General features: G+C 46.8%; 3 protein-coding genes and 1 long non-coding RNA gene across 15 annotated transcripts; 2 read left to right on the plus strand and 2 right to left on the minus strand.

Annotated features, from left to right (window-relative positions):
• Positions 1-5,042: 5,042 nt before the first annotated feature.
• Positions 5,043-45,959, plus strand: CYS1 (cystin 1). The gene is made up of 3 exons (XM_024100562.3): positions 5,043-5,831; positions 29,769-29,824; positions 40,897-45,959. Exons 1-3 carry the CDS (start codon positions 5,430-5,432, stop codon positions 41,000-41,002), a joined length of 564 nt encoding a protein of 187 aa, XP_023956330.2. The 5' UTR covers positions 5,043-5,429; the 3' UTR covers positions 41,003-45,959.
• Positions 26,756-72,229, minus strand: KLF11 (KLF transcription factor 11). Of its 12 annotated transcripts, XR_010600054.1 has the most exons (8): positions 67,061-67,258; positions 63,636-63,896; positions 60,381-61,377; positions 57,431-57,859; positions 46,144-46,218; positions 37,974-38,072; positions 28,047-28,618; positions 26,756-27,393 (listed from the first exon to the last, which is right to left on the minus strand). XR_010600054.1 is itself a non-coding variant. In XM_065590125.1 (4 exons), exons 1-4 carry the CDS (start codon positions 72,103-72,105, stop codon positions 57,564-57,566), a joined length of 1,605 nt encoding a protein of 534 aa, XP_065446197.1. In that variant the 5' UTR covers positions 72,106-72,229; the 3' UTR covers positions 52,924-57,563. The 12 variants fall into 12 exon arrangements, 6 of the variants coding, with proteins under 6 accessions (XP_065446197.1, XP_005287789.2, XP_042704650.2 ...); XR_010600053.1 differs by lacking the exon at positions 46,144-46,218; XR_010600050.1 differs by lacking the exons at positions 46,144-46,218; positions 67,061-67,258 and adding an exon at positions 65,798-65,983 and having other exon boundaries at positions 28,047-33,646.
• An 8,614-nt stretch (positions 72,230-80,843) lies between these two features.
• LOC135982616 (uncharacterized) lies at positions 80,844-88,186 on the minus strand. Its single transcript, XR_010600055.1, has 3 exons — positions 86,981-88,186; positions 85,602-85,719; positions 80,844-82,879 (listed from the first exon to the last, which is right to left on the minus strand). It is a non-coding gene; the product is annotated as an uncharacterized LOC135982616 (long non-coding RNA).
• Positions 88,187-110,792: 22,606 nt separating this feature from the next.
• Positions 110,793-114,135, plus strand: LOC135982199 (uncharacterized). Its single transcript, XM_065587715.1, has 2 exons — positions 110,793-113,301; positions 113,973-114,135. Exons 1-2 carry the CDS (start codon positions 110,905-110,907, stop codon positions 114,012-114,014), a joined length of 2,439 nt encoding a protein of 812 aa, XP_065443787.1. The 5' UTR covers positions 110,793-110,904; the 3' UTR covers positions 114,015-114,135.
• Positions 114,136-121,896: the final 7,761 nt, after the last annotated feature.

The following is a 121,896-nucleotide window of genomic DNA, read 5'->3' on the forward strand; positions in this document are numbered from 1 at the left end:
ACGGTATGTGTGGGCCCTATCCTGCCTTTGGGCAGGGCATCCAAAACTCCCATGAGGCCAAATATCAGGTACTTTAGTGACTCTTTATGCAGGTATAGGTGTCTTCCCTGAGAAAGGACTAAGTGAAAGTGGAGGGATGGATCCACAGCTAGTGTAAGTTGTCATGGTTCCACTGAAGTCACTGAAGCTATGACAATGTCGATCAGACATCAGCTGGGGATCTGCCCCTGAGTAAGGACCTCAGGATTTGGCCCACTGACATTAATGGGAGGCCAGGCTGTTCAGCACCTCCCAGGATCAGAGCCCGTGTGACTACAAACAAACACACACTGGTATTAAGCTATGAATTCACAATAGCAGAGGAACAGGCCAATTGCATTATTTATTCATTCGTTCACATTTGTGCTAGACTGTAGTGAAAAAGTGCCCATCCATTGCACTGGGTGCCCTTGAAAATCTTTTAAAAATACACTAGTAAACAAACAGCCATATCACTTACCCTAGATCAAACCAAGCGACGACATAAATTAATCCTCCTCCCTGCCCCAACAATGTTCAGCAGAGCCCCACACTACTATTATCTAGCCCACGTAATAGCCATCTTCCCATGGGCAAGGAGGGGAGGGAACCTGAATTTGGGTCCTGTAAAGCTGTGCTATGGAAAATCATGAATGTCAACAGAGAGTTCAGACACCCCTGCTTATACTATTATAAAAGAAAGCTGTATTTACTATTTTCTGATTAAGTGGAGTAGCAGATCTGGTCTACTCCGTGACTTCAGATCATCTGTAGATCTTTTTCATCAACAGGAAGTTATATTCTTGAAGGACAGTTTAACTAGGAGCCCGATTCTTTAAAGCACAGAACAAATATAATCTATTTATGTTACTTAGGATACTAAAAATTCTAAGCTTGACCTTGATCTGCCTGACTGGTAAGAGCTGGCCGTACTGGGTCAGACCAAAGGTCCATCCAGCCCAGTATCCTGTCTACCAACAGTGGCCAATGCCAGGTGCCCCAGAGGGAGTGAACCTAACAGGTAATGCTCAAGTGACTTCTCTCCTGCCGTCCATCACCACTCTCTGACAAACAGAGGCTAGGGATACCATTCCTTACCCATCCTGGCTAATAGCCATTAATGGACTCATGGGAGTGGGTGGGTGAGGTTCTGTGGCCTGCAATGTGCAGGTCAGATTCACTAGATGATCATGATGATCCTTCTTACCTTAAAGTCTATGAGTCTATGAGCAAAACTCTCATGTGAGTCAATGGGTGTTTGGATGGAGGGAGAGCTGTAGGATTTGGCCACATAAATAGAGGTCTACTTTCTACAGCCTTATAATTTACACATTGACACAAGGTAGATCTTTCATTCTACTTCTATATTCTAAATAGAGATTTTATCAATGGAGATTAGCTATATTAGAGTTCCTTATGTTTGATCTCATATGCAATGGATAATTTCATTTAAATTCATTTGGAGCTTCAGGTGCATAAAGATTGTAGAAACAAATCAAATTTAATTATAAGGAGGTTCAGTATTAGCTTTAACTATTCCATTATTGAATTTTCTTCTCCTTTTATGTTCCCTGCTACACCAGCATACATTCCAGATTACACTGGTTTCTATTTAGACTGATCTCCCTTATTCAGTTCTCTCCCACATTAGAGTATATATTGGGGGGAGGGAGGGCACTAAAAATAGTACCAAAAACTAATCTGAAGTTTTCAGTAAGTAAACATCTACCTGATTATAAAAGACTTCCAAGACAGGAAGGCATCAATTAATACATGTTGCTGATAGTGCTTGGATGCTTATGTTTGTGTTATGAAGTCTATGTTTGGTTGTATGTGTTGTCTAATTAGCAGGGCCGGCTCTAGCTTTTTTGCTGCCCCAAGCAGCAAAAAAAAGCGCCGCCCCCAAGCCCCCCCGCCAAGCACCGCGCTGCCCCCCCGCCGAGCACCGGAGCCCGCCCCCCCCTGCGCCGAGCACTGCCGGAACCCCCCCCCGAGCGCCAAGCCCCACGCCGCCACCCTCCCAGTGCCGCGCCGCCAGAGCCTGCCCCCGCCCCCTGCCGAGCGCCGCCGGAACCCCCCTCCAGCGCCGCGCCGCACCCCCACCGAGCGCTGGAACCCCCCTGAGCGCCGAGCCCCGCGCTGCCCCCCCGCCGAGCGCCGCGCCGCCGGAGCCCGCCCCCTGCCAAGCGCCGCCGGAACCCCCCTCCAGCGCCGCGCCCACGCCGCACCCCCACCGAGCGCCGGAACCCCCCTGAGCGCCGAGCCCTGCGCTGCCCCCCCGCCGAGCGCCGCGCCGCCGGAGCCCACCCCCGCCCCCCCGCCGAGCGCCGCCGGAACCCCCCTCCAGCGCTGCGCCCGCGCCGCCCCCTCGCCGAGCCCCGCGCAACCGGAGCCCGCCCCCCCCAGCGCCGCGCCGCCGGGGCGCCCCCCCCCCCCGCGGAATGCCACACCGCGCTCCCCCCGCCACCCCTTACCAGGTGCTGCCCCAAGCATGTGCTTGGGTGCCTGGTGCCTGGAGCCGGCCCTGCTAATTAGACTGTAACTCTTCAGGGCAGAGATCAGCTTTTATTCTGTGGTTATAAACTGCCCAAAACAATGGATCTCCAAGCCTGATTGGGGCTGGTAGGTGGTACTGGAATAATAATAATAACATGGAATTTTTTTCTTTTAATAATTAATGTTACTTACTGGTTTCTGATAATAGGATTTTGCTCAGGGTAAAGCTGTTTCAGGACAACAGTTTTCCTGAAAGTTCTACTATCAGATTTCTTAAATGGGATTTGTGACAGATTGCTGATGTGTCTGGGCCAAATTGTGAACTCCACTTTGGTTTTTGAATGCCATTTTTGATTGAAGGACAGAGTGAAGGTTACACTTATTGTAATCTCCAAGTTAGATTAAGACATCCAGTTTGAGTTGAAAACTAGGCTGATCCTGACAAGGTCAGTCTATTCCAGACACTGTTCTGATCACGCAGGGTTGTGGGACACCTCAGAGATAACAATGAGCGAGCTATCAACAGTGAATGGCTGTTCACTACTGAAGCAGTGAGTTTTCTCCTGGTAGACCACTGACTTTGAATGACTCTCTACACAGAAGCCAATTGGCAGGGAAGCAGGGCTGGAGCCTGAAATTCCTCTCACTGAAGCACATGGGCAAAAAAGGGACAGTGTTTTAAGAAGTGCGTGCATCTCTGAGCAAGGGATCAAACTATTACCACATGCAAGAAGATCAGACTAAGGAGAGAGAAGTAGGAAGGGCTGCCCAGACTAAAGACACTGACCCAACCCAGGCCTCACAGCGGGGTCAGAACAGTTTAAGCAGAGTGAGTTCTGGATTTTGTTGTTTTTCAAAGATTCTGTAACTCTCTCATGTGTTTTATTAAGGCTATGTCTACACTAGCACTTTTGTCGGTAAAACTTTTTTCAGTCAGGGGTGTGTGAAAAAAACATACCTCTGACCAACATAAGTTTCACCAACAGAAGTGCAGGTGTGGACAGTGCTATATCGGTGAGAGACACTCTCCTGCTGACATAGTGACCACCGCTCACTGGGGTGGTTTAATTATGCCGACATGAAAACTCTCTCCCACCACCACAGAGCAGCTGCATGGGAGAATTTACAGTGGTGCAGCTGCAGCGGTTCAGCTCTGCCACTGTAAGGTCTGTAGTGTAGACATAGCCTAAGAGTAAAGTGTCTGTGGTTAAGAAATTCCTTTGCTAAGCCTGTGTTCCCTTGCTTTCCTGCCATGTTGGCCCTGAAGGGTTTAACTAGAAATCTGTTCCCAGAGCCAGGTGATCACTGGGAGGGAACATATCTAAATAATTGGGGCTTCAGGAGAGCTGGGTCATTGGCCTGGAGGATAGAGGTAGCTGAACTGTGGGATCCCACTGCTCTTAAAGGGTGCCAAACTTGGGGTGTGCTCCTGGGAGTATGCCTGACAGACCCATAATGGGAACCATACCAGTCACTACCCAGACTCAGAGGGGCTTAGAAGCATGTGGGGCAGGCTTTGAGTCTGTTTATTATGTCCATCCAAAAGTGAGGATGGGGCCAGGTTGTAACAGGATTAAACATTGTTTTGTGTAGTGTAAGCCATTTTTTATACCAGTTCAGAGGAGCTGCTACTGAAAGCCATTTTTTTTAATGGTCAATTTGCTAGGGCAGATCAGTCTTAAGAAGAATTTGTATGACTAGCCTGTACACTATCCATCTGGAGATCTATAACAGCCATATGAAGCCAAAGTATGAGTTTTGGGCTAGATCGCATGCATCTGGGGTGTGAAACACAGCACATATTAAAAAAGAAGATAATATGAAACAATTTATTGTCCCCTTGAGAAATGTGAACCAAGGATCAATGCATATTTTGATTTGTAATTTATACTACATTCTTTTTATGAGTTACTGTGTGATCTTATTTTCTCAGCCTGTTTGGCTTTTTGGTAACTATCTGAATCACATTTTAGAAAGGGCAATTTCAAAAGAGCACAGTCCTTTCCTACAGTCCAAAATCCATAATTATTCTGCAATTAATCCGACCAGTGCCCTGGTTATGTTCAAGAGTCCAAATATGTTGTATAAATAGCTTGATTTTTGTCCTGCCCTTAAAGGAACTGAATTGGAAAGCATGAGAGAATATGAAAACATTGTGCTGGGGGAAGAGTGAAGAGGAAAAGGCTGTATTTCTCTGGACTAAACTGAAGTTTGAATCTAAAGTTTTTGCTTTGAGTTCTTCTCTCCTTTCACTTTACAGTCCAGGCTCTCTCTCTCTCTCTCTCTCTCTCTCACACACACACACACACGAAAATAAAAAAATAAAAATATCCATGTTTATTTGTCATAGTTTCCACCGACTAGACCCAACAGCAGATTGAAGTTGTGAGCACTGCTTTGTGGTATTTCCTTTTTTGAAGATTTTTTTCCAGGCTGTTTTTGAACTGGCTCCATGTTCACACACACACACAAAATCCATGTTCAAACACACACACACACACACACACACACACACACCATGTTCAAACACACACACACACACACATTCACATTCACAGCGAGGTTACACCCAGTTGGTTCCTTCTCGAGGGCAAATTCTTGGGATTCGCAGCTTCCAAACAGCCGATTTCCTTTCCGTGCAGCTGGGAGGGCAGGTTCCCTGGCTGCTGCTCCTGTGCTCGCTGGCTGCTACTACTGGACCTTCCCCAGGAGGAGTCAGTCGCTTCACTTCTAAGGAAAGGGGGGGGGGGGGCAGGGAGGAGAGAAAGGGGATCCGGGATCAGCCTCTCCTGCCCCAGCAGCAGCCAGGATGCTCCGAGGCAGCGGCAGCAGCTGGCCTGTGGAATCCGAGCCAGGCGAGTCACCCCGTTAGGAGGCCCCGCCAGCACCCCGCGCCCGGGGGCAGCAGCGGCAGCATGGGCAGCGGGAGCAGCAGGAGCAGGAGGAAGCGGAGCTGCAGCCCCGGCGCGGATCGTCCCGGCAGGTGGGGCAGAAGCAGCAGCGCCCCCAGCGGGCAGGGCGAGGAGGCCAAGGGGAGCCAGGCGCCCGCCCCCACGGAGCTGCCCAGCAGCAGCCGGCGGCGGCCGCAGCCGGGCGGCCCGGCGGAGGACTCGGACTGGGAGCTACTGGAGGAGGTGCTGGCTGAGTGCGAGGAGCCGGGGGCGCTGTTCCCCACGGCCCGGGGTCCGGCTGCCCCCATCCCGGGCCCGCCCCGCCGAGGGCCCGCCGGGGACTCCTGGGCCGGCCACGACCGGCACCCAGGGGCGGTGGCAGCAGGGAGCGGCCGGGGCAGCGGTGCCGCCGGAGGGGACCAGCCGGTAAGTGACACCCCCACCCCGAAGGGGTGGCGGGAGCGGAGCAGAGCGAAGCCCAGGCACCCAGAGGGAGGAGAGGCAGGGCCCACCCAGCCCGGCCCCGGGCCCAAGTAATCCGTCCCACTGGGGCCCATCGCCTTGTGATCCAGCCAGCCCGCCCCCCCCCGGTGCCCATCGCCTTGTGATCCAGCCAGCCCGTCCCCCCGGTGCCCATCGCCCTGGGATCCAGCCAGCCCGTCCCCCCGGGGCCCATCGCCCTGGGATCCAGCCAGCCTGTCCACCTGGGGCCCATCGCCCTGGGATCCAGCCAGCCTGTCCGTCCGCCCGGGGGCCCATCACCCTGGGATCAAGCCAACCTGTCCCCCCGAGGGCCCATCGCCCTGGGATCCAGCCAACCTGTCCCCCCCGGGGCCCATCGCCCTGGGATCCAGCGAGAGGTGCTAGAACTGTTTTTATAGTGGGGGGTGCTGATGATGGAAACCATAAGAACGGCTGTACTGGGTCAGACAAAAGGTCCATCTAGCCCAGTATCCTGTCTACCGACAGTGGCCAATACCAGGTGCCCCAGAGGGAGTGGACCTAATAGGCAATGATCAAGTGATCTCTCTCCTGCCATCTATCTCCATCCTCTGACAAACAGAGGCTAGTGACACCATTTCTTACCCATCCTGGCTAATAGCCATTAATGGACTTAACCATCGTGAATTTATCCAGTTCTCTTTTAAACGCTGTTATAGTCCTAGCCTTCACAACCTCCTCAGGCAAGGAGTTCCACAGGTTGATTGTGCACTGTGTGAAGAAGAACTTCCTTGTATTTGTTTTAAACCTGCTGCCTATTAATTTCATTTGGTGACCCCTAGTCTTGTACTATAGGAATAAGTAAATAACTTTTCCTTATCCACTTTCTCCACATCACTCATGATTTTATATACCTCTATCATATCCCCCCTTAGTCTTCTCTTTTCCAAGCTGAAGTTTCTTTTGGTATTCCTCAGTGGGATCAGAGGATAGTGACCTGTAGAATGTGGTCTTGGAGAGTTGCCTGGCAGCCTTCTGTTCATAATCTGACCTGTTCATTATGACTACAGCACCTCCTTTGTCAGCCCCTTTGATGATAATGTCAGAGTTGTTTCTGAGGCTGTGGATGGCATTGCGTTCTGTACGGCTGAGGTTATGGGACAAGTGATGTTGTTTGTCCACATTTCAGCCTGTGCACGTCTGCAGAAACACTCTATGTAGAGGTCCAGTCTGTCATTTCGACCGTCAGGAGGAGTCCACGCAGAGTTCTTCTTCTTGTAGTGTTGGTAGGAGGGTTCCTGTGCGTCAGTGCACTGTTCAGTGGTGCGTTGAAAATATTCCCTGAGTCGGAGATGACGAAAGTAGGCTTCCAGATCACCGCAGAACTGTATCATGTTCGTGGGGATGGTGGGACAGAAAGAGAGTCCCCGAGATAGGACAGACTCTTCTGCTGGGCTAAGTGTGTGGTTGGAAAGATTGACAATGTTGTTAGATGAGTTGAGGGTACCATTGTTATAGCCCCCAGTGGCAGGTATTAGTTTAGATAGCTTACTGTCCTTTTTCCTCTGTAGAGAAGTGAAGTGTGCATTGTAAATGGCTTGTCTCATTTTTGTAAAGTCCAGCCACGTGGAAGTTTGTGTGGAAGGTTGGTATTGTATGAGAGTCTCCAGTTCTGAGAGCTCATTCTTTATCTTCTCCTGTCTGCTGTACAGGATGCTGATCAGGTGGTTCCTCAGTTTCTTTGAGAGTGTGTGGCACAGTCTCTCACCATACTCAATGTAGTATGTTGATTGCAATGGATTTTTTACCTTCAGTCCTTTTGGTATGATGTCCATCTGTTTGCATTTGGAGAGGAAGATGATGTCTGTCTGTATCTGTGCAAGTTTTTTGTTGAGGTTGATGGATTTCCACTCCATACGGCTAAATTTAGTGCCTTGCATGGTGTCAAGTATCAGGGGGTAGCACTGGGGGTAGATACTTAACATCCTGTTTGCTTTTTTGACCGCCTCTGCACACTGCGTGGACATCTTCAGAGAACTATCCACGATGACTCCAAGATCTTTTTCCTGACTTGTTGTAGCTAAATTAGCTCCCATCATATTGTATGTATAGTTGGGGTTATTTTTTCCAATGTGCATTACTTTACATTTATCCACATTAAATTTCATTTGCCATTTTGTTGCCCAATCACTTAGTTTTGTGAGATCTTTTTGAAGTTCGTCACAGTCTGCTTTGGACTTAACTATCTTGAGCAGTTTAGTATCGTCTGCAAACTTTTCCACCTCACTGTTTACCCCTTTCTCCAGATCATTTATTTATAACAAACCATGTATTTGGTGTTCGTTATACTATTTCAAAGCCAGAGGGTGCGGCAGCAGCCCTAGTTCCAGCACCATTGGATCCAGCCAGCCTGTCCCTCCAGGCCCCAGCCAGCCAGAGCCAGTTCCTCCTGGGGCCCATCACCAGTCAGCCCGTCCTCCCAGTTCCCCCTCTAACACATGGTCCCAGGGTTCATGACCCTGGGATCTAGCCAGCCCAACTCCCCCAGGAGCTCACTCTACCCCACTGCCCTGGGGCCCATTGCCTGGGGGGAAAGCCAGCCCACCCCCAGGCCCCAAGGCTGAAGGTTCCAGACAACCCATCCCGCCCCTGGTGTCCCCTCTGGCTCACCCCCCAGGGCCCCATCAACCCATGCCCTTTGCATCCAGTGAGCCCCATCCCTCCAGGATCCCATCTAACCCACTGCCCTGAGGATCCACCTAGCCCCATCCCTCACTTGGACTCCCATTCTAACCCAATACCCTGGGATCCAGCCAGCCTGCCCCCCTTGGAAGTCCCCCTATAACCTATCACCCAGCTAACCCATTTCCTTTGCAGGTCCTGTGACGGGTTGGATCACAGAAACCCCCTTGGGAGCTGCCACCCGATGTGCAAAGACTACCCCTGCTCCTGTTTTCCCTGCCAGCTCAGGACTCCAGCACCCTGTCTTGCTGAGCCAGACACTCCTGTTTGGCTCCAGACACAGACCCAGGGTCTGAATCACTTGTCCCAAAGCTGCAAGTTTACCTGAAAACAGCGTACAGAAGTGCGCTTGTCTTTAGCACTCAGATGCCCAACTCCCAATGGGGTCTAAACCCAGATAAATCCGTTTTACCCTGTATAAAGCTTATACAGGGCAAACTCATAAATTGTTCGCCCTCTATAACACTGATAGAGAGATATGCACAGTTGTTTGCTCCCCCAGGTATTAATACATACTCTGAGTGAATTACTAAATAGAAAGTGATTTTATTAAATACAGACAGTAGGATTTAAGTGGTTCAAAGTAGTAACAGACAGAACAAAGTAAGTCACAAGCAAAATAAAACAAAATGCGCAGATCTATGCCTAAACAAACTGAATACAGATACTTTCCTCACCAGTTCCAGAATGCTCCCTTCTACAGGCTAATCTCCTTTTAGCCTGGGTCCAGCAATCACTCACACCCCCTGTAGTTACTGTCCTTTGTTTCAGTCTCCTTCAAGTATCCTGGGGGGGGTGGAGAGGCTCCTTCTTTAGCCAGCTGAAGACAAAATGGAGGGGTCTCCCACAGGTTTAAGTAGACTCTCTCTTGTGGGTGGAGACCTCCCTCCTCTGCAAAGCCCAGCTCCAAGATGGAGTTTTGGAGTCACCTGGGCAAGTCACATGCCCCTGCATGACTCAGTCTTTGCATTGTCCACATGGCATCTTGCATGTCTCCAGGAAGACTTCTCATGTGGATTGGAGCATTCCAAGATGCATTGTTCCCTAAGTGTCTCCTGATCAGGTACTTAACCTGGCAAATTCCTTCCTAAAGAAGCTGACCAAATGCCTCACAAAGCTTACTTAGAAATCATGCAAGCATACACCACATACTCTTAAGCTTGAGTAGAAAATGATATATACGTACAAATAGGATGAATAGATATAGTAGATCACAACCCTTACGGAGATATGTTACATGGCACAGGCAGCATAAAACATATTCCAGTTATGTCATACATACATTTATAAGCACCCCCTCCCCATAAAGCCTTATGGGGTACACTGTCACACCCTCCCCCTGAACTTACTGCCAGAGACTTGGACACTGTCCATGGCGGAGGCAGTACCTGTAAAATTTCTGTTTGTTTCTGGTCACACTTCCTTTCAGTACCTTGAAACCATATGGTGTCACTCCTGGGGGTTCTAGCCCGTTTTGGGGTCCCTGGTCCCCAGATGCTTGCAAACAGGTAGGGATGTAGTATTGCTAACAGAATGCAGGCAGCAATACTCATTAACGTGGAGGTATCTTGGCATTTAGCCACCAATGCCATGAGGCGGTGTGCCTCAGTTTCCCCTTCTACACAGCAGCATAGGCCTGTTATGCTTTTGCTGCTTTTTACAGGTATGGGCTGTAAAGTAACACGCTGGTGGGGCTGTCCTGTCACCATCCCCAGCATGTATAACAGCTTATTCCACAAATCAAATATGTTCCACATCTTTAAAGGGTTTACCACTAGTGTGAATTCTTTTGTTTTATCCCATAGGTGAATTAGCAAAAGACACAAGGTTAACAGCAAATCTACAGTGGACAGACTTCGTTCACTCAATTTGACTTGTTTAGCACCCATTGCATTTTCCCAGTTCTCTGTGCCCTCTGGTAGACCCTCTGATGCAGATTCCTCTGCCTCTTTGGGGAAGACTTCTAGTTCGGGCATGTGCTTGGGTCTTTGGCCAGGAAAGGGTGTACTACAACCATACTTGTCCTCGGCCCCTCCCTCTGGAGTTTCTCTGGGCTGGGCCCCACTCCCTTGTGAAGTTCCTCCCATGAAGAGATTTCCCCCCCCCTGTCTTGGAGAGAGAGTTTTATCTCTTGCAAGTGTAGCAAGAACAGCAGCTTTCCCTGGGGTGCTCTGGACCCCTTTGGGCACCCCACTTTCTGTTTCCAATGGGTCAGCTGGATAGACCCCCTCACCCTGGAGGCCTGACCCCCAGGTTTCCCTTAAAACCTGATCCACAGGAGAGGGGGCTGGCATTTCGAATGCAGACTTTTCACCCTCCTCCTGGGAAAGCCCCTCCCCACAAAAGGTGGGTGGACTCTCTGGCCCCCCCTGACCTTCCATCTGGGCTTCCCTCTTTGATCTCCCCTCTGGGTCCGACACTCTTGTGTCCCCTGAAAGGGAAGGTGATCCTGCCCCAGCTGTGGACTCACAGCTACCAGCTACGACAGACCTTTCGCTGGCCAGCAAAATCCCTCCCCTTCCACTCGGGTTGGGCTGGCACTCAGCTATAGAGTCCTTGGGGCCTGTTCCCACCACAGCGGTCCCCAGGACCCCAACTTCCACCTTTGGGACACACGCCTCTGTGCACCCCAGGGCAGGCCCAGCCCCCTGCTGACCTGCAACTTCCTGGCAGTCAGCAGCTGTGGTGGCCTCCTTGCTACAAGGTGGTACATCCCCCTCCCCAGGGGAGATGATTACGGGACAGGAGCTGGCTTCATCCAGCTCCTCCCTCTGGAACTTCCCTTGAGCCCCAGGGCTACAGGAACTGGCCACAACCAGCCCTGCCCCCGAAGCTGCATCCTTTACTGCTGCAGAGGAACCTAAGAGACACTCTCCTATTCCCCCAGCAGTCCGTGTGACTTCACCCCCCCCTCTGGAGCTTTTAGCACAAGATTCCTTCTCACTGCTAACCAACCCTGGGACAGATTCTGCCACACTAAAGAAATCATTCCCCAGTAGAAACGGTGCAAAATTGTTTGCCACCGTTGCAACAGTCAGCTCAGCCTGCAAATCCCGAGTTTGCATGTGTACTTTAGCTAAAGGTGCAAGGACTTTGTAACCCCCTACCAGCTCTAATTCTGCCATTTTACCTGGCAACAGATCCTTCTCCTGGATTAGGTCCCTCCTGACCACAGAAATCTCAGCACCCGTGTCCCTTAATCCAAGAAGCATCTGACCATTCAATTTAACAGCATGCATATGCTCATTGCTGGGTTGTGTGGAAGCAAGCTTTACAAACCCTGTGTGGAAAGAGGCCACAGCCTGGCTCTGAGAAGCCGCAGCTTCACTCAGTAAGGGACACTTATTCCTCAGGTGCGCAGTGGACTTACAATGATAGCACCTCTTGGGCTCCTCTGCTTGCACAGGAAATTTGGGTCGAGTACCAGGGGAATGGGGAGGTGACCGCCCAGCCTCTTTTTTCCCAGACCCAGGGGCAAAACGGTGATTCTGCTTTCCCCCAACCTTATACCCTTCTGCCAGTGGTTTGTGTTTGATTGCAGCTTGGGCTTGTTCATAAGAGTCAGCATACTCAGCTAGTTCACCCACTGCATTTACCTTTTTGTCCCACAAATACTGTTTTACCTCATCACTGCACATATTCAGGAAATGTTCCTGAGTAACTAGATCACACATCCCTTCAAAGCTGGTAATGCCTCTCCCCCGCACCCATTTATCTACCAAATCTCTCATTTCATTGGCATAAGCCACATTACTTAATCCAGATCCCCTCTTAAGGCTCCTGAATTTAACCCTGTAGGTTTCAGGTGTAACCTGAAACTGTTTCAAAACCAGTTCCTTAAATTTACCATAGTTTGAAGCATCATCAATAGGCATCTTATTGAATATGTCCAGAGCTCTGCCAGTCAATTTTGCTATCAATGTGGTCATCTTCTGATCTTCAGGGATGGCATGGAGGGTGCACAGTCTCTCAAAGGTGATGAAATATTCGGCGATATCGCTGGACTCGTCATACTGTGGACATAGCCGCTCCCATTTGTGGATTTTTGGGGAAGTGGAGCCAGCAGGGGGAGGGTTTCGTCTCTTTGACTCCATAACAGCCAGTTCATGTTTCCGGGCCTCCCTCTGGGCCTCCATAGCCCTCTCGTGGGCAGCTGCCTCTGCCTCCGCCCTCGCTGCCTCTCTCGCTGCCTCTGCCTCCACTCTCGCTGCCTCTGCCTCCGCCCTCGCTGCCTCTCTCGCTGCCTCTGCCTCCGCCCTCGCTGCCTCTCTCGCTGCCTCTGCCTCCGCCCTCGCTGCCTCTACCTCCATAGCTCTCTTGTGGGCAGCCTCTTCCCTTGCATGTTCTGCCTCCATGGCACTAATTTCTAATTGTCTTAGTTCCAGCCGTCTCTTATGTTCACTTTCTCTCTCTTTTGCTTCCAACCTGGCCAGCTTTAGTTTAATAGCCGCGTCACTGGTACTCATTGTCCTGCTTTCTCGTGCTGGGCTACAACCACTCTGCAGTTCACTGGAACTGAGATCACTAGTACTCATTGTCCTGCTTTCTTGTGCTGGGCCACAACCCCTCTGCAGTTCACTGAAACTGAGATGCACTCAGCTCAGGGGATTCTTAGTTACCAGAGAGCTTCCTTTACTGTCCCTACTTCCCTTGCCCGAAATAAGCAAACAGAAAATAACAAACCAGTAACCACTTTGTCTGTTCTCCAGCCACCACACTTAAAACTCACTTAAAATCACTACCAGTATCTCAAAGCAATCAACTGTGCACAGATCCTGCTCGACTACGCCACTGTGACGGGTTGGATCACAGAAACCCCCTTGGGAGCTGCCACCCGATGTGCAAAGACTACCCCTGCTCCTGTTTTCCCTGCCAGCTCAGGACTCCAGCACCCTGTCTTGCTGAGCCAGACACTCCTGTTTGGCTCCAGACACAGACCCAGGGTCTGAATCACTTGTCCCAAAGCTGCAAGTTTACCTGAAAACAGCGTACAGAAGTGCGCTTGTCTTTAGCACTCAGATGCCCAACTCCCAATGGGGTCTAAACCCAGATAAATCCGTTTTACCCTGTATAAAGCTTATACAGGGCAAACTCATAAATTGTTCGCCCTCTATAACACTGATAGAGAGATATGCACAGTTGTTTGCTCCCCCAGGTATTAATACATACTCTGAGTGAATTACTAAATAGAAAGTGATTTTATTAAATACAGACAGTAGGATTTAAGTGGTTCAAAGTAGTAACAGACAGAACAAAGTAAGTCACAAGCAAAATAAAACAAAATGCGCAGATCTATGCCTAAACAAACTGAATACAGATACTTTCCTCACCAGTTCCAGAATGCTCCCTTCTACAGGCTAATCTCCTTTTAGCCTGGGTCCAGCAATCACTCACACCCCCTGTAGTTACTGTCCTTTGTTTCAGTCTCCTTCAAGTATCCTGGGGGGGGTGGAGAGGCTCCTTCTTTAGCCAGCTGAAGACAAAATGGAGGGGTCTCCCACAGGTTTAAGTAGACTCTCTCTTGTGGGTGGAGACCTCCCTCCTCTGCAAAGCCCAGCTCCAAGATGGAGTTTTGGAGTCACCTGGGCAAGTCACATGCCCCTGCATGACTCAGTCTTTGCATTGTCCACATGGCATCTTGCATGTCTCCAGGAAGACTTCTCATGTGGATTGGAGCATTCCAAGATGCATTGTTCCCTAAGTGTCTCCTGATCAGGTACTTAACCTGGCAAATTCCTTCCTAAAGAAGCTGACCAAATGCCTCACAAAGCTTACTTAGAAATCATGCAAGCATACACCACATACTCTTAAGCTTGAGTAGAAAATGATATATACGTACAAATAGGATGAATAGATATAGTAGATCACAACCCTTACGGAGATATGTTACATGGCACAGGCAGCATAAAACATATTCCAGTTATGTCATACATACATTTATAAGCACCCCCTCCCCATAAAGCCTTATGGGGTACACTGTCACAGGTCCCCTATCTATTTAATCTCTTCTGGGATTCCCAGCTAGCCTGCCTCCTTGGGAGGGGTGTCCCAACCAGCCCAGTTCCCTGAGTTCAATGCAGAACCAGTTCCTATAACATCTGCAGATCAGCATCCGAAGCTATAGGGCTCTCCCCTTTCTATGGGGACATTTGCATAGCTTAATTCGCCCTTTCTTTTCATTTTATCCTTTTACTCCTAGTTGTAGCTCCTTCTCCATCTCTCTTAGGTGTTTATGCCCTTCAGCTAAAGTTGTGGGGTGAGCCCTTAGATAGTTCTCTTTCCGTTGCCGGTTCTCTACTTAGGCCCTGTGGACGTTAGAAAAGTCTATCATTGTAATATCAGTCGATGTAGCCAGTGGTTTGCCAAGCTATAGCATAGTCAGTTCTTTTTTATCTTTCCTGACAAATCATTCCCTGCCGCCCTTTTATCATTTCTGTTGCTCTTCCCCAAATTCCTTCTCTCTTTTAGGGGAAATATAATCATGAAAGGGTCATGCCAGTCTCAGTTTTCTGTGCTCCATTAAAAGGTTTTTTCCTCCTTCGATTAATTCCTTGTAAAAGAATCCCAGTGTCATTAAAGAAAGCATACAGCACAGCGCACATTTTTCCTTTGTTCAGTCATGTAAGCAATAGTTTTGAACCTGAACATATATAAACATATAGTACCTTTTAATGTTTGCCAGTTCACTGCAGTAACAATGGTACCATCAGAAAAAAACAGCAACCAACACCTCAGTCTTATTCTATACAGCAACTATTGAATTTTCTTGTGAATAGAGCTGAAATTAACTATCCTAGCCAACAAAGACAACATTAACTTCAATTTCTGTATCCCCTTAGTATGATACCAAGGGCACCAAGAACCGTGATCTGTTTGTTAGATGCTGCTCCTGCAGGAGGGACTACAAAAATTGTGGGAATACACTGATAGATTAAAAAATAGTAACAAATATTTAGAATTCAGAGGACTTTCCCCATCAGATGCTAACAACTTTTAGGTTAGGCTAAATGGAAGCTTAAAGCCCTGACAGTCTCACTTTAAGATTATATTCGTATTTCCATTGTAAAACTCTGTTTTTGCAAGGGATAATGATAACTTTGATATAATTTCCTAACAGAGTAATTATTTTGTCGACGATCACCATGGGCACATTTAAAAACAAACAAACCTCAAAGCGAAGTCTTATTTAGACATCACGGAAAAATAGAGGTTTAATATCCTTTCTTTGCTCTTATAACTCAAACACACTCAATTTTAAAATTAAGGCTTGATCCTAGAACCTTTACTCACATAAGTAATTCTCACTCATGAGCAATCCCATTGACTTCACTAATTAATCTTTACTCATGTAAGGGCTAGAGGATACGGCTCTTTATTTTTGTTCCAACATGTGCACTCAAATATTGCTGGTGGTGGTGGTTTTAAAAATAAGACAGCTCAGTTGAAATTTGGCTGTTATGTGTAGGCTTCTTTTTAAGTAACTACATTTTTAATATTCTGTATATTCTTATGTATAACGTAAATTGGCAAACTACACTCAGTCATGACAGGTAATGAACAGGGTTACTTTCTTTATAAAAATAAACCAGAGAAAGTTAATCCATAAGAGTAAGTATTAGTAAAATGCTGAACTGACAAATCAATAAAGGTCCAAGAAATGAAGAATTAAGGCTGAAGCAGACATGTCTGAATTCATCTAATTAAGTCTAAGTGGATACAGCATATACTGATATGTGATACCATGCACTATTTTTAGCCTTTTACAAGATGCTGCTGAAACTCCTTGCAGGATTTATCTATCAAACCCAGTACCTTTCTGCCCTCTCCAACTCACTTTTGCCAGTACTCCTGTCCTTCACAGATATGCTCAAGTATTCTAAAGGTATTAGCCATTCACCTAATATCTTTTTCATATCTTTTCTATAATTTCTGATATCCAGCCCTATTGGCTAGTCATATCAATTGGATATTTCACTTAAATATTAGTGAAGAATGTTGACATCTACACCATCACATTAGGCTTCAGAGTTAGCACCACCCTGAGATAAATCAGGGTCAGTTCCCATCTCTCAAAGCACTAGTTTCAGGCTAACTCTTTACAGACTCACAAGAGGCAAGATTCTGAGCCTCTGACTCATGAGGAAACCTGCATGATGACAACACCTTGGAGAGTAAGGTGGTACTCAGGGTAGGAGAGGAGGGCACAGTCTGGCCCTAAGACAGGTCTGCATTGGTTCAAATGGAATACTTTTAAATGACAGCATACAGTCTGCAGAAAGCGAGGAGCCACAAGAAACACCCCAGTGGGTTGGAGGCACCCATGGACAGAGGCTTGTGCACCATTGGCTTAGAATAGTGAGGAGGCTAGGATACAACATGATCATCTACCATGACTTCAAAGATGTCAGCTTGTATCTACACCAGTGGAAAGAAGGGTTTTCAGTTATGTTAATCTAACTCAATTGAGCTAACACAATTGACAAAAGCACTCTCAACTCTCCCCCATCCCAAGTCATTTGAAGAGAAACAAACAATTACAGGGGCTTTGCAAAGAGAATTAACTCTCAGGTTAGGTCAGGGATTTTTTCCTTTGCAACCTGGAGCGCTGAGCATTTTCATCTGAAATTTCAAAGCAGTTCTCATACATGGACTGGTATTATTCTGATTATAGAGATAGGGAAACTGAGGCTAGCAGCAGAGTTAGGAATAGAACCAAAATCTCCTGATTCTTATTCTTTTGGGACCCCTGGATCACTCTGACAGCAGTCACCATTCCTTTTTAAAAAAACGAGGAGTCCTTGTGGCACCTTAGAGACTAATAAATTTGTTAGTTTCTGAGGTGCCACAAGGACTCCTCATTGTTTTTGCTGATACAGACTAACACGGCTGCCCCTCTGAAACCATTCCTTTTTAAACTTCCATTTAATTTCAGCCACCCACTCACCCATCTAGAGCGTGAGTGATCACTCTTGTTTTTCTGTCTCACTTTTCTTTGCTCAGCTCAAAAAGAATATTTGTGGTTTTACAAAAGCTGCCATAGTACAGGACGTGGTGGCAGCTCTCTATGGAAACCAGAAAGGACTGTGATGCCATGGCCTCATTCATCACGCTCCTGGCTTCCTAACATGGAAAATGTGCAAGCAATCTTTTTTTTTTTTTTTAATAGCCTTCTGCAGTGTTATAGTAGCACCTACTTAATAGAGACATAAAGTGATTACATTACAGCACTGCGTATGGGATGGTATAGTTAATGGTAGTATATAATACTTAGTAGTCATAGTCCAATGGATTGTAATATACTTTTAGAAATCTGATTTGGTCCTTTTTACATTCAGATAAGTGCCCTTTCAGTAGATTTGTGTGAAACAGTGTCACCTTGTGGCTGGTTAGCTGAATCTTATTTATGCTCTGTATTTCGTATGGATAGTCCAAAGAGACCTTTTTCATTGCACACAGGTGTGTGCGCACGTACACACACACACACACACACACACACACTTTTTATAGCTACTTTTACATTGGCACTAAATAGTGTTCCTTTTCTTGTTGAAATACTTTTTAAAGTGGAAATAAACAATGTATTTTATTCAACATTATTAAATATCATTTTCAACATTTAAAAATTACTGTTAGTAGTCAAAAGTGCCCTCAAGTCAAGTCCTTCATTCCATGACCAATAGACTAGGAATAGGGAAAACATACTGTAGGGAACAATCCTGCATTGGCAGGGAAATGGATTAGATGACCTAATAAATAGATCTTTTCCAGCTCTAACATCTGTGATTCTATCAACTCCTAGCTACAGCCGGGGGAATGATTGGATGGAAAATCCAAACAAACTGAGATTTTTTTTCAAACTGCCCAACTCCCCTTGTTAATTTCCACAGTTGGATCTTGATGATCCCAAGCTGAACATTTCACTTTTTTTGTGTGTGGATCACAAGCCACTAGTTTTAACACAAGTTTGCAGTTTGGCCGGTGGACAAGCAAACCGTTAGTTGTGTTATAATCTTAACTAAAAAGAACGCTGCTTTCAAAGAGCTTATGTCATCACAGCACAGCTGTGCTGCACTCAAACTGACAGCTGAACAGAATGGCCACCAGGACGCAGAGGTGTTTTTTCTACCAACGTCACTTTCTGGTCTTTACAGAGAGTTTGGTTCACTTCGCTGCTTCTGTACTGTAAATGATTGCTGATCTAAAGCAAAAAAATGGAGGGTGAGGAGGAGGAGGTTTATCAGAAAAAGTTCTAGCTCTCAAACATTTTAGAGGAAGGATTCTCTGGGAGCTCCCCATATTCTTCATTTCCTAAGCGATGCTCCCATCAGCCTCTGTCGTAACACTCCCGGGTTGGCCACAGGATGCTGCTGCAGACTGGTGATATATGCCCCTCTCCAGGCCTTGAGTGCCTTACCTATTGCCTAGGATTCCATTCCACAATGTCACATCTGGTTACATACTAGGCCAAATTCGCCCCTGCAGTAACTATGCTGACTTCAGTGGAGTTTCACCGCAGGGATGAATCTGATCTACTGAGTTCTAATGATTTGTATCCCAGCCAAACTCAGCACCATGTGCCAGAACCTTCTTCCCAACTTGGAAATAGGATGGAAAGAAAACGAGGAGGAGGCTCTGCAGTCTGGCTGAGAATTAGAAAGAGGCTAAAAGCTGCATCACAAGATGCTGACATGACTTAACTTTTCACTTCACTGAAACAGGACAGGTACCAAACAACCCAGTGATTATTCATTTAGCTGCAGGACAGGGACCCACTGGTATTCAAGCCTTGTGCATCACATTAACCCACATTCATGTAAGTTACCTGCTGCATGTGCACCATACAAATTACAACTAACATGAGCACACCTGGGTGGAGTTAGATTTCATTCTATGTCTATTCCACACCATACTCTGGGACATCTCATGCCGTGTGACCTGAACTACTGCTGAGATTGTTTCCTTCTCGTGGTCACTCTGACCGTGACATCTTGCCCATCTGGGATGAACTGAGAGCAGACAGAAGCATGGGCAGAGACCTGAAGGTGTAGACTATATATTACCTTCCTCTCTTTTCTGTTTCCCAGAGGTTTTCTTGAGGCAGTAGATTACATAGTAGTAGATACCTATACTAATACGCATTTGTCTTTGGAAACAAGTATTGCCGCTGAAAGAGGTCCTTACAGAAGGTAGCATAGGTGCTGGAACTAGGGGTGCTGGGGGAACTGCAGCACCCTCTGGCTTGAAGTGCTTTCATTATATGTACAGGGTTTACAGTTTGGTTCAATGGCTCTCAGCACCTCCACTATACAAATTGTTCCAGCACCCCTGGAAGGTAGGAGCTAATTTTGCATTGTGAAGCAGGTTTTACGAACCAGAGACAGTCCTGATGACTAATTAATTCTCTCTTCCGCCCACATAACACGTACAGCTCGCAGTGTGGAGGAGTTAGCCACAGGGGGAAAAATCTGTTGTATAATTTAAACACACCCTTAAAACATCCAGCATCCTCCTGCCTCGAAAAGTGTTGGAAGCTGGGAATGTTGGCTACATTCTCCCAGAGCTAAGAACAGAGTCAAATGCCCCTAGAAGTGTATAGTCCCACTCAGTGCTCATGATTGAGGCTATGCCTACACTGCACACCTTACAGCGGCACAGCTCTTCCACTATGGCAGGGAGCTCTCTTGCCGACAAAATAAAATCACCCCCCAACAAGGGGTGGTAGCTTTGTCTCCCACCGACAAAGCACTGTCCAGACTGGCACTTTTCATCGCTAAAGGGGGTTATTTTTTTCACACCCAAGTGACAAAAGTTTTACCGATGAAAGTGCAGTGATACTGTCGTTGGAATGAAGTGCTCTTTGCCGCTTTACCACTGGGGCGAGATTCATACCTGCTTGTGCAAGGAGCTGCACGCTCTCTGTCCACTGAGGGAGAGCAGGCTGCGTTTTCAGTACTGCCTTCTCACAGGCATTACTGCATGGGATGCCAGCTTTGTGCTATTGTGGGGCAAGTCACAAGGCCCTTCTGCTCCCCATCCCTGAACAGTGCCGCCCAGTCTTTGGGTGCTATTCTGGTCGTCTGTAGTGGAGGGGATGATGTGATGTTAAGCACCCCTCTGGCAGAGTGTCTTCCTCCCGCCCTGCAGGAGGAGTTCAGCGGGTGGCTCTGGCCCTTTGTCTCTAATGAGAATCTCCTGCACGCTAAGATCAGGGTATGTTCCACAGCAGCAGAGACAGGAAAGGTTCTCCACTCTGAGACACAGCTTCCTGTCAGACCATGGGTGCCAACTCCATGGGTGCTCTGGGGCTCAAGCACCCACCGAAAAAAATAGGAGGTGCTCAGCACCCGCAGGGCCAGATTAAACTTTTGGGGGCCCCTGTGCCTGGACTATTGCCCTGCCCCCAGCTCCACCCACGCTCTGCCCTGAGGCCCCACTTCTGCTCAGCCTCTTCCCCCTACCCCGCCCAGAGGCCCTGCCTGTGCTCTGCCCTGAGGCCACACCCCCGCTCGACCTCTTCCACACACGGCCCCGCCCACTGCTCAAACTGGGGAGGCAGAGGAGAACCCACCAGCAAAAACAAAAGTCAGCACCTGGGTGTCAGACTGCTCCTTACACCATTCCCACCAATACCTTGTCCCTTTGGAGAGTCAGGGGGGAGCAGGTTTCTCTTTTCTTCCATAAAATGTGTAGATGGTGCCAAAGTACCAGAGCAAATTCTCAATTTCTCCACACAACCCCGCCAATGGGCCTCTCGCTGACTCATGCGACTGCTTCGTATTAGTCTAAGAAGTCTTCTCAGGCCAAACAGAGCATTGCGAAAGAAAAATAAACAACCTTTCGGGCCTATGTGAATGAAGCTGGGGCCAGATTTTTATAGATCTTTAGGCACTGAACTGCATCTTTAGGCACCTAAAAACCTTTACAAATCTAGTCCTTGGTTGCTAATGGACCAGTGCCACCATCACCCAATTGCCTACCTTGTAAACAGCCCTAACAGAGAGGCCAAGGATTTGCAAGGTCACAGGTACCAGACATCCATCCCAGCCTTGAGGCAGTCATTACTCACAACTTGTCTGCACACACTTTTTTCACTAGCGTAACTAAATCAGTATAAAAAACAGCTGTAGTGAAGTCAGTGTAACCCCCTCTTATGGACACAGCTATCAGTGGTGTAGCTAGGGGGGAGCAGGGCAGCGGCCGCTTCCCCACTGAGCACAAATGGCACCTGAAGGGAGCAGGGAGAGTGATCAAAAAAAAAAGGCGCCACCTGCTGAGGCGCTTTTACTCACCCGGCGGCACTTCGGCGGCGGGACCTTCACTCGCTCCGTGGGTCTTCGGCAGCATTTCAGCGGCGGGTCCTTCAGTGCCGCCGAAGACCCGGAGCGCCGCCGGGTGAGTAAAAGCGCCGCAGCGGGTGGCGCCTTTTTTTTTTTTATCGCTCCCCCTGTTCCCTCCATCTGGCTACGCCCTTGACAGCTATATCCACATAGAACTGCCTCCAGGCAAGGGGGATGCACAGATCTAACTGAATTAGGGTTGAGCTCAATTTAGTTTACTGGTGCAAAACAGTATGTAGAGCAGCCCTTACTGAGCTGGAATTAAACAGGTGACTAAGCGTATGTATGATTACACTGTAATGACGGCATGTGAGTGTAGCTCAAATAGCCATAATGCTAGCTGGGCTAATCTAGCTAGCTTGGGCACCGGAACAGTTGTGGCAGTGCCCGCTTCAGTGTGGGTTAGTCCTGTGAGTAAACTTCCCGTGCTTCTGTAGCTTCACTGTTCGGGCACCCAAGCTACCTAGATTAAGGGTATATCAACACTGCAAGTGCTGCAGTGTAGACCCGTACTACAGCGACAGAAAGGGTTGTTCCATCGCTGTAGTAATTCCATCCCCTGGAGAGGTGGGCTCCCCTCGATCTAGCTGCATCTACAGAGGGGATGAGTCGCCCTATGCCACACAGGGCATGACATTTTTCACAGCCCTGAGCGATGTCGTAGGTCAAGCTAACGTTTTAGGTGTAGACCAGGCCTAAAGCTAGCTCAGGTGTGTCTTCCTGCGCTGCAGTCACACCCACTGTAGGCATACGGTAATGTAAGGTGCTGCTCCTGATTAAGTAATCTCTCAAACTATCTGGGCCTGAAAAAGCCAAGCAAAGCTGAATTACCGGCTGTAAGCTGGGCAGGAGGGTTTAATGTTATGCTTTTTTTTTTTCCCCCCTTTGCAGTCTCATTTTTCCAAGGAAAGCCTTTTCTCTTTCCTTCTCTGGAGACAAAGCTACTTTTTCATTTTCCTGGAAAGAAAATGAAAGCCAAGGCCAAAGTCTGCTCACCATATGCAGGTTTGTCCATTTCGTGTCAGCTGGACCCTTCCCCTGAATCAGGTTAACTCCTGGGAATCAGGATTGGCTGATTCAGGAAAAAAAAAAATTTAATTAAAAATTCAAATTGGCCTGGCTGGGTGTGAGTGTTATTGGAAGCAACCCTCCTGTGAGAGCAGAAAGACAGAAGGAATTGGGGGAAAGAAAGATGAAAAGGAAAACACTGGCCTTGACATTGTTCTCAATAGCATAGCACATCTGGCGAGGCTGCTGAATTTTCATTTTATTACAAATCAGTATCATTGAGCCTAAATAAACACCCGGGTCTGATCATGCCTGAGTTTTAACTACATTCATATTTGACTGGCCTCTAACTCTGTGCTTTGTAAACCCCATGATTCAAACACCCCTGCCCCGCCCCCACTCACTCCATCCCCCCTCCCTCCGTCGCTCACTCTCCCCCACTCTCACCGGGCTGGAGCAGGGGGTTGAGGTGTGGGAGGGGGGTGCAGGCTCCGGCTGGGGGTGTGGACTCTGGGGTGGGGCCAGGGATGAGGGATTTGGGGTGCAGGCAGGGGCTCTGGGCTGGGGCAGGGGGTTGCGGTGTGGGGACGGTGAGGGCTCCGGCTGGAGCTGTGGGCTCTGGGGTGGGGCCAGGGATGAGGGGTTTGGAGTGTAGGAAGGGGCTGTGGGCTGAGGGGTTCAAAGTGCGGTAGGGGGTGCAGGCTCCGGCTGGGGGTGTGGACTCTGGGGTGGGGCTAGGGATGAGGGATTTGGGGTGCAGGAAGGGGCTCTGGGCTGGGGCAGGGGGTTGCGGTGTGGGGACGCTGAGGGCTCCGGCTGGAGCTGTGGGCTCTGGGGTGGGGCCAGGGATGAGGGGTTTGGAGTGTAGAAGGGGGCTCAGGGTTGGGGAAGGGGCCTAGAGGGGGTGCGACCTCCGGGAGGGAGTTTGGGTGCAGGAGGGGACTCTGGACTGGGCCAGGCGGTTGGAATGCAAGAGGAGGTTCGGAATGCAGGGCCCTGGTAGCACTTACCACAGCTCCCACAGGTCCCTTCAGCCCCTAGGTGCATGGGTGGCCAGGGAGGTTCTGCGCACTGCCCTCGCACCCGCAGGTACTGCTCCTGCAGTTCCCATTGGTTGTGGTTCCCAGCCAATAAGAGCTGCAGAGCCAGTACTTGGGCAGGGACAGTACGCGGAGCCTCCCTGGCCGCCCATGCATCTAGGGGCTGCAGGGACCTGGCAGCCGATTCCAGGAGCCGTGCAGAGCTCGGGCAGGCAGGGAGCCTGCCTTAGCCCCGGACCCCCGCTATGCTGCCAGCCGGACTTCTAACGTCTGGCGCCGACCAAAGCCGCCACAGTCCCTTTTTGACTGGGTGTTCCAGTCAAAAAACGGACATCTGGCAACCCTAGGCCTGGGTGTTGTATTCCTGGGATCTGTGCATAGATAGGGCCCTTATGTGAAACAGCTGAGGGTCAGCTAGTTGTGTGGCAGCGCTTTCCTAGACCCCACAGAGATCTGCCTGGGGATAAAGAGCAGGTAGTGGGTGAGTAGGATCAGGGCAGGCGCAAGGAGGGTATTCATTGTCCCACTTGCCAGCCCTGCAGAGATTCTCCCAGGTGGATACAACAGCCCAGTATTTCAGTGCCCACCCCCTTCTCTGGGGTGAGGGTCCCTCTTAAAGGCAGGGCTCAAGGATTAGCTGCTAGTTTTGGAAGCCCTGTGCATTGATTGAAGTGACAACAGGGCACATGGGGAGGAATCACTAGAAACTCAGGCAGCTCAGAGAAACAGGGCCTCTGCTTCATTGCTTTTGACTCTCCCAGGATCCATGCAGATTCCTGGGGACCCCAGGATTTAGGCGCTGGCCCTACAGCCTGTTCCACAGAGGAGCAAACCCTGCCCCTTCCCGCCCGCCCGAACAAGTGGGAACCTTGTAGAGATTTCCTCCCCTTTGTCCTCTCTTGTAGGTTTCTTGTGGAGGGTGGGTCTCTAGTCCCTCTCTAATTAAAGAAAAGATGAACTGAGAATGGGAAACTCTCCCGCACCCATTTCGTTTCTTGTCTCACTGAAAACATGAACATCAACGCAACCTTCTTCCTGCAATCACTGTGTGATGAACACTCTGTAAGCAAATCTGCATAGTAAGTAACAAGGAAGGAAGTGCTTCCATTTAAAAAAACTAAATGAAAATGCACTGTAAGGCCTTGGCTACACTTGCAGATGTACAGCGCTGTGACTTAAACCTGACTTCGTGCAGCTGAGTAGGGAAAGCGCTGCAGTCTGTCCACACTGATAGCTGGCCAGAGTACTGTCTTGGCCACATTTGCGGCAATTGCAGCGCTATTGGGAGAGGTGCATTATGGGCAGCTATCCCACAGAGCACCTCTTCCCATTCTGGCGCCGTGGGTTGTGGGAAGGGGGCGTGGGTGCCGGGCATTCTGGGTCCTGTCCCAACGCCCCGTAATGCATCACTTCGCATCCCAGAAATCCCTTTGTTTCCGTCCATCTTTGGCGCCATCTTTCAACGGTTTCTGTGCAGCGCGATCTATCTGTAGGAAATGGAGCCCGAACTGCTGAGGTGTATGCTGACTTATCTTGCCAGCACGTCATGTTTGGCTGTCGAACTATTCCTTAAGATCCAAAGTGACAGTGAGAGTGAGGAGTCCGAGTGGTGGGATCACATCGTCATGGAAGTCTGGGATGATGAGCAGTGGCTGCAGAACTTTTGGATGAGAAAAGCCACTTTCATGGGACTGTGTGAGGAGCTCGCCCCCACCCTGTGGCGCAAGGACACAAGATTGAGAGCTGCCCTGCCAGTGGAGAAGCGGGTGGCTATTGCAATCTGGAAGCTGGCAACTCCAAACAGCTACCAGTTGGTCGCAAACCAGTTTGGAATGGGAAAGTCGACCGTTGGAATCGTGTTGATGCAAGTTTGCAAGGCCATTAATCGCATCCTACTCAGAAGAACTGTGACTCTGGGTAACGTGCAGGATGTAGTGGATGGCTTTGCACAAATGGGGTTCCCTAACTGTTGAGGGGCGATAGATGGGACGCATATTCCTATTCTGGCACCATCCCACCTAGGATCCGAGTACGTTAATCGGAAGGGGTATTTCTCTATGGTTCTCCAGGCGCTTGTGGATCACCGTGGGCATTTCATTGACATTAACACAGGCTGGCCCGGAAAGGTGCATGACGCACGCATCTTTCGGAACGCTTGGCTGTTCAGGAAGATGCAGGCCGGGACTTTTTTCCCAGAGCGGAAGATCACGGTAGGGGAAGTTGAAATGCCCATTGTGATCCTTGGAGATCCTGCTTACCCATTAATGCCGTGGCTCATGAAACCCTACACAGGGAACCTTGACAGCAGCAAGGAACGGTTCAACTACAGGCTGAGCCGGTGCCAAATGACTGTGGAGTGTGCCTTTGGCCGTTTAAAGGCCCGCTGGCGATCTCTGTATGGGAAGCTGGACTTGGCCGAAAACAGCATCCCCGCGGTTATATCTGCGTGCAATATCCATAATATTTGTGAAGGGAAGGGTGAAAGCTTCACTCAAGCATGGACCTCCGAGGTTCAACACCTCGAGGCTGAATTTGCACAGCCAGAGAGCAGGGCTGTTACAGGGGCCCAGCGCGGGGCTGCAAGTATTAGGGATGCTTTGAGGGAGCAATTTGAGGCTGAAAACCAGCAGTGATATCTGGTGCCCTGCACGGGAGTGAAGTGCAGTAGTTCCAATCTTGTGTTTGCTAAGCAGACAAGCAGACTTCCAGTGCCTGTTTATTTCCTGGGCTAAGGAGTCTTTTACTTTATGCAATAATAAAGAATGTTTTCAAAGCCAAAAAATCCATTTATTGAAAAGAAAACCTTTATTTATTGAAAAGAAACAAGGGGGTGGAGTGGGGAACGGTACAATCACAGATTCGCGTATGTCCTGTCTGGAGTGCTGTGCAGTGAGTGCTGCACTTCAGGATAGCTATACTGCATGGTGATGGGGGTTGAGTGCAGAGGGTAAGGGTCATGATTTTCAGGGCTGGGTGGTGAAGATACTGGTGTTGGAGGCAGCGGGTGGCGTGAAGAACACGGAAGTTGGGGAAAGTGGGTTGGAGGTGACAGTTGGGCACAACGGAAAGAGTTTTGGGACAAGGGCTGTAGGAGGGGGTGGCGTTTGCGTTTGCGGTACTGCTCCTCTTTCTGCATGGCTACGAGCTCCTGGATAGTGTCTGTTTGGCGCTCCAGGATGCTTATGAGCCGATCCGTGCTTTGCCGCCTGTGCTCCGTGCTTTGCCGCTGGTGCGCTGTGTTTTCCTGGCGGATCCTGCTTTCTCTCTCCCTCCAGTTCTGTGCTCTCTCATTCTCTTTAATAGATTGCCGCATCACTTCTTGCAGCATGTCATCTTTGCTTTTTCGCGGTCTCTTCCTGAGTCTTTGCAGTCTCTGAGCAGGCGATAAGAGGGACGGCTGAGGTCTCAAGGTTGATGCAGCTGTATAGGCAAAATGCAACATTTAACAGAGGCAGCATTGTTTATACCAGACAGAGTAATGATTCCCCGCGCACTTAAGGAGTAGAAAACACACAGGGTCTACACAATAGCATAATTTTCCCGTCCGAAACAGAGCACACATATCCCACGGGAGCCTCAAAATGGTGAGTAAGGGGGATTGATTGTTTCAGGGCTGCACTATCCTCTGGGTTTCTGTGCCTTGGGGAGAGCCAACAGCTTCAGGGGGCACCTACACTGTCCCAACATTTTCCACAGGAGTTCGTCCTGGACGATATCTCGCTGCCGAGGGTGACCTGGGAAGCAAGGGAGGGTCTTCTACTGCAATGCGGCTTCCGCCCTGGCCCATATGCAGCTTGCCTGTGTGCAGCAATGGTCCCCCCACCCCTCACGGCACAGTGGTGCGGACACGTTAACCTGGCTGGGACAAGGACCACAGTGGCTCTCCCGATAAACCTGCACAAGCGCATTGCACACGTTCTTGATGAGACATTCGAGATTACCGAGGCCGATTACCGCGATGTGATAAACCACATCAGTGCACTATTCCGCATCTAGGCATGCATGCCTAACTCTCTTCTCCCAAAGAGCCTGCACCGAAAAAATTTCTCCCTGAAAAAAAAACAAACGCTTACCGGGAACCTGCTCTTCTGTTTGTCCTCCACCAAGTACCAGCCGCTGCGACTGGCTACCTTCCTCCTGACTCGAGAAGAGCTCCTGGCTTCATGGCTCCAGGGATTCCGGGCTGTCTCCATCCGGCCCACGACCATCACTCCCGTTTTCCTCCTCCTCCTCCTCTTCCTCCCTCTCCCTCCCCACCGCCTCTGAAGTGTCCATGGTGGTGCTTGGAGTGGAGGTGGAGTTAACCCCAAGTATCGCATCCAGCTCTTTGTAGAATCAGCAGGTCGCGGGGGAAGCACCCGAGCGGCCATTTGCGTCGCGGGCTTTGCGGTAGGCACTCCGCAGCTCCTTCACTTTAATCCTGCACTGCAGGGCATCCCGGTCATGGCCCCTTTCCATCATGTCCTTTGATACCTTCCCAAAGGTATCGTAATTCCTACGGCTGGAGCGCAGCTGGGACTGTACAGCTTCCTCCCCACAAACACTGATGAGGTCCAGCAACTCGCCATTGCTCCATGCTGCGGCTCGCTTGGCGTGTGAAGGCATGGTCACCTGGAAAGATTTGCTGATAGCACGCCACGCCGGACTGAGTAAACAGAAAGGGGATTTTTAAAATTCCCGGGGAAGGTAAAGGGTGGGTCACATGGTTGGTTACCTGAGGCCAGGGCAGTAGAGTTTGAACTGATGACCAGAGTGGCTAGAACAGGCATTGTGGGATACTGCCGAATAATGCTGGAGGCCATTCACAGTGCATTGGGTGGCTACACTGGCGCCGCAGCGCTGCAGCTTGCTTGCTATTCCTCTCGGAGACGTGGAGTACATGCAGCGCTGCAACCACGGAGATACAGCGCTGCAAATGCCTTGCCAGTGTGGACAGGGAGTGAGTTACAGCGCTGGGGGCGGCTTTACAGCGCTGTAACTCGCAAGTGTAGCCAAGCCTAAGATGCAGCATTGCAGAGGGTGTTCTATATGACTCCTGCATTGCTTGGTTCCACCCTGCTCTCCACTTGCTCTTTGCAGTAACATCCTCAAAGCATATATTTACCAGAGCTGGAAAACAAGGAGAAAAAATATTTGTAACTAGGATTTCCCCTCACTTGCATCCACTGTCCTTTTAAATTGCTTTTCGTGAACATTTGTGTAAGACAAGTTTCATCCTTTGACAGAAAATGAAAGTTGGGCCTGGGCCAAGATTTCTAAGGGTCACAGATAAAGTCAGCTCTCAGCAAGACAGTTGGTGCCAGCAAGGGGCACAGCGATACCAACTCTCACTACAAGTGCCAGTTGTAGGAGCGATTCCTGGTTTGTACATGGCGGGACGTGCTTCTCCTCAGGGACATGTTCAGACTAGTCAGCTGAGAAGAATCAGGGCAGCTTTCTTTTAACTTCTCTTTAATCACATCACTTCTCTAGGCCTCAATTTACCCATCTTTGAACTGGGAATTATAATGTTCACCTGTCTCACAGGGAAATTAGGAGGCTTAATTAGTTAATGTTTAATGATTTCAGATTTGCAGATCAAAGACACCCAGGCTCCTTAGATGCTGAAGGTGACCTAGTGAGGCTTTTGTAACTAAAAAACAACAGGTCTGTTTCTGGCACCTTGATTGCCTTCATTGAGGTTGCATAGAGTGCTAAGGCAGGGCCAATGTGGCTCTTCACATGCAAAGGTAGCTATATATTTGCAAATGTTTTATTTCATATATGACAACACTGCTCCGTTTATTCTTTTCTAGGCCTCCTTAACAAGAAGCACACAGGACCCAGAGAACAACAACTCCTCCGCCAGTGAGTAAGTAGCATATCAATGTGACGTTTGGCAGAAAGGCACGTCTTCCTCTCACATGTTACATCTTTAGCACCAGGGTGTGACAGTAGCAAATCACTTGATCACATATTGTGTGTCTCAGGGTAGAGAAGGCCCCTTCCTCTTCTGTACCCCACCACACGTCCCTTTGGAGCCCCCACCTTCACTGCTGCTTCCCAAGTACCTCAGCTCTGAAGGAGCACAAATCTCAGAGTTTAAGGCCAGAAGGATACCAGATCACCTTGTCTGACCTCCTGTATGTCACAGGCCACCAACACCAGCCAGCACCTGCACACTAGATCCAACAAATGAAATGAGGCCAAAGTATCACAGCCCACAGGAGACTAGACTGTTGTGTGCCATAGGCAGAGAATAGGGTGGACCGAGGTGCACCAGTGCGCAAGGCCCTGCAATGGGAACCTCTGCAGGGAGGGCCTGAGATGGGAGTAGAGGTTGTAATGGGTGCATGTGGAAGGGAGCAGAGATCAGCAGGAAGAGAAGACTATCCCTGCGAACCTCATAGGTACACATGAGGAGGGCTCCTGTGCTGTGGATATCTGGAGGTCCGCAGGAAAGGGGAATGGAGTCAGAAGAAATTCCACCCACACACTTGCCTGCACCCCCCAGGACACATTCCCTTAGGAGAGCCAGGCTTCAGCCGGAGCACAGCACGGAGTTTCAGTCCTGAACAGTCTTGGGTGCAGAGGAAGGGAGATGGGTCATGTGGACTTCAGAAGGTCCTCATCCTTAGGGCAGCAATCCATTGGACCTTCCAGCAGCTGGGCAGGGCCCTGGGGAGGAAGGGTGATCTAGGGAGTAGTGCACTAGACTGGGGCACAGGAGAAGTGTTCAATTCCTGGCTCACTCACAGGCTTCCCATGTAATCAGAACAAGTCACTAAACCTCCAGTCTGTAAATGGGGTGATAACCTTTCCTGTGTAAAGCAGTGATAATGTTTCCAGACTTCCTGGATACATTCCACAAATGACTGGTTGTGAGGAGCTCAGATACTGTGATGACAAGGACCACACCAGTATCTGGCTAGAACAGGCCACAGAGAACTGAGGGCTAGGTCCCCACAACACAGGTGCAGGAGTGCTGGGTGCCGCCCTGCTACTCTCTTGTGCCCGGGGGGATATTACTACTTGCACCAGTGCAGTCACACAGGGGCAAACTGCAGTGGCCCAGCTCTCTTGGGTTGATAAGGCTTATGAGATAACTTCCCTTTCAACTGTACTCAGGTGAGCCGAGCTGCCCTCCTCTTCACGCTTCAGGGAGATTCCTTCCCTTTGGTTCAGTCACACCGAGCAGACACACAACTCAGTGGCCAATCAGCCTCTTCCATGGATTCGTGAAGGCTAGTTGATTAAAATGATGCATGTTTGTATAGCAGTAAAGGAAAGAAAATCTGAAACAGTACGTCCAGTAGCAAGAGCAATGGATCCCAGACTGCTCTCCTATGACTGCCTACAGGGAGGAGCACTGGGAACAGTAAGATTGACATGTGAATGGGGTACTGATGAAAGATTTAAAAAACTCACCCTCTTACACCAAACAGTGACTCTCTTGTTTTTAAGCAGCTTTGTCCCTCCAGAAGGAGGTGTAGATCAGTCTGAGTGAGACTTCTGGCGATCATGCTGTGACCTATTAACCATAGACATCACTGAGGGATGTGACCTGAGAGCACACATGTTGGTGGCACAATCCTTCCTCCCTGCCAGCTCACTCCTTTGCTTTTGAGCCAGTAGGGAATTGAAATTGATGAGAATCCCACTTTCTGAGCAAGATTCTCATCAGCTCCAGTCCCTTGACAACTGACAGGAATGGTGGGCAGTGGTCATAAAGGCAGGCACTTAGTGTAAAAAAAAAAAAAAAAAAAAAAAAAAAAAACCACCAACCCCTCTTCTGATATTTCCCAGCACCCTCATTGGCCTTTGCACCATGATTACAGTTATTCAGTTTTGTCCGGGAAGGGCTGCTGCTGAGCCTTGTGGTGAACTTGATCATGCCAAAAAGTGAGTCAAGAGATTCCCAAAGAGACCAAAGCAGCTATAGGCGCTGGCCAATCCGCACCTCATCTCGAGCCTCCGCAAGGAACTTGCTTATCTTTGAAATACAAAGGAACTAATTGAGATTCTAATATAGAACATGGGTCACCACTGGAAAATTCGTACTCTCACAGGAAAATCTGGAGAATAGTTGGGGGGCCGTCTGGCTGAAGGAGGAAGCAGGCTGGAGCCAGCTACAGGGCTCTGATGAAGAACCAGAACCTTAAACTCATTTACACTAAGGCCACTGTGCTCTGCCAGTTTTAAGAGGTTTTAAAACGGGAGTAAATACAAACTTACTCCCACGTTGCACTGTCCAAAGTGACCTTAGTGTAAATCGCAATCAGGACTATAGGCTTTAGCATCAAGAACTCTATGGGGACATCTACTAAACTAATCATTCTGGCAACAGAATTTCAGTTTTTGGAAAAGTCAAACCAACTAAGTAATGTTTAGTTCCTAGAGTTGTCTTATCTTTCACTGGATCAGATTCTGCTCCATCACACTGATATAAATGGACCTTTGTGGAGTTACTCTGGATTTACATTGGTGTGCCTAAGAGCAGAATCAGCCCCAGGTGGACCGATTCAGGTCTATCACTGATAGCGCCAATCACTGAAGAAATAACAAAACCAATCAACCAAAGGAGAAGAATGAAAAGAAGAAACAAGAAAAGTGGAAAAGCTAAAAAGAAAAAAAGAAGATACAGCCTCATTTGCGGTATCCCTTCCTGAAAAGCAGCTCGACAAAGGCAGTAACTCTACTTTGGATGCTGTCCTGCATCACTCTGTACCCCATAACCACAGCTGTCAGAGATGAGATCCATCCAGATAGAGGCACATCCACAAAATAATGGAGTGAGTTGTGAGAACTTGTAGCCCTGGAGGCTTGAAGATCCAATCTTAACAGGGCAGACAACACCATAAGGCAGTCAGTGAAGAAGTGGACATTTCTTCTCCAGAGGGCCAGCAATGAACTGGTGTACATCTCACTCAGGCACGGCGGCACCAACATCCCTCAAATGGGTGATATCTGTGACGTTGCGGTGATCACTCATGCCTTCCGACATCCTGGACGCCATGGTGAGGAATATCGCAGCGAATGCTATGCGTGACGTCATCAGGAAGTGAATCACTAGGACCCCCTCCAACCAAGATGTTGCCACCTGCCTGAGCGGACCCCTGGAAGGCAACTTTGGAAGAGATGGGAGAGACTTTGCTTCACTTTGGACTCATGCCCGCAGTGCTACACAACAGCTGGAGAAGCATATTGGCTGCCACTGGACGTGGTGTGAAGAATGTTAGGAACTGGGAGTCCTGGTGCCACAGGTGAAGAATACAGAGCACACAATCATCACTCCGAGAGCTAGGTGATCTTGGATGGAATTGTAGTGCAGCTGCCAGGCTCTGGAATGGGGCTTGCAACTACACAAGACATGAGGTAACATCTCATTGGCATAGCCGTACTTTTTGCATCACTTGTCCCGATTCCCATGGTGGATGGCTCCATGTAGCTGGACGCAGTTGAGCCAGGCCCTGTGGATGAATCTCCAGTCAGCAAATCGGGTGAAACTGTCCCTTGGGAGGTAGTGGTTGCTGGCATCCCACTTGCACGTCACTTTGAAGGGCCTGCCCTCGTCCAGCTTCTGTTTCAAGTTTTCCACATACTGGCAGCGGATGGCATCCTTCAGGAGAGGGACATCTATTTAGAACACATCACCGGACATTGGCAATACCAGGAGAGATGAGTTGGAGTGCCACTGAGAAGGGAAGTTGGAAAAGTAACAAATACTTTTCTGATGGATTGTATTTACTGAGGGTCAACCTATCCTAAATTCTCAATTATTAAGGGACACTATACACTCATTGCTGTGTTTGCTTTCCACAAGCTACTCTTAACATAACTTTTAGTGATGTACCTGAATATTTGGATGCTAATATTTTATCTGTATTGTTAAATTTATTAACCTTAATTCGGGATATTGCAGGTTATATACGATATGTATTTTATGACTTTTAAACCAAAAACTTTGTACTTTTGGATAATTTAAGCATTATGCCCAGATGTATAGGCACTCTTTCCTTAACCTGTGTATTAGATAATTTTAACATTAGCTTTAATAAAAATTTTAAATCAGTTTAGTATTTTAGACACCCTCTGTCAGGGCACTGTGACCTAGCAGCAGGATGGACCAGATGACCTAATATGTCTTTTCCTTTCCTAATTACTATGATCTTATGACCACCTGTAAAGCTTGTATTTCCAGTACCGTGTTTAAGCAAGGCATTGATTTGGTCCTGAGTCAATAGTCACATTTGCTTTAAGAAGGAACTTTAATGATTTATTCTTTACTTTTCTATCCTCAGAAAAAGGATAAATCGGTCTTAAAAAATCCGAAGTTTCAATTCCAGATTTCCTGCTACATCTTCTCTGCAGTGACCATCAACTCCCCACTGGACTGTGGCAAGGGTGTCACAGCAGGCAGTGACCCTCTTTAGTTCTGACAACACAAAGCAGAATCGTGGACGTTAAGGAAAAGGCCTTGTGGAGCCTCTAGTCCATCCCTCTGCTAGGGCAGGATTTCCCATGTTGTACATGGGAGGGGTTGGCAACCTGCGGCACACGTGCCAAAGGCGACACGCAAGCCGATTTTTACCGACACATTGGCTGGGGTCCCGGCCGCCGCCCCCACTCAGCCCGCTGCCAGCCTGGTGAATGGAACCCCAGGCCGGCAGCGGGCTGAATGGGGCCAGTGGCTGGGACCCCAACTAGCAGGAGCCGGCAGATGGAACCCCAGAACGACGTCTGCTCAGCCCGCCGCCAGTCTGGGGTTCTGTCTGCTTGTAGTGTATTAAATTTCTCTCCGTAGGAATGTGCTACTTGCGGAGCACAAGGACTGACGGCCGTAAGTAGTACACCGTAGCACATTTCTATGGGGAGAAATTTAATACACTACACCCAGGTAGGGAAGGCTGTGCCTCCCCAAACAGCCCACCTCCTATCTGCCCCCTCCCACTTCCTGCCCCCTGCCTGCCCCCCTCAGAACCTCTCATCCATCCAACCCCCCCGCTCCTTGTCACCTGACCGCCTCCTCCTGGGACCACCCCACCCCTATCTGCCCCCCTGGGACTCCACACCCCCCCATCCAAGCCCCCCTGCTCCCTGTCCCCTGACTGCCCTGGCCCCTATCCACATCCCCAAGACCTGACAGGCCTCCCGGGACTCTCACGCCTATCCAACCACCCCTGTTCCCTTACCATATCACTCAGAGCATCAGGACTGGCACCCCTAAGTAGTACACCATAAGTAGCACATTCCTATGGGGAGCAATTTAATACACTACACCCGGCTCCACTCAGCCCGCTGACAGTCTGGAGTTCTCAAAATACGTTCTTCCACCTCTTATCAAAAATTACTCTACAATTAACTTAAAAACTTGGTTTGTATATTACAGTAATTGTTAAAAAAAAAGTGTTTCTTAACATTATACATAGGTTTGATGAAAGAGAGTAGTTATACTTACGTGCCTGTGCTTAATTTGTGTTTTCGATGATTTACCTTCTTAAAAAAAAAAAATCTCGCATGTCTCATGCCCAGAAAGGGCATTTGCATCCCCAGGGAGTGCATTCATCCCAGGTTAAGAACCACTGCACTAAACTGATAAGATCTTCATTTTAATTTAATTTTAAATGAAGCTTCTTAAACATTTTTAAAACCTTGTTGACTTTACATACAACAATAGTTTAGTTATATAATATAGACTTAGAGAGAGAGGGACCTTCTAAAAACGTTAAAATGTATTACCGGCACGCAAAACCTTAAATTAGAGTGAATAAATGAAGACTCGGCACATCACTTCTGAAACGTTGCCGACCCCTGACCTAGTGTGTTTCTCAAGCAAAGGAACTCCCGCTATTTTTCCTTGTGGGAGATTAATTCACAGCCTAATGCATCTTGATAACAGGAAATTTTCCTTGTATTTAGTTTAACTTGTCCCATCTCACATTGTATCCTATTTACTGTGTATCCTATGGCCTCTCCATAATTGTTCTTCCTCCTTGGCATTAACACCCTTAAACTAGATGTAGTCTCCTCTCCTGTTCCCCTTCTTCAGTTAAATTAAACATGTGCTTCTTTTCAGCTTCTTTCACTCAGTCAGTCCACTCTGCCCTGTAAGCATTTTTGTTACTTTTCTCTAAACTCCCTCCATACTGTTAATATTTTCCTAGTAATGAGGTGGCTAGACATGAGCACCGTATTCCTGGTGGAGTTGCGCCTTTTTGTGCTGATCTGTTCCACTGCAAACTCCTATCTTGTATGTTGCACACTATTGGCCCTTTTCCTGCTGCATTATTGCTTTCCAGTTTTCTCCCTCCCACTGAATAGCTGTGTTTTGAATTCTTTTCCCCCAGATGTGTTGACTTGCTATTTTCCAAATCAGTGGAGCCCACAGCTGTTTGTACATTATGTATAGTGCATACCATTGGCAGGTGTGCCAATTGGAGGGGGGGAGGGAGGACACAGCTCCATGGGGGAGTGAAAAAGGGGTAGTTTGTCCCAGAGTGCCTGTTTGAGAGGGCCCCCAAGGTAAATGGCATTGTGACCTGGCACGGTTGTGAAGGAGGGCTGCAGGGCCAAGTTTCAGTGAGTGACTCCTGCCAGGCCAAAGCTGAGTGGCACTGCGATCCCATTCGCCAGCTCACAATGCCTGGAGTGGTGAGCTGTGCCTGAGTTTGGGCTCAGGAGCCAAACCGTTGCTGAGGGGCAAACGTAGTTGTGCGTACCAGGTGAAACAGTTCTGGTGCTTTCCCGTTCCAAGGCAGGAGGTATATTGGTTATCACTGCAACAAAATAGACTGAGCTCAGACAGTTACAATTCCTGATCCTCAGCCACCTAGCCCCAGGGTAAATTAGAGCAGCTGCACCACGAGTTACAGTGCGGGATCAACATAGTAGAGCTCTGCTTCAGCAGACCCAGTCCCACCCAGGCGCTGCCCCCAAAATTCCCCTGACACCCCCCGTCTCTTGCTTAACACTGGGACTGGCTGCTACTAGAGCTGCCAGCTTTCTTCCACCCAAGAGTTCTCCTGTGCAGGGGGAATTCTCTACCAGCTAGCTCTGGCTGTTTTAAGCAGCACAACGAGGCCTTAGCAAACCAGAGAACTCAGACCTTTAGAGTAGAGTAATTTCTGAGGAACCATGTTCTATTCCTGCAGGACAGTATCGGTTTCATCCCTATTAAATTCTAGTGCACATTTCCATGAGAGTTGCGGGAAGAAAATAAAGGCTATGGGGCGGTTTGCTTTTTTCCAGCCATTGTCCTAGCCCATTAGCGTTACGCTCCGCCCTGCTCATTCATTCATGATTGTTTAAAAAGAAAAAGTTGACAGCTGATGTATTTTGCAGTATGTTGGATTTTTTATTTAGAGCACCCCTCTCATCTTAAAGGTCACCGTGAAGACTAAGGCTGTGTCTACGCTATCACTTATAGCGGCAAAACTTGTGTTGCTCAGGGGTGTGAACAAACACACCCTGAGCGACATATGTTTTGCTGGCATAAGTGGAAGCGTGCACAGCACTATGTTGACGAGAGAGCTTCTACCACCGACATAGCTATCGCCGCTTGTTGGGGGTCAACAGGAGAGCTCTCTCCCATTGGCATAGAGCGGCTACATGAGAGACCTTCTAGTGGCGCAGCCTGCAGCGGTAGAGCTGTGCCGCTGTAAGGTCTCCTGTAGATATAGCCTCAGACATCAGGAATAATTAGAAAAAAAAAGTTATGGAAACACTTATGGAAACAATGTTTTGTAGGTTTCGAAATGGAGTCTTGGAAATTTTGCCAAGGGCTCTTTCTTATCCACCATTCAACATTCCTATAAAACTAGCAGAGGGCTGGTCACATGATGAGCTATAATCAAATTTCTACATTTCCCTTTCCTATTATGAAGTATTTGGGCCCTGCACACTGCTTTTAAGTGTTACTCCCATCTCCTATTTACTATATGAAAAAAAATCAAATCATTTCCTCTCTGTTAAAAGAAGGAAATTGAATGAAGGAATCAAGAGAAGATTCATTTGCTAAATACCTGTTGGTGCCAGTAGAACTTGTGGTTGAAGAAACTGTGCAAAGTAAATTACTGCCTCTCGGGTAGGAAATTCACATGACATCTGCCACGCCAGTTGACCTGTTTGAAAAAATAAAGCCATTGTTGACATCTGCAGTACCTGACATTTACACAGCCAGATCAGGGCTTTATTTTTTTTTTCTTCTCCCCCCCACCCCCCAATGGACTAGACAGTGTGACAGACCCAGACCAGTGGGGTACAGGAGTCTGGTAGAGGGCAAATATACTGGTCACTGGATGAGTAGTTTTCTGTTCCCTGAGTGACCAGAGCAGGGGCTGCACTAGAGTAATCAGGAACCTGCTAGAACCAGTTAAGGCAGGCAGGCTAATTAGGACACCTGGAGCTAATTAAGGAGAAGCTGCTAGAATCAATTAAGGCAGGCTAATCAGGGCACCTGGGTTTTAACAAGGAGCTCACTTCAGTTTGTGGTGCGAGTGTGAGGAGCTGGGAGCAAGAGGCGCAAGGAGCTGAGAGGGTGTGCTGCTGGAGGACTGAGGAGCACAAGCGTTATCAGACACCAGGAGGAAGGTCCTGTGGTGAGAATAAGGAAGGTGTTTGGAGGAGGCCATGGGGAAGTAGCCCAGGGAGTTGTAGCTGTCATGCAGCTGTTACAGGAGGCACTATAGACAGCTGCAGTCCACAGGGCCCTGGGCTGGAACCCGGAGTAGAGGGCGGGCCCGAGTTCCCCCCAAACCTCCCAATTGACCTGGACTGTGGGTTCTTCCTGAGGGGAAGGTCTCTGGGCTGTTCCCCAACCCACATGGTGAATCTCTGAGGCAAGAAAATCCGCCAATAAGCGCAGGACCCACCAAGATAGAGGAGGAACTTTGTCACAACAGATAAGAATTTTTTATATTATAAGAATTGACATACAATCAGTGCAATGCTGTGGGCAAAACTGCTCCAAAGCAATTACTGCAGGACTGTGATTGCCATCAGGTGTATGTCCCTTTCAGCGACACCAGGAATGAATTCTTGTACATAGCGAAGAACTCTGGTCTACCAACGAAAGCTATTGAGGTACAAAAACACTGAATCAGTAGAAGCTCCTGTTAAAAAAAGAGTTCTCAGGGATCCTCACTTGCAGTTCCAATTCAGTTTGTTCCACACCTCTTCCTGTCCAGCATGTGAACTATCCGTCTGGTTTCATCTGGCAAACATGCCCTCAGTTTTCCTCTGCAAAAGATGCTATCAGCAATGCAGGTCATTCGTCCCTGCTTTCACACCATTGACTTGGATTTACCAGTCTCATGTGTGTAAACTTATAGGCACTAGGTATCAAGTCCCATTTGCTGGGATGTAGTTGAAGCCAGGCTAGTTGGTATGAAAAACCTCTCTGCTTTCGTACCAGATACACAGGATATGAAGAAATCAGCTCTTTCCTGTTTGTTTTTTCCTCCACAAACACCAAAAATAAACCCACTTCAGGGAAAGCGCTACAAAAACCCATTTCACTGAATGAAACACAGGACCCAGCAATACTCAGCAGGTATTGTCAGAATTGGGAGCTCTGGAAAATTTTAGTTTAGTTTATTGAGAACAAAGTCTCTTGTGGATTAAACCATTTTACCCTTGTAGTGACATTCCTATACAACACACCACTAGCGGTAACGTAGGGTCACAGAAATAGTCGCTTCATACAGCATTGTACAAACATTTATGAACTAACATCCCCAGCACTGCTGTGGAATAGCTACATATTATCCCTCATTGACAAATGGGGAAACTGAGGCACAGAAGCAAATGGACTTGCCTGATGCCACAGAGGGAGATAATGCGAGAACAAGGATTAGAATACAGGATTTCTTGATTAATCCAGTATTGTTGACCCCAAGAGTTCAAAATCATGCAATTTTTTTCAAACAAGTCTTTTTATTTTACCACATGTGCACTGTCCCCCAGATGGCGTCCCACACTACCTCCATGCCCCCAGACCCCTAGCAGGTTCCTGTCTCTGGCCTGCAGGGAGGGGGCTCCCTGCACTCTGGTAGGGGGCTGAGGCCACTACTCAGACAAAGAGGGCATGGAGGAAGAAGTTGTTTCTGCTGTGCTGAAACGTGCTCCTAGGCTCTGCCCCACACAGACACACGCACCCATACTAGGGACACAGGAATTGTGCCCCTGAATCATTGGGCTAACGCTGCATGCAATATTTGGGAAGACAGTTACTTCCGTATTCAAGGATGTGTGTGCTGTTAAACACTATTAGCAAGATGGAGCTTCTTCTTTAGGGCCAAAGCTGGCCCCATGTCCCCCTATGCTTTCTGGGGGCAAGAGGACACAGGAAGTGCAAGATTGTGAGCACTCAAGAGAACACAAGCCTAGAGGCCCAGGGTCTTTCCCCTCCAGCTCTCCATGGTTTCAAAAGAGTGTGTAGATCTGGAGCCTGGAGAAGCTCCAAGCTGCCTGCCCAACAGGCTGCTGTCTGCTCTGTGGAGTGGTAAAACAGGCCTACCGGGTAGAGTTAACTGTTTTTTTTTGTAGTAACTTTTGCGTGGTCAAAACCTCTCCACTGTTCTCCCACCCCTCTTAGCTCAGGCAGGAAAGGGCAGGAGTGAATTCTAGGATTGTCAGCGTACGTAACATGAACATTCCACTTCCAATTACACCAGCGAAAATCATTCCAGTTTCTTCTCGGTGCTTGTTTCAGAAATCACTGTTACCCAAAGATCACTAATGAGCACCTCATGTCTTGGGTCAGAAAACTGAGGCCTGCTTACCATTATAGAATCCATGGTTCAGTAAGATGGGTGAGTTTGTTTTGACTTTTGCACACACAAATAATGCTTTTTCTCATTCCCTGTTGGAGATAAGGGGCTTACTATGTCTCACAGAGCTTGATTTTCTTTTACAGTAAAGACACTTCGTTGTCTCATCCTACAGGTTTCCAGTCAGAAGTAACAAGAAGCCCGAGATGCAATCCCCCATATCGTACGATTACTCTGAAGAAGAGCTCATGGCGAGTATTGAACGAGAGTACTGCCGCTGAGAGCCAGTGCTGTATGATCATAGCTGACAGTGGCACATGTGAGCAAGGGTTCTGCCAACAAAATAACCCCACACACAGTGAGATTGTTCTGAGGAAATGGAAAAGACGAGAATGAAATGAGAGAGAATGTTACCACTCAGGAGGCTGTTAGTATTGTAGGACTTCGAAGAATTCCTCTTTGGCAAGTGCTGAGCAAGAGCACTGATTAACGAAGGAACCCTCACTGACCAGTGAATAAAAGCAATGCGGTGGGGAAAAAATAAGATCTCATTACATTCCTCTTGTAAATTAATATTTAAAAGCCAGTTTCCAAGTAATACTTATGTATGAAGTCTTAAATGTATTGTAAGGTTGAGATGTGCCATTCTGACAGAGTGATTTCAGTCAGAGAAGTGCAGCAAATCATTTGAATAGATACTTACTTGATAGGATATATCCAAAATGTACCTTTCATGACACTTAGCTATGGGTCAAATTCAGGCCTACAGTAAGCAGATTGCAACTCTATACACCAGGTCTGAATTTGCCCCCCCCCCCCCCATTTTTTTTTTTAAATATTCCACAATACAGAAAAAGGGAGGGAAGGGAATCAATCATTCCAAACTTAAGATGCAGGATCTAACAGTTCAAATCCCAGTTCTCTGTCAAACAACAGGTGTGGGATTTGTTCTGATTGTGCATATGGCTCCGTTCCTTCTCGCTCCCCTTTTCCAAAGAGGCAGGGGATTGAAATTGTCAAGAGTCCGATTTCCTTAAAGGGCAAGATTCTGGTCTAGTTTCTTACCTGGCTTACAGAAATGGAAGCTACAGGGAAATCACAAGGACAGAGTGACATGCACATACTGGTCCATTGCCACATGTATGCGCCTGTTGGGTCACCCACTTTGAGATGGGCTTTAACATGATTGAAGAGCAGTAGTTCACAAATCAGCACTCCCGCATTGGAGTTAGATATAAAATACCACTTCTGGCTTACAGAAGAATTTTCATTAGTGCTTAATTTAAAATTCATCACATTCATCACTAAGGATGGAAAAGTAAAACAAAAAATCCTATAAACCCGAAGACTCAGAGGTTTTCAGCATGATTGACGGTGAAGCCTTGCACTTTTAAATTAAGGTTTGTCTTTTTTGGGGGGGGAGGCTGATATACTTGGAGTAGCTGCTTATTATCAGAATTAGAAAAAAAAAATTGTCTGTCCTCTGATGGAACATAACATGTCAGATGAAATCTCCAGGGCAAACGGATGAGGCACATGCTAATGGGAACAGTGGGATACATCTTAAGATTTCAAGATTTGACTTTTCCTTTGTACTTTGGTGTATATTTCACAAATATCTATGTTCCATGTAATTCTCAATAAAAGGCAAAAGTATCAGTTTGAGAGAGACAGGGTGATCAATCTTCTGTCCCTCCAACTTATTTTTTCATGGAGATATCCAGTAGGATTTTTAATGAGTTATCACTGAATATGATTTTTTCTTCCTAATGAGGCATCTAGTTTTATTTTTTCCTCCAGATTACATAATGAGGAACCTGTGGCTCTCTCCAGGTTGTCATGTTCTCCTAGCCAATGTGGCAGAGCACAGATGTCTACATACTGGTTCATAGTCCTCCCCTGCTCAGTGCTTCTTCAGCACACTGATAGCCTTTTAATGAATCTTCCAAGAATATGAAGACAGTAGAGGCAAAGTGCATCTATAAGGGGATGTGCACAATTCTAGAAGGATGGAGAGGATCATGCAGATAGCACAAAACCCCCTACTGACCAGTTTGGATAAGAAACAGTGTTCCAAAAGATGTCCTGCTCATGTAGTCAGATGGTGGGTATCATTGTGGTGTGAACCTTACATAGAGAAGGACAGAAAGGGTCCTGTTGGAGGTCTGGTGTGGTACCCAATCAGACGGAAGTTATACTTAGGGCATGTTTACATGAGGATGTTAGTGCTAATATGCTAAATAAGCTAAAATGTGACTTTAAAGTGCACTAGGTACTCAATTAGCTACTCCACACTAGCTCGCCATGTGGGGACACTGACTGCACACTAAGAGAGCCCTCAGGCAGTTTAGCCAAAGTGCATTATGCTCCTGAGCACAAAGGCACTCAATGCACAATATGAGTGTCTACACAGGGAGTTAATAAGTAGCTAGTGCGGGCTCCCCTCCACCCCCATGTCCGTACACCCTTAATAAGAGGGAAGGGGGGATGAAAAAAAGAAAGGTAGCCTTTCAGAAAGCCATGTAAGTTTAAAGCCTAGGGCTCCCAGCACACTGGTTCTTGAATAGCTTGGTATATCCAGAAATATCCTGCTGTCAGTCAAAAGATATATGTGCAGTTGTTGGGGGAGGTAGCCTAACATTAGGAGTAGAACCACACACAAAAATAGAAAATATGGTAATAACTAGTGCTTGAGTAGAAATGACATTCAATAATATTACCATGTCTGAAAATTACACAAAAGTAATTACATGAATTTATATGGCCACGGTCAGTATTCTATTACATTGGCCAGAATTAAATTAAACAAAATTAATCTCCAATAACCTGCCATGATAGCAAGCAGAATTATATCAGAGTGAGAAGAATACATAGTGCATTTTTTGTAGAGAACGCAAAAAACATCTGAAAATTTCTAAATCTAGTAGCTGTACATACCCATGATGCTGCATGCATGGTGTGTCCCCTTTTTGTTCAGACACTAGCCAACTTTTAGATTTCTACGCTATCCAGGTTTCTTCCTTTAGATTGGGACTGTTCTTGGACACACAGGGCCAGATTCTAAGGGTACCCAGTATGTGATAGGTACAGATGGGGGGAGGAAGGCACAGAGGAACTGGTTGTGGCTTTCTGGTTCTGGGGCCTGGCCTACTTTAGGATGACCACCAAGCTACTTTAAACTGGCAGCTGGCTGTGGCCTCCAGCGTTCATTTTACCAGCCATGAATAGCTGGATGAAAGTCCCCCTCTGGTCATACCCCACTCCCCGCACTCTTCTGGGGAGGCTGGAGAAGGGTGGCACCCCTGTCAGTTGGGCACCGCTCAGGTGGAATCCCAGGCTGGAGAAATCTACCAACTTTCCAGACCCTTTGAGCTGCCAGACCCTCCTGTTATACTGTGTAGGCAGGGAGATCACAGCCTCCTTCAGTATCTGAGACCTCCTCCTGTTCCAGGCTCTGCCTCGCTGAAGTCAGAGTTCAGTTTCTCTCCCTGCAGCTCTATTCAGTAACTGCTCCAGATAAGAACGCTTTTCAGGTTGTCTTAAAGGAAAAACTGTGTTTTGGCAGTTTTATAGAAAGAGAAAATATTAAAATAAAAGGCACGAAGAAATAGACATCCCTGACTGATTATTAGGAAAAGTACCTGGAGGCTGGCAGTAGGTCTAAGGACTGAACATTGAAATCTAACCTGCCTGGCAAGAAGATTTATTTTCTCCCCATTAGCATTTGTGAGGACATCATACTTTAGTCCAATCTGTGACGGCCTGTTGTTCATAAGATGACAAAATTCATTCCTATTTTTAAAAAGCATCTCGTCTAGCCTGTTCCTAAACATATGGGACTGCACTGAGATACACCAGCTGAGTAGCTGGCCTGTCATTTCAGTCATTACCCTTCTACATGATATATACAGCCTAATGTCCTGGAGCAGGGCACGGTATTTAGTGCAAAAAACACTCTCAGTTCTCTCCAAACAAACAACAAAATATTTTCCACAATTTAGCATGGTATCTTCCCTCATCTAGAAGCAGCACTTAAATACTAAATTATACAAATACAGTATGTTCTGTACTTTGCACAAACTAACTACCTTATGTTTAGTGCCATGCTGGCTATTAGCCGTTCTACAAACAGCCACTCCTTAAAAAACACCAAACCAAACCACTGTTGGTCAGAGGGTTAAGGAAAGGGTCACATTTTCCATGGTTACCACTTAAATAGATTACCAGCTGCAGCCACTTAGCTTTCACTGAGCATGGTGTTAAAAAAAAAAAGTGAGCCTTCAGAGCATGCCATGCAAACTAAAAAAAAAAAAAAAAAAGTTCATTAGAGATTTTTATATAAATATTAACCAAAAGGCAAATATCTTGGCTTCTGACCGACCATCTGTCTTGTGAAAAGCAGTCATGTGCAGAGGACCGCAGACCAAAAAAAACTGAAGACATGGTCAGCAGCATGACAACCTAGCAGAAGGCAATTTGGAATTCACAAGATTTATTGGTTGGTCTGTAAAAAGATTAACACTGAAATGGGAAGAAATTTAAAAGCCTGAAAAGAATTCTTAGAAGTTAGTTAACTAGGCCAAAATCTTCCAAAAACAGAACAAAAGCCACTTTTATGCATACTCCATTTGCATCTACTCAACTCCTGATTTACGTGCAAATTGGGGTTTTGCAAATGCAGAACTGCACCTTTGAAGATATAATGCACAGAAATATTTTTTCTTAGCTGCTGATTGTTTTCCATGACATTACTACCGTGATAGGAGCATACCTTGCCATTGAACAAGGAAAAGAAATAAAAAGGGTGTAGTCACAGTTGTAGCATTATAGCCTTTCCTGGAGCATGCACGTATCTGTACAGAAAGGAGCACAAAGACAGCAAGACCTTCAGAGAGGAAACCACTGATTGCTTTTATCTCCTGAAAACAACTAGAAAAAGTAGTTGCCTTTAGAGCAGTTTTAAGAAGGGAAATACCCTCTCATAGGCTGGCTATGGGCCAGCTGACCCTTTTACAGGGCTTTAAAAACTGGTTAGGGGGACAAACTCAGCTAGAAATTGAAGACTCAAAATGGGAGGAGCTGTGACTTAATGTGTAGGCAGGTGATGGGAAAGATTGATATGGAAATTGCCAAAAGCAAGGCATGAGGACCCATTTGCTTGTTACAAGCAGCAATATTTACTCTGTATTTATCTATATGCTTGGTGCGGCAATAAACAGTCTTTGTTGGCAAACTAAAGTGTGTCTTCTGTACTCTGTTAATCAAGACTCACAGCTCTAATAATACAGCCTACAGTACAACCTCGCAGCTTTCACTCAGGTAGGTTAATCAGATGAAGGCTTTTCACAGCTAGTCTCCCTGTCCTCCCATCACCTGGTTCTCCACCTCAGAACTTCCAAAGCAGAAATAAGGATTATAATACCTGAAATGACTTCCTGACACAGACTCCTCAGGTGTGCCTGTCTCCATCAGGGTGGAACTCTGTCCTGGTGTTGCTCTGTTACAGAAGACAATTAGAATGTAGGAAAATTTTGTTTTTCACTGAAACCACTGCCACCAGTGTAGATCCAGCTTGAGTAGGAGTACCCTACCCAGGGGTGGGCCCATAGATGCTGACTCCATGGGTGCTTCAGAAAGCAATGGGAGTCTTAACTAGGCGCTCGGGTAGGATGCTGGTTTAGAGTGCAGTTACACTTTGAAGAGTTCATATGTAAAAAGTGACACCTTTACTCAGCAGATCTGCTTCCTGGGAGCCTTTTCATCTCTACTGACCACAGTAACAAAAGTAGGTTTTAACAGTTTTTTAATAACTGCTGTTATTCATAGAATCAACAGACCAGAAGAGAGGGAGCTAAATTCTATTCCTTCTTGTGCGGCATCACTAGAATTGCTGAGTAAACTCCCATCAGCTGCACTCTTATGGAAATCTATTTATGGCACAGGTGTCCTTGAAGGCGTAGGTCAAAGACAGTGGTCTGTCATGCTGACCTAACCTTTGTAACAGGTGATTATGTATGAGATAGAAAAAGCCCAATCAGGTTGAGTTTGCGGTTAAGAAAACAAATTATCATTCTACTTGTAAATTGAGCACATTTGATAGAGAGAAATTACTGACACACAACAAACATGGAAGGCCTCATGTAAAGAAAAAAAAATTACCTCAGTTCAGCTTAAAGAGTAAATTTTCACTTTCAGGAACATATTCCCTGAGGGGCACTCCTCAAGTTGCAGCTCAGGGAGCCCAAAGTTACTGAGGTCTGAAATCTGGACCCTTAGATAAGGGTCTAGATAAGAAAGTTGCAGATTTAATTAAAGGTATGATTTTATATTATTTAGTTAAACTAGTGCAAACCTTCTTTGCTTTAAAAGTCACTTATTCCAGTTCAAACTAATTCATTAGCTGACAAACTAAACTGAAATAAGCCTGGTTTAAATCAAAGTAAGTGGCCAAGAGGGGTTTGCACCAGTTTCACTAAATCAGGAGGAGGACAATGAGGAGTTCTGTCAAACCTGTCAAAGAAGGCTTGAAATTGTATAAAAGATCCTTGGGTCCCAATCCTTTTTCTCTCAGATCTGCTTAAGCTTCATCAGGGGACGTTTGAGTTCCAAGATTGAGGTCCCAGTTAAGCTAGAAACACCCTGACTATGATATTGGACTATAACCTATGAACTAAATTCTAAAAGAACTCATTGCAACTACAAAGCTCACCATCTCTGCTATATATCTAAACCTCAAGAATTGAACTCATGTCTGTATATATATATAAATAAATAAAATCTTTTAAACCATACTCTTTCCTTTTTTAATAAATTTTAGTTTAGTTAATAAGAATTGCTTAAGCATGTATTTGGGTAAGATCTGGAATATTCATTACCCTGAGAGGTAATGTGTCTGATCCTTTGAGATTGGTAGAACCTTTTCTTTTATATGATGAAAAATATTTTCAGTAATCTTCATCATTCTTGACTTGGGTATCTGGGTGGAGGCCTGAGGCTGGGTTACTTTAAGGGAACTGTGCTGTTGACTTCTGGGCAACCAGTGAGGTACTATAGAAGCTGTTTTGTGCTGTCTTGGTAAATCTAAGTATTGAATATCAGAGGGGTAGCCGTGTTAGTCTGAAACTGTAAAAAGCAACAGAGGGTCCTGTGGCACCTTTAAGACTAACAGAAGTATTGGGAGCATAAGCTTTCGTGAGTAAGAACCTCACTTCTTCAGATGCAAGTAATGGAAATCTCCAGAGGCAGGTATAAATCAGTATGGAGATAACGAGGTTAGTTCAATCAGGGAGGGTGAGGTGCTCTGCTAGCAGGTGAGGTGTGAACACCAAGGGAGGAGAAACTGCTTCTGTAGTTGGATAGCCATTCACAGTCTTTGTTTAATCCTGATCTGATGGTGTCAAATATGCAAATGAACTGGAGCTCAGCAGTTTCTCTTTGGAGTCTGGTCCTGAAGTTTTTTTGCTGTAAGATGGCTACCTTTACGTCTGCTATTGTGTGTCCAGGGAGGTTGAAGTGTTCTCCTACAGGTTTTTGTATATTGCCATTCCTGATATCTGACTTGTGTCCATTTATCCTCTTGCGTTGTGACTGTCCAGTTTGGCCAATGTACATAGCAGAGGGGCATTGCTGGCATATGATGGCATATATAACATTGGTGGACATGCAGGTGAATGAGCCGGTGATGTTGTAGCTGATCTGGTTAGGTCCTGTGATGGAGTTGCTGGTGTAGATATGTGGGCAGAGTTGGCATCGAGGTTTGTTGCATGGGTTGGTTCCTGAGTTAGAGTTGTTATGGTGCAGTGCGTGGTTGCTGGTGAGAATATGCTTAAGGTTGGCAGGTTGTCTGTGGGCGAGGACTGGCCTGCTTCCCAAGGTCTGTGAAAGTGAGGGATCATTGTCCAGGATGGGTTGTAGATCACTGATGATGCGTTGGAGAGGTTTAAGCTGAGGACTGTAGGTGACGGCCAGTGGAGTTCTGTTGGTTTCTTTTTCGGGCCTGTCTTGTAGCAGGAGGCTTCTGGGTACACGTCTGGCTCTGTTGATTTGTTTCTTTATTTCCTTGTGGGGGTATCATAGTTTTGAGAATGCTTGGTGAAGATCTTGTAGGTGTTGGTCTCTGTCTGAGGGGTTGGAGCAGATGTGATTGTACCTCAGTGCTTGGCTGTAGACGATGGATCGTGTGGTGTGACCGGGGTGGAAGCTGGAGGCATGAAGGTAGGCGTAGCGGTCGGTGGGTTTTCGGTATAGGGTGGTGTTAATGTGGCCATCGCTATTTGTACGCGGGGTCTAGGAAGTGGACCTCCCGTGTAGATTGGTCCAGACTGAGGTTGATGGTGGGGTGAAAGCTGTTGAAATCATGGTGGAATTCTTCCAGGGTCTCCTTCCCATGGGTCCAGATGATGAAGATGTCATCACTATAGCGTAGGTAGAGAAGGGGCATGAGTGGACGAGAGCTGAGGAAGCGTTGTTCCAGGTCAGCCATAAAAATGTTGGCATATTGTGGGGCCATGTGGGTGCCCATAGCGATGCCACTGGTCTGGAGGTATATATTGTCACCAAATTTGAAATAATTGTGCGTGAGGATAAAGTCACAGAGCTCAGCAACAAGTTGTGCTGTGTCATCATCAGGGATACTGTTCCTGACAGCTTGTATTCCATCTGTGTGTGGGATGTTTGTGTAGAGAGCCTCTACATCCATGGTGGCTAGGATGGTGTTTTCTGGGAGGTCACCAATGCATTGTAGTTTTCTCAGGAAATCTGTGGTGTCACGGAGATAGCTGGGAGTGCTGGTGGCATAGGGTCTGAGTAGGGAGTCCACATATCCAGACAGTCCTTCAGTGAGAGTGCCAATGCCCAAGATGATGGGGTGTCCAGGATATCCAGGTTTGTGGATCTTAGGTAGTAGATAGAATAACCCCGGTCGGGGCTCTAAGGGTATGTTGATTTGTTCCTGTGTTAGTGTAGGGAGTGTCCTGAGTAGATGGTGCAGTTTCTTAGTGTATTCCTCAGTGGGATCTGAGGAAAGTGGCCTGTAGAATTTGGTATTGGAGAGTTGTCTGGCAACCTCCTTCTGGTAGTCAGACCTGTTCATGATGACAACAGCACCTCCTTTATCAGCCTCTTTGATGATAATGTCAGGGTGGTTTCTGAGGCTGTGGATGGCATTGCGTTCTGCACAACTTAGGTTATGAGGCAAGCGATGTTGTTTTTCCACAATTTCTGCCTGTGCACGTCGGCGGAAGCATTCTATGTATAGGTCCAGACTGTCATTTCGACCCTGAGGAGGAGTCCATGTGGAGTTCTTCTTCCTGTGTTGTTTGTGGGAGGGTATCTGTATATCAGTGCGCTGTTCAGTGTTATCTTGAAAGTATTCTTTGAGTCGGAGGCGGCGAAAGTAGGCTTCCAGATCACCGCAGAACTGTATCATGTTCGTGGGGGTGCTGGGGCAAAAAGAGAGTCCCCGAGATAGGACGACAGACTCTTTTGCTGGGTTGAGTGTGTAGCTGGATAAATTGACGATATTGATGGGTGAGTTAGGGATACCCCTGTTGTGGCCCCATGTGGTAGGTAGGAATTGTGGGAGGAATTGAAGATTTCCATTTTCTCAAAATAACTTTTGGCCACTAAAATAGTGACTGCAATCCCATTTCTTAATCACTATAGGTTTTAACAGTAGACCAGGCTTTAGTTAAACTAGAGCAATTTTATGTGAAAATTTAAGATTATGAAGTCTGATTCTACACAAACATTGTGAAAACACAAGCCTTCCCCCTTGTTAGAGGGAGCAGGCTTAGGGCAAGCTGTTACAAAGTCTGAGGAAAGAGTGGGAAGGTAGCTTCTTAAGGTCTAACCTGCCATTAAGACAATCCAGAAAGAAAAAAAGGGTGGGCACATTTGCCCAAGGGGAGTGTGATGGGATGCCCACCCCTACAAGGCCTGGAGTGGTTAAAATGGCTAGGCAGGCCAATTAACTGCCCAGGCTATACCTGAGGAAGGAGACAAGGAGCAGGCCACAAACTGGAAATGGGCACAGCTGGGCAGGAACAGGAGGGGCCTGTATAAAGCCCAGGAGCTGTGAGCAGCAAGAGGCTGCAAGGAAGTAGGCTGCAGCCACTCCCTGTGGGGAGAGAGCTTGTGCTGGCAGAAAGAAGGGGAAGCCAGATAAGTAGGAAGAAGCCCAGGGAAACACCAGCAAGGAGTAGGAGCATACAGACCTGGACTGCTTGTTATAGGGTCACTGGGCTGGAACCCAGTGTAGAGGGCAAGTCTGGGTTCCCCTACCAGCCACTGGGAAGTGGTGCAGGGCACTGGAGACACCTGCCGGACAGCTGATCCAGAAGGGTTTAGACTTCCCTGTAAGGGGAGGATCTCAGTGACTTGGCTTGAGGGCCAAACCACAAACAGGAAGCTGCAGGTCTGGGAAGGAGATGACAGGTAGACACACCGCCAAAGGCGGGCAGCACCTGGCAAGAGCGAATCCCCTGAGCTGCCCAGAGGAAGCACCATGTGCAATGAGTGGATCTAGTGACAGGAAGACTGAGAAAGGCATCAGGAAAAGCAGAAGAGTTCACACACACAAGAGGCTGAATTAATCATGGAGGAGACAGAGTTCTTGGGAAGGAACCCTATTTCCATGAGATCTTTTCTTCTTCATGGTCTTCCTCCTCCAATGACTTGTGAGGAAAATCTGCTTTTTGCTGCGGGGGAGGGATTGCTGTCGGGTGGTGCACATACGTAAGAATGGCCATACTGGGTCAGATAAATGGTCCATCTAGCCCAGTATCCCATCTTCCAACAGTGGGAGGTGCCAAATGCTTCAGAGGGAATGAACAGCACAGGACATTTTATCAAGTGATCCATCCCCTGTCGTCCAGGCCCAGTTTCTGGCAGTCAGAGGCTTAGGGACACCCAGAGCATCGGACTGTATCCCTATTTTGGTTAATCGCCATTGATGGACTTATCCTCCATTAACTTATCTCATTCTTTTTTGAACCCAGTTATACTTTTGGCCTTCACAATAGCCCCTGCTGACAAGTTCCACAGGTTGACTGTGTGTTGTGGGAAGAAGTACTTCCTTATGTTTGTTGCAAACCAACTGCCTATTAATTAATTGGGTGACCCCTGGTTCTTGTTATGGGGAAAAATAACACTTCCTTATTCACTTCCTCCACTTTAGACTATCATATTCCACCTCCCCTCCCCTTACTTGTTCCTTTTCTAAGATGAACAGTGCATCTTTTTAATCTCTCCTCATATAAAAGCTGTTCCATACCCCTAAATTGTTTTTGTTGCTGTTCTCTGTACTTTTTCCAGTTTGTGTTTTTTTGTTAGGTGGGGCAAGTAAAACAACACACAGTATTCAAGGTAAGAGCGTATCATGGAGTTATATAGGAGCATGATATTTGCGGTCTTATCTACCTACACAACAGTACAGCATTGCTCCTCTTCCCAAATTCAGGGCATGCTGCCAGCTGCAAGCGGCTAGGACAATGGGTACAGACAGGTGTCATAGTAGAATGTTGCAGTGAAGAACTGAAGTAAGAACAAGGCCTCTATTTTCTTGCTTTAAACTTATTTTGTGGATTCTTGTTTGTTTCTACACTATTTGTTCTCTAGTCCAAGACAAAACCAGACTTTTTAAAGTGACTCAGCTAGAAATAAGTGTTGCTGCAATTTGGTTGGTGGGAAGGGCACAGTAGAGAAATAGCAGAAAAATTCTTCCATGATAGTGGACAACTCTTGCCTGACAGACCACTAAAGAAGATATGCCCAATTCAAGTTGCATCCATATCACAGAATAAGTGCATAGGGGAAGGAGAAACCAGTGACACTTCTGTACAGTCTTGGGATACTGGTTTCTTTCCACTGCTAAAGAAAATGGCACTAAAGTCCTTCTATTGGTTTAAATAGAAGAGCAACATGCATCTAAATCTTTTGGACCAAATTTGGATATGTGCACTTACAGCAGTGACCTCATGTGGAATTACGGAGGTGCACATTTTTTGTATCATTAGATTATCAGCATGACCCACACAAGGAGAATTTATTTATAAAAATCTAAGGGCGCCGATCAAATGGCTGTGGAGGGTCTTTCAAAACACAGACACAATGACTAATTATGAACTGCACACCACTATACCAAGTGCTCGAAAAGGGTTATGTAACTGTTAATAAATGGATGAAGCACTGGAAAAATCCAGAATAGGAAAAAGTAATCCTGTATTTGCAGAGAAATGCGCTAGATGATGAACCAACACATCATCTGTCTAAATATATGCCAGATACCATTTTACTTTTACACATTCTTGAACAAGCTAAATGCTTTAAATACTTGTAAATCCCAAATATTTGTGATTTAAAAATAAAGCCACATTACAGTTTTATTAAATAAGTTAAAAACAGTTACAAAAATGTGAAAATTTTAAAATTTATTTTGAAATATACTTATAGGCTCGCAGTAAAAAGACTGAACAAAATTGTGCAGGCATTAAAGTGCACTAGGACAGTTTACCTGGTCATGTTTAATCCACTAAGGCGACTTCATTTTTCTGTTTCTACTCCCTTATACTGTGCAAGAAAAAGTTTCAAATTTTGGCTTAGTTATTCAAGCACATTTACAAAAGTACTTTGCTTCCCTGGGGCCCAACAGTATGAGCGCCTTCAAAACACCTCACAGGATACGTTCAGCCATAGCATTGGGTGAAATATTTCCGCTAATAGAAATTCCACCATAAATGCCTTTTTCAGAGTGTCAAAAACTATTCCCGAATTTGGGTAAAATCTGACAAACAGTTTCAGCCAAAACATCTTGAAATGTGTGTGTGGAATAGTCAAAACATTTCATTTCAATCATTTAGAAACATTTCTTTCTGACATTTTGCTTTAAAATGGCATTCCATTATCAAATTTGGCCAATTTAAAAAAAAAAAAAAAAAGGACCATCACTACAAAAGAGGGTGAAAAATACCCCAAAACTGCCAAATGAAAACAAAAACACTCATAACGAATATAAACATGAAAAGACTGTTTTGACTCTACCTGAAATGTTTCAGTCAATTGGAAATGAAAGCTTTCCAAGTTTCTGTTTGGTTAAAAATTTCAAAAAATTGGCTTGGTTTGCCTTTTTTTTTTTTTAAACTTTTCAGTTCAGCACCCAAACCAAAAAATCTATTTGCTCAGTTCTATTCAGCTATTTGCAGGCTCAGGTTCTAAATAATCACGGTCTAATGCTCACACACAGTTCCTGCCGACTTCTAAGTGGCCCTAACTCCTAAGTAAATAGGAGTTAGAGGTATTGCAAACAGGACACAGGGACCAATGACAACTATGCTTGCACATTTATGGGCAGAATTTTATCCCATATTCTCCTGTGCATCTTTTTCTCTCTCTGACAAGCAAAAGAACAAGACCATCTACAAAATTACTTACAGGGTGTTTCCAAAACTGTTCTGCTACTGGGAAATATCAAAATATTCTGCCAAATTAAAAAAAATTAGTTTACCAAAATAGGTTTTGAAGTTGATATGTCATGTTTGGGTCAAGTAAAAAAGCCACCCAGTCGCACTACAGTCCATAGGCATATTTTTTTTGCTCTTCTCTTCCCTAGAGCATGAAGAGCAGGGCTAATCTTTTTTTGCAATGGAATTAAAGCTTGCATCCTAACTGTCAGTACTCAAACACCACAAGAGTAACAGTCCAAGTATCCACTTTACCAAAAAGAGGAATTACAATGTAGCCCTTTGAAAAATAAACATTTGCATACATACAGCAATACACAAGATTACTCCTGGGGGAATTCTGCAAAATTTTGCATATTTTGTCAAAATATCACGCTGGGTGTTTTTTGAACAGGGAGGGATTGTTAGGGAGCCTCCATCATGCAGACGCTGACTGACCCCCTAGCCCTTCTCAGTCAGACAGGCACATCTGCCCCTGTCCCCACGTCGCCCTGCGCCCCCACTCAGCCACCCTACTTCCCCATGTGTCCCTGCACCCCCACTCCCATTCAGTCCCCACCCCAATCTGTGCCCCCACTTGCCTTTCTGAACTCGTCTGTGACCTTTTCCCCAGCAGCCCATGCTGTCTGTCCCCCCATATCCTGTGCCTTCTGACCTGGCCCCACAGGCAGGACGCTGTGAGGAAGGCAGCCTCTCCTTCTTCCCTATCTGCAGCTGGGGCTGCTCCTGCACAGAAGCAGCTGCTCTCTGTTCTGGCGACACAACAGCCCCTGGTGGGCAAAAGGAGTAACTGCAGCACCTTCCCAGCATGTATTGTCTGCTGGAAAAAAATTCTGCAAAGCACATAAAATTCTGTGCATGCGCAGTGGGGCAGAATTCCCCCAGGAGTACAGATGATCAGCTGTGTCATAATAAATGTCAAATGAACAAGGATTGGACATTTTAAAGGATATGCACAAAAATTAAGTACACTGAGCGCAATGTTTCAATTTAGCATAATCTTAAAATTACCAATAACTATAACCAGAGGCATAAAAACCTAGATATAGGAGTATATTCTGCTGTTACACATGTGCTTCACTGACTTCACATGAACTATAAACTGATTTCAGCACGTTTGCACCAGTCCATATGTGCGCAGAATCAGACCAACATATTGCACAACAAAACAAAGTTTTCAGACTAATGAAGCAGTGCAACATGCAGCACATTTCCAAATATTGATGTTTTATTCATCTGGAAATTTAGATATCTTCTCAAAAGCTCAATATTACTGACAGTTTCAATGTATTATTTGCTGGTAGTAGGAAAGTCCAATCATTTTACTTCAAATTGAAATACTGTTCCATATGGACACTCAGTGGATTTCAAAAAGTGTAATAGACTGAACTTAGTAAACCATTATTTTGCAAAATGGAAGAGAATCCAGCTCATGCTCCGTTAGTTGTGTTGACTGTGACAGGCTCATAAGAGCAAAGAGTAGCAAAAACATACTTTGTCAGTAAAGAGGGAGATGCAACTGAATGCACACACAAGAAGCAGATGACCTGGAGTATGAAAATGCCATTTTTATATTATTACTTTTCAGATTAGAACCACACTTTAAGGAGAAGGCTGTTCACGATAGGAAATTTAGACTCAAATGAAATAAATAAATAAGCTTAAGGCAAAGTCCTTATGAAGTTGTTAATGTTAAAAGATGTTTGCAATAGAAGCAGCCAAGTTGCACAAGGAATCAACCGACAGAACAGAAATATTTGGATTAAGGAAGGTACCACGCTAGTCAAAAAGCTATTTTTAATCTGTTCTATAGCCAATGATTCTGGGTACTAATGAAATGTCAGATGTTACACCAAGTCTGATCTCAGCACTACAGCAAACATCTTTGCTTGTTAATATAATGTGTGTGTGTGTGTTTTCTCTTCTTGACACAGAAGCTGAGTGATCTAGTTGTGCTACACACATTTAATTTTGTTAATCATATTATGCTACTAAAGAAAGTAGCAACAGAGCAGTCCTGCAGCTGGCAATTTTGCAATTCATCTTAGTCATAACCTACTTTGATGGAAAAGAAAGTCCTTTCAACAGGAAGAATATTTCATTTAATAGAGAAGAGTGGTTCTGCATGCAAAATAGCATGATGTATAAGGCCGTAAGAAGAGGCTCATCAGTTTAACAAAGTGGCTGTGTTTTAAATTAGACTTTGGGTGTGTGCTTTTGATACACAAACTGAAGTCTTGAACAGTTCATTACTAGGTGTGCAAGAGTCTAACCTAAACACTATATAAAAAAAAACCTCTAACATTTTAAAAACAGAGAAATACAAATCAGAGATCCAGTTTACTACACAGGACAGCTGTTTTGTCACCATCTACCAGTTTTGTGTTTACAGTAGATTGCAGCAGATTAGCATCAACAAGTAAAAATCTCTTAATGGTGGCAAAATTCTTCAGAAGCAGCTGTCCTTGTGCATCCACTTGAACAGTCTTGGCTCTCCAAACTTTGCTCAGTCAGAACAAAAACTAATCAGGAGTGTGCGTCTTTCAAGCTTCCACCTGAAGTCATAAGGATTTACCACAGCAAAGTGTATGAAACATGCTAAGTGCAATTTTTTCCTTCAAGGAACCTAATTCAATTAATTGTTGTGGATTTCAAGAAGCACACTTTTATTCCTGGAGATTTTTTTTCTTTTTTTGTAAATGGCAACAGGCTTTTAAATCCCACTCCTGCAATCTCATCTGAATGAAGGTCTGACCGTGCAAACTGATTGCTGGATCAGGGTCTAAATGTGTAAAGTTCCAAAACATTCTGAGTTAACCAAGTGTTTATATGTTTATAAAATGTTTTAATTAAGTTTCTTGCGGCTTAGTGAAAAGCAGTTTCCAAACAAAGGGTCTGATTTTGCACACTTTTACTTATGCAAGTAGTTTCAATGACGGCAGGCCAAGCCCTAGCTGAACAAATATAAAATATATTTTGTATAGAAAATACTAGTATATAAAACATTAAAAATCACTTGTTTTACTTTGTATCAAATATGAACAGCAATTGTTACTCAAATGAGTTTTGCTTTTAATACTCTAGTACCCAAATTGTTTCCAAAGAGTTCTGCTTTTCTGAAGTGCTGGTGACTGGATGCCCAAATGTTGAGGAAAAGAGGAACCAAAAAAAAAAAAGAAGACACAAACACACACAATTGAATTCTCATATATCATCAGAACAGAGCCTAAACTGAATAAAATAATTACATACCTTTTTTTCGCCCTACTAAAGAGGCAAATATGAACAGAAATTAAGAAAACATTGTCAATTCGGTTTTAACCATTGTAGCTCTTCCTGACTTTTAGAAAGTTCAGAGAGCAGATTTTTTGTCCAACTAGCCCACTTAGGCAGAGGTTGGTATGGGTATGAGCATGTTCAATGCACCATCACTTTTAGGTTTCTCTGCTGTAGCAATTCTGTTCAGTTTGTCAACCTGTGTCTGCCAACTGGGTATTTTCTTTGTAGTCATATGACGTCGGGCGTGTTTTGTCAAGTGATCACTGCGCATGAAACGACGATCACACACAGGACAAGCAAACTTCTTCTCTCCAGTATGAGTTCTTCGGTGTCGAGAAAGTTCATCTGAGCGGGCAAACTTTTTGTCACAGCCTTCCCAGTTACAGCTGAAAGGTTTTTCTCCTGAATGGATATGGAGAAAAGCAAAACAAGGTTATTTTTACTGATAAAAAAGAAAATGGCTTTAAGAACTAATAATTTAGACTCCAGCCTTGCAGCCACTTAAGCACATATTTAACTTTATGCACACGAGTCCCATAAGATTAAGCATGTGCTTAAGTTGCTGCTGCATCGAGGTCTTCGACAATAGTACATTTATTGCTTTTGTTGATTTTCTGATTCAACAACATTATAAAAAAATGTTGCCAAACAATTCAGAGTTTAGGGGAGAATATTTTTGCATAAAGCTACAATATCTTTTGATTGTGAACTTTGAGAAATGAACCCCTCTACTAGAAGTCAGAGACTGTGCCATGTCATTAGAAAGAACTATAATCTGAAATAAAGTCTTGGATTTGATCTCAATGTCATAATAAAATGCTCAATTCTTCAAAAGAACACAGCAACTCAACTGCTAATAACAATTAAGAACATAATTACTAAGATTTTGGATCATTTACTGAGCTATGTTTATCATTAGATTTGGCAGTTCATCAATTCCACCAAAAAGAAGTTACATTTTATTACTCATGTGGTGTGAAACAGAACTAATGTAAGGGATGATCCTGCATTCCTTTCACAAGCTAAAATTTCCATTGGCTTCACAAGCATTTTGGATGCTCAAGGAACGTAAGCGTTTGCTCAGAGCTTTAACATCACCTTTGCTAGTTTCTGATTAGTGTGTGTAATACTTACACAATTGTGCAATTTTAGAGCTATTCTAATAGCAAGTGATCTACTACCCACTTTTACCCAGCGATAAACATTAATATCCAAAATATACTTACCGATAAATCTGAAAATGTGTGCTCCATTCCACAAGGAAGCACTCAAAAGAATTCTTACATATTAAGGGCTAAGTCCTTCCCCTATTGCACAAGATAATCCACCTCTCTCTCAAAGCAGGAGTAACAGAGGGAAGGGTAGGTCAGCTATTGTTCCCCTGGCCTTCTGCAGGCTCTATTTGCTAGTTAAGAATCACGGCTAGACCAGTGTGCTCCAGCTCCCCTGTACACATGCTGCAGTCATCATGTTAGAACGGATTCATACAGCTTCTTTTTGAACCAGAGGAAAGATGTTCTATAAGATACACTACCCTTATCCCTGGGCCATCCTGCACTGCACCAGGATAACTCAGGAATCCACTACACCAGCCATAACGGCTCTTCCACTCGCACACACACCCTAAAGAGCAACAAGGAAGGAGAGGATTCTACCTCTAGGTCAGAGATCCCAATTTGTGGGGCGTGTTCCCCTGGGGGGCACCAAGAAACATTCAGGGAAGCACAGCTGGGACCAGGGTCAGCCCTGACGTGGGGGTGGGGGGGAGCGGGGAGAGAGCACCACCCAGCTCCACTCTTGGGCCTGGCCCCGGCTGCCAGCCCCGCACCCGGGGCTCCGCTCCCAACCCCAGCTCCAGGGGCACAGACAGAGGTAAGGGGAGGACGCGAGGTAAAAAGTTTGGGACCACTGCTCTAGGTTCTAGTTTAGGGGAATATCTACTCCCTTAAAGTGTCTTTTTCAAAAAGTTATTCTTCCAATGAGGAATTTTAATAAGATAAATTGTCAGATTAAATGGAAATTAAAACCAGATTATGTGCTGAATATCCATAGAGTTAGACCAGGCTCAGGAGAGAACCAGGAAAGAAATACATCTTAAAATAATCTCCCCTGCCCCCTCCCTCCAAAATAAACAAATATAGCACTTCAACATCCTTTTAATAAGAACCCAGAATGCCTGACTTGCAGCAGACCAGGATTTCAGAAGGAGGAAAGGAATTATTAAAACATACTTTGTAAAAATATATTTCTGCCCTGATTGCTCCTCAAAGTCTGGTTAAAGACAGTCCACAAGTATTTGTTATGTTTAATTTTCATTTCAGTTTAACAATTCTATGCACATAGTGGTCACAAACTAAAGCCGACTGGTTTTATTTAACCAATAGTTAGTTGTATTATCCACCACAGTGGAATTCATTACAGCTCAGGACCTGGTGCTCATTCCTTTAGTGAAGTCAGAATGCTAAAAAACTGGAAAAAAATACATCTATCTTAACAGGTGTATAGAGTGGATTCTGTTATGCATAGCCTGATGAACCATAAAAAGACAAACACAAAAACTACCTGTAGGATGATGTGTCACAACACACCCTCCCCAAGAAAACTGGTTTATGTAATTCCTTCAGATCATATTAAATATAGCACAACTCAAGTTTAAAAAAAAACATTTTGGACCAAGTTTTGCTTTAATTTACACTATGTGAAATTCTACTGATGTCAATGGAGTTAATCTGGGGTTTAAGTTACAGAAAAAAAATTGTCCCTTTTTTGTCTGTCCTTGAAGAATATCCTCTACTCTCCCACAATATATGGGAAGGTTTCTATGCCACCCACTTACCCCTCTCAGAATCAAAATACAGAACAACATTCTTCCAACAATATAAGTGAATATTCTTGTAACAAAGGATTTGCCCTCCATACGCACCAGTGTGAGTACGAAGATGGGCTTTGAGGTGGGAACTTTTGAAGTAAGTTTTCCTACAGCCTGGGAAGTTGCAAACGTAATTTCTCCTTCTTGAGAAGTCCACTTGAGGTGCACAGCTTTGACCAGAAGCAATAAAAACTGGTGCAGGAGCAAGAGGCAATAACTTGGTGTTTCCAACAGTCATTACAGTTTGTTGGCACTGTGGTGTCTGTGCAACAGCAGTCTGTGGAAGAACCAACATAACAGTCCCCTGAGGCACAGAAGATCCCATGAGAACAGGCTGAGAAACTGGGGCTGCTTGGGGTAAAATAGGTTGGACAGTAGTTGCGACTGTCTGTGTAGGGGGTTTTATAAAGGCAGAAATCATACGTCTTTGCCTGTTAAAAGGGATCATTTGGCAGATGACTTGGGGGTTTGAAACAGGGGTAGGTAGCAGCTGTGTGGCTTTTTTCTGTAGGTAGTTGTCACAGTTCTTTGGTAAACAAGTCCGCGGTGAAACAGGCCGTATTGGCTGTTGCCCTTTATTGGTAGCGTTACAACTGGAGTTGTGCACATAAGCCTGATGTACTGGTGAAGTATCACTAATTAAACCATCAGCAGTATCCATGTCCTCTGAAACTCTGGAATGTCTTCGGTCTTGTGCTTCACACCAGTCTGTGGAAGTGCTGCAATTGCCTGAAGTTACCTTTGTTTTAACTTGCACAGCAGGAATGTGGGGGTAAGCAGAACTATCGCCCGTATGACGTATCACACTGGTTGCCATGGCCCTGCAAGGCTGAGGGGCAGGTGGCTCAGGTATTGCTGACTTCCGACTGGACTGTCTCTCCATGTTTATGACAGATGGTTTGGCTATGGCAGATGCACAGTTTGTAGAGGTGACTACGCAAACAGATGTATTTGCCATGACTGTCCTTGGCTTGGAATAAGTGACTTGTGAAGAAAGGAGCATTGTAGTCGATGGCTCAACAAAATCAGGGCTGTGGGGTGGGGTCATACACTAGAAAAATAAAACAAAAAAAGAAACATAAAAACCGTCAGGTGTTTTCACAGTGGTTATCAACCTTACTTTAAAAATAAAGAACACGTGATAAAGATCTAGAGTAGAATGAAGAGTCTAAAGAGCCATATTTTAGGAACTATGACTAAAACATGAACTTCTTATATAGAGTGGCTCTTCTGGAAAGTTCAAAAGCCTGCGAGTATCAAGTAAACAGTGACACAGCTGCAATACTGCATGTGTCAGCTCTTTAGGCTCCAACGCCCATTTTCACTCAGATAATGGCTGCGTCTATTTAAATGCTGTACACTGCGCTGTTCTTAGAAAATAGGATAGCAATTCATAGTGACATTATACCTGCTTAATTGCAGGTTGGCAGAGACCTAAATCTTTTATTAATTATTATTCTGTCAGCTGGTAGCTCATCTTTGAATAGATATGTTTGGAACTGTTCTCCCCACTCTTCTTGAGCCACTTCTCCCTCTTCCCTCCACTGCTTCTGAGAATTTATGCCACTTCCCTTCACTGCTCCAGAAGAGACCAGCCACTGCTGGGAGACGAGAATGTGACCTAAGAGGTCTATCAGCCAGTCATCAACCCTCTCAATCTTCCTCCTCCTTCTTCCTAGTTCATTTGCATAATAAATGTCTATTGGGTAAAATGAATTCCTTAACATACTGAAAGATTAAAACAAATTAGCTTTTCTTGGATATCAACTACAACAATACCTATATAAGAAACACAAGAACAGCTATACTGGGTCAGACCAAAGGTCCATCTAGCCCAGTATCCTGTCTTCTGACTGCGGCCAATGCCAGGTGCTTCAGAGGGAACGAACAGAAAATCATCAAGTGATCCATTCCCAGGTACCTGAGAATCAACTGTCATCTAAAGTGGACCAGAACTTTGGAGAAATAATCAGCTGCACGTACAAACACACAGGCTATGGAAGTATCATTATGAAGTGGCAAGTTTAATTTCAACTTGCTTTTATGCTTTATCACAGTGTCTAATAACATTTGTCCTACATTCCAAGGATTCTTTTTTGTATGATCTTTGCAGGTAAATCAATACAGAGTCTACTCCTGGGGGAATACTGCGTAATGCAGAATTTTGCAGAAATTAATGTTGGGTGCACAGAATTTCCTTTCCCCCCCTCACAGAAATGGGCTGCAGTGCTGCTGGTCAGCACTAGGGGCCACTGGACCCTGCAGAGCCCACCTCACACATAGAAAACACTGCCAGGGGAAGGAACGAGCTCCCGGCAGCTGCATTTCCCAGCATGCCCTAAGGGAAGGAGGCAGCGGAAACTCCACACAAGCCTGGGACTGAGCATCAGGCTGTTTCTCCCTCTGGATCCCTGGAGTCTGATGGGTAGGGGGTGGCTGTCTGGGCTGGGGGAAGCCTCAGCTGAAGTCTGGGGGGGGGGGGGAGGGGGAGGGAAGGGGAGGAGGAGAGAACGGCAGGTGTCTGGGCAAGGGCAGGCCCCGCAGCTGGTCTCTGGGGGGTAGTGGATTTGGGTGTATTGGTTGGGGCGAGGGGGTGCCGCATCTGGGCTCTGGGTGGGAGAGGTAGTGGATGTCTGGCCCCCCCCAGCTGGGTGGGAAGAGGGGGCAGAGAAATAGGAACTGGGTTGTCATAGGGGTTTCTTTAACTCTCTACTGCTGGGGTAATTTTTTGTGTGTATCTGTATTGTTACAGACATACTTGCTGACAGGTATTTTGAAATAAATTACCAAAGTAATTGAAACTGGCATGATTATGTAATGTTATTTTTGACAAATAAAACTGGCAGAATTTTAAAATAGTGTGCGCAGAATTTTTATATTTCTAGTGCAGAATTCCCCCAAGAGTAGGAGTCACATGCAATCCTCTTACTCAAAGTACTAAGTAGAAACCTACAATAAACTATACAAATAAGCTGCCCCTGGACATCAGTTAAAATGAACTCTTGATCAAAGTTTTTCTACTTGGATTTAAACAGGAAATCAAAACATTTTGTTTGTGTCATCACATCTATTACTGAAGAGATGATGGAATTATCCAAACTGAGAAATGTATACTTTACATGAAAATAGTAATTACATATATAGACAAGTTAGGAGGTAGATATTACTTTCGACAATAATCAGCATTTAAAAAACAAAGATACTGCTCTCTCCCCAAATACAACAAAATTATTCAATATAATGGGGATATAATAATATAAAATTTATCTGTGGTCATACATATTCATTTTTAATTAGTTTTTTTCTTACCAGTGTAGACAAAAAGTGATAATCCTTTGGTAATTCAGAGGCAGCTTCTGCATGCATGGTGAAGTCACCTGAATCTGAGATGGGTGTAAGTGGCCTTATCTTTAATAGGTCACCTTTCTGTGATCTTTGACCCCAGGAGCTCATACAAACAAGTGCCTGGACTGCTTCTATGTCATTCTGCTCTAAGGTGCTACACGTAGACCTTTCGCTGTCATGACGCTGTCTTTCACGTATAGATTCATATATGTCCACAATGTCAACCTAAAGGCAATCGGATCATTAGCTGTTAGAACAAGTCGGAAAACAAAGTTACAACCACCTACATATTGTTTGCTTATAATGAAGGTCACTTGAAACTCATCATATGCCCAATGCAAGATTTTTTTAAAAACCAATTGTTATTCAATATGCAAACCTTTCCCCTCCCCCTCCTATCAGAGTACATCTTATCTCCCCACTCCCAACCCAACTAGCCTTGCAGAAGAATGACTCACTGGAAAGGAATTGACACACGTAGCTTAAATTTCCAGACTAACTTTCTTGGATTATTGTTGTTCTGAGTAAACATGTTCTGCGCGCACACACACACACACACACACACACACACACACACACACAAAGTGACTCCACACCGTGCTTTGTTTAGTGAGGGCCATTTTCTGGCTTGACACAAGGGATTTATTTAGCTTCAGTCTAATATTTACTGCCGTTTAGAAGAATGCGATAAGGGCAGAGAGTCAAGGGTTCCCAAGTTCCAAACACAGGTCTGCTGCCTACTCGGGCTACGTCTACACTACAGCTTAGTAGGCATACCTTTAGGGGGTGTGATTGAATCACCAACCTGAGCGACATAAGTTACACCAACATAAGCACCAGTGTGGAGTTTCTCCCACCGATATAGCTTCTGCACCTTGCAGGAGGGCTGGAGTAGTTAAGCCAAGGGCAGAGCTCTTTCCTGTTGGCTTAGAGCGTCTATACCTGCCTGTGCCATTGTAAACTCTCTAGTGTAGAGAGTCAGAGGGGTAGCCATGTTAGTCTGAATCTGTAAAAAGCAACAGAGGGTCCTGTGGCACCTTTAAGACTAACAGAAGTATTGGGAGCATAAGCTTTCGTGGGTTAGAACCTCACTTCTTGCATCTGAAGAAGTGAGGTTCTTACCCACGAAAGCTTATGCTCCCAATACTTCTGTTAGTCTTAAAGGTGCCACAGGACCCTCTGTTGCTTTTCTCTAGTGTAGCCGTGCCCTCAGTGTATAAATTTGGCAAGTCATTTATCCCCCATATTACAGGTGGAGGAAATTGAGGCGGACAGTGCCCTCTTATGTATTCATCTAAGAGCACCATATGCACATCCAGTTGTCAATGCTAAAGCACTATGTAAGAGGTAGATACTATTATTAGGGCATTTGAGGATGGGAGAGGAACCCAAACATCAATTTGTTTTCATAAGCAAATATTGCATTATTGTACTTTTCGGGGGCTAAAAATCCTCATTTTTCCTTCAGTGAAAACGTACACAAGTTTTGCAAATGTTCAGTGTGTGTGCTGTAATGACCCCAGCAGCCACATGTTGTTGCTCTAACACTTATATTCACTTTCCCCCACACAAAATAAGTAATAACAAAAGGGTCCACCCCTCCACTTCTTGCACACCCAAAACTCTAAACAAAATCAATTAGAATTCTGAGTGTGTGAGGAAAGCAGAATCCGGCCTTTCTTTAGATTATAAACTGGTAGGGACAATGCTTAGATACTGCAGTGATAAATCCTACTAAAAAAAATCTAAAACAGATTAGATGGCATTGGGTGAAATTATGCCCCCACTGAAAGTCAATGAGACCTTGCCATTGACTTCACTAGGTCCATAGTGCCAAGCAGATAAACAACTGTGTACATAATACATCGTATTTATTACACGTGTGTGGCAGATACATTAAGCACAATGGATCTGAAAAGCAGACATTTATCAAATCCATAGAGTATTCATCCACCTGACAAATCATCCCAGATTTAAAGGAAGCCTCAGGGTTAAAAAAAATAATAATAATCCAATTTAAAGAGTCCTTAAATAGACTAACTACTCTAAAAATTTTAGAAAAAAATCCCACAGGTGTTGAAAAATCATCTAATCACTTTATATAATTCCTTGATTACAATATGAACAGTAAAAACCACCAAGCAGAACCACTGTGCTGGGCACCGGGCAAACATATGAAGACACAGGAGCTGGTGACAGCTCCTTCCAAGTCTCCGCGCTCTATCCAAGAAATAGCTTCCCAAGTCCTCCATCAACACCAAAAAGAGGTTACGCTCCACGCGGGTGATTTCCTCGAAAAGGGCTGTGCTCGTAAAATAAAGACTGGGTGAAACTCACACCGGCGCCGAGAGGAGCCCGACAGCTTGTCCTGAGATCACCCCGCGCGCGGCGCACAGGCACTGCACAGGAAGTCGGCGCCTGCAAACAGCGGGCGAGCTGGCAGGCGGCCCCAGCTGCTGTGCGTCTGCCGGAGCAGCAGCAGCGCCACGGGACGGGAGATCCCCGGGGCCAGGCCCTGAATGTTTATTTTCAGGGGGGCCGATCCTCACCAGTCTCGTTTGCTCGCCCAACAGGCGAAGCGGGGCTGCGGCCGCCTGCTCAGCGTGACGGAGCCCCGGAGCCGAGCCCAGCGGGCTGGGAGGAAGGAAAGCCCCACCCTCAGAGGGGAGGGGATGGCGGGGTTTCTCCCCACCCCGCGGGGCCCGCAGCCGCCGCCCACTCCCAATATAACTGCGGGGCAACGTGATGCATCAAAATAGCCCCGCGAACGTGCGCGGGCTCCGGCTAGCGAGCGCCGAGCTGCAGCGGAGCCGGGGCTGGGCGGGTGCCCGGGGGGGAAGGAGGGGGCTGGGGGTGCCCAGCGCAGACAGCGACCGAGCTGCCATGCCCGCCCCGCCCTGGGCCGGGCAGCTGCAGCGGGCCTCCCTCGGGTGCACGTACCGCGCCGTGGGTCAGCCTCGCCCCCTGCCCCACGCCGACGGCAGCGGGGCGACCATAGGGGGTGCCCCCCGCCCGGGCAGGGCGCTGGGAAGGGGAGGCCGGGCTCACAGGCAAACCAAGCGCATATTCGCTCCCGTGTCCCTCCCGGGGCCAGCAGCGCGGGCCACAGACGCCCCCACCCCAGGGCACGCACCGCCCGCCCCGGGGCTAAGCTATGGCGAGCGGGCTTAGCGCCCCTGGCAGCAGGTGCCCGGCTTGCTGCCTCCAGCGCCCCAAGGGGGAAGCCCCGCATCGGGGGCGGGCGCGACGCGCCCATCACCCTGGCGTCTGGGCACGGGCAAGCCATGGGGGAGAGCGGCTGGGCAGCCGGCCCCTCAGTGCCCCCCTCTCCGCCAACAGCCCCCCACCCCACAAAGCAGCCCAGGGCAGCGCCGGCCGGGGGTACTCACAGCGGGGGCATCTCCCCTCTCCGAGCCGGGCATGGTGAGGCTCCTGCAGGCAGCAGCGATGTGACAAAGGCAGCAGCCAGCGCCGCCTCCACCTCCCCCGCCCGCGGGGCCGGCCGCGCAGCAGCCCGGGCGCGGGCGGGGGGAAACACACCAGAAACTCCGTGCACCAGGCGAACGGGGGGGGGGAAGGAGCGGGCAGCTCCCCACCAATCGCAGCCCGGCCTGGCCCGCGTCGGACCAATAGGCGGCCTCGGCCGGCGTGATCGGGGCGTGCAGCCTGCCTGATAGCAGGAAGGGCTCAGCGTGGGCATGTTCGCGGCTGCGGCTCAGTCTGAGCCACCCGCTGGAAACTAGGGGAAAGGTCAGCGCGGGAAAGGGGGGCGGGGCCGCTTGTCACTGAGCGGCGGCCAGCCAGGGAATGCCTGCGCGCGGGGGTGTGTCTGAGAGCTGCTGCGAGCTGCAAATCCCTCCCGTCCCAGCCAGGGAACCAGGCTCCAGACAGTGAGTGTGAAAGGGGCTGCTTCTCCCCGAGCCAGCGCAGAGTACAGTCACCAGATATGCACAACTCACTGCACCCTCTCCCCAATCCAGCACATAGTGCACCCCCAAATATACACAGCACATTGCACCCCTCAATCTCCCAAATGTACACAATACAATGCACCTTCCCAATCCAGGAGAGTGTACCCCCAAATATACACAATATGCCCCCCAATATACACATCACAATGCACCATTCCCCTCCCCAATCCAGCACAGTGCATCCCCAAATATACACAACACCACAATAGACCATCTTTCCTCCCCAGTCCACCCCCTAAATATACACAGCAATGCACCCCACCCCTCTGCAATCTTGCACAGAATGCACCTCCCAAATATTACACAACAGAATATAGACCTCCTCCCCTTCCCAATCCAGCACAGAAGGGATCCCCATCCTCAAACCCAGCAATCCTGAACAATGCATTTTATCTCTTCCCCTCTCACTTCATAACAGTAGAAATCCCATGAAGGAAAGAATGCACGATGGAGCCCTGCTTTAGTTGGGGGCCTTTGGACGCTACTACAATATAAATAACAATATGAAAAATGCATATATCATCTAGGGCATCATGCCCCATATCTAGAACAGCATAGTAATACCACCTAGAAAAGAACTGCTAGAACATACATTCAACTTAGCAAGTGTCAAAATGGGCCAGGCTGTGCTGGGTCGGTGATCCACTACTCTTTGATACTCTCTTTTTTTTTGGTACGATCTTATTCTCCAGAATTTCTGCTTTCATTTAAATAAAAAAAGTCTATCTTTAGCCATTTATAGTTGCAAACTAAAGTAAAGTAAGTGACCCTGTCTCCCTGAATTTGTAGTCTGAAGTAATAGCTTCAGTGCCTGCAAATTGCCACTGTTCATTCATTCCCATAGGGCATCAGTTTAGATCTTAATTACAATAATTTAAATGTCAGTGTTAACTCTTTAGAGAGACAAGGTGGGTGAAGTAATAGCTGTTATTAGACCAACTTCTGCTGGTGTGAGAGACACGCTTTTGAGCTTACACAGAGCCCTTCTTCAGGTCTGGGAAAGGTACAGTGTGGAACAGTGGAACAGATTTCCCAGACCTAAACAAGAGCTCTGTCTGTGTAAGCTCAAAAGCTTGTCTCTCACCAACAGAAGTTGGTCCAATAACAGATATTACCTCACCCACTTTGTGTCTCTAATATTCTTGGATCCACACAGCTACAACAGTGCATACAATAGTAATAGTATTAACTCTTTCTCAGCTGATCAAAGCATGTAAGAAAGGAGAGGGAGGGTCATTTTCAGAACTGCCCTATCTGCACTGAGTAACCCAAGCGGTTGGCACCAGGGACAGTACCACTACTTATTTTTAACCCTTCTCCAAGGGGACAGGTGGCAAGCATTGTTCCTCACAGCCCCTTGTTCCTGAAGGACAGCAAGGGCTCCCACTTTCCCCAGCACCCCAGAGGAAGCAGCAGTGCTGGCAAGGGGCCACCCAGTGGAGCTGGAAAGCCCCTTCTTCCCCCTGGATTGATGGCAGAGGTTCCATTGCCTCTACTGTGGGGTTTGGGAGACATGAGGGGACACCTAGCTCCAACGTTAGCTACTAGTTTGACTCAGCCACATTGATATCACTACAGTATCGCCAGCCCCAAATGTTCAAAAGTCATGAGTCAGGCCCCACAAAAATCATGAAATTGGCTCAGAAATCATGAGATTTTCAAAATTAGTACATTGAGGGGTTTTTCTTTACCTTTGGATTTTTGAACCCTTAGGGTATGTCTACACTGCAATTACACACCCACAGCTGGCCCATGCCAGCTGACTCGGGCTAAGGGGCTTGAGCTAAGGAGCTGTTTATTGTGGTGTAGATGCTCCCTCTTGGGCTGCAGCCCAGGCTCTGGGACTCTCCCACCTCACAGGGTTCTTGAGCCCAGGCCTCAACCTGAGCCCAAACATCTACACTGCAATTAAACAGCCCCACAGCCCAAGCCCCGCGTGCACAAGGCAGCCGGATGTCTAATTGCCATGTAGGCATACACACAGGGTACATGTAGGTCACATTTTCAAGCTTTTCTTCACAGCCAAATGGGCTAGAAACTTCCCATATTTTTACTTGCTTCTTCTATCACAACTTTTCAGAAATCTGGCCTTTCCTCTCCAAATGGCTTAAATGTTTGTCCACACCTTGGCCTCCAGTCTTGGTTACTGCAACTTCCTCCTCTCAAGCCTCCTTGATATCAATATCTCTTCCTTCCAATCCAGCCAAAATACAAGTTAAAAGGATTTTCCTCACCATTTTATGAGACTACACTACTTGCCTCTTTGAATCTCTCCCCACTGCCTGTTGCATCAAATTTAACCTATTCATTCTCATCTGAAGAATCTGTACAACTTTGCCCCAGACTACACCTCAGATCTGATTATCTGTTACGTTTCCCCTTGTTTCCTTCTCTCTCCCAATGATTTCAGCTCTGTCATCCTTTCATTTCCTTCCCATCTCCATGTCTTCTTCTCTGCCATTTTATATGTAGGGAACAACTTCCTAGTCCCTGTGCATCAGCCTCTACATTTGCATTCATATGCCTAATGTCTTGGTTACAGGGCTAACTGCACCTTTGACCCCTTCTCTGGTCTTCCTGAAGTATCCCAGTATTGCTGGCACATTATGGCATATTCTAGTGACACCATCAGAGGACCTAACTACATCAGCCACACCATCAGGGATTCATTCACCTGCACATCTACTAAATGTGATATATGCCATCATGTGCCAGCAATGCCCCTCTGCCATGTACATTGGCCAAACCGGACAGTCTCTACGTAAAAGAATAAATGGACACAAATCGGACATCAGGAATGGTAACATACAAAAGCCAGTAGGAGAACACTTCAATCTTCCTGGACATTCTATAACAGATTTAAAAGTAGCCATACTTGAACAAAAAAAATTCAGAAACAGACTTCAAACAGAAACTGCAGAACTAAAATTGATTTGCAAATGTAACACCATTAATTTGGGCTTGAATAGGGACAGGGAGTGGCTGGCTCACTACAAAAGCAACTTTGCCTCTCCTGGAATTGACACCTCCTCATCAATTATTGGGAGTGGATTACATCCACCCTGATTGAATTGGCCCTGTCAATACTGGTTCTCCACTTGTGAGGTAACTCCCTTCTGTTCAGGTGTCAGTATAATAATGCCTGCATCTGTAATTTTCACTCCATGCATCTGAAGAAGTGTTTTTTTACCCACGAAAGTTTGTGCCTAAATAAATCTGTTAGTCTTTAAGGTGCCACCGGACTCCTTGTTGTTTTAGTAAGAACAAAGCATAACATGGGTAAAAGAGGGTTTTAAAATAACAAGAGGTCTATATGCACACGTATGTTGCCTGGGGAAGTTCTATGGCCTGTGTTATACAAGAGGTCAGACTAGATCATCTTAATGGTCCCATCTGGCCTTAGAACCTATGAATCTATGAAACCTAAGGCCTTCCACCCCAGGTGGGAGCCTAGGAAGGCCTAGCTTCCTCAGACACCCCAATGGGTTTCTGTGAGTGTCAATCTGTCCCTTCTCTTTCCCCCCACCCCTACAAATCCTCTGTCTATTTTGCCAGGCATTTTGGTTCTCTTTATAAGCTGGGATCCCCTCCCTTGACAAGCTAGTCCAGTGAGCTCAGCATCAGAGATAGGACATCAAAGTGAATGGCTCTTGCATTGTCTCTTCAGTGTTGGCAGGGCTATCTGAAGCCATTGCACTCTTCCTTGCAATCAGCCTCTTCTTGAATTAACCCTTTCTTTCATACATTAAATTCCCTTACAACAATCATCTGAACATATAGTCGTCATACATACATATAGTCGTCATACATTTTAATAGAGCAGACCCATGTCCTTCACACCTCATAAAGACTTGCTTCTTCTGCAAAGCCCACCTTTGCTAACTCACGTCAGCCATCTCCATCAGTTAAAAAAAAATGATGGTCAGAGACCAAGATAAAACTAAATAATAACAAAATAATTGTAATAATAATAATAATAATGAAAAAATAAATTGCCACCTTCCTTTTAGTTTCCCAATGCGCTCAATCTTACTTGTGCCTCTTGAACTATAAATGCCTTTGGTCAAGAACTGTCTTTTTATTTATATTTTGTACAGGCCAAATACATCAACCATGCTTAAAAATAATAAACAATAATATTAATACACACAAAAACTAAGTTAAAAGACCATTATTAAGTTTGCAAAGTCAAGCACCCAAAAGTTAGGACATGCCAAAATTAAAGCTGACTGTACAATCTTAATTCAGCTCTCTGTGAAATTTAAAAAAAAAAGACAGTCAGAGGTATGGATAATTTCAGCCCAAATTGTTCAAGTTTGGCAAAGTTATAAGCAACTGAAAATAGAGTCTTATAATGCGCAGTGTCAGGCAATCTTAATAATAGTGTCTCTACCACTGTAATAATTACTCACCCGATGAGATTTTGCAGGTGAAGTAGATTGGCAAAGTGTATCAAATGTCATAAGAAAGACAGCAGAGGGAAGAATTTTGAGGCTAACAGTGCACAGGTACAGCGCTGAATCTGTTTTTATGCCCTCTGCCAGCCGTCCGGGCAATAAGCAACACTGTCTCCCTCCAGCCAGTATCCACACACTAACTCCGTTTTCACGACTGGCATTAACGGCTGATTCCTCTGATTCACAGCCCAAGGACGAACAAGTGAGAAATATTGGGAAAGTAAACCAAAGAGGAGTCTTTTAAAAAAAGAGAAAGAGAAAACAATGTGCTGCACTCTTGAATAAGTGTGGGTGGAACGCAGTTAGAACTTATTTGGTGCTCTGATATCACAATCGCTAGCCTTAAAGCCATTGGGGGTGGGGGTAGGGTGACCAGATGTCCCGTTTTTAAAGGGACAGTCCCATTTTTTGGGACTTTTTCTTATATAGGCGCCTATTACCCCGCACCCTCTGTCCCGTTTTTTTACAGTTGCTATTGGGTAACCCTAGGTGGGGGGAAGTTAGCTATTAGGATATTTTTAACTGGAATTTTGTACATTAGTTTTATAATGTTTTATCTTCAGTGGTTCATGAACACCATTTGGATGTGTTCATCCTGGTATAAGCACAGTTGTATGGTGTAATAGTACACCGTAGAACTGTGCTTATACCTGCAGATTCTGGGACTTCTGAAGCACCTATTCCATAATGCCCAGCATTGTTGCTGGAAGTGGGGTCTTTCGGGTAATTTTTAACGGCAAAGTATTGCATTTTGAGCGGTGGAATTAGGAACCAGGATAGCTAACCATCTGTGTCTTGCTACACTGTAGAGAAATTGTTGATTGCACTGGCTGTGCTAGAGATGATCTAAAGATGTTGGCTGAGTTTTTCAAAGCTGCCTAAAGAATTGCCATTAAAACTGCTGGGAATTGTGTGTCCAAATCCTTTAGGTGGCTTTGTTATAACCAGCTGAGCCAACGAATGCTGAAAAACACCTGACCGGATGTTTTGTGTGGATACTAGGAATGCATGTGTGTTGCAAGCTGTGTTCTAAGCAATGCTTTGTTACAACACCTCTTCACCTAGAGCAAACATATCCAAAGATCTGTAAGTGCAGTGGCAAAGACATATGTAATACATTTATCTTAAAGGAACTCCTTGAACTTGAAATCTAGTCATTTAAAAAATAGTTAAAAGTCATTTCAGGAACACTTGGTTCTGAGCCCTCCCCTGCCTCTGGCCAATTTTTGTGGTTTTAAATTTCAACATACCCATTTTTAAAAGAACATTTCTGTATCTCATGGTGTTATGTGAAAAATCCACACAAACAAAAAAGGAAAAATAACTGAATAACTACATAGAGGATTGAGTGAAAAGTCCATAATGCACAAAATAAACTGGAAAAATAAAGAAAATAATTTCTCTAATGACTTTCATTTATAGTGAAAGATTCAAAAACAGTAGTAGGGAAACATTTCAGATAAAAGTCTGATTAAGTTGACAGCGTCGTTTAAATATGTTTTTGAGGTTTAATGATTACATTTTTTATTCTATTTGGCCAATACTTTACTTTCTACTCAATAGCTTTTACCTAAATACGTTTCATTGTAGGTCTTGGGATTTCACATGGGGGACCATTCAAGTAACATCTTACCAAAGGTTTGACTCAAAGATACTAGTTGGGAATCAACTAGTGGTGGCTTAAATGACATTAATGAGAGCCTTGGAGGGAGAGGGAAATGGGAAGTTGGCAGCAGTTGTTGATCATCATCATCATCTCTTCCATCTGTTATTGTAAGGGCTGGCAAAGGGAATTGGCTAAATGGTTAGATATGACTGGAACAAGGATAATTACATTGGTTTTGAGCAGAATACAAGATATGTTTCTCAAATGTAAACCTAATGGTATCTGTATATTGAACAGAGCATGAGGGAATCCCCAAATGTTCATGGTGACTTCTGACACTTGGGGTGAAATCCTGGCCCCACTGAAGTGTGGCTGGGGTTTCACGCCTAGATTTCAAGTGACTAAGTGTTAGGACCCACTGAGAGTGACAGCAGCCCTATGGGGGTAACCTGGGTGCAGTGGTCCACTGTCAGAAATTCCACTCTGGGCAGGCAGGGGCAGTGCCAGCCTCTTCATGGTGGGTGGCTGAGGTGAGCTAGACAGAAAATTGGGGGGGCTGCAGCCCCCTCGGCAGGAGGCCCCACCCCTCTGAATGGCCTTGCCCCGTGCTCCTCCTCAGGTAAGTTCCAGCCCCATCTCCTTCCCTCCCACCCCCCAAGGCTCCACCCCATGGCCCGGTCTGTGGCTGACTGCTCCTCAGCTCCTCCCCACCCTTTGACTGCTCATAGCTGGTACAGCCACCAGGGTGGGGGGATCTGCCTCTGGGGCTGGCAGAGCCCTTGGGGAGCAGCGACCGTGGGTGGAGGGGATCAGAAGTCCAGGCAGGAGCAGGTCAGTCCAGGCTGCTGTGGGGAGCCCCTGGACCCTGCACCTGGGCGGCTGCTCTTGGATCCGCCAGCCCCCCACCTGGGCTTACTCCTATGCTGCTGCTGACAGCAGCGCTGCCACCTTCAGAGCTGGGCACCCAGCCAGCAGCCACCACTCTCTCTGCTCTGCCTTCACAGCTGGGTGGCTGGAGTGTGGTGGCTGCTACCAGGTGGCTGCTACCAGGTGGCTGGGGGCGGGGGATAAGGCAATTTTGGGGGTGGCTATAGCCCCTGCAAGCCCCCTCCAGTGCCGCCCCTGAGGGTAGGAGACTGAAATGGAGCTAAGTGGCTGCTCTACTGGAGGAGTCTAGCTGGGTACATGACTACCTAACACAATTTGAAACCACATCTATAGTCAGTGCTGTGTGTTGTTGCAGAACATGCCAACTAGCCTGACTGAAAAATAAAGCATCACTTTTTTCCTAGACTGGCCAAGGCCTTAGAGGGGAGTGGAACCCACTACTCTGACAGGAAGCGGATGTAGCTGGAGTGGCTAAGGGACTGCTGAAACTGTGTAGCCCCTAATCAGCTACTACCAGTGGGGCAGCCTGTAAAGCCCCCTGTAAAGTCCCTGAATGATGAGTGGCAAATAGGGGATAGTCTTATTCATACATGAACTGCCTTTTTCACACCGATTTTTGGAAGAAAACAGCCATTCCTCAAGTTTTGTGGGAACCAAAGCCCCATTGCTCAAATGGTTATGCATGGTCTGGTTTCTGTGAGCCTCATTTTCAACCCTATAAAGACTATAATGTAGAAAAGGTGGAGATGTTCAATAAATGTCTCTGTTCTGTATTTGGGGGAAAAAAAAATGAGGCAGTCTCACCAAATGGGCATCAGAGCACTCTTTCCATTCCACTAGTATCTCTGGAGGATGTTAAACAGAAGTTACTAAAGTTACACATTTTAAAATCAGCAGGTCCCGATAACTTGCATCTAAAAGTTTTTAAAGAGCTGGCTGAGGAACTCCCTGTTCATTTTCAATAAGTCTTGGAGCACTGGGGAAGTTCTAGAAGAAAGATAATGTTGTACCAGTTTTTAAAAAGAGTAAGTAGGATGACTCGGGTAATTATTGGCCTGTTAGCCTAACATCGATCCCAGGCAAGATAATGGAGCAGATGACACAGGACTTGATTAATAAAGAACAAAAGGAGGGTAATGTAATTAATGCAAATCAAAATGGGTTTATGGAAAATAGATCCTGTCACACTAACTTGATATATTTTTCTGATGAAATTACAAGCTTGGTTGATGAAGGAAATAGTGGTGATATAATATACTTAAACTTCTGTAAGGCGTTTGAGTTGGTACGGTACAACATTTTGATTAAAAAACTAGAATATAAAATTAACATGGCAAAAATTAAATGGATGAAAACTGGTTAACTGATAGGTCTCAAAATGTAATTATAAATGGGGAATGGTCATCAAGCGGGTCTGTTTCCAGTGGAGTCCCACAGGGATCAGTTCTTGGTCTTACACGTTTAACATCTTTATCAATGACTTAGAAGAAAACATAAAATCACTAATAAAGGTTGCAGATGACACAAAGATTGGGAGAGTAGCAAATAATGAAGAGGATAGGTGGCTGATTCAAAGCCATCTGCATCTCTTGGTAAACTATTTGATAACCCGCTGTGAACATCAAGTCTGACCTCCTACATACACAGGCCATAGAACTCCCACAAAATAATTCCTATATTTTAGAAAAAAAAAAAAAAACAATCTTGATGTAATAATTGCTAGTGATGGAGAATCCACCACAACCCTTGGTAAATTGTTCCTTATGTTGGTTTAAAACCAACTGCCTATTAATTTCATTGTGTGACCTCTTGTTCTTGTGTTATATAATAAACTAACTTGGAAAGGTCATATAGATCAGGGGTCGGCAACCTTCAGCACATGGCCCATCAGGGTAATCCACTGGCAGGCCATGAGACATTTTGTTTATGTTGACCCCCCGCAGGCACGGCCGCCCGCAGCTCCCAGTGGCTGCGGTTCACCGTGCCTGGCCAATGGGAGCTGCGGGAAGCGGTGGCCAGCACATCCCTGCGGCCCGCACCACTTCCCGCAGCTCCCATTGGCCAGGAACGGCAAACTGCGGCAACTGGGAGCTGTGGGCAGCCGTGCCTGCGGACGGTCAATGTAAACAAAATGTCTCGCGGCCCGCCACTGGATTACCCTGATGGGCTGTGCGCCGAAGGTTGCCGACCCCGCTATAGATAATACCAAGACTAAATGTAAAGGTAGGATGAATCTGCTTAAAAGTATTACTGGGAACAATTGGAGTGCAGATACAAACATGTTGTTAATGGTGCATAGGGCATTAATAAAACCAGTTATATATTATGGATGCCAAGCCTTTAAATTAGCTTCTAAATCAATATTAAAAAAAGTAGAGCTGATCCAAGCCTAAGCTCTGTGAATCTCATGTGGAGTAAATTTTATGACTGTTATGTGTGCTGCATGTAGCAACTGGAGAAATGCCTATACATTTAAGGATGAAATTGTTAAACTTAATTATTTCCATTAACCTTTGTCCAAAAGGTTAAGATAAGTGCACACAGGTGCACCTCTGAGTCTGAACCCTAGGTCCTCACTGACCAAGGACAACCACTGTGGGGTATTATGAGGGAGCGCAGAGAGGCACAGTAAAGGAACTTTTGGTTGCAGAACATAAGGCAGAAAACACTGCCCCACACTCTGGGGTGGATGTCCTGCTCATGGTTTTATGTTTATGAATCCTGCTTATGGCATTTTCCCTAATTAATGTTTGGTGACTTCCCTCCTTTCATTAAAAGTTTCTTTCCTACACTCAAACTCTGTGTTTGCGAGAGGGGAAGTATTGCTTCTTAGAGGCGTCCACGGGTGCTGTGTAATTTTCCCAGGTTACTAGGTAGGGGCTCAAGCCAGTTCTTTGTTGTATTGTTGAAAAGGAACCCCTAGATATTGAACCTGGTTGCTGCCAATTCCACCTGGCAGAAAGGTTACACTTAATAGCTAGGATAGCAGAAGTGAAATAACTATATTTAGAGTGCTAACAGGTTACCATGACCTGAATGGTAATTTATATATACTAAACAAACAAAAGATGGGTTGTGTGACACATTCAAAGTCCAAGAAACAGTTGAGCATCTGCTGAGGCAATGCAGGGAGTATTACACAGAAAGAAAGATTCTTTATGAAGAAGTGAGACGCCTCAAGATGAAAGAATACAATCTGAAAGGATTGGTGAGAGTGCCAGGAAAGTAGGGTAGCATTAAGTAAGCATTACTGCACTTTCTTAAGGACACATGACGGGGTGAGAGGATACCGATTTTTGCTTATGCAAAAACTGTGGTAGGGTAGTCATCGCCTCAAAGAGGCTGCTGCACCATAAAACGACAGGGGGGAAAGAAAGAAAAGAAGTATCCTGGGGGGGGGGGGCGGGGGGGAGAATCTGTAGTCACTTCCTGGGAGATGGGAGGTGTGTTTGGGGCAATGGAGTCTGGCAAGAAGACAAAGAAAGGGATAGTCTATGGTTACTCCCTGGGAGGAGAGAGTTTGGGTTGTTAAACCCAGAGAAGGACACCAGAGAATAGAGCAGGGGAAAGGAAGGAGTCCAGGGAAATAGCAGCAGGGTCTAGGAGCAAGCAGACCACAGTTGCTAGACAAAGTCCCTGGACTGGAACCCAGAGTAGTGGGTAGGCCTGGATTCCCCTACCAGTTGCTTGGGATGTGGCATAGGACATGGCCTTGGAGCAGAAGACTGTCTGGAACTGTATGTGGACAGCTGACCCTGTGGAACTTTGATACCCCAGAGAGGGAGGACTGTACAGTGACCTGGTGGAGGGCTGAATCACAAAGAAGGAGTTCCTGGAGGGCGAGGAGAGACATGCTGTGAGCAACCACTAGAAGGGGAGCATCAGACCTGATTGGAGCTCGTCCCAAGACATGGTCACAAGGAGGCGCCGCAGTGGTAAGTGGACCCTGTTACACATCCCTTTCAGAAAGCAAAGGTTGAGATTGCTTTGGAAACCTTCCAATAAACTTCACCCTTGCTAGAGGGAGGGAGTCATAGAAACTGCAAGAAAGTGAGCAGTAGAGTGAAGATGGTTTTGGGGACATGGCAGCATCAGAGAAGAAAGGGAAGCTGGTCGTCGAAGAGAGTGAAAGGTGCAGGCATTGGGGCTGCAGAATGGGCTGGGCTGGGCAAGAAGGCTAAGGAAGCAGCTAAGAGGATCCCATGAGAAATATCAGAGAAGACCATGGGAGTAGTTGGGAAGGCATTGGGGAGCATCCCAGTCCTCCAGGGAATATCCAGTGTCAGAGCGGTCTCTGAATTTAAAACCAGAGCCCAAGCTACAGAGTTCTGGTCTAACTTGAAGGTAAGGGCCTGTGCGGGCACAGCTCTGAGGGTTAATAAAGATAGATCCCAAAGGACCACTTTGCCTTCCCCTGTTCCTTAAATGTTCCTGTTTATATATACTATTCCACCCAGCAACATCCCAGAGAGGGAAATGCCATAGAAGTGCTGAGAGAGATAAATGGAGCAGCTGACAATAAATAAGAGGAAAAAGGAATTCAAACAATGTACACTCCACCCTCATTGTCATGTCATTTTTTGGAGCTCTGCTGAAAGGGAGCCCTTATTTATCATTTGGGGACATCAAATAACATAGTGAATGTTTCTGAATCCCAAGTCTGGCCTCAGACCACTAAACCCTCCTCCCTCTCCCCCCGCCCCTTTGTGAGAAATATGTATGCCATTTCCTTAGGAGGAGAGTAGGAATGGACAGTGATGGATTAATCCTTTCTGTTGCCCTAGGACAAGAATGCTGTCCCTTCATCCCACCCCTCCTAAAATTAGAAAGTAAAAATATTGCCCCTCTTTTCCCTTCGCTATGGCCTCTGTCAGGTGGAAGCATTGAATTTAACAAACCAGCAAAATGGCAAGCATAGAACAAATGAATTGAACACAGTGTCCAAGTGATCAGAATACAGCCAGTGTGTCATTGGGAAATATATGTCCAAGTCTCATAAAAATTCAAAGCAAAAAAATGTTTTTAAATGTCACCTGTATACCCCTGCTCCAGTTTATTTTGACCACTAGATTCTAGCAAAATAAACCTGTGCCACCATTTTTTTTTCCTTTTGTCCCCCCAGACATGCATGTTTCTTCTAACACCTGGAAAAGAAAGAGTGATTTAATTCAAAATCTTTCTGAAACCTAGTAATATCCAATGGCAATGGTCTCATTGCTCTTTACAGAGCATGGTATATGTGCCAATGAGTTCTTTGATGACTGCTGAGTCCAATGCGTGAGTGACAGTCCCATCCACAGGTAGGGCACACCCACAAACTAGCAGTGCTCCGTGTGACACCCTGGCACCCAATATTCACCACTGTTGTACAAAGTATGTTGTGTTGAGGCATCCTGTTAGAAGTCTTGATCTGCTAGACATTAATATTTCGTTGAACTGTAAGTGCTATTGTTGTATGTGAAGTTATGAAGTTTGGCTATGTATGTGTTACCAAAACATGTTGTGAGGTTGAAAACACCCACAAGCAGCCTTTCCGGTAAAACAGTAAAAAGGCCAAACAATGTTAATGGCTTATTGAGGAAATGCACACAAGCACAAGGATTACCTCAGGAACTGTGTACAATAGAAACCTCTGAGATAGCACCACACAATGGGAACTGTTTGACCCAGGTCATGACAAAAGAGCTTTCCAGCAGGTGGGAAGAAGATATAAAAAGGGGACAATGACATCATGAGGATAGCTCACTCTCCCTGCAACAACACACCTGGAAACACCTGAGGGGCAAGGACTGAACTCTGGGAAGTGATGGTCCCAGGCTAGAAGGATCTTTAGCCTGTGTATGAAAACCTGGGAAAGCTAAGGCAGCTTGTGCCTTCAGAGTCTGCCAGCCGGTTTATCACTCAGGGTGAGAATTTGCTAGTTTATATCCTACCTCTCTAGTGTGTTAAGCTCAGTTTGCGGTTTTTGTTTATTTACTAAGGTAATCTGCTTTGATCTGTTTGCTATCACTTACAGTCACTTAAAAAAAATCGAACTTGTTTTTGTTTTCTCTAAAACCAGTTTGTGGAATTCATAACTGAGGGGCAAAAAGCTGTGTATATCTTCCTCCACATTGAGAGAGGGGGTGGATTTCATGAGCTTACGCGGTATAGTTCTCTGTGCAGTGGAAGACAATACAATTTGGGGTTTACACTCCAGACAGGGTGTGCACGTGGATGCTGGGCAACTCTCTAGCTGAAGCGTTCCCATGCAGTGCTGATTTCAATGTCTGTGTCTTTCTGCTGCTGGGTGCCTCCCTACCAGTGTGTGCGTGCACGCGCTACAGGAGGCTTGAGAGCCTGGCTCAGCAAGACAGTGTAAGGGAGCCCAGGCTGGTGGAACAGGCGGGCTTACTGGTACCCCAGTACATCAGGTGGCAACCTGGGGTGGGTGGGGTTGTAATCCGTCATACTCTGAATGTGAGCAACAGATTCTTTCCTCCTCTGATGCCGGTCATAACAAAGCTTGATCCAGTCCACCTTACAATGCCTTGCTCCATCTACAAGCTGACTCCTCCAACAAGAGCAATATTCTGCACTCCTTTCCCAATCATCCACAGAGTTTCCAAAGGATACTAAATCATCTTTGGAAACATCCTGAAACCTGCACAGCAGTCTGCCTCTCTTTCTAGACCCTTCACAAGCTTCAGAGTACAGCACATTCTTTGGGATCCTATAGTCTGGCATTCGATTGACATGTCCAAGCCCCCTTTTCTTCCCATGAATGACATACCAGCACAATTTAACACTTCCACATTTGTCACCCTGTCTTGCCATATTATTCGAAGGATTTTATGCAAGCATCTGATATGAAAACTGTTTAATCTTTTGGTATGTTTGGCATAAGTCGTCCATGTTTCTGAGCCATATAGAAGAGTGGATAAAACATGTTTCATAAATATGGATTTTCGCTTTAGTTGACAATTTGTTATTGTTCCAGGCTCTGTCTTGCAAAAGACCAAAGTTCCTGTTGCTTTACTGATTCTACTAGTAAGCTCAGCATCAGGAGCTACATTGCTGGTAACAGCAGAGCCAAGGTAGCAAAATTAGTCAACAACATTTAGACAAATAACATCTAAGGTGATATCTGGAACTGGTTTTGAAGAGTCTTGGTGCATGATAATAGATTTCTTCAAGTGTATTGCTTGCCCAAATATTTTGCATGAATCAGAGAACTTGGTAATAAGATGTTGTTGGGCATCAATGCTATGAGCCACAAGGGCTGCATCATCTGCAAACAATAGGTCCCTTATGATGATCTCCTTCACCTTCGTCTGAGCTTTGAACCTTCCAATGTTAAACAAACCTCCACCAAGTCTAGTGCTAAAATAGACACCATCTCGATCATGGAACACGTATTGAAGCAGGAATGAGAAGTAAATATTAAACAATGTAGGAGCCAGTACACAACCCTGCTTCACTCCATTGTTGATATTAAATGAGTCAGACTCTTGGTTTTCATACATTACAGTTGTCTTCATGCTATCGTGTAAGCATTTCACAAGCCTTTTCAGAACAATGTAAAGCCCTGATGACTAATCGTGTCAAAGGCTTTTGTTAAGTCTATAAAAGCCATGTACAGTGGAATACGCTTCTCTCTGCATTTTTCCTGCAGTTGTCTTACAGAGAAGACCATGTCTATGGTGACCTTCGAGCAGAAGCCACATTGGCTCTTGGGATATATTCTCTCAGCTAAAGTTTGAAGTCTAGCTAAAGATTTTTCCCCACTATGTGAAGAAGAGATATACCTCTGTGGTTATTACAATCACTTCTGTCTTTGTTTTAGTAGAGTAAGATGAAACAAGCATCCTTAAAATCTTGCAGAACAGTTTCTTCCTTCCAACAGAGTAGCAACGCTTCATGCAATCTTTGCACATTTGTAGATTTCAGCAGGTAAACAGTCAGTCCTAAAGCTTTGTTGTTGGGAATCTTTTTGATGCTTTGTTCGAGTTCCTCCAGGGTAGGTTTGGCATCCAGCAAAGTCATAACTTCAAACCCAGGCAATTGTTGGTCTACTACAGACTCCCTTGAATCTCTCATTCTATAGTGCTCAATCCACCTCTCCAGTTGCTTCCCTTTATCAGTTATAATACTGCCATCCAGAGCTTTCAGTGGAACTGTTTCGTTCTTTATCGGCCCAATGGCTGTTCTGATGCCCTCACACAACCATCTACTGTTACATGCGTCAGCTGCCTGTTGGATGTTGTCACAGAGACAGCCAAAATTCTTGAGCACACCTCCTGAAATCTATTTGAATGAACAATATTACCAAAAAAAAAAAAACCACCCAACATTATAGGCTTTGATTTCTCTATCAGAGAGCATGTGCATCTCATTGCTCAAAGAAGGATCAGAAAACTCTAAAAGCATCTGAAGAAGCGAGGTTTTTACCCACAAAAGCTTATGCCCAAATAAATCTGTTAGTCTTTAAGGTGCCACTAGACTCCTTGTTGTTTCTGTAGATACAGACTAACACGGCTACCCCCTGATTCTAAAAGTATTGATTCATCAAGGTAAGAGCCTACAGATGGGATGGACCACTATTAGAATAGGCCACTTAGCCACAATTAGCCCATATCTCCAAATGCTTTTTAGAGACAACCATCTTTGAACAATACCTGAATATAAAGTACTTCTATCTTGTTTTGCCTGTTTGCCTGGCTCATTACACTTTAATTGTCCTTAATTAATTGACAATATAAATAGAAATCAATTCATTAGTGCAACCAGCTGTTAAATTGTTTCTTTCAAGGTAGAATTTATTATTCAGCTTCTCAGCCCAAAATGAATTTCTTGAAAAGTTCCCCCCACCCATACAACATATATCTATATACAGATTCAATTTTTAAGTGAATACTAGTGCGTATGAAAAACACAGTAGTGAGACTTCTGAAGGCGGAAGTTACTGTTGGCTGAAGCAGAGAAGTAACAATGTAATCTTCCATGTGCTGTCCTAACAATAGGTCTCAACCTCAGTCTGAGCATATGGTATTTCATTCTCCAAACAAATTCAGTTCTTGGCCTTTCAGGTTCCACTGCCAAAGCGGTTGTGATGCCAGAAGTTATCGGGTGGGTGTTTTTGAATGTGGACTTGTTTTCTAGGACTTGATCTGAAGCCACCAATTCATTTCACATAGCCCACCTAACAGCCACAACTATGGTAACTAGCTTCTTGGGTTGTATTTAGGGTGACCAGATAGTAAGTGTAAAAAATCAGGATGGGGTAGGGGATAATAGGTGCCTATATAAGAAAAACCTCCAAAATCGGGACTGTCGTATAAAATCGGGACACTGTCGTCAGGGCCGGCTCTGGCTTTTTTGCCACCCAAAGCAAAAAACGCCCGGCCAGCCGGAGCAGCAAGGGGGGGGGGAGGGGAGGAGGAAAACAAACCTTCCCCCGGCCAGAGCGGCGAAGGGGGGTAGGGGGAGAACAAACCAGCCGGCCGGAGCAGCAAAGGGGGGGCGGGCGGGCAACAAACCTGCCCCCAGCCAGGGGGGTGGGGGGGGCAACAAACCGGCTGGAGCGGCAAAAGGGAGGGTGGAGGGGGGCCTGGGAAACAAACCTGCCCCTGGCCGGAGCAACGAAGGGGAAGGGGGGAGAACAAACCGGCCGGCGCAGCAAAAAGGGGGGGGGGGGACAAACCTGCCCCCGGCCGGAGCGGCAGGCGGAGGGGACGACAAACTGGCCTGCCTGCCGGAGCGGTGAAGAAAAGAAAAAATAAAAACAAACAAAAAATGCCTGTGGGGCAGTGGGAGCGTGGGTGCAGGAGGACTCCCAGCCCTGCAGACCCCGGGCAGCGGCGTGCGCACCCCGGCTAGCGGGGGAAGAGAGAAGGGGAGCGGCCAGGGCTTCCTTACGCGGGGCGCTTGCCACGTGGCCCCTCCCACTGCGCCGCCTGCTGGGAGCGCTCCGCGCCGCTCCATTCGGCAGGCAGGAAAGGACGCGGACTGCCCTACCGGGCTTGATGCAGGGCGCTCCCCTCCTCCGCCCCCTACAGGGCAGCGGGAGCAATAAACCAAAAAGAAAAAACCTGCAGGGGCGGGCAAAGCGGTGAAGCGCAAAACAAAAACAAAAAACAAACACAGGATTAGATGGAATGCCGCCCTTTGAAATCTGCCGCCCCAAGCACGAGCTTGCTCGGCTGGTGCCTGGAGCTGCTGGCCCTGACTGTCGTTATATTCAAACCAGTGACCTAGGAGTGAAAAACCCTGAAATCCAGTACCAATTCCTTGTGTCATCCAAGAAACTAACATTATATTTTCATATGGATGTGAACATCATACAAATATTGTGGGGTTTTTGTGTGTATGGTGCCTAGCATAATGGGGTCCAGATCTTGGTTGGTGTTCCAGGTGCTGCCACAATACAAATAAATAATAAAATAAAATAATAATTAATAATGAGACAAGGTGGGTGAAGTAATATCTTCTATTGGACCAACTTCTGTCATTGAGAGACAAGCTTTCGAGCTACACAGAGCTCTTCTTCAGGTCACCACCTTGCCTCTCTAATGTCTTGGGACTGCCATGGCTACAACCACACTGAATACAATAATAATAATAACAATCGTTTAATACTTGTCTGCCCCTGCTACTTTCCCCACAGTGACTCCTTCTCTTATCTCCTGATTTAGTGACAATGGAACATGAATGCTAATACAAACACCTTAAAGTTTAACAAGAATAAAAATGAAACACTATTTATTTACTGTCCTGCTCAATGCAGCTGTCTTCATCTTTTTCAGTTTCTCTGTATAGTACTGATATTACTTTTGTTTATCCTAACTAAAGCCTGAGCATATTTTACCCCATATGCTGTATTAAATCTTAAACAACCAACGACAGATTTCCCCTCTCTTTTTGGCTCTCTCAGGACTTGCTTGGGCATGTTTCATGCTACATACAAAGACACTGATTCATCCCAATTTGTCCTTCACTGCTTACTACCAATTTTTGATGTACACTTTACCTAAAGGTGCATTGCGTAGTGTCAGAATGGTGTCCTGTATCACTGGGGCTGAGTCCTGGTACCAGGGTTGCCATTAAAACTTTACATCTGAAGTGATTCTGGTTACAGAAGCTCTTATCTGAAACATAAGAAGATACCAGGGTTACTGCAGACTGCTGCAGCAGTAAAGGCTGAGTTTTAAATGTTCCTGCTGCTCCACTACCCCCAAGTCTACCACTGTCTTTTATATCAACATTGTACCCAGTAGTTTGGACAACTTGTCGTCACTCATGGAGCCCAATGCATGCTCAGGAACATCTGGGAGTATGTCTAGCTCATAGTGTACTGGAATTAGTGCTCTGCTCAGAATTCCTACCTGAAGGGAGACTGAAAGCATAAGTCTCTGCCCCTTCCATTTTGATGTGTGGTAAATGCTCTAGGACTGATAAGATGTCAGTTGCATGGTCTCTTGTAGGTTGACTGACAGGAAATGCATTCTCAACTCCCATTTACAGCTGCCCAGTGAGGACCTGGTTACTGTTTGAGAAATATGGCTAAAATGAGTTTGAGCTTTGTTTGAGCTGGGTTATTCAATAAGGTAGCTGCTACAGTGTAGACGGGACTTCAACACGCGAGGTCAAACCATGTTAGTCAAAGCCATATTGAAAAATGGTCGTTGCTTGAAAGGCACTAGCACTGTTTCGAACCCAAAGATAAGATTGTGTCTACACAAAGAAATTTTATCAAATTGATTTGTATTGGTTCTACACGCCTAGTGTTTGTTGCATTTGTTTGTTGCATATTATCTCACAGTAGATTGAAAGCTATTTTGGGGCACAGACTGTGTCCTCCTGTATGTTGGTACAGCACCTAGTGCAATGAGGGCCCAAACCAGCTGAGACCTCTGGGTGTTAACAGAATACAAATAATAAGTAAAATACTAATAGAAGTATATGGAAACAATTATATGTCCATGGAAATGGCTGGTGGGGATAGGCTGGCCAGGAGATACCGTCCACACCCATCTCATCCCTTCCTTCAACAGGAGGGCATCAGATTTATTTTAAGCAGGCCGGGATTAAATCAGTGACTCTCAACTGCTTTCATGCAGTAAACTTATACTACAACAGAAACAAATTCCTTCCCCATCCACTTCTCTTCCCCAACGGACATCAACCCATAAAAAAAGGGAAGCTGTAAGAAATCATGGATTAGGTCACCTCCCCTTTCCACAGAATCCAAGTTGCAGCCATTACATTGAGGGAGGGTATGTTCTCCCTGCAAACAGAACTTCCATTCACCATGGAGCCAGCACAACTTACAGTAGCAATAGCTAGTGAGACATTCAGGTGTGTGTCGGGGGAGAATGGGTGTACAGGTCTGTAAAGGCCCGGACTCACCCCTGCGGCACCTCCTGCTGGTTACTCCGGGGAATCAGCTCAATCCAGCCTCCGGAGCACTCTCTGCAGGCCGGTGATCCGCCTGTCCTCTTCTGGCACCCATGTCCCTCCCAGGACCCAGTGCCCCTATTACTGGGATGCTACCCCCTGGCAGTACCCCACAGATCTGGGTCTCCCCTCCCTGGTGAACCCCCACCCACTATCCCCACCTTGCCTCAGCACTAGGCCACTGCCAGTCACCAACTAGCCCCACTCCCCAGGGCAGACTGCAGTATAGGCCACTCATCACTGGCAAGGGGGGTTTGGACCTGCTGCCTTGGACTAGCCCTGGGCTGCCCTCTGCAACCCCTAGTACCCCCTAGCCTCCTACTGGCCACAGCCTGGGGCTATCCAGGCTGGAGCTCCCCAGCTCCTCAGCCTTTCCCCAGCCCTGCTCCAATACAGGTACCCTGTGTCTAGCTCCCTACAGCCAGGCCCTTCTCTCCTTAGAGACAGACCCCAGCCTGAGCTCCTGGCTCCCTGCCTTTATAGGGCCTGCTGAAGCTGTTTGGGGCGTGGCCCCAGCTGCAGCCACTTCCCCCAATCAGCTCAGCCTTCATGCTGCCTGCTCCCTGGGCTATCTCAGGCCCTTCCAGGAGGAGCAGGTGTCCACCCTGCTACAGGGTCACAACACATGCTGATAGCACGACATCAATAAAAGTGTTGTCATAGAGACTGAAGGGCTCAGAGCATTGATATATCTCGAGTGGTGGCTCAGAGCCCACACTTAGATCAGCAGTGGCTGTAAAGAGTAACCCTCTGGTGACTGTTTGGTGGCAGCTGTGAAATGAGTTTGGAGAGCTCAATTCTCAGGGAAGCAGCCACTTCCCAAAAGCCACCACCCCAAAGCAATTGTTACTAATTGGCTACTGTGTCATCAGAAAGGATGTGGATGGCTGTGTAGGCTAACCTGCCCCAGCTCCTGGGAGAAGGGGGGACCTCTCCAGTTCAATGTTGAGTAGGGTTACCATATTTCAGCAAGCAAAAAAGAGGACGGGAGGAGCCCCGCCCCTGTCCTGCCCTAGCCCCGCCCCTGCCCCTTCCACTCCCTCCCACTTCCCGCCCCCCTCAGAACCCCCAACCCTCCCCCTGCTCCTTGTCCCCTGACTGCCCCCTCCTGGGACCCCTGCCCCTAACTGCCCCCCAGGACTCCACCCCCTACCTAAGCCTCCCTGTTCCTTGTCCCCTGACTGCCCCCTCCTGAGACCCTACCCCCTACTTGTACCCTGACTGCCCAAAACCTTATCCACCCCCCCCAGAAAGCCCCCCCGTACTCCCGCCCCCCCCCCCCCGCTCCCTGTCTCTTGACTGCCTCCTCCAGAACCTCCCTGCCCCTTCTCCGACCCCCTGGCTCCCTTATCCTGCCGCTCAGACCAGCGTGCCAGGGAGGAGGAGCAGGGGGAGGAGCTCCAGACTGTCGGTGCGAGCGGCCGGCTGGTGATCTGCGAATGCAGGGAGGGAGGGAGTGATCTCTGCTGCAGGGGAAGCGGAGGAGGGGCTCTCTCTGGCTGTTGGAGCCCCATCTAAGTGGCACCATCCGGCCGGCTGCCCTGTCAGCAGTGCGGGCTCTGCATGGGGGGGGGAAGTCTGGACATTTACAGATTCCCCCCGGACGCTATTTTTAACTCTAAAAGCCGGACATGTCCGGGGGAATCCGGACGAATGGTAACCCTAATGTTGAGTCACCCTGATGGGGCAGGGTTGCTCCTGCCAATTGTACACAGGCAATGGTTTATATGGATGCTAAGGATACACAGCTATACTTTGCTGCTTCCGCAACAGACTCCAGGTTACTTTCTCTCTGATTTAATTTTAGTGACTGGCGTGGGATGCCAATTCAAACACTATAGGGCCAAATTCATCCTTGGTGTAAAAGGGTGCAACTCTGCCGAGGACAGTTGCTTATCGGAGGGCTGAATTTGGTCCCTCATCTTGTTTGGTCTGTTTGGCTGTCACTGAGCTCACGGCTCTCTAAACCGTGGATGTGTTTGATCCCAGGCTCTTATCTGCTTTTTGTTTAGTTGTCTTTGGCCTGTTTCCTGGTCAAGGTTCATATGTGCTCAAATAGCTGGGCAATTCATCCTTCCCACATGAGTTATTGCAAGGAAACTTACACAGGCCATTTGTTTTGACACCCATTTTAGTTTGTTCAAACTCCTAGCAAGTCCTGCTCTCTCACATTACACAGAGTGCCTGTGGATCACTGCATGGTGGGATCAGCATCCAGACACTGTGCACAGGTAAAAAAACACAGCGTTCTCCCCACTTCCTAGTTTTTCCCACAGCATTAAACAACCTCAGACGATGGTAGTGAGCACACTCAGGGCGGTCTCCCCTACATCCCTCCTTAGAAATGGGTTCTTCTTGGCTGAACAAAGAGGTCTCTCAACCTATTCCAAGAACCACGATGGAAAATTGCCTTTCTTGTTCTTTTGGATCAGGTGTACAATACCCAGACCACTTTAAGCCTTGTGTTCCTCTCTCCATCTCTCACATCCTGTTGGGCGATGCTTGGCTACCTACTACTTCATTGGTGTTCTGATCCTGTTGTCTGCCCCTGCCACCCCACTAATGATTCATTTCCCCTTATCCTCCTGTCCATGTGTGACTGGAGTCCCAGTGGGGGGCAGCTGTGGTCACTCAATTAGGGTGAACTGCAAAGAATGGGGCAATCCCCAAAAAGCTGGTGGATATTCCAATACTTAGATTTACCAAGCCAGCATAAAACAGCTTCTTTAATACCTTACTGGTTACTCAGAAGTCCAAATGACACAGTTCCCTTAAAGTGATCCAGCCTCAGGCCTCCATCCAGGTACCTAAGCCAAATATGATGATTTCTGAAAATCTTATTTCATCGTATAAAAGAAAAGGTTCTATCAATCCCAAAGGATCACACACACAATCTCCCAGGTTATTGAATATTCCAGATCTTACCCAAATACATGCTACAGCCAATTCTTATTAACTAAACTAAAATGTATTAGAAAACAAAAGAGCGAGAGTATGATTAAAAGATCAATATATGTACAGACATGAGTTCAATTCTTAAGATTCAGATTCATAGCAGAGATCGTGAGCTTTGTAGTTTCAAAGAGTTCTTTCAGAAATAGTCCACAGGTTATAGTCCAATGTTTATATTGCAGTTAGAACTGGGATCTCAGTCCTTGTGACTTACGCTTCTCGTGCATGAAAGCTTAAGCAGATCTGAGATGAAAAGAATCAGGACTCAAGGATCTTTTATACAATTTCATGTCCTCTTTGACAAGTTGGAATTCCTCTGGGAACTAAAGGTAATTAGGATGACTTTGAAGGAGCTCCATCACCCATACTTAGCTATACGAATTAATATAAGGCAATTGACTTGTTCTTCCACCATTCACAGATTATTTGCTATACATTTCAAAGAGAAATGAATACAGAGCTATCCCATAAAAAGAACAGGAGTACTTGTGGCACCTTAGAGACTAACAAATTTATTAGAGCATAAGCTTTCGTGGACTACAGTCCTGTTCTTTTTGCGGATACAGACTAACACGGCTGCTACTCTGAGAGCTATCCCATGTTTACAATTCATTTAAATGCTAGGATGTTCTTTTGATCTCTGAATTATCAGAATACAGCATAGACAGGGACTGTTGATTACATTGTTTACCGTTACCCATATACATGTAAATATGCAAAAACACAAACATTATCGCCCCACATGTCTTTAAGGGTTGAATATGAGCCATTTATTTTGCAGGATGTTTAACCCTTTCTAGCCATGCGTCACACTGTGAATGCCCCAGCCTCCCTCCTGCATTCCGTATTCTCCCCACAAAGTCCTAGTTGTCTTGCTCTTCTCTGCTCCACTTCCCCTAGCCTTCAAGCTTCCCATCATTCTCTCTCTTTTCTGCTCTCCTAGTTCTATGGGGGTAGAGAAATTAACATCACTTTGTTCTTCCACTGCTCCCCCCAGCCCTAGGAATGTTTCCCCCTCTCGGGTTTCTTGTAGCAGAAATTTAAAGCTAAGAAGGAGCCACACCAAAAATAATCATCTTCCACTGCAGCTGAAAAGGACAATGGCAAGCATGAAGGGAGCTGAAAAACCCCAAGGAGGCACTATGCCAGGGAAGTCCCTTTGGAGAATGCGAGAGCAAAGAGGCTATGCTGAGGACAGCGGGGACAAGACAGAAAGTCTAAGAAAAACTCTGTCCTCAGAACCTCATGGAAAACGTCAACTACAACATGTGTCCTCCCACTCCATGCAGATCTCCCTTCCATTGAGATGAGAACACTTGTGTAAGATCTACAACTGTAGGGAGAGCACATTGTTGATGCTAAGATCTACCATGTGGATCTAAAGCAGAATTTTGTTTACTGTTTATTAAAAAGACCTTGAGTCCATCTGAGCTTGTATTTCTTAAGTCACCCTTGCAGTGCACAAGACAGTGGTGATTATAAGGTGATTTGGTCCCTTCCACACAGACAATACCACAAACTGTTCATTGACTGGGTGAATTTTGGCCCTTCAAATTCTATGAGCATTAATGAAAAGTTTCAGAGTAGCAGCCGTGTTAGTCTGTATCCGCAAAAAGAAGAACAGGAGGACTTGTGGCACCTTAGAGACTAACAAATTTATTAGAGCATAAGCTTTCGTGGACTACAGCCCACTTCTTCGGATGCATATAGAATCAAAGAAGAACAGGAGGACTTGTGGCACCTTAGAGACTAACAAATTTATTAGAGCATAAGCTTTCGTGGACTACAGCCCACTTCTTCGGATGCAAGTGGGCTGTAGTCCACGAAAGCTTATGCTCTAATAAATTTGTTAGTCTCTAAGGTGCCACAAGTACTCCTGTTCTTCTTTTTATGAGCATTAACTAATCTTCAATTTCTTGTTTTAGTGACAACCAAACCCGCCTGTTAACACTGATGCGTTACAGTTTAAAAATAATAAACTCTGTGACTATTTACCGCTTCTGGTGCTTGGCTGCATTAATCTTGGAGTCCCTTTGGATAGCATTGAGCCTACTCCTGCCCATACAATCTGCCCCCTGGGCACATTTACTTCATTGTTACATCTCCAATAAACAACTCTGTCAGATGTTTCTTAGGACTGCTTGTGGGGCCAAATCCAGAGGTGCTCAAACACATGTTGATTTATCCCAATTCAAACTTCACATCTACTACATCATATGATTGTAGTGCAAGCTTGCTGTGGCCATATTACTCCCCTCTACCCCCACTAACAGAGGTTTCACCCAGCTTGTTCAAAACACTGGGGTCAGATTGTAATGCTGGGGGTGGGGGGCATCACACTGCTGCATCGAAGCTGTTGGGCGTGATAGGCACCTTCCATTCTGGCTAAAATGAGGGAATAATTAAATGCTCCTTTGTTTAGGGAAAGCTAATACAATGGAAAACCACCATCAGAGCACAAGCAAGCCTGGGTAATGGCATTTCCCAGGCATCTGATAAAAAACATAGGTGCAGGGGATTTGATTTGATTGCAGGTGTGTGAGAGTGAGCAGAAACACCACAGAAGCACACACAGGAGGCAGCAAGGAAGCCTGACACACACCCAGAGAAGCATGTGTAATGTGACTCTGAGAAAAGGCCACGAGAGAGGGAGAGAGCTTTTGGGAAGAGTGCTGACTGGAAAGAGACGTGGAACTGTGAGCAAAGAAACTGTCTCCTGTTTAAGCCCTACTGTGTTCAGGTGAACAAGACTTTATGTACATTCTTTGTAAATAAATAGGATTGCATCAAAGACATACATAACTCCATGATCATTTTTCTCCTCTTAAAAGACATAACCCACAAGACCCCAAATTTGGTTAACAACACGGGTCAAAAGGGGTAACAATCTCTTTATAGGTTTCAGAGTAGCAGCCGTGTTAGTCTGTATCCACAAAAAGAACAGGAGTACTTGTGGCACCTTACAGACTAACAAATTTATTAGAGCATAAGCTTTCATGGACTACAGCCCACTTCTTCGGATGCATATAGAGTGGAATAAATATTGAGGAGATATATATACACACATACAGAGAGCATGAACAGGTGGGAGTTGTCTTACCAACTCTGAGAGGCCAATTAAGTAAGAGAAAAAAAACTTTTGAAGTGATAATCAAGATAGCCCAGTACAGACAGTTTGATAAGAAGTGTGAGAATACTTACAAGGGGAGATATCTCTTTATACGAACCAAAAGATCCACTTCAGCTTGGTTCTCAGAAACCTCAGTGAAGAGATGGCAAAATTCTTCTTATTGCCTGAAAGCCCTGGGCCTGGATCATTTGTAGAGGGGATCAGTAAATACCATAATACCGTAAGTGGTGCTTTTTGCACTACTTTCCTGTACAGCACTATTTTTATATGCACTAACTCATGATAGAGATTCTGACAGATTTCCCAGCTTCTGATTTCACACCAGCACTCTGGCAACTGTTGGTTACATGAAAACGTGATATGAGGACAATATTACAAAAGGACAAAATTTAAAAAACAACAACAATGCAGTTTAATATGATGGGTTACCTCCACCTCACTTCCTCTCCCTGGGTACAGGACTTGACATACGTAAGCACGGTTTCTCCTTTTGTTACATGTAGTTCCCTCCATTCTAATTTCTCATGGCTCTATCTTTTTTGGGTGCTTGTGGTTCCTACCCGCACCCAATTTTAAAGTGAGAAATGTAATCATCAAACCACCCAACACATTGCCAAATGAGATGGGCAGTAACCAAGCAGGGTATTTCTTTGGTCAGAAGAGCCTCTGTAAACCATGTGGGCCAGATTTTGATACTCTTACTCATAAGTTCCTTACTTTACCAGTGTCCCATTATCAATGAGCTCACTTGTGGAGTAAGGTGTGTCTGAATGTGAGTGACATTATCAGAAGCAGGCTCTCCGAGCTCTGGACTAGGTTACAGCTAGCAGGAAGAGTCACTTTGAAGAATAAGAACTGTGACAGACAGCTCTGCGCACCACATGGGAGTGCTCTCTGGAGCACAGTTTGAGAATCCCTGTGGAGGCCACACGATGTCTTTCTCCTGATGTCAATGAGAATAAGATGTAGGCACCACCGAGTGAAATCTATGGCTTGTGTTATGCAGTTGGTCAGCCCCCATAATCAGAATGGCCTTCTGGCCTTCACATCCATGAAGACTGCATAGAGCAAAAGCGGTATGTGGCCTCTGAGTCACAAGATGAGCTACTATTTGACAGCCCAAAACAGCTTACAAAATAGTCCAGAAGAAACAATAAAATACAATGAGCTGGGCGGAGCTCCCCTGGGGATCACCAGTGATCGCGGTCAGGACTCAACATGGTTAGTGATACGTCACCAGGGCCGGCTCCAGGCACCAGCATTCCAAGCAGATTGCTTGGGGCGGCAATCTGCAAGGGACGGCAGTCCGTGTGTTTTTGTTGCCCCAAGCAGAGCGCCGAATTGCTGCCATGGGGGGGGGGGAGGGGGGGCAGTTCGTGTGCCGTTAGGGCGGCACGCGCATTCCGTGGTGGCGGAAATTTGGCGGCAGCCTCTATGTTCAGCTGCCCACGGCGGCAATTTGGCGGCTTCTGTCTTCCGGCTGAAGACAGAAGCTGCTGCCGAATTGCTGCCACCACGGAAACGCGCGTGCCGCCCTAACGGCACATGGACTGCCTCTGCCATCCGGAGCGGCAATTCGGCGCTCTCCTTGGGGCGGCAAAAACAGTAGAGCCGGTCCTGTATGCCACACAGCTAGTTTGCACTGTTCGCTTTTTCATACCCTTTGGTTAACATTTTCTCCAGGATCCTCCCCTTCTCCTTGCAACCAGGGGGCATAGTTTCCCCTTAGTGCAGCACTGTCATCTCCATTACGTCGCACAATTGCAAGGTGCCGGGCGTCAGGATGGGATTGTTCATGACATCATCCATTCACTGACCACACAAACCTGACACCATCAAATGTGGGTTTTTTTGCATGGTGCCTCCAGCTCTCACATGAAGTGTATGTGGGCTTTCACATCACCTCTGAAAATAAAGCACAGAAATTAATCAAGGTGGGAAGAGGTGGGGTGGGGCCATGGGGGAAGGGGTGGAGTAGGGGCGGGGCAGGGCCTGGGGCTGAGCAGAGGTTGAGCACCCCTGGGGAAAATTAGAAGCTGGCTTGAGGTCCACAAAAAATTTTAAATCAAAATGGGGGTCCTTGGGCTGCTAAAGTTTGAGAACCGCTGTTGTAATCCATTATTCTGAACAGCATCTAGTGCAATATTTATTATCTTGGCTTCAAGTTACGTCCCAAAACCAATGAGCAGCATATTCAAGAATGATCCCACTATTTTCATAACATAGTTACAAGAAACATGGAGTGAATTACCCTGCAGGCTGAAATAGGAAAACTATACTGGCTGGCAGGTCTGTTGGATAGCTCAGGCACTCCAAGCTAAGCTTTCCAGATGCAGAGACATGAGAGAGTTACAAATAAAAGGGTCACAGGTCAAATGTGACATGTGACTCCTGTAAATGCTACCAAAGCAAATGTACTGCGTCTATAGCTTGAAAGTAGGGGAAAGGTCAAAGCAAAGAGCTGAACAGCCATGCTGTCTCAATAGCAGCCAAGTAGAAATGAACCTGAGAACAGGGAAGGCTGTGTCTTAACAAAAGGGGAGGTGGTTTTGAATGATAACTGCCAGGCTTTGGAAGTGAAGTCAGCAGGCTCGGTGTTCTCAGCCCTGCAAATACGTGCTGTACGTTCTATGAGGTGTTGTCTTGAAAAACGGGTCAAACATACAGCCCAGCGTCTGGATACTTAATGTAAACATAAAACAGGATACATTCTGCCTCTGCTGGGGCGGGAGTAATTTAACTCCTGCAGCACTGGGACTCGAGTGACATGAACAAAACAGGAACTTAATGTTTCCACCACCACTACTTAAAAAGGGGGTTTGGTTTCAAAAGGCCTGTTTGTTCTATCAGATTGCAGGGGTATTATTTCTGATGCAATGTAACTACTATACGCCTACCTGATGGCACCCAGGGATGGGTGCCAGAGCAGAGATTTCCTGCTGTTTAGAAACTGGAACTGCAGGCTTTTGTGGCTGATACACTAGGCCAGGGGTGGCCAAGCTGTGGCTCTGGAGCCACATGCGGCTCTTCAGAAGTTAATACGCAGCTCCTTGTACAGGCACCGACTCCAGGGCTGGAGCTACGGGCCCCAACTTTCCAATGTGCCGAGGGGGGGGGGGGGGGCTGCTCACTGCTCAACCCCTGGTTCTGCTACAGGCTCTGCCCCCACTCCATCCCTTCCTGCCCCCTCCCCATAGCCTGCGGTTCCCTCGCTTTTCCCCCTCACCCCCAGAGCCTCCTGCACACCACAAAACATGATGAGGAGGGAAGGGAAGGCGCTGATTGGCAGTGCTGCTGGTGGATGGGAGGCACTGGGAGTGGGGGGGAGCTGATGTGGGGCTGCTGACATATTTCTGTGGCTCTTTGGCAATGTACATTGGTAAATTCTGGCTCCTTCTCAGGCTCAGGTTGGCCACCCCTGCACTAGGCGGTCTCTCTCCCCTACAAAAATGGTGAGTCTTGGCCCCCACCATTACATGCCTCCCATTCAGCGAATGATCTAATTCGCAGCAGAGCACAAACTGATCCCAGGCTGAGGTTTGGAATAGCTCATATGCCATTGATAGGAACTGAATGGTGGGCACTGGCTGGTACATCTTAGGCCAGTAAACTATTACAAATTGGGCCAGATCATCAGCTGATTTCAGTGGAGCGATGCTGAGGAACAACCCCATTGACTTCAGCATCACTTGCCAATTTACACCAGCTTGGGACCTGGCCCATTTAATTCAGAGGAGCTCTGCCGATTTGGGATCTGGCAACAGGGCCGGCTTTAGGCAGTGCGGGGCCCAATTCAAACACTTTCGGCGGGGCCCCGGCAGGGATGACTTAAAAAAAAAAAGCCTTTCATTTCTTAGCAACCGGTTCCCTATAAAAAGTTCTGATTTAAGGGATATGCCACAGTATGCATTTTTTGTACCAATAGGGTTACCATACATCCGTATTTTCCCGGGAGGAATTTTTAAATTCCCTGTAAATAGCCGAGGGAGCCTGGGGAAGCGGCGGGGCTCTGGCGGCTATTTAAAGGACCAGGGCAGCAGAGGCAGCTGGAGCCCCAGCCCTTTAAATAGCCCCCATAGCCCCCCGCTATCCCAGGGCTCTGACAGCTATTTAAAGGGCCCAGGGCTCTCCTGCTTCTACCACCCTGGCCCTTTAAATAGCCGCGTGAGCCCTGGGGAAGCAGTGGGGCTCCAGTGGCTATTTAAAGGGCCGGGGTGGTAGAAGCAACGGAAGCCCCGGACTTTTTAAATAGCCCCCAGAGCCCCGCAGCCCTACCCCAGGGCTCCAGCAGTGGGGCTCTGGTGGCAATTTATAGGGCCTGGGGCTCCCAGCCCCTGCTGGGAGCCCCAGGCCCTTTAAATTGCTCCCTGGGGAAGCCGGGCCACCCCAGTACCGGGCCTTGGGCGTGGGGCCCTCTTAGGGGTGGGGCCCGATTCAGGGGAATTGGTTGAATTGGCCTAAAGCCGGCCCTGTCTGGCAAGTAGATTCAGCAGAGAGGCAGCACGTATTAGTGGATTGTGCATGGGACTAGGTTAGGGTTACCATATCTCATAAATAAAAAAAGAGGACCCTCCATGGGCCCTGGCCCCGCCCATTTCCCCACCCTAGCTCCGCCCCCTCCTCCCTCCCACTCCCAGCCAGGGGGAAAGGGCTGCCCCAGTGCTACCAGCTTCACGGTTTCCCGGGCAGCCCCCAGACCCTGCGCTTCCCCAGCGCAGCTGGAGCCTGGGAGGGGAAGCGCCCAGCCGGGGGCACAGGGTCTGGAGGCTGCCCGGCAAACCGTGAAGCCGATAGCGCTCGGGCTTTGGGCAGCCCCTATGCCTCCGGACCCTGCGCCCCCAGCCGGGCACTTCCCCTCCGGGGCTCCGGCGGCTCTGCGTAACTTACACTGTATAAGTTACACAGAGCCGAAGAGGAGCAGAGCCCCCGCGGCTGGAGGCTCTGCTCCTCTTTGGCTCTGTGTAACTGACACTGTGTCAGTTACACAGAGCCGAAGAGGAGCAGAGCCTCCAGCCGCCGCGGCTCTGCTCCTCCCTGACTCTTCGGCTCTGTTTAAGAGCCGGGCTGCCCGAGTGCTACCGGATTTGGGCAGCCCCCTGCCTCCAGACCCTGCGCCCCCAGCCGGGCACTTCCCCTCCCGGGCTCCGGCGGCGCAGGGTCTGGAGGCACGGGGCTGCCCGAAGCCGGTAGCGTTCGGGCAGCCCGGCTCTTAAACAGAGCCGAAGAGTCGGGGAGGAGCAGAGCCGCCATTTTCCCGGACATGTTCGGCTTTTTGGCAATTCCCCCCAGACGGGGGTTTGACTGCCGAAAAGCCGGACATGTCCGGGAAAAAGAGGACGTATGGTAACCCTAGACTAGGTACCATACACCCCTGCCCTTGTCACTGACTCACCGCTGGCCTAGAACAAGTCACTTGAGCCAAAATTTTCAAGCACAGGAGCCTAAAGATAGCCACCTAAATTCATGTTTATGCACCTGATTTTCTGAAGCATTGAGCACCCAAAGTCAACGGCAGCTGGGGGTGCTCAGCATGTCAAAATCAGGCAATTTATCTAGGTGCCTAAAACATGGATTTAGGACCCCACATTTGAAAAGTTTAGCCTTCCTCCCATGCAGGAAATACATCTTACTTCCCTCTCACATAGGGCTGTTGCGAAGGCTTGCTTAGGTGATGCTTTGAAAATATAGAAGTAAACTCTCTTCTGAGTTACTCTCCTTCAGTGCCATGGAAGTGAACAGAGTTGCACTGGTGTAGTCAGGCTGTACAGTGCTATATAAATGCTAAGAGATTCTCATGGCTATCCCCAAAGGCTGGGAACCACGGTGCTAGAAGAGAAAAGGGAAAGGAGAACTATGTTATAATGCTGCCTTCTGTGATAGGCCCACTCCCCAGACTAACCAGTAACCGGAGTGTGGGATTCTCAGGGAAGGCGGAGTTTGGTCTGGGATGTGGTTTATGTTAAATTAAGTTGGTTTGATTTTACAGGTGCTACAATAAAACCTCTTGGGAGCACGTTGAAGCTTCCTGCAGCTTTTGGCAGTTTTTTGTTTGTTGGGGAGGGGAGTGGAAATTGTGAGGGTTTGGGGGTTTTTTTGACCGCCTCAAGCATCCACCTTACAAAGTGCCTGGCATAGGCAGAGCCCCATTGGTGCCAGTGGGGCTCAATGCACCACACAAATAGACTCCTATGTATGTACATTGCACGGTTGGGATCTAGGGCAAGTACAAAACCTCAGCAGATTCAATAGTATAGAATTCCTCTAAAAGCCCAATTTTCAGCCATTTTGGCTTTCTTGTGGTCTGTGTTCTTCATAGCAAAATGTGACTGTTCTGTTTTTATTACAAAAATAAAACTCTCAAGCCCAGCAATATGTCCAATATCCTCCTTACTATATGTTGCATGAGATGCTTTCTAATTACTTTGGTATGCAGCCAGGAGAAAAGTGCAATAGCTTGAAAGAGTTCCCAGGAGTGAAAGAAGCGGTTTTCCACCAGTTGGCTTACCCTAGTCACATACCGTTACTTAGGCTGCTTCTCACTCCCCGGTTGTTTTCTTTCCCCTCATTTGTTTGGTTTTAATCAAATCTGTAAGTAAAACCAGTTGATATCATATAAAAAACTCACTTTCTTTCCTGGCACTTTGTGTTTCTGCCTAATACATAGACATTTGGAAGGGGAAAAAAAGAAGGAACAACAGAGATAGGCCCAAATTAAAACCCTGGATCCAAACTCTCTGGGACTTTGGATCCAGACTTTGTGGCTTGGACCCATTTCTAGTTAATATCCAGGGATAGGAGCTGGGAATTCTTCAGAGTTCATGGGGAGCTGGCTCAGCCCTGAAAGCAGGGGAGGAAATGTGTCATATTCTCCAACAGTCAATCCTCTGGCTGAGTAAAGCCATGTTGATGGGCTCTAAAGGGAGACTTCGGCAGTCCTCCTAGGCTGCCTAGAAACTGGGAAGTGTGTTTGGATGCATCTTTACAGCTTAGCCAGGCCACCAGTTTAGTATCGGGGCATTAAAACATAACATCAATAACTATAATTTCAGTGCTCTGATTTAAACCTACAAATTCAGGTAAATTCAGAGCTAAACTAAGACCACCGCCCTTCCTGCAAATCCTTTCACTGTCACTTTTTCTGCATCATGTTCAAGCTCACCATTCTCATCTTCCCGGCACCGCCACCACCCGTTTCGTCCTTCAGCCCATTTCCTCCAGCTCTTATTCCTTATGCTCAGACTCTCTCCTGACTGCTCTGTTTGTCTCTCTCTTTGACTCCCAGCCTTTCGTCTTCTTTAGTACCCCACACTATGTTTGGAACAACCTCCCGACCATCCCCACCTCCTATGCAATACTGCCTTGAAACCACATTTGGCCGAGCTGCTCTCTCTCTCTCTCTCTCTCTCGTGCATGCTGGGTCTTGGGTTTGGTTTTTCTGCACCAATGTAGCTGCACTGGTGCAAGGCTCTTGCATAGTGCTGATTCTCATAGACTCATAGACTTTAAGGTCAGAAGGGACCATTATGATCATCTGGTCTGACCCCCTGCATGCTGCAGGCCACTAAACCCTTCCCTGGACTCTGCCGTTGAAGTCCCCAATCCTGTGTTTCAGTGACTTCAATCGGCAGAGACCGTCCTGCTAGTGATCCCTGCTGAGCTGCACCGGTATAAAAAGTGCCTTATGCCAGAGTAATGCATCTACTAAAAGTCTGCACCGAGTCAGCTGCACCCATGTAGCTGAGAAAGCCCCAATGTAGACAAGGGGTAACATTTCAAAAGCACCTAACCTTAATTCTGCCATTGCCTAATTTTTGAGTGCTTGATGTTGCAACCTTAATAGGTCACTTGTAACATAACTGTTTGTGTATCGAGCTATGGCCACACAACATTCTGCAGTTGTAGTGTGCTGTACTGTACTTCCTCTGCCCCCTAGAACTTCTTATCTAGAGGCACAACCAGGTCCAATACAAACACAGAGATTGGTGTGCTCATTGTAGGCGGAAGACATCATGAAACAGTTGAGCTAACTGTGTTCCGATTGAGACTCGGGAATCTCAGGTTCCATTCCAGGCTCTAGAGGGGCATGTGCCCTACGGCTCAGATTCTTCTGCCTCTTCCACCCAAGCTTGACCTCTTCTGCCCCATCCCTTCCAACCTGTCCCCATTCCAGTCCTGTCTCCCCCCAGTCCCTGGTTCCTCATCCCAGTTGCATTCTCCTTGCTTACTTGTCCCAATCTCCACTCCTCAAGCTTTGCAGCCCAGTCCCACTATCCTGGCCCAGCCACTCCCACTTCCCCGTACCATGAGTCCTTGTCCGCAGTCTTCTTACCCAGCCACTCCCAACTGCTCTCTCCCCTGGTCACTAAGAAGTGACCACATCCTGAGAAACAACGGTTTTGCCCATCTCCTCTGAGTGGGGTGTAGTTTTCGAAGCAGTGGAAAGTTACCAAACACAGAACAAAGAAAGCAGCCAAAGGACCAAGAGGGGTTTAAACTAAGGAAGCACAGGAACAGAGGACTGTAGCTAGAAGGCATGGTGTCCCTCCCTGATGGACTGAGAGGGGACCACGACCGCCCCCTGGTGGGCAGAACCAGGATATCCGCAACCCCCGTGCAGAGGGGCGGGACAGGAACTGGAACTATAAAAGGCTGGCCTTGCAGCTCAGTTGGAGTAGAGCTGTCTCTACTCCAACTGAGTAGTGTCATCTCCCCCCCGTTGCTGGGTCCGGACCTGACAAAGGCTGCTATACTGCCAGAAACCCGGAGGGACTGTCGGAGCTGCCAGACACCGGGGACACCGAGGAGCTGTTGGGGCTGCCACTCACGGTTTATCCCAGCGAGACCGATGACAAGCCAGGTACCCCTGGACTGGGAGGATAGGACGGAGCCCAGGGAAGCTGAATAGGGTTCAGCTGTGTTACTCACTGCAAGCTGGCAGCGTGTTGGGGACAGATTTCCCTGCTGACCCAGTGGCAGGTCTGCCACTGTTAGGGCCCTGGGCTGGGACACAGTGGAGCGGTGGGCCTGTGAACCCTACCCCCTCCTGCCACCCCACCATCAGGAGTGGCAGCCTCCCCACCTTTAGGCCAGGCGGCCCGCATTGCTTTGATGCCCGCCTGAGCTAGGACACCAGATGGTTTAGCTGGCTCTTTCACCAGAGACTGCCTACTGCTCTGCCTGCCTGCAAGCCAGAGCCATTAACTGATTACGCTCCCGCCCTGATTGAGGGAGTGGTACCTAGACTTGTTGCTGCCCTGCCCGACTGTGGGCCAGAAGCATTGCTCCGGCTGAGAGCTGGGGCTAGGGTGACCAGACAGCAAATGTGAAAAATTGGGACAGGGGGTTGGGGGTAATAGGAGCCTATATAAGAAAAAGACCCAGAAATCGGGACTATCCCTATAAAATCGGGACATCTGGTCACCCTAGCTGGGGCTCTCAGACCCAATTGTTGCCTGGCCTGGCCTGCAGGCTTGGACCTATTGATCATTCACTGTCAGCTAATTCCCCCCGTGAAGAGAGTCACGCTAGGAGCATTGCAGTGAGAGGGTGTGGCCTTCCTCTCTGACGGACAGGGAGAGGACCGTGACTGTCTTACAAGGACGGCAAGCAGAGCTTGAGCTAGTGCTTGTGTCATAACTATAAAGGGAAGGTGTGACAAAGCGGTTCTGGCGGAACCCAACTGAGAGTGCCAACTCAGGACAAATTGCTCAAATAGGGCAGTTACAGCCCAAGGCTGGGGTTCTTTCCACCTCTAAGGCAAACCAAACCAGCCAGACTAAGAGGACTTCGGTCTCACCCCACTGGCTAACCGCAAGTCTCACAAGCAATCTCCTTAGACACTCCAGTTTCCCAGTATTACCACCAGTGCCACTCGTTATGGGGACAAATGGTTATGAAAACCAATACCCCAGTAAAAGAAAAAGGTTCTCCTGATCCCAAAGGACCAAGCCCCAGACCCAGGTCAATATACAAATCAGATCTTACCCACAAATCACGCTGTTGCCAATCCTTTAGAATCTAAAATCTAAAGGTTTATTCATAAAAGGAAAAGGATAGAGATGAGAGTTAGAATTGGTTAAATGGAATCAATTACATACAGTAATGGCAAAGTTCTTGGTTCAGGCTTGCAGCAGGGATGGAATAAACTGCAGGTTCAAATCAAGTCTCTGGGATACATCCCCCGCTGGGATGGGTCCTCAGTCCTTTGTTCAAAGCTTCAGCTTGTAGCAAAGTTCCTCCAGAGGTATGAAGCAGGATTGAAGACGCGATGGAGATGAGGCATCAGCCTTATATAGTCTTTTCCAGGTGTAAGAAAACCTCTTTGTTCTTACTGTGGAAGATTACAGCAAAATGGAGTCTGGAGTCACATGGGCCAGTCCCTGCATACTTTGCTGAGTTACAAGGCGTATCTGCCTTCTCTCAATGGGTCCATTGTATAGCTGATGGTCCTTAATGGGCCATCAAGCAGGCTAGGCAGAGCTAACACCAGTTTGTCTGGGATGTCACCCAGAAGCATAGCATAAGTTTGAAATACAGACAGTATAGAGCCAATATTCATAACTTCAACTACAAAAGTGATACACACATATAGACAGCATAATCATAACCAGCCAACCATAACCTTGTTTTAGACACCCCATTTGACCCCCTTTATACAAGATTTGCGTGCCACTACAGGACCTTGGTTGCAACAATGATCTATATGGTCCCAGATTATATCAATAACGTCACACCCCCAACGCAAAATTGATGCAGGAAGGGATGTCACAAACGTCACTGACTGCATCCTAAGAGCTCTCCACCCTGGTCAATGCATCAGCTACAATATTTTCCTTTCCCCTTATGTGGACTATATCAATTTCATACTCCTGAAGGGCTAAACTCCAACGCAGCAACCTGGAGTTGTTGCCCTTGGCCCTGTGCAGCCAGACCAGAGGGGCATGATCACTCAACACAGTGAATTTTTTATTGTACAAATAGGGCTTAAGTTGCTTGACAGCCCAGACAATGGCATAACATTCCTTTTCAATGGTAGCGTAATTTTGCTCAGTGGGGGACAATTTCTTACTTAGATATGCCACGGGATGTCTCTTCCCTCCTTCCCCCTCTTGCATTAGCACTGCCCCCAGCCCAATATTGGAAGCGTCTGTACATAATAAAAAGGGCTTTTCAAAATCTGGGCTGGCCAAAATAGGCTCTTTGGCCAAAGCGCCCTTTATGCTTTGAAAACCCTGCTCACAGGCCTCCGTCCATAGCACCCGGTCTGGTTTTTCCTTTTTCGTCAGGTCTGTGATGGGAGCAACAATGTCGCTGAATCCCTGCACAAATCTCCTGTAATAGTTGGCCAGACCAATGAAGGATTGGACCTGCTTTTTAGTTCTAGGGGTTGGCCAGTTTTTAATGGCCTCTACCTTTACAGGCTCTGGGCGCAGTTGCCCATTGCCCACCCTGTGCCCCAGGTAGGTCACCTCAGCAGCTCCCATTCTGCATTTAGAAACCTTAACCGTTAGATTGGCCTCCCTGAGCCGGTGCAGCACAATCCCTATGTGGTTCAGGTGATCTTGCCACGAACTGCTGAATACGGCCAGGTCGTCTATATAGGCCCTTGCAAAAGATTCTAACCCCCGTAGGACCTCATTTATAAGTCTCATGAACGTAGCCCCTGAATTTCGCATCCCAAAGGGCAGCACTTTGAACTCATATAGGCCCGATTCCACTATGAAAGCGGATTTTCCTTGTGCCTCGGCATCTAGGGGTATTTGCCAGTACCCCTTAGTCAGGTCCAGGGTGCTTATAAACCTTGCCCCTCCCAGTGTATCCAGTAGATCCTCTATTCTGGGTGTGGGGTAAGGGTCAGGCTGGGTGATAGCATTTAGCTTCCTGTAATCCACGCAAAACCTCATGGTCTTATCCTTTTTTGGCACCATTACAATGGGAGAGGCCCAGGGGCTCTGGGATCTGGTGATTATTCCCATTGTCAACATGCTTTCCACCTCTTCCTGGATCTGTCTTTGCATCTCTCCCTTGGCCCTGTAAGCTCTGCTAGGGGCTGGGCGGGGACCCACCGTGTGAATGGAGTGTGTTATCCTATCTGTGAGCCCTGGCCTATTGGAGAATGTTCGCTTATGGTGTCTTAACAGCATCAGCAGTTCCTTTCTTTGAGGGGGGGTTAAATCCTCGCCCATCTCAATGCTCTCAAGAGGCGTTTCCTCCTGGCTTTCAGCAACCATGTCAATTAAAGGGGCAGATCCTGCCTCTTCCTCAGCATAACAGATTGTGTTCACATTTACCTCCCTTGCATGGTAGGCCTTCATTCTGTTCACATGCACTGTCTGCACACTTCCCTGGACCTGGGGCTTCCTCACATCATAGGTAACCTCATTAATCCTTTCCACTACCTCCATGGGTCCAGACCAAACATCTTTCATTTTGTTCTTCCTGACAGGATCTAGCACCAATACCATGTCCCCTATTTCAAACGCCCTCTCTTTAGCATCTCTGTCATACCAGGCTTTCTGAGTATCCTGGCTCTCTTTCAGATTCTGCTCAACCAACTTCATCATCTCCTGCAAGCTCTCCTTGAATTGAGCCACATACTCGGCCACCGGCTGCTCTGCCTCCTCCACATTACCTTCCCATGAGTCACGAACCAAATCTAGGGGCCCCCGGACCTGCCTCCCATAGAGCAGTTCAAATGGAGCAAACCCTGTAGACTCTTGGGGCACACTCCTGTATGCATACAATAGATATGGCAGCATAACATCCCAGTCATTCTGGCGTCTATCCACGTACATTTTCAACATAGACTTCAGGGTTCCATTGAACCTCTCCACTAGACCATTAGTCTGGGGGTGGTAGGGAGCAGCTTTCAGGTGCTTCACCCCGCATAACTCCCACAACTGTTTGAAAACCACAGACATAAAGTTAGACCCACGGTCAGACAATATTTCCTTGGGAAAACCCACTCTGCTAAAAATAGAGAACAAGGCCACTGCCACCGTCTCTGCCTCGATATTAGCCAAGGCTACAGCCTCCGGATATCTGGTAGCAAAATCTACCAACACCAGGATGTATTTCTTCCCATTTCTGGAAGGTTTTGGGAGTGGCCCCACAATATCCACAGCTACTCTGGCAAAAGCCTCCCCAATAATGGGCAGAGGCTGGAGGGGCACCTTGCTAGGCCCCCTTAACCCCTTACGCTTCTGGCACAGCTCACAGCTCCTGCAGTAATCTCTCACTGACCCCGAAAGGTGAGGCCAGTAGAAATTCTGCTCTAGCCTGTCACACGTTTTGCCTATACCCAGATGTCCTGCAAAGGGACTATCATGAGCCAACTTCAACAAATCATTGCGGTAACTCTCAGGCACCACAAGCTGTTTGCGAGCTGCTGCTTGGGAATTCTTCCTTCCCCTAGGTGGTTCCCTATACAACAGCCCATCCTGCATAAAAAACCTGCCTCTCTCTTCACAGGCTGGGACCGGACTCTGAGCATCATTCCTGGCCCTCTCTAGAGATACATCACTCTGCTGAGCCACAATAAATTCACTCTGGGTTTTGTTTGGATTCAGAATCATCTCTGATATTTCAGACAAACCCTCACCTGATCCATCTTGAGAGGCACTCTCTGTCTGTTTGCTGCCCCCCTCACTGCCATCAGTCAGGGTATCTGCCACAGCCCCAAATTCTTTCTGAGACCTGGTCACTACATTCACTTGGCCAGGCACCCCCAATATGTTATTTCCTACCATCACATCAGCCAGAATCAAATCCCGGACAGCAGCCTTCACATCCCCTTTAAAGCCATCCCACTCCAGGTGGATTCTAGCCATTGGCAGGTTCACAGAATACTCGGATAACGCCACTACCGTCACACACTCCCCCGGCAGCATGTCCTCCGGCTTTACCAGATGTCCCTTGACTATAGTTACATCCGAGCCAGTGTCTCGCCATCCTGTGCATTCAACATCATTGACCTTTGCCTCCATGATAAACCTCTCACTCCCCTGCCATGCCTCAGTCCTGACATAACTGGTGAGCTTATCACCTCCTCCCATGCCACTGGAGACGATGGGGTTAACATTAGCTACTGCTGTGCTTGCACCTGAACTTAAGGTGGAGCGGTTGTGGCTTGGTTCAGCCTGAGTGCTCAGGGTAATGGAGTTGGCATTTATCGTGGCATTTGGGGTTGCTGGCTTTGGGCTGCCCTTCAGGGTCGGGCAGTCTGGTCTCATGTGGCCCAGCATACCACAGTGATAGCATGTAACCTGTTCCGTCCTGGGATGAGAGTTCCTACCCTCCGGGCCCCCTTGAACTCCTCTAGAAGAGTCAGGGACAGATTTACCTTTAAATCCCTCCCTCCTCTTGAACTGGGGAGAATGGTGATTAGTTTTCCCCGGGGTTTTACACCCTTCTCGAGCCCTGTTTTGGGTATGGGCATCCGCAATCTCTGCTGCCCGTAGGACTGACTCAGGGTCCCTGTCACACACAGCTGCTCTCACATGGTCAGGCACAATATCTAAGAACTGTTCCAAAGTTATTAAATCCAGCAATTTTTCAAAACTCCCATGCGCCTTGGCCCCCACAACCCACTTTTTAACAAAACCCATCAGCTTATGAGCACATTCTACAAAAGTACAATCCTTAGGCATTTTAAACTCTCTAAATTTAACTCTGTAAGATTCAGGAGTAACCTTGAATCGCCTTAACACAGAATCTTTAAACTGCCCATAATCCAAGGCTTCTTGTTCCCCCAAGTCATTAAATACCTCCCTGGCTTTTCCAGTCAGTCTGGTCAGCAGGACAGGCATTCGCTGACCCTCAGGGATCTGGTACAGATTGCAGAGGCGTTCAAAGGTAGACAAAAACTCCTCTATATCCTCAGTATCGTTGTAAATGGGACACATCCTTTCCCAGTTTTTCTCATGGCGGGGGGGAAGTGGAGTACCAGGTGGGGATGACTTTCTCCGCTCTTCCATTACTTGGAGCTGAAGTCTGGCCGTCTCCTGTTCAGCAATGAGCAGCTCTAGACGCCCCTTACGAGCTCTCTCTTCTCTCTCATCAGCCTCCTTCTTTCTTTGATCGGCTTCTTTCTCTCTCTCAGCAGCCTCTTTCTCTCTCTGAGCAGCCTCTTTCTCTCTCTGAGCAGCCTCTTTCTCTCTCTCTCTTTCTAACTCTGCTACTTTTTGCTTCTCCAGCAATCGAAGATCTGCTAGCTTCTGTTCATGCTCAAATTGCAGTTGACTTGTCACCCTTTGCATTCTAATTTTTTCTGCCTCTTCTGCAGCCTCAGGTAAGGGCTGTGCTCTTGCCCCCTGATCACTGGCTATTAACAGATTTCTCAGTTCTTGATTTGTAGCTTTCTTTCTAAAGCTTATCCTCTTTTCTGAACACAAATTTTCCAGGGCTTTTTTGCCAAGTCCCTCATATGCTCTTTGCTCAGCCATTGCAGCAGCTCTTTAACCAACAAAACTCTCAATCCCAAAATTCAAATTTGGATAACGTGGGGTTCTGACCCAAAGCTTAATTGACCTGGTTCTGTGGATCCTGCCGACTACGCCACTGTGACAAAGCGGTTCTGGCGGAACCCAACTGAGAGTGCCAACTCAGGACAAATTGCTCAAATAGGGCAGTTACAGCCCAAGGCTGGGGTTCTTTCCACCTCTAAGGCAAACCAAACCAGCCAGACTAAGAGGACTTCGGTCTCACCCCACTGGCTAACCGCAAGTCTCACAAGCAATCTCCTTAGACACTCCAGTTTCCCAGTATTACCACCAGTGCCACTCGTTATGGGGACAAATGGTTATGAAAACCAATACCCCAGTAAAAGAAAAAGGTTCTCCTGATCCCAAAGGACCAAGCCCCAGACCCAGGTCAATATACAAATCAGATCTTACCCACAAATCACGCTGTTGCCAATCCTTTAGAATCTAAAATCTAAAGGTTTATTCATAAAAGGAAAAGGATAGAGATGAGAGTTAGAATTGGTTAAATGGAATCAATTACATACAGTAATGGCAAAGTTCTTGGTTCAGGCTTGCAGCAGGGATGGAATAAACTGCAGGTTCAAATCAAGTCTCTGGGATACATCCCCCGCTGGGATGGGTCCTCAGTCCTTTGTTCAAAGCTTCAGCTTGTAGCAAAGTTCCTCCAGAGGTATGAAGCAGGATTGAAGACGCGATGGAGATGAGGCATCAGCCTTATATAGTCTTTTCCAGGTGTAAGAAAACCTCTTTGTTCTTACTGTGGAAGATTACAGCAAAATGGAGTCTGGAGTCACATGGGCCAGTCCCTGCATACTTTGCTGAGTTACAAGGCGTATCTGCCTTCTCTCAATGGGTCCATTGTATAGCTGATGGTCCTTAATGGGCCATCAAGCAGGCTAGGCAGAGCTAACACCAGTTTGTCTGGGATGTCACCCAGAAGCATAGCATAAGTTTGAAATACAGACAGTATAGAGCCAATATTCATAACTTCAACTACAAAAGTGATACACACATATAGACAGCATAATCATAACCAGCCAACCATAACCTTGTTTTAGACACCCCATTTGACCCCCTTTATACAAGATTTGCGTGCCACTACAGGACCTTGGTTGCAACAATGATCTATATGGTCCCAGATTATATCAATAACGTCACAGAAGGGTAATAGCTGTCCTGTGTACAGTATTATAAAATTCCTCCTGGCCAAAGACTCCAAAATCCTTTTCCCTGTAAAAGGTTAAGAAGCTCAGGTAACCTGGCTGGCATCTGACCTAAAGGACCAATAAGGGGACAAGATACTTTCAAATCTTGGGGGGGGGGGGGGAAGGCTGTTGTTTGTGTTCTTTGTTTAAAAAGTGTGTTCGTTCTCGGGACTGAGAGGGACCAGACATCAATCCAGGTTCTCCACATCTTTCTAAACAAGTCTCTCCTATTTCAAACTTGTAAGTAAATAGCCAGGCAAGGCGTGTTAGTTTTCCTTTGTTTTTCTCAACTTGTAAATGTACCTTTTACTAGAGTGTTTATCTTTCTTTGCTGTACTTTGAACCTAAGACTAGAGGGGAGTCCTCTGAGCTCTTTAAGTTTGATTACCCTGTAAGGTTAATTTCCATACTGATTTTACAGAGATGATTTTTACCTTTTTCTTTAATTAAAAGCCTTCTTTTTAAGAACCTGATTGATTTTTCCTTGTTTTAGATCCAAGGGGTTTGGATCTTGATTCACCAGGAGTTGGTGGGAGGAAGGAGGGGAATGGTTAATTTCTCCTTGTTTTAAGATCCAAGGGGTTTGGATTTGTATTCACCAGGGATTTGGTGAAGGTTTTTCAAGGTTTCCCAGGAATGGAATCCATTGAAATGGTGGCAGCCGAACCAGAGCTAAGCTGGTAGTTAAGCTTAGAAGTTTTCATGCAGGCCCCTACATTTGTACCCTAAAGTTCAAAGTGGGGATCCAGCCTTGACATGGTGGTAGAGCGATGGGATCATTTTAAACCCAAAAGCCAGTGAGATTTTTTTTTCCTTCTAGCTGCTTGGAAAGCCGAGCTGGAGGTAGATAGATGCATATCTTATCTCTCCTTGCCTGAAGGCAGAGGTGTTAAGTTTTTTTTAACAAGGTCCTTTGTTAAGAGAAGGGTTCAATGGGCAAACAAAGGTAAAGGGAATTTACAAGCTGAATTTTTTTTTTTTTTTCTTTTTACATCCTCGGGAGTAGCTAGTTAGAAAGTCTCTGTTAACTCAGCAGCAGCCAGAGCTGAGAGCTTCCCAGTTTCAGTCAACTGCAGAGGTGGTGACCCAGCACAAGAAAACAGGAAAATGACTACAAAAGAAGAAAAAGCCAAAGAGGAGGCCCACAAGAGAGCTATGGAGCTGAAAGAAAAAGAGATAGAGCTGAGAGACAGAGAAGAGAAAGCCAAAGAGGAGGCTCACAAGAGAGAGATGGAGCTAAAAGAAAAAGAGATAGAGGAGAGAGAAAAAGAAAGGAAGCATGAACTGGAAGTAGCAAAGGCTAAGCAGGATGCACCAGCCAATGCTAACAACCCCCCTCCAGGTACCACTTCCCATCCCAGAAAATTCCCCACCTACAAGGCAGGCGATGATACTGAGGCCTTCTTAGAAAATTTTGAAAGGGCCTGCCTTGGATACAGCATCGCTGCAGACCAGTACATGGTAGAGCTGAGGCCGCAGCTCAGTGGACCCTTAGCAGAGGTGGCGGCTGAAATGCCTAAGGAACACATGAACAGTTATGAACTTTTTAAAAACAAGGCCAGACTCAGAATGGGGCTAACACCCGAGCATGCCCGTCGGCGGTTCAGAGCCCTAAAGTGGAAACCCGGTGTGTCATTTACCCGTCATGCCTACCACATTGACAAAAATTGTGATGCCTGGGTATCAGGAGCAAATGTTAAATCTCTGGAAGATCTGCTTTCCCTAGTAAAAATGGAGCAGTTTTTAGAGGGTGTTCCTGAGGAAATAGAAAGGTACATCCTAGATAGGAAGCCCAAAACTGTAACTGAGGCGGGGGAGATTGGAGCCAAATGGGTGGAGGTGGCAGAAAAGAAAAAAACTAGTAGCAGTTGGAGCGAATATCAGAAGGGGCAAGCCGAAACAAAACCTTACCACCGGGGACAACCTAAGGCCCCACCCACATCCCAAGGGAAACCCCAGACGCCTTTTCACCCCACCACACCAGTCTCCACCAACCAACATCGTCCCGGTGATACCTTAGCAGGGCGATGTTTTAAATGTAATGAACTGGGACATATAAAGGCTCACTGCCCCAAGAACCCCAACCGATTACAGTTCATTACACCCCAATCACACCAAAGATCCCCAAACCCAGATGCCTCTCTCATACCCTCGGAGCGAAGGGAAACCTTGAGAGTGGGCGGAAAGAAGGTTACCGCTCGGAGGGACACTGGGGCTCAAGTGTCAACTATCCACCAATCCCTAGTGGACCCCAAACTCATCAACCCGGAGGCTACAGTGACAATTCAACTCTTCGTGTCACAGTCTGTAACCTTGCCTACAGCCACGTTGCATGTCCAGTACAAGGGCTGGTCAGGAATGTGGACTTTTGCAGTCTATGACAATTATCCCATTCCCATGCTGCTGGGGGAAGATTTGGCCAACAATGTGAAGCTAGCCAAGAGGGTGGGAATAGTCACCCGCAGCCAGGCTAAGCAAGCTTTCACCCCCATCCCTGTTCCTGAGCCGTCCACCAGGGCCCCATCTGTGTTACCAGAGACCCAACCAACGATGGTGGAACCGGATCCCCTGCCAACGACTGCAACAGCCGTAGTGGATCCAATCCCAGAGACCCAGCCAAAGCCAGTCCCAGAACCGGAACTGGCAACGCAACCAGCACCAGAACCATTGCCAGCACTGAGTCCAGCGCTTGCAAACCCATCTACAACTTCAACGCCAGAGGGCACCAGCGAGCCTGAACTGGCAGAAGCAGCAGATAACCCTACCCAAGAGGCTCAGCCAGAGCCTGAGATACCACATAGTGCACCAGCGGACAGCGGTTCACAGTCAATGGAAACAGCCCCAGCACCTGCATCGCTTCCAGAGGGACCAAGCCCCAGTCCACAGTCCAAGGAGGAACTGATGTCTCCAGCATCAAGGGAACAGTTCCAGGCCGAGCAGGAAGCAGATGACAGCCTTCAGAAAGCTTGGGCGGCGGTGCGGAGCACCCCACCGCCTCTCAGCTCTTCTAACCAATCCCGGTTTGTTATAGAACAAGGACTTTTATACAAGGAGACTCTTTCTGGTGGGCACCAGGAAGACTGGCATCCTCAAAGACAGTTGGTAGTTCCCACTAAGTATCGGGTAAAGCTCTTGGGCTTAGCCCATGATCATCCCAGTGGCCATTCTGGGGTGAACAGAACCAAAGACCGGTTGGGGAAGTCCTTCCACTGGGAGGGAATGGGCAAGGACGTTGCTAAATATGTCCGGTCTTGTGAGGTGTGCCAACGAGTGGGAAAGCCCCAAGACCAGGTTAAAGTCCCTCTCCAGCCACTACCCATAATTGAGGTCCCATTTCAGCGCGTAGCTGTGGATATTCTGGGTCCTTTCCCAAAGAAGACACCCAGAGGAAAGCAGTACGTTCTGACTTTCATGGATTTTGCTACCCGATGGCCGGAAGCAGTACCCTTAAGCAACACCAGGGCTAAAAGTGTGTGCCAGGCATTAACAGACATTTTTGCCAGGGTAGGTTGGCCCTCCGACATCCTTACAGATTCGGGAACTAATTTCCTGGCAGGGACCATGGAAAACCTGTGGGAAGCTCATGGGGTGAATCACTTGGTTGCCACCCCTTACCATCATGAAACCAATGGCCTGGTGGAGAGGTTTAATGGAACTTTGGGGGCCATGATACGTAAATTTGTAAGTGAATGCTCCAATGATTGGGACCTAGTGTTGCAGCAGTTGCTTTTTGCCTACAGGGCTGTACCACATCCCAGTTTAGGGTTTTCACCATTTGAACTTGTGTATGGCCGTGAGGTTAAGGGGCCATTACAGTTGGTGAAGCAGCAATGGGAGGGGTTTACGCCTTCTCCAGGAACTAACATTCTAGACTTTGTAAGCAACCTACAAAGCACCCTCCGACACTCTTTAGCCCTTGCTAAAGAAAACCTAAAGAATGCTCAGGAAGAGCAAAAGGCCTGGTATGATAAACATTCCAGAGAACGGTCCTTCAAAGTAGGAGACCAAGTCATGGTCTTAAAGGCGCTCCAGGCCCATAAAATGGAAGCGTCGTGGGAAGGACCATTCACGGTCCAGGAGCGCCTAGGAGCTGTTAACTATCTCATAGCCTCCCCCACCTCCAACATAAAGCCTAAGGTATACCATGTTAATTCTCTTAAGCCCTTTTATTCCAGAGAATTAAACGTTTGCCAGTTTACAGCCCAGGAAACAGATGACACGGAGTGGCCTGAAGGTGTCTACTACGAAGGAAAAAAGGATGGTGGTGTGGAAGAGGTGAACCTCTCCACGACCCTTGGACGTCTGCAGCGACAGCAGATCAAGGAGCTGTGCACAAGCTTTGCACCAATTTTCTCAGCCACTCCAGGATGGACCGAACGGGCATACCACTCCATTGACACAGGTAATGCTCACCCTATTAGAACCCCACCCTACCGGGAGTCACCTCATGCCAAAACTGCTATACAAAGGGAGATCCAGGACATGCTACAGATGGGTATAATCCGCCCCTCTAAAAGTGCATGGGCATCTCCAGTGGTTCTAGTTCCCAAACCAGATGGGGAAATACGCTTTTGCGTGGACTATCGTAAGCTAAATGCGTAACTCATCCTGACAACTATCCAATGCCACGCACAGATGAGCTATTGGAGAAATTGGGACATGCCCAATTCATCTCTACTTTGGACTTAACCAAGGGGTACTGGCAAGTACCACTAGATGAACCCGCTAAGGAAAGGTCAGCCTTCGTCACCCAGGCAGGGGTGTATGAATTCAATGTACTCCCTTTCGGGTTGTGAAATGCACCCGCCACCTTCCAAAGACTTGTAGATGGTCTCCTAGCGGGATTGGGAGAATCTGCAGTTGCCTACCTCGATGATGTGGCCATTTTTTCTGATTCATGGGCAGAGCACATGGAGCACCTGGAAAAAGTTTTCGAGCGCATCCAGCAGGCAGGACTAACTGTTAAGGCTAAAAAGTGTCAAATAGGCCAAAACAGAGTGACTTACCTGGGGCACCAGGTGGGTCAAGGAACTATAAATCCCCTACAGGCCAAAGTGGATGCTATCCAAAAGTGGCCGGTTCCAAAGTCTAAGAAACAGGTCCAATCCTTCTTAGGCTTGGCTGGATATTATAGGCGATTTGTACCCCACTACAGCCAAATCGCCGCCCCGCTGACAGACCTAACCAGAAAGAAACAGCCAAATGCAGTTCAGCGGACTGATGAGTGTCAAAAGGCCTTTAACCAGCTTAAGGCAACACTCATGTCTGACCCTGTGCTAAGGGCCCCAGACTTTGACAAACCATTCCAAGTAACCACAGATGCGTCCGAGCGAGGCGTGGGAGCAGTTTTAATGCAGGAAGGACCGGATCAAGAATTCCATCCTGTCGTATTTCTCAGTAAGAAACTGTCTGAGAGGGAAAGCCATTGGTCAATCAGCGAAAAGGAATGCTATGCCATTGTGTACGCGCTGGAAAAGCTACGCCCATATGTTTGGGGACGGCATTTCCAACTACAAACAGACCATGCTGCGCTACAGTGGCTTCATACCGCCAAAGGAAATAACAAAAAACTTCTTCGGTGGAGTTTAGCTCTCCAAGATTTTGATTTTGAAATACATCACATTTCGAGAGCTTCTAACAAAGTGGCTGATGCACTCTCCCGGGAAAGTTTCCCAGAGTTAACTGGTTAACAATTGTTCTTGGAATGAAACATATTGTTAGTTTTTATATAATCAGTAGTATGTCTAAAGGTACATGTGTCTTATTAACTCTGTTTTCTCCTAGAACTCCAGGAAGAAATCACAGCCAGTGTGGAACCGAACATCCAACACTATCTGTGATTTGGGGGGCGTGTCATAACTATAAAGGGAAGGGTAATAGCTGTCCTGTGTACAGTATTATAAAATTCCTCCTGGCCAAAGACTCCAAAATCCTTTTCCCTGTAAAGGGTTAAGAAGCTCAGGTAACCTGGCTGGCATCTGACTTAAAGGACCAATAAGGGGACAAGATACTTTCAAATCTTGGGGGGGGAAGGCTGCTGTTTGTGTTCTTTGTTTAAAAAGTGTGTTCGTTCTCGGGACTGAGAGGGACCAGACATCAATCCAGGTTCTCCACATCTTTCTAAACAAGTCTCTCCTATTTCAAACTTGTAAGTAAATAGCCAGGCAAGGCGTGTTAGTTTTCCTTTGTTTTTCTCAACTTGTAAATGTACCTTTTACTAGAGTGTTTATCTTTGTTTGCTGTACTTTGAACCTAAGACTAGAGGGGAGTCCTCTGAGCTCTTTAAGTTTGATTACCCTGTAAGGTTAATTTCCATACTGATTTTACAGAGATGATTTTTACCTTTTTCTTTAATTAAAAGCCTTCTTTTTAAGAACCTGATTGATTTTTCCTTGTTTTAAGATCCAAGGGGTTTGGATCTTGATTCACCAGGAGTTGGTGGGAGGAAGGAGGGGAATGGTTAATTTCTCCTTGTTTTAAGATCCAAGGGGTTTGGATTTATATTCACCAGGGATTTGGTGAAGGTTTTTCAAGGTTTCCCAGGAATGGAATCCATTGAAATGGTGGCAGCCGAACCAGAGCTAAGCTGGTAGTTAAGCTTAGAAGTTTTCATGCAGGCCCCTACATTTGTACCCTAAAGTTCAAAGTGGGGATCCAGCCTTGACAGCTTGTATGTCTAGCCGTGTTGGGAAGCACACCCCCAGCTGCAGCAGAGAGAGCCTGGGAGAGGGGGAGTCTAAAGGGACCATCTAAGCAACTGGATAGTGGGCTCCAGGTGGGGTGCGCAACATGTCTGCCCCCCAAGAGTGTGCCTAGGAACCCCCAAGACTGGGGCAGTGGCCGGCTGCTGTTCAGACTCTGACGACTTACAGCATCCAGGGACCAAGGCTTGGGTCCCCCCTCACAGCAGTCTGCTAAGCAACCTGCAGGAGACACCCAACCACCTCTCCGACATGGGTCAGTGGAAGAGCTTGGCTCACAGATGAACACAGGGTCACGATAAGGCACCGGCTGCACTGTAACTCCCATGAGGCACTGCAGCCATTCAGGTGAATGCAGACGAGTGTCAAACTGAGCCAAAATAAAGCGTCCCAACGGTTCAGCAATGTCTCCACTCGGAACGTTCCCCGGCACAAAACATTCACTGCTTGAACTTTTTGCCCTGATTCAGGATGAAAACAAACATTGAAATTCTAGTTTTCAAGCCTCTCTTGTAATAAACAATTGCATTTGGCTTTGGTACATTGCCCTCTCGTAAACGTATTTCAATAGTGCCAAGATTTCACCAGAATACCCTTTGTGGCATGCACCCTACACCTTTCATACATGTCATTAAACTGGTTCTCATTTGGCGCCCTCTCTGTCTCTTTCTCATTTTTTATATGGGATACTAATGCTGCATTGTATCGATCACGTCACTGTCATCCACTGATACGAGCAGTACGCATGTAAGGTTTGGGACTCTACCAAGATCAAAAGTCCATGAGAACAGGCCCAAACTTCTGCTTTTGGAAGCCGTTCCACCCACTCCCTGCTGTGGCCTCACCTACCATGCCCTGCTGAACTTGCTCACCCCTGACCCATTCCCTCACCATTAGGCCTCTATCTTCCTTCCTCTGGGTCTTCTTGGGAACTAGCTCCTGCAATGTCTCCCCTCCCCTCCCCCAGCACCAGGAAGCAGAGACCCTTGCAAGGGTTTCTGGGATTCATTGTGCAGAAGGCAGCAGCAGAGGCTGAAGAAGGGGAATGGCACAGCTCACTCATAGGGCCGAGTGCTTGTGGGACTCTTGCCAGCTCTCTCTCCCCCCCCCTCCCCACACCACCTAAAGTCTCCTTAGGGAAGGAGAAGCCTTACCTGGCAACCCTAAGAAGATGGCTGTGGGAGAAATGGCCAATGAAAATCCTAGGACTAAGGGGAGACGTTGGAGATCTTAATGCATACCCTGAAGAGATTTAGGGCCGAATGAGTGGTGGGGCCAGGCCCTAACAGTCCTGACCATTATTTATATTGCAGGACTATGCTGGGCCTGAAGTACCAGGTCCATTAGCTCCTCACAGTCTCTGAAACACTTGCTCCTGCCTGTTCTGAAAAGCTTTATCTATGCAGCCAGTTCTCCAGGCACCAGCATCTCTTCCATCCATCATCCCCCTCCTCCTTCTCATTTGCATTTGTAAATATAGGTTGCACATTTCTCCTAACAACCTGAATAAATATAGTGTGCATGGGCTGGGCTCAGTACAACTAGACACGTACGTCGAAGTCAGGGACTCCCTAAAGCTGCACTGCTCTGCAGATAAGAGGTTTGCCTGCTTGACCCCTCTCTGACATGCCTGTGGATTAACATGCATGTGCAAGAGACACCCTCTCGGCCAACACTGGGGATGGAATCAGAGACCTCTACAGCTAAAGGCACAACTTGCTTGAGGTTAAGCTAAAGATCTGGGCTCTACAGCTAGGAGTTGTAATTGACTCATCATCTCCTCTGTGCATCAGGCACAATGAGTCACACATGGATGTAAGCATGATCCAGTATGCCCTTGGGAACATGGCATCTATATAGAATCATAGAAGAGTTGGGTTGGAAGAGACCTCAGGAGGTCATCTAGTCCAATCTCCTGCATAAAGCAGGACCAACCAACCCCAACTAAATCATCCCATACAGCTCATCTGTGCCTTCCCTTGCATGAACGCTCCCATATCTTCTGGGAGTGCCTAGGGCCAGCCTTTGAAAAAGCTGGCCAGAACTGAGTGACATTGCAAGAGAGGGGTGAGGGATAAACAACCCTTTGCCTCGAAAAGGAGCTGAGAGAAAAAAAAAAAACAGCAACACAGAGACCATTATTGTGTCTTATTTATCCATCACTGGGCACTCTGCAGTGCCCAAGAGACGCATTCCCTGCCCTGAAGAGTTTGGAGTCTGGGTTTAGACAGAACCTCGTAAGTGACAACTGATGAAGGAAGAGCAAGGGCTGCAGTTAAGATCATAGGATTGTTTGTTTACCAATGTGTCTCTCTTGCTGGCAAAGACGGGGTTGAGGGAGTGGCCCTTGCAGTGAGCACTGGCGTTGATCCAGGGCAGGAAATCAAATCGGTAGGTTTGAGAGAAAGCAAGAGCGCTCATCAGAATACAGGTCAAAGTCCCCAAGCATTGGGGGGGGGGGGGAAGGCAAGCCAGCAGTGAAGGAGGAAGGACGGGGAGCAGGGAGGAGCTGGGTAGTGGCAGACAACAGCAATGCTAGGAGACAGGAGCAGTGACAGCAGGTAGCTTCAAGAAGATAATTAAATACACACAAGAGACTCATCATAACTGGTTATTAGATCACTTGAGTTTTTCCTTTCACCAGATCTAAGAGTCGGATCTCTGCAGTCAAAGCAGCAGAACGAATAAAGGGAACAAAGAGCCTGCATGAGAAGAGGGTGACTGGGGATAAAGCAAGGGAAGAAAACCACATTGCAGCTATGTCACACAGCCTCTCACTCCAACTTGTGGCCAAACAACACTGAATCATCAGCTTTCAACCCTAACAACGGGCAACCAGCCAGTCCATTCATGCCATCCCACAACCCACAGGAGAACACGCACCTTCTGCATGATCAGGCAGGGTGGCAGCCAACAGCTAACTGGGCCACCTGACCCTCCCCGCAAAGCACAACAAGTACAGCCTAATGCCGGGAAAGCAGAAACAGCTCAAGCCCAGAGCCAGCTCTGAATTTGCACAAAGCTCAGAAGTGTTTGGCTGAAATCACAATACATGAAATGCATTCGGCTCTTTAAATCACTCCGAACAAGGAGCCATGCTAGAGGGTGTTTCTCCCAGGGGAGCTCCAAGGGATGAAAGCGTATTGACTCAGGCCCCTCTTTGCACATTGTCAACAGCCAGCTGCTTAGAAGCAAAGCTGAACAGCAGAAACACAGAGGGAGATGTCCCACAGGGGAAAATAAACCAAGCACCTGATAAAGCTGGTGATACGAGGGCTAAGGTAAAAGGCAAGAGCTTTTCAGCATTTGTTCTCATTGCTGTTTTAATGATTTACTTTTGGTCTTGGGGCACTGACCTTACCTTGGTCATGGCAGGGGCTTTTGGAACAGCATGTCTAAATCAGTCCTCCTTCCCCATGGCTGATATGTACATTTCTTGTGACTTGTACGGAATGTGAACAACAGTGGAAGTGGGGTCAAATAGTTTGAGCAGGGGGCTGGGAATCAGGGCACCTGGGTTCTATGCCCAGCTCTGTCAGTTGCTCACTGTCACGTCTATCCAACAATCCAGTCCTTTGTAAAGAGCTTTGAGACAGTGGCGTAGCTAGGAGCGGAAATTTGGGTGGGCCCCGACTTTCAGGTGGACGGGCAATGACAGACTCTGTTAGCTCAGCTTCTCCCCCACTGCCACGCCCTCTGCCTAGCCCTGGTGCTCCTGGACAGTGCTTCACCTACCAAGCTGGGCACACACATGGGGCAGTGCAGAAAATGGCAAGGCAGAGCTGCCAGAGCATAGCTTTCTGAAGGGCGGGTGCATAGCTCCCTCCTGGATTTCAGCTGCCCAAGTGATGCTAAGCTGCAGTCTACCCAGGCCCACCCGAGGCTATACCCCTGCTTTGAGAACTTTGGAGTTAAGACATCACCAAACCTGTTAGCACAAAGAATTACACTGCTCTACAGCCAAAATGCTTCTGAAATAAATGTAGTCAAACTTTACTAATTCTGGGTCACTGAGAACGAAAATGATGCTTAAAATTGTTGATTGGCTCTAGTTTTCAAGATATGCTATTGGGTCAGTATATACGACCCTTGACTTGGGAATGGCGGAGGATAATGAGTTATAAAGGGAAGGGATCTCCATTTAAACCAGAAATGACTAAAATACATCTTTGACTGGATCTATGAATAAATCTCTGACTGGGTTTGGACAATACTTGCTTTTTAGGCAAAACAATGAAAGATGCAATCTGAAGCTGGTATTGCGTCATACAGGATATGAATTGCATCATGTTATTCCTAGAAGTCATGGATGATGCAATCATAACGAAGCTTACATCACTCTGCTGAACAAATTGCCCTATATCAGCTCTAGAAATCATACAGTGTCGTGCTCTCTTATTTGTCAGTGTTTGATTTTGCAAAAGGACACATTTCTGTTTAGCCAAAGTGTGCAGAGATGCCTTGTACTTGTGTGAACAGTGCAGATCACCACAAACATAGCAGAAGTTAAGTGACTTTTGCATCACAAAAGCGCAGTATAACCACTATGGTTAAGAAAGCCTATCACCTTTATTTTGGCTGCAAAATTGGAGATCAGGACAAGAGGTGGGCCCCACACATATGCTGCAACACTTGTGCAACAAATCTTTGCCAGTGGTTGAACAGGAAAAGGAAATTATGCCTTTTGCAGTGCCAATGATTTGGAGAGAGCCAACAGATCATACCAGCAATTGTTACTTCTGCATGGTGCCTCCAGTTGGGAAAGGTGTGTCAAAGAAGAAAAAGTGGACTGTGCATTATCCAAACATTCCATCAGCTATACGCCCAGTACCCCACGGAGAAGGACTGCCGGTTCCTGATGCACCAGAATCACTCTCACTTGAGTCAGACGAGGAAGAGGAAGAGGATGAAACTTCTGGTCCTGAACCATCAACGTCACAGGACGCACATTTTCTCCTCTCCCATCCTCCTCCTCTGAACCACACCTCATAACACAAGGTGAACTGAATGACCTTGTCAGGGATTTGGAACTACCCAAGAGTAAGGCAGAGCTGTTGGGCTCCAGACCACAGCAGTGGAATCTCCTGGCAGGTGATGTTAGGGGTTCCATGACTGTCAAAAGGATCTTGTCCCATTCTTCTTCATGGAAGGTGATCTTGTAGCCTGCAACAACATCGATGGTGTGATGGCAGCCCTCAACATCGTTCACAATCCAGATGAGGGGAGACTGTTCATTGATTCATCCAAGACGAGTCTTAAAGCTGTTTTACTGCATAATGGCAATGTTTTGCCATCAATTCCAGTTGGTCATGCAGTCCATATGAAGGAAACCTATGACAACATGAAACAACTTTTGAGGTGCATAAACTATGACCAACATCAGTGGCAGCTTTGTGGC

Source organism: Chrysemys picta, chromosome 3 (genome assembly GCF_011386835.1).
Source record: "Chrysemys picta bellii isolate R12L10 chromosome 3, ASM1138683v2, whole genome shotgun sequence".
Classification (NCBI taxonomy): Eukaryota; Metazoa; Chordata; order Testudines; family Emydidae; genus Chrysemys; species Chrysemys picta.

Excerpts from the sequence above, each read along its gene's own strand:
- CYS1 (XM_024100562.3), top strand. The coding sequence starts at position 5,430 with ATGGGCAGCGGGAGCAGCAGGAGCAGGAGGAAGCGGAGCTGCAGCCCC. Across the intron at positions 5,832-29,768 it reads CCGCCGGAGGGGACCAGCCG|GCCTCCTTAACAAGAAGCAC; the intron begins GTAAGTGACACC and ends ATTCTTTTCTAG. Across the intron at positions 29,825-40,896 it reads AACAACTCCTCCGCCAGTGA|GTTTCCAGTCAGAAGTAACA; the intron begins GTAAGTAGCATA and ends CTCATCCTACAG.
- KLF11 (XM_005287731.5), bottom strand. The coding sequence starts at position 65,923 with ATGGAGGACTTGGGAAGCTATTTCTTGGATAGAGCGCGGAGACTTGGA. Across the intron at positions 63,897-65,797 it reads TCTGCTTGGTGGTTTTTACT|GTTGACATTGTGGACATATA; the intron begins GTTCATATTGTA and ends GATTGCCTTTAG. Across the intron at positions 57,860-60,380 it reads CCATCTTCGTACTCACACTG|GAGAAAAACCTTTCAGCTGT; the intron begins GTGCGTATGGAG and ends ATATCCATTCAG.
- LOC135982199 (XM_065587715.1), top strand. The coding sequence starts at position 110,905 with ATGACTACAAAAGAAGAAAAAGCCAAAGAGGAGGCCCACAAGAGAGCT. Across the intron at positions 113,302-113,972 it reads TAACAGACATTTTTGCCAGG|AGAATTAAACGTTTGCCAGT; the intron begins GTAGGTTGGCCC and ends CTTTTATTCCAG.